This window comes from Cetorhinus maximus, chromosome 14 (genome assembly GCF_964194155.1).
Source record: "Cetorhinus maximus chromosome 14, sCetMax3.hap1.1, whole genome shotgun sequence".
NCBI lineage: Eukaryota > Metazoa > Chordata > Chondrichthyes > Lamniformes > Cetorhinidae > Cetorhinus > Cetorhinus maximus.
Window position 1 is genome coordinate 114,552,987 of NC_135892.1, and position 144,179 is coordinate 114,697,165.

Consider the following 144,179-nt stretch of genomic DNA (forward strand, 5'->3'; position numbering starts at 1 on the left):
AGCTCACACGCACACAGCTCACCCCCACACAGCTCACCCACCCCTCACAGCTCACCCCAACACAGCTCACCCCCACACAGCTCACCCCCACACAGCTCACCCCCACACACAGCTCACCCCCACACACAGCTCACCCCCACACAGCTCAACCCCACACACAGCTCACCCCCACACAGCTCACCCCCACACAGCTCACCCCCCCACACAGCTCACCCCCACACACAGCTCACCCCCCATACAGCTCACACCGCACACAGCTCACCCCCACACACAGCTCACCCTCCCACACAGCTCACCCCCACACAGCTCACCCCCCCCACACAGCTCACCCCCACACAGCTCACCCGCACACAGCTCACCCCCACACACAGCTCACCCTCACACAGCTCACCCGCACACAGCTCACCCCCACACACACAGTTCACCCTCACACAGCTCACCCCCACACAGCTCACCCCCACACAGCTCACTCCCACACAGCTCACACCCACACAGCTCACCCCCACACAGCTCACCCCCACACAGCTCACCCCCACACACAGCTCACACCCACACAGAGCTCACCCCCACACAGCTCAACCCCACACACAGCTCACCCCCACACAGCTCACCCCCACACAGCTCACCCCCACACACAGCTCACCCCCACACACAGCTCACCCCCACACAGCTCACCCCCACACACAGTTCACCCCCACACAGCTCACCCCCACACAGCTCACCCCCACAAACAGCTCACCCCCACACAGCTCTCCATCACACATCTCACCCCCACACACAGCTCACCCCCCCACAGCTCACCCCCACACACAGCTCACCCCCACACATCCCACTCTCACACAGCTCACTCTCACACTGTGCTGTCAGACACCATGGCGTGTTGCACCTTACCAGACTTCACCACACGACATCACTCCACACCTCACCCACCTCCCTACACCACACCATTGCACACATGCCGCCCCACACCGTACGGCCCCAGCACACACCACTCTGTCGCACCACACCCCGATCGTCACACATCGCACCACACCACTCAGTGCTTCTTATCGGAAAGCTATGGTGCAGAACAGAGTCAGAAACAAGAAGACAGATCGAGAGAGGCAAAAATGAAAAGAAAGAGACAAATTCTGGAGCCACTAAAAACAGCAACACTAAGGAGTCTGACACCAGTAAAAGAGACTATATGGCAATTCCAATGTGGAGTAAGTGCGGTGTGAGGGAACATCCCCAGCATAGGGTAACTGGTGTAGGGGAGTGGATTTGGGTGGGGGGTGGAGGTGGAAGAGGCACCAGCTGAACACGTTCCTGGAGGGAGTAGAGAGCCTGGGGAAGGGGAGGCCCAGATTCTGTTCCTGGTCCTGGTTTTATATCTTCAGGTTTCCAGCTCATCTTAAACTGTATCATTCTGTGGTCCCTGGACCTTCAGTTATGACTTGCATTTCCTTTACATTTTTCAGTTCATCAACAAACAGCAGATCACGGTGACCATTGCTTCCTTAACACATTGGGTTAAGGAGCAGTCACACGGTATATCTACCCACTCTGATCCACACCCACATGGGCTTCACGGTTTATTTTTGGCAGATTGAAGTCACGCATGGAGATAACATTCTTCACTTTCCTCACACTTCCTCTTTAGTTATTGAGCCAATTGTCTTCCTCCTCATGTTGAGCTGGTGTTCTGTACCAACCCCACAGTGGGAGGTTTTAACCACCCCCCACCCCCAGCGCTCTAACCACAACCCTTGGTGAAAACCCCAAATTCCCGTGTAACTGAGTTTCAGGGTGTCTGAGTAATATGTTAATGAGGCCCCTGTTGTCAGATAATGGCAGCCCCAAAGCTCGGGTATCCTGGCAACCAAATGGAAGTGAAGGCAGCCAGATCCAGAGAGTGAGAACATTTTGGAGCAAGGTTTGTGGGCCGGGGGGAGCAGGAGAGCTTCACCCCCATTCCTCAAACTCGTTTTCTGCTCTTAACTGCCTCCTTCCCCCCCTCAATCTCCCTCCCTCCCCCCTGGAATCTTGCTTGCCCCTCCTGCGATCTGTCTTCCTCCCCCTGATCACCAGCTGTATCGGAAAGCACTAGATTCTGAGTAAAGAAATGAGTTCACTCTGACTAGAAAATTGTCTGTCAGTGGGAAACATTGAGGATTTGCATTTATGAAGAAGATGGGACTGTTTGAATTTGAAGAGGATCAAAGAGACTCCTCGTTTCTTCCGCCAAAAAAACATTCACGATTTCAGAAACACTGAAATAGAGAAAAGCAGGACAGTGAAAAAAGCCCAATAAATTTCACACCAGCTTAGAAGCACTCGACTAAAGACACAGCGAGCTAATCGGTCTCTTCCGCTGGGTGAGCAGATAGGATCAAAGTCATGGTCCTTCCACATCAGGTCACAGCTCCAGTGGGAGGACCCAGGTTTTTTGTTGAAAAATATACTATATTCATCAAATATCTGGAAGAACATTCCAAACCATTTCAAACTCACCATCGCATAAGTACAATCAGATTCAACTTTTACACATGGATCACAAGGTGCATCAATACAATCAATGAATATTACAATCATTTCAATATGGTCAATGCAGACAGTCAGACAATGGGATTGGAGTTATCGACATACATCATGTTGCACTCTGAGGTGCTTCAATACGATTGGTACTCAATGCAGACATTCATTTTGATCTGTACAGCCCGAGGGGCTCTCAACAGTTCCCAGCCCCTCGATGCACTATGGCAGAAAGGTCTTAGACAGCGACCTTTCCCCATTGCGCCTTTGCAGCGGCTGCCCCAAGCTTTAGTGCGTCCCTCAGCACGTAGTCCTGGACCTTGGAATGTGCCAGTCCGCAACACTCGGTCGGGGACAACTCTTTGCGCTGGAAACCAACAAGTTTCGGGCAGAACAAAGAGCGTCTTTCACCGAGTTGATGATCCTCCAGCTGCAGTTGATGTTTGTCTCGGTGTGTGTCCCTGGGAACAGCCCGTAGAGCACAGAGTCCTGTGTCACAGAACTGCTCGGGATGAACCTCGACAGAAACCACTGCATCTCTCTCCAGACCTTCTTTACAAAGGCACAATCCACAAGGAGGTGAACAACGGTCTCTTCCCCACCACAGCCACCTCGAGGGCAACGTGCAGAGGGGGTGAGACTCCTGGCGTGTAGGAAGGATCTGACAGGGAGGGCCTTTCTCACCACCAGCCAAGCCACGTCTTGGTGCTTGTTGGAAAGTTCTGGCGATGAGGCATTCTGCCAAATGACTTTGACAGTCTGCTGGGGGAACCATCCCACAGGATCCACCCTCTCCTTTTCCCTCAGGGCCTCTAGGACGTTACGTGCTGACCACTGCCTGATGGACTTGTGGTCAAAGGTGTTTTTCTGCATAAATTTTTCCACCAGGGACAGGTGGTACGGCACGGTCCAACTACTTGGAGCGTTCCGCGGCAGCGTGGCCAGACCCATCCTTCGCAACACCGGGGACAGGTAGAACCTCAGCACGTAGTGACACTTGGTGTTTGCGTACTGAGGGTCTACGCACCGCTTGATGCAGCCACACACAAAGGTGGCCATCAGTATGAGGGCGATGTTGGGCACGTTTTTTCCCCCTTTATCTAGAGGCTTGTACATCGCGTCCCTGCGGACACGATCCATTTTCGACTTCCAGATAAAGCGAAATATGGCTCGGGTGATCATCATCGTGCAGGAGTGTGGAATGGGCCAGACCTGCGCCACGTACAGCAACAGTGAGAGTGCCTCACACCTGATGACCAGGTTCTTACCCGCAATGGAGAGGGAGCGTCGCTCCCACATGCCCAGTTTCCTTTTCACCATAGACACTCACTCCTTCCAGTTTCAACGCATGCCCCGGTCCCTCCGAACCATATCCCCAGCACCTTCAGGCCGTCAGCCCTGACAGTGAAGGGGACAAAGGATCGGTCAGCCCAGTTCCCGAAGAACGTGGCCTCGCTCTTCCCACGATTTACCTTGACTCCCGAGGCCAGTTGGAACTGGTCGCAGATGTGGATCAGTCTGCGCACCGACAGCGGATCTGAGCAGAAGACGGCGACATCGTCCATGTACAGGGAGGCTTTGACCTGAGTGCCTCCACTGCCTGGGATCGTCACTCCTCTTATGCCCGGATCCTCCCTGATGGACTCAGCAAAGGGTTCTATGCAACACACAAACAGGACAGGGGAGAGAGGGCAGCCCTGCCTGACTCCAGATTTAATAGGAAAGCTATCTGTTTCCCACCCATTGATTGAGACTGTGCTACTGATGTTAGTGTAAAGCAGTTGGATCCAATTGCGAATTCCCTCCCCAAACCCCATTTTGGAGAGCACATCCACCATGTAGGTGTGTGATATTCTGTCAAAGGCCTTCTCCTGATCCAGGCTGATGAGGAAGGTGTCCACACCCCTGTCCTGTACATAGGCAATCGTATCCCTGAGCAGCGCCAGGCTGTCAGAGATCTTCCTGCCTGGCACAGAGCAGGTCTGGTCAGGGTGAATCACCAATTCCAGAGCGGATTTGACCCGATTGGCGATGACCTTGGACAGAATCTTATAGTCCACATTCAACAGTGAAATGGGTCGCCAATTTTTAATTTCCTCCCTTCCCCCCTTGTGCTTGTAGATGAGGGTGATGATGCCCTTCCTCATGGATTCTGACATGCTGCCGGCCAGGAGCATACTCTCGTACACTCCTAGCAGGTCTGGGCCGATCAAGTCCCACAGAGCCGAATACAACTCCGCCGGCAAGCCGTCGCTTCCGGGAGTTTTACTCTTCTCGAAGGACTCGAGGGCCTTAGTCAGTTCATCAGGAGTTAGCGGTTTGTCCAGGCTCTCCCGCGTACTGTCGTCTAAGACCTCCGTGATAGAGGCCAGGAAGGACTGGGAGGCTGTGCTGTCTGTGGGCTTCACGTCATACAATCTGGCATAAAAGGATTTACTGATCCTCAAAATGTCGGACTGCGATGACTTTACTGAGCCGTCTTCTTCCTTCAGGCTGCTGATCACAGAGCGCTCTCTGTGTACCTTTTGGAGGAAGAAACGTGAGCACGTCTCATCCTGCTCCACGGAGCGGACTCTGGAATGGAAGATGATCTTGGAGGCCTCCGAGGCAAAGAGCGAGGCTTGCTGGCTCTTCACCTCTTGGAGTTCCTCCTTGGCATCGACCCCCATCGACTGCAGCCGGAGCAGATTCTGCATGTTTTTCTGGAGTCGGGACATTTCCTTCTGTTCCTTTCTAGCTTTCTGGATGCCTTTGAGGATGAAAAACCTCTTGATGTTTCCCTTGATCGCTTCCCACCAGTGTGTCAGGGAGTCAAAGAGGGGTTTCACGGTTCTCCAACCTTTGTAATCCCTCTTGAGCTCCTCAATGTTCTCTGGGGTCAGCAGTTGCACATTTAGCTTCCATGACCCCCTGCCCACCCTCTGGTCTTCCTCTAAGTGACAGTCAGCCAGTAGGAGGCAGTGGTCAGAGAAGAACACTGGCTTGACGTCGGTGGATCTGATTGTGAATGCACGGGACACAAACAGAAAGTCTATCCTGGAACGAATGGACCCGTCTGGCCGCGACCAGGTGTATCTACGCTGCGCTCCATCTGCAGGGTTGCTGAAGACATCGTGCAGCTTGGCATTTCCATCAGGGTTCTGGACGTAGCGTCCAATCTGCTGACGGCCCTGCCGGATCGTCCAGCCGCATCGATGATGCAGTTGACGTCACCGCCCAGAATGACCGGCCTGGAGGTCGCCAGCAGCAGTGGGAGCTGCTGAAAAACCTCCAGCCGCTCGGCCCCTTGTGCCGGGGCGTAGACGTTAATTAACCGGAGTGGAGCGTTCTTGTACATTACATCTGCTACGAGGAGGCGCCCGCCCACCACCTCCTTAACCTCAGAGACAGTGAAGTTGCCTCCCCGCAGCAGAATACCCAGGCCGGAGGAACGAGAGTCGCTTCCTCCCGACCAGATCGATGGCCCGTGGGACCCACCATCGTGACCATTGCCTGTAGGAGCTGAGGTGCGGTATCGCACACTCCTGCAGAAACAACAGGTCAGCTTTGACCTTGGCAAGGTAGTCCAAGGTGGCAACACATCGCGTAGTAGATTTAATGCTACGCACATTTATGGATACAATCTTTACACCCATTTTAAAGCACAGGCCCTGGGTTAGCTGAACTGCATCAGGACTGTAAAGATTTGACAGCTGCCCTTGGCATTCTGAATCTGATGAAAATTAGCTAGACACACTCCTGAGAGTCATGTAGCAAAACATACCAGAAATGCAAATGTTTAATTCCCCTGATGGTCTAATCCTGCCAGCGTCATCATCAAGGAACACGTGTGGGGCCAATTGTCATTGGCCAAAAGGCAGCAGGCGTGCAACACCTGTGAAAGTTCACCCCCACAAAGGGGCTAACCCCCCACGAAAGGAGGAGGGTTTGGGGGGGAATATATCATGGGGGAAAAGGTGACAGAAAGAAACTGAGGTCCCCCAGTTACTGTGAATTTTAAAAAATCATCTAAATATACAGCATGGAAGGAGCCAGTTGGCCTGTAATGTCCGCCCCACCTGAACAACAGCTGACTAACCTCATCCTACACCCCTGCTCTTTGTTGCAGCCTTTAGGCTCCAGCACCTCAGCTGCGTATCCAAATAAATGTGGTTTGCGTTCCCTCCCCTGCCGATCTTTCAGGCAGTGAGTTCCAGTGGTGCTGGGCAGTTCCCAGTACATCATTAACTGGCTGTTAACTCCTGGGAGAAGTGGGGAGGGCAGAGGGAGTAACTGACTTATATCGGTGAGTTGTGGATAATGTTCGAATCTGCTCCCCTGCACCCCCAGCCCCACAGCCAACTCCCTCTGATACAGGCCTAGTAACTGAGCTGTAAAAATAGAGGAATTTGAGTGTTAGCAAGATTGTATAATATGGTTACTTACTGTAACTCAAAAGGAAATCTGGTTCAGTTTCACAAATTCCTCTTACTAAAGAATTGCTTCATAGTTACATTTTCTGGTAATCGCTGAAAATTGTTATTTCAAACAGATCATAGAAATACTGATTGTAACAGAAGAGTTGATACTTCCTGAGAACAGAGGCAATCAGGGGAACATGAACAGTGTCAAACTGCTTCCTCTGGAGAGTTACTGGCTAAGAGATTAGACATCACTGAACCCACTGGCCAGATGGAACACGGGGGTGAGAATAATCAGTTTGATCAGGCTCTGCGCTACGCCCCAAGATAACCCCAAAACTGGGACACAGACAGCAGCTAAAACAGGTGTTAGGGCCCTTGAATGTACTAATGATGCTGCATTTAGCAAGTCTAAAGTCTTTCATTTATGTGTGCAAAGGGTTAATATCAGATTCAGGTACGACCTCTATCCTCAAATGTGGTTTTTGCGTGAAGTGAAATAATAGTGACCTCCCAAACACATTCAACTTGTTTAACCAGCCTTTACAAATCAATTCTTACTTTTCAATTAACTCGCACTTACCCAAATGCTCAGTAACTCTGTCTCTGATGATAGACTCAAGTAACATCCCTTAACCGATATTAAGCTCACAAGTCAGTCATTTTGATTTCTGCTTCCCTCCCTCCTTAAAATATGGGCCAGGATTCTGCATCCCGCAGGCAGGCACACGCCCGACATCATCGCGCACTTGCACAATATTTTGCTCGGTGGGTGTGTGCTAAAGCCCAAAGCGAACCCGCAGACAATTAAGCCCATTAACGGCCCAATCGTCAGTGATTCTTCGTGGCCTGTCCAACCATATGGTTGTCGAATGGGCTAAACAGTCAGGCGGCCTTTACATTTTTCATCAAACCTCATCCAAGGGCCGGGGTGAAATTTCCGTTTGGAAATAGAATAAGAATAAATATCTGGGAACAGCATTTTTGTGAGGTATCCTTTCAGGGGCTTGATTCTGATTCATGGACATTATCTTTGCAGCTTTTTACAGCTTTGTTTTATTATTTGCCGGTCTGCAGCTCCCTGAGGCAGCTACCTGCCTTCGGGAAGTCCTCCCGCAGCGCTCACCCCACACCCACGGTGATGCCCTCGCCCACCCTCTTCCCACCCCACACCCCAGCAGCGCTCAGCTCTTCAGCGCACGTTTCACACTGGCTAGTGGGTAATTGGCTAGCCAGCGTGAAAGCGTGGTCAGGGGTTGGTCACTACCGGGGGGTGCGTTTACTGGCCTCTCCCGGGCCCACTGATCGCAACGTGCCCGATGACCACAAAATTCAGGCCACGGAGTGACATTTGTTATTTTCCAGCCCAAGGGCGTAATTCTTGATTCTGTGGAGCTTTGGAAAATTATGACCAACACGTTTACAATTTCCTCACCTGTTTTTTTTGATATCCTGTTATTGCACAGCTGATGGTAAATGCTGAGCTGCCCAAGGCCCAGGGGGAAACTTGAAATAACTACTACAACTAATTTTGCAAGTTGTATGTTTTGAGATGCGGGCTTTGAATTCAGTGGTCATAAAACCATCGAGTCTTATAGGTTATTACAAAACTAGATTAAACATTTATTAACAAGAAAAGTTATTTTTAAGCACATACATATGTCTACAAATTCCCACTATAATAACTTCTAAATCCTCTAATTAATTTAAATCCCAGTTACACTGTTGTTAAGGCAACAGTAAGACACATAGATTTTAAAAGAAACAAAAACAGAAAATGCTGGAAAAGCCCTGAAGAAGAGTCATACGGACTCGAAATGTTAACTCTGTTTCTCTCTCCACAGATGTTGTCAGACCTGCTGAGTTTTTCCAACATTTTCTGTTTTTGTTTCAGATTTCCAGCATCCGCAGTATTTTGCTTTTACCTTAGATTTTAAAAGATTCAGGCAAAGAAACATGATACCCTGAACAATCCAATTCAAAGTGAGTTTTCTTAACTTCAGTTTGTTGTAGACAGCAGCTTGAGGCTTAGTTGCTGGAGGCTTTTCACACTTGTTGGATCTTATAAAGCCCACCCTTACGCACAGCCTTCACTCCTTTATACATATTTTCCCCTTTGAATGCAAATTCCCAATGTTTCACTATGTCTTCGGACTTTTACCTTTCTGATAATAAAAATCTCTCATTGTTCTAATTTTACCAGCAATCTTTGGAAAAAATAAACACACTGTTTCTGAACTTCACCTGGCCCAAGTGACTTGCTTCACTCTTCCTTTGAAAACAGCCTAGGGCAGGGTTTTCTGCCTGTCGGGCGGGCCTGATCCAATCTCCGGCAGGTGGGGAGTTGATCCCCGCCGCAGAAGTGGGCCCCGCCGCCATTTTACGTGGGCGGGCCAATTAAGGCCCACCCAGCGTGACGTCCGGCGGGAAGCACTATGCACTCCCTGTGCGGGCGGGGGGATTTCCCCAAAAGCGAGAGTGTGTTCTCTCGCGCATGCGCACATCTCCCTGAGGCTAAGTGCAGCTTCGGGGAGATCGCTTCTGTTTTGAAAAAGATTAAAAATAGAAAAAAAAAATTCCCTAACATGTCCCCCTCATGTGACAATGTCACATGAGATGGGACATGTTCATAATTTACACTATAACTTTATTAAACTTTTTAAAACCCCGCATGAAACCTCATCCCGCCGCTAGATGAGGTTTCATGTTTTATCTATTTGCCGCTGGGGCTCCTGACCGACCCACCAGCCTTAAGGTTGGACGGGCAGGTCCTTTAATTGTTTCAATGATCCTGTCAGTGCCTCAATTGGCCATTGACAGGTCGGTGGGCCCGCAGCTGATTTACCTGGGCCCCAGCCTTCCTGAAAATTTAAATGGGGCCGGATAACGTCAGGGGTTCTGCCCAACATCCTGCGTCATTTTACCCATCGGCGAGTGGGCCCTGCCCCCCTGCTCACCGACGGCAAAATTCTGCCCCTGGTCTGGTTTATTTAAAAATACAAATGTTTACTTGATGCCTATGTTTACCTGCTTAACATTTCAAACCGAGCTTTTCTTTTAACACATCCAAGCCTTCAGGCAGCTGTCTTTAATTCAATAAAGTCACACACACAGACACACACAGATACACACACACACACAGACACACACACACACACACAGACACACACACACACAGACACACAGATACACACACACACACAGACACACACACACAGACACACACACACACACACACACACAGACACACACACAGACACACACACACAGATACACACACACACACAGACACACACACACAGACACACACACACACACACACAGACACACACACACACACAGACACACACACACACAGACACACAGACACACACACACACACGGACACACACACACACACGGACACACACACACACAGACACACACACACACAGATACACACACACAGACACACACACACAGACACACACACACACAGACACACAGACACACACACACACACGGACACACACACACACAGACACACACACACACACAGATACACACACACAGACACACACACACACACAGACACACACACACACAGACATACACACACACACAGACACAGATACCACTATTTTACAATAACATTATTATATCCCCCTGACAATCCTGACATGGAAATTTATTGATCTTAAATCCCAATACTTACTCCACTATCATTGTTTTTACATGTATTAAATCCAATTTGTTTCTCTAAGGGGCTGCAACATTGTCATTAACAAACCTGCCATTTCCTTATTATCTATTCTAGTTTTACCTGTCCATGTTTGTTGAGCTACAATTCCCCTAAGCCACTTATTTCCTCATTAAAAGAAACTTTTGCTTTATCTTTGATATTCTTCAGTTTTTTTTCTGCTTTCCTTTTCACACCTTACTATTCCCTCTCTCTCTCTATCCCATTATCATTCTTATATCCTTCCTTTGCACATTTTCTTGCATTTGTGTAAGCCTTTTCTTTTAGTTTAATATTGTCTTGACCTCACAGGTGGTACCAGCCTTCCAATACCTCATTAAAATGATTGTTCTTTGAGACTTCTCACCCTTGAAGGGCAGCTGATCGGTCTCCACAGTCCAGTAGTTCTCACACGTACAGACAATCGGGCTGGGTGCCCATTCAACCATGAGAAACCCAAATTATCGCAATTGTTAAACAGAAACATCTGATGACAAAATACACATCAACCACCCATAGTCACAAAATCAAACTCAAAGTTATAATGATATGAAACCAAATTCAACTCTGGGCATCTACTTACCCATCGTGGCACAGAAGGTCAGAGTCAAGGCTGAGAGTGTTGGGCCAAACATTTCAAACAAACTTATTTTTCACAGATTACATTCCTGTTCTTTTGTACAGAGTATAATATGATATTCCTGATGTTTCAGAACAGGCTGAATTTCACACAACTTCTTTATACAATTGCCAGAGCTTGAATACAAACCACAGAAAGGGGAAGGAACACCAAGAGCAAGTGGGGCTGTCCTCTGGAAAATAATGGCAAATCAGATAACAATCAGCCAAACATGTTGACATTGATTGCCCTTAAATGACTTTCCTCTTGAATACAGTGACTCCCATTCAAGTGAAGATCCATAGGCTGCGGAGTCACAGATTCCCAAGAAGGGGTTGAGCTCATAAGAGGTTTTCAAGCAGTTTATTAAGTAGCTTATTAAAGTGCAATGGCTCAAAAATTATCCAAAAACTAAATAGACATGGAAAGCATATGACCCGTGACAGGTGTGAATAGTTTACCAGTCCGGGAGGATGGATGTACAGATGGCGGGGAGTGAGTGTTGATCTCTGTAGCTTACAGTAACAGCCTTTTTCTCTCCAACCGAAGTGTTAGGAAGCTCTTCCCCCAACCTTCCTCACTCTTCCCAATCTCCCTCTATCCCAAAGAAGGCAGCTGCCTGACGAGGTCTTCCCCCTCCAATCCCTGAGCACCCAGTAATATACTTTATTCCTAGGGGCCAGATGTTTGCCCTATATCAACACACAAACATATGAATTAGGAGCAGGAGTAGGCCACTCGGCCCCTCGAGCCTGCTCTGCCATTCAATAAGATCATGGCTGATCTGAATGTAACCTCAACCCCACATTCCTGCCTACCCCCGATAACCTTTCACCCCCTTGTTAATCAAGAATCTATCCAGCTCTGCCTTAAAAATATCCAAAGACTCTGCTTCCACCGCCTGTTGAGGAAGAGATTTCCAAAGACTCTCAACCCTCCGACAGAAAAAAATTTCTCTTCATCTCTGTCTTAAATGGGCCACTCCTTATTTTTAAACAGTGACTCCTAGTTCTAGATTCTCCCACAAGAGGAAACATCCTCTCCACATCCACCTTCAATCAAGTCGCCTCTTACTGTTCTAAACTCCAGTGGATACAAGTCTTTGCTCGAGTATCCCTGGCTGTTAAGCAAAAGGACAGGTGCCCAAGGGCCAGGATTTTCCAGCCCCACCATCGCGGGTCCCACCAACCGCAGTGGATGTGGCGAGCCTGCCAAAGGCCCATTGGCTTCAGCGGCACCGGTAAATCCCGGCAGTGGGTGGGAGCAGGAGATCCCGCTCAAGTGTCGCCTTTCCCCCTGTCCACCACTTTGGCTTGAGGTCATCTCTCAGCTCAACTCACGCTGGGTGCCATTTGTTAACTCCTGCCAGTCAGTTGTCACAATAAGAGAGTCAAGACTCCATCTTATTGACTCAGGAATGTCCACCTGGAAGCCTTTACCAGGAGCATTCATATGAGACCCCAGGAAGCACTATCGTCCATGGCTAGTCTCTTTGTTTATCCCAGGCCCTGATTACTTGGGGCTGTTTATGTATTTTTCCAGACAGTGAAGAGAAAGCAGTATTCTGCCAGATGGTCTTGTATTGTGCCTGCCGATTGGATAAGAATTTTATAATATTCGGAAGGGCACCTTTTCTTACAACTCATAGCCAATCATTATGTCCCCACACAATCCCCAGCACCAAGTATGGGATCAGGCGCAGGTGCATTAGTTGCCTAGCCCGAAGGCACTGTTGCTAAGTGTTTTTTTAATTTATTCATTCATGGGATGTGGGCTTCGCTGGCTGGGCCAGCATTTATTGCCCATCCCTAATTGCCCTTGAGAAGGTGGTGGTGAGCTGCCTTCTTGACCTGCTACAGTGCCTGTGGTGTAGGTACCCCCACAGTGCTGTTAGGGAGGGAGTTCCGGGATTTTGACCCAGCAACAGTGAAGGAACGGTGATATATTTCCAAGTCAGGATGGTGAGTGACTTGTAGGGGAACTGCCAGGTTCTGGTGTTCCCATCTATCTGCTGCCCTTGCCCATACTCAGCATGGCTCAGGTTGAAATCTCTTTGTTCAGCACAGACCAGAGACAGAGTGCAGAGCTTTCCTAGTCAGTGAGGCTCAGTCTAATCAAATATCAGGGCCCCTGACCGCTTTAGTTCGTAAGACACCTTCCACCAACCCAGCACCTGTGAACACGGCCATGCTCAAGAGTATGATTCCTTGCACATGTCCTGTGACAGTTTATTTCCAAAGGAGTGGATGAAGTCTGACCTTTGACTCTTCACATTCACCTAGGCTTTGGACAGCCCATTTCCAAGAGACATGGTTCATTACTTTACACAAGGACTTGTGTGTTTTCAGATGGTAACCCAGATGTAGAGGGAGGAATTTGGCCCTTCGTTTTGAACCTGAACTTTCCTCCCCTCTACCGTCCCCAGAACTCACTGGCAAGTATTTACCAGCCAGGGTTGGTGTAAACAGGTCACAAATCTTGGATGAGGATGACACTGGTCCAAAATTAACAAGCAAAAATCAAAAATAGGGATGACAATGAACTATCCTTCCAAATGTGTGAAGATGTGAAATATTCATTTATTAAAGCAATGTAGTGGGATCCTCTCGCTCTTAGACAGTCCTTCAGGATTGAGGATGTCTTGCTTCCCCGCCAGTTTGGTGGGTTCAGAGTTGGCTGATAAATCCGATGCGCCATCTGAAGATTCTGCCACATGTGGGGATTGGTGCTTGGAGGGTCAGGCACATGAGGTGTTTGGAGGTTTATGTGCTCCCTCCGATGCCTTGATGTTACCTCTAGATGTTCCCGACAAAGTCTCTCAATGGCTGGATTCTCCACGATTGGGTGTTTGGTGGTCATGTGACATTGAATGAGGTGGGGTGGTAGTGAGTGAGTACGCCGCTACCTTCCCATCTCCACCCTGATTAATTCTAAAGCAGGAAGGTCCGTGAATGGCCTTCCAACCCGGCCTGCCAATTCAGTCCCTTAACTGAGCAATTAATGCCAACGGAAGGGCCATATCCTGCATCTGCTGGTATTAACCCAGCGGTGACTGGGGACTTGCCATGCCCGGAACATTAGAAATATATCTGTGTGGGACTGGCTTATGGGCTCACAGGGAAACCCTTGTTCAAAGGCACTCACTGCCTGATTGGGGGACCTGGGGTTGGGAGGCGGGGGTGCCGCTGAGAACCACACCCCTGCCTTATGTCAAACCACCCCCCCCACCCACCGCCCAACCCCTGATTCCCCACCCCACAACCCCGCTCCCACTATCACTCAGCTTATGGCCTGGGTCCATCCACAATCCTAGGCGTTAGGTGGGTGTTATACTGGCAACAGCCACCTTCTCCTCGATGGCGCTGCCGTTCAATAGAGCTGCCAGTCTCTGATCGGCCGGCAACTCTCAGGGGGTGGGACTTCTGCCCCGAGATCCTGGCCTGTCAAGTGCCCGATTGGCACAAGATGTGGTGGGCCTTCCTGAAAAGAGGCAACACGTGGTCCTCACCAGCTCTCTGGCAGGGCCACCAAAACCTCCGTCAGCTCTGTAAGATTCCGCCCAATGTGCTCGGTGCCTTCCCAGAAAACCTTTTCCATTTGGGAGTGAGGCCAGAAACAACAGGAGAGGTATCGCAGAAAGATTTTTCATGTTTCTATCAACATGGTGACTTAATCAATCTTTATAAAATGATGAAGAGATACGTGTTTATGTGGATAACTTATTTCAGCAGCAGAAGTTAGGGAGGACCAGGTGTCACTCTTACAATGTATGTAAGGGTAATATGCAATATTGTGTAATATTGAAAAGGCTGTGTGTCCTTTTCCCAGAGGTATTGAGCCTGTGGAATAAGCTGGTCACTTACACTGCAGAAGTTCATTAACTGAATCCCTTGAAGTGAGAACTGGACCTGTTCCCAGCTGGAACAGCAAACACCTCGCACAAGAGGTAAATATTCTGTAATGAAAATCAGGATCAACCTGACCACCTGCTTTAGTGTGAAGAGCTGAAAGAAGTCACAGAGGAATTTTCCAGGTTTTTTTCCCACTGTGTTTAAAATTATTTGGTGCAGTAAGTTAAATCTGGAATGTGCTACCTGAAAGGGCACTGGAAACAGTCCAGTGGCAATTTTCAAAAGGGATTTGGATAAATATGTGAAAACTAAAAATTTCCTGGTTTTAGGGAAAGAGCAGGGGGGCATAAGATGAATTGGATTTTCAAAGGTCTTTCAAAGAGCCAGCAGAAGGTACAATGGGCTGAACGGCCTCCCAAAAAGAAAAATGCTATGGTTTTAATTCAGCTTTGGATTTTATCTATTTATTCGACTCTTTGAGGGGGGGTTACATGGCTCTGGGTGAATGGGGAGCGTCTGTATTGTGATGCAGAAGGAATCACCACTGGACGGACGGACGGACAGGCGGACCAACAGACTGACCGACTGACTGACCAATGGACGGACTGACAGTCCAATGGACAGACTGAATGACTGACAAATGGATGGATTGACCGACCGACCAACCAATGGACCAACCAACAGTCTGAAAGACCGACTGACCAATCAACAGACCGACTGACCAACAGTCCAGCTGACCGATGGACTGACTGGTCAATGGACTGACCGATCAACAGTCCAACTGACTGACTAATGGACTGACTGACCGACGGACTGACCGACCAACAGACCAACCGACTGACTGACTGACCGACCGACTGATGGACCGGCTGACCAATGGACTGACTGGCCGACGGACTGACCGACCAACAGATCAACCGACTGACTGACTGACCGACTGATTGACCAACTGACGGTCCGACAGGCTGACCACTGGGTCTTTTCCTGCCCAGAATTTTCAAATATCCTTAACATTTCTCTTGAAATGGGGCATTTCAGAAATCCTCTCAATTGAGCTGAAAACCTGAACTCCTTCCAGAAAATTCCGACATTAACTCCGAAAGACATTTGGGAGAAAGGCCACAAATATAAGGCCTGTCCAGATCCTACCCTTACAATAACAACAACAACTTATATTTACATTGCAGCCGTTAACATAATGAGACATCTTAACGTGCTTCACTGGAGCTTTATAAAACAAAGTATGGGACCTTGTAAAGGATGGATCCTCTGTCCCCCTGAAACAGGGACTGGCATGTAGGAGGTGGTGAAGTGAGGGTATTGACAGTTCTGACATTCCCGGCCTGTCACTCTCAGGACACATCATTGGCAGCTGAGACCAGCACAGCAGCTCCAGTGAGGCCTGGATTACCAGTTTATTGAACAGTGGATGTGGTGCTGAAGAAAGCATGGGGAATTTCATTGTAAGTGTCAGGCATGGTCCAATGGGTAACACTCTCGTCCATGAGTCCAAAGTTTGTGGGTTCAAATCCCACCCGAGAGGCTCGAGCGTATAATCTAGCCTGATGCACCGGTGCAGTAGTAAGGGAGTGCTGCACTGTTGGAGGTGCCATCTATCGGATGTGGCATTTAGCTGAGGCTCCACCTGGCCCCTCTGTTGGGCACAAAAGGTCTTCTTTTGAAGAAGAGTAGGGGACTTCTCCCCCAGTAGGGAACCTCTCCCCTGTGTCCTGGTCAATATTTATCCCTCAATCAACATCACTAAAACAGATTAGCAGCTGTTGGTGGGATTTTGCTGTGTGAAAATTAGCTGCTGAATTTTCTACTTTATAAAAGTGACTGCACTTCACAGTTACTTCATTGGCTGCGGCGTGTTTTGGTAAGTCCTGTGATGTGAAAGGTCTATAGAAATGCAAGTTATATTTGTTGGCTCCTTCTTCTAGTAGCTGTCTTCCAGACGAACAACTTTGGTGAGTAGTGCATGAATGTTAGTGGATGAGTTTGCTCATGACTCAGCTTTAGCTGTTGATTGTGTGTATCAAGGACCCAAACCTGCTCCTGGTGGAAATCAGAGAGTCATACAGCTCTACAGCACAGAAAAGGCCCTTCGGCCCATCGAGTCTACGCTGGTCAAACAAGTACCTAACTATTCTAATCCCACTAGGCCCATAGCCTTGTATGCAATGGCATCGCAAGTGCACATCCAAATGGTTTTTAAATGATATGAGGGTTTCTGCCTCTACCACCCTTTCAAGCAGCGAGACCCAGATTCCCACCACCCTGTGGGTGAAAAAATTCTTCCTCACATCCCCTCTAAACCTCCTGCCCCTTACCTTAAATCTATGCCCCCTGGTTATTGATCCTTCCACCAAGGGGAAAAGTTCCTTCCTGTCTACTCTATCTATGCCCCTCATAATTTTATACACCTCAATCATATCCCCCCTCAATCTCCTCTGCTCCAGGGAAAATAACCCCAATCTATCCAACCTCCAGGACACCCTGGTCCACTCCTCCATCACCCCCTACACCTCAACACCATCCCACGGCACCTTCCCATGCAACCACAGAAGGAGCAACACCTGCCCCTTTACTTCACCTCTCCTCATTGTCCAAGGGCCCAAACACTCCTTTCAAGTGAAGCAGCATTTCACTTGCACTTCCCTCAATTTAGTCTACTGCATTCGCTGCTCCCAATGCAGTTTCCTCTACATTGGAGAGACCAAACGCAGACTGGGTGACCACTTTGCAGAACACCTTCGGTCTGTCCGCAAGCATGACCCAAACCTCCCTGTCGCTTGCCATTTCAACACACCACCCTGCTCTCATGCCCACATGTCCGTCTTTGGCCTGCTGCAATGTTCCAGCGAAGCTCAACACAAACTAGAGGAACAGCACCTCATCTTCCAACTAGGCACTTTATACCCTTCCGGACTGAATATTGAGTTCAACAATTTCAGATCTTGAACTCTCTCCTCCTTCCTCACCCCCTTTCCGATCCCCCTTTTGCCAATAATTTATCATTTTTTTACAAATATATTTTTCTTTTCACTCCTATTTTTAAAGTTATTTTGATCTATTGCTTCATCTCTACCTTTTAGCCCATTTCAATCCCTTCCCCCACCCCACCCCCACTAGGGCCATCTGCCACTAGCTTGTCCTGCTTGCTACCCTTAATGTCCCCATTAGCACATTCCTTAGATAATATCACCACCGTCAACACCCCTTTGTCCTTTTGTCTATGACATCTTTGGCAGCATCTTCTCGGCCTCCACCTATCACTGGCCCCCTATCGAGCTCTACCTGTCCCACCCCCCTCTACCAGCTTATAGTTCATCTAATTTTTATATGTCTTAGTTCTGATGAAGGGCCATACGGACTTGAAACGTCAACTGTATCCCTCTCCACAGATGCTGTCAGACCTGCTGAGTTTTTCCAGGTATTTTTGTTTTTGTTTCCTTGTGCCTTAGCTGGTCTATAATTTCTTTGCCTTCCAGACACACTTGCTCTGTCTAATTTTGGCTGTGCATCTCCCCCTGCTGAACCTCCTCTCAGAATCCCATCACCCTGCCAAGTTAGTTTAAACCCTCCCCAACAGCACAGGCAAACCTACCCGCAAGGATGTTGGTCCCATTCCGGTTCAGGTGCAACCCGTCCACCTTGTACAGGTCCCACCATTCCCAGAAAGTGTCCCAATGTCTAATCTAAAGCCCTCCCTTTTGCACCATCTCTCCAGCCACACATTCATCTGGGCTCATCTCCTATACTCACTAGCATGTGGCACTGGAAGTACTACCTTTACTAAGATTACCACCTTTGAGGTCCTGTGTTTTTAACTGTAGCCTAGCTCCCTAAATTCTGCTTGCAGGACCTCATCCCTCTTTCTACCTATGTTGTTGGTATCAATATGTATCACATTCTCTGTCTGTTTCCCCTCCCCCTTTAGAATGCCCTGTAGCTGTTCAGTGACATCCTTGACCCTGGCATCAGGGAGGCAACATACCATCCTGGAATCATGTCTACAGCTGCAGAAACACCTGTCTGTTCCCCTTATTATTGAGTCTCCTACCTCTATTGCTCTTCCCCTCTTTTTCCTCCCCCACTGTGCAGCTGAGCCACTCACAGTGCCATGAGTGTGGCTGCACTCCCCAGAGGAACCGTCACTCTCACCGTTTTCCAACACAGAGAAACAGTCCTCAAGCGAGATGCGCCCTGGAGATTTCCTAACTACCTGCCTGTCACCTTCCTTCTGACTGATGGTCACCCATTCCCTCTCTGTCAGCACGTCCATAAGCTGTGGGGTGACCACATCTAAAAACGTGTTATCCACAAAACTCTCAGCCTCGCGGATACACCTCAGTGCCTCCAGCTGCCACTCAAACTCTGAAACTCGGAGCTCATGTAGCTGCAGCTGGTGGCACTTCCTGCACACGTGGTCGGTCAGAGCGCAAGGAGCGTCTAGGACTTCTCACATGTTGCAGGCGGTACATAACATGGGACTGAGCTGCCCTGCCATGCCTCTAGTTGAAAAAAAACCCGTACTTTAAGTTAAATACAGGAAAAAAACGTTAAATTATTTATATACTTTAAATAAAAACGAGAACCCTTACCTTTCCTTAGCTTAATCTATTTTAAACTGGAGAAAAAAAACACTTGCCCACTACTCACCAATCAGCTCTCACCTTTGTGCTGATGTCAGTTTTTGAAGCTTCCCTACACTTGTGCTGGTTCTGATCTCTCCGCCGCTCTATCGCGCTGTCTCGTGATGTCACTCTTGTTATTTTCAACAAGAACTGACTGCGGGACACTCTTCCCAGACTGCTTCACCGTGATGCTGACTGCAGGACACTCTTCCCAGTCTGCTTTTTTTTTGTAAAAATATACTTTATTCATAAAATATCTTCAATCACATTCAAAACCATTTCAAAAACAACATTACAAGGGTACAATCCAGGTTAAACTTTTACAAAATGTATCACCAGGTGCATCAGTACAAACAATATTACAATCATTTACAGCCTTTCATTTTGATCTGTACAGCCCGAGGGGCTCTAAACAGTTCCCAGTCTCTCGGTGCGCTGTGGTAGAAAGGTCTTAGACAGCGACCCTTCCCCATTGCGCCTTTGCGGCAGCTGCCCCAAGCTTTAGTGCGTCCCTCAGCACGTAGTCCTGGACTTTGGATTGTGCCAGTCCGCAACAATCGGTCGGGGACAACTCTTTGTGCTGGAAGACCAACAAATTTCGGGCAGACCAAAGCGCGTCTTTCACCGAGTTGATGGTCCTCCAGCTGCAGTTGATGTTTGTCTCGGTGTGTGTCCCTGGGAACAGCCCGTAGAGCACAGAGTCCTGTGTCACAGAACTGCTCGGGATGAACCTCGACAGCAACCACTGCATCTCTCTCCAGACTTTCTTTGCAAAGGCACAATCCACAAGGAGGTGAACAACGGTCTCTTCCCCACCACAGCCACCTCGAGGGCAACGTGCAGAGGGGGTGAGCCTCCTGGCGTGTAGGAAGGATCTGACGGGGAGGGCCTTTCTCACCACCAGCCAAGCTACGTCTTGGTGCTTGTTGGAAAGTTCTGGCGATGAGGCATTCTGCCAAATGACTTTGACAGTCTGCTCGGGGAACCATCCCACAGGGTCCACCCTCTCCTTTTCCCTCAGGGCCTCTAGGACGTTACGTGCTGACCACTGCCTGATGGACTTGTGGTCAAAGGTGTTTTTCTGCATAAATTTTTCCACCAGGGACAGGTGGTACGGCACGGTCCAACTACTTGGAGCGTTCCGCGGCAGCGTGGCCAGACCCATCCTTCGCAACACCGGGGACAGGTAGAACCTCAGCACGTAGTGACACTTGGTGTTTGCGTACTGAGGGTCTACGCACCGCTTGATGCAGCCACACACAAAGGTGGCCATCAGTATGAGGGCGATGTTGGGCACGTTTTTTCCCCCTTTATCTAGAGGCTTGTACATCGCGTCCCTGCGGACACGATCCATTTTCGACCTCCAGATAAAGCGGAAGATGGCTCGAGTGATCGCCATCGCGCAGGAGTGTGGAATGGGCCAGACCTGCGCCACGTACAGCAACAGCGAGAGTACCTCACACCTGATGACCAGGTTCTTTCCCGCAATGGAGAGGGAGCGTCGCTCCCACATGCCCAGTTTCCTTTTCACCATAGCCACTCGCTCCTTCCAGTTTCTAACGCATGCCCCGGTCCCTCCGAACCATATCCCCAGCACCTTCAGGCCGTCAGCCCTGACAGTGAAGGGGACAAAGGATCGGTCAGCCCAGTTCCCAAAGAACATGGCCTCGCTCTTCCCACGATTTACCTTGGCTCCCGAGGCCAGTTCGAACTGGTCGCAGATGTGCATCAGTCTGCGCACCGACAGCGGATCCAAGCAGAAGACGGCGACGTCGTCCATGTACAGGGAGGCTTTTACCTGAGTGCCTCCACTGCCTGGGATCGTCACTCCTCTTATGCCCGGATCCTTCCTGATGGACTCGGCAAAGGGTTCTATGCAACACACGAAAAGGACAGGCGAGAGAGGACAGCCCTGCCTGACTCCAGATTTGATCGGAAAGTTATCTGTTTCCCACCCATTGATTGAGACTGCGCTACTGATGTTAGTGTAGAGCAGTTGGATCCAATTTCGAATTCCCTCCCCAAACCCCATTTTGGAGAGCACATCCCCCATGTAGGTGTGCGATATTCTGTCAAAGGCCTTCTCCTGATCCAAGCTGATGAGGCAGGTATCCACACCCCTGTCCTGTACATAGGCAATCGTATCCCTGAGCAGCGCCAGGCTGTCAGAGATCTTCCTGCCTGGCACAGAGCAGGTCTGGTCAGGGTGAATCACCAATTCCAGAGCGGATTTGACCCGGTTGGCGATGACCTTGGACAGAATCTTATAGTCCACATTCAACAGTGAAATGGGTCGCCAATTTCTAATTTCCTCCCTTTCCCCCTTGTGCTTGTAGATGAGGGTGATGATGCCTTTCCTCATGGATTCTGACATACTACCGGCCAGGAGCATACTCTCGTACACCCCTAGCAGGTCTGGGCCGATCAAGTCCCACAGAGCCGAATACAACTCTGCCGGCAAGCCGTCGCTTCCGGGGGTTTTACTCTTCTCGAAGGACTCGAGGGCCTTAGTCAGTTCATCAGGAGTTAGCGGTTTGTCCAGGCTCTCCCGCGTACTGTGGTCTAAGACCTCCGTGATAGAGGACAGGAAGGACTGGGAGGCCGTGCTGTCCATGGGCTTCACGTCATACAATCCGGCATAAAAGGATTTGCTGATCCTCAGAATGTCGGACCGTGATGACTTTACTGAGCCGTCTTCTTCCTTCAGGCTGCTGATCACAGAGCGCTCTCTGTGTACCTTTTGGAAGAAGAAACGTGAGCACGTCTCATCCTGCTCCACGGAGCGGACTCTGGAACGGAAGATGATCTTGGAGGCCTCCGAGGCAAAGTGCGAGGCTTGCTCGCCCTTCACCTCTTGGAGCTCCTCCTTGACATCGACCCCCATCGACTGCAGCCGGAGCAGATTCTGCATCTTTTTCTGGAGTCGGGACATTTCCCTCTGTTCCTTTCTAGCTTTCTGGGTGCCTTTGAGGATGAAAAACCTCTTGATGCTTCCCTTGATCGCTTCCCACCAGTGTGTCAGGGAGTCAAAGAGGGGTTTCACGGTTCTCCAACCTTTGTAATCCCTCTTGAGCTCCTCAATGTTCTCTGGGGTCAGCAGTTGCACATTTAGCTTCCATGCCCCCCTGCCCACCCTCAGGTCCTTCTCCAAGTGGCAGTCCGCCAGTAGGAGGCAGTGGTCAGAGAAGAACACCGGCTTGACCTCGGTGGGTCTGACTGTGAATGCACGGGACACAAACAGGAAGTCTATCCTGGAACGAATGGACCCGTCTGGCCGCGACCAGGTGTATCTACGCTGCGCTCCATCTGCAGGGTTGCTGAAGACGTCGTGCAGCTTGGCATCCTTAACTGTTTCCATCAGGGATCTGGACGTAGCGTCCAATCTGCTGCCGGCCCTGCCGGATCGTCCAGCCGCATCGATGACGCAGTTGAAGTCACCGCCCAGAATGACCGGCCTGGAGGTCGCCAGCAGCAGTGGGAGCTGCTGAAAAACCTCCAGCCGCTCAGCCCCTTATGCCGGGCCATACACGTTAATTAACCGGAGTGGAGCGTTCTTGTACATTACGTCTGCTACGAGGAGTCGCCCGCCCACCACCTCCTTGACCTCGGAGACGGTGAAGTTGCCTCCCCGCAGCAGAATACCCAGGCCGGAGGAACGAGAGTCGTTTCCGCCCGACCAGATCGATGGCCCTTGGGACCACCATCGTGACCATTGCCTGTAGGAGCTGAGGTGCGGTATCTCACACTCCTGCAGAAACAACAGGTCAGCTTTGACCTTGGCTAGGTAGTCCAAGGTCGCAACACATCGCGTAGTAGATTTAATGCTACGCACATTTATGGGTACAATCTTTAAACCCATTTTAAAGCATTTATTCTCCTACCAAACCCACTGTCTCTGAGAGTCCCAGACCTTTAGTCTGCTCCTTCATACCCGTAGTGAGCTCAAATTCCTTCACTTTGGATGGGCTGAGGTAGATCTCCTTGGCCGTGTTCTGCTCCGGTGGCATCTGGAGGTTCACGTAGAGAGCGGGTTTTGAGATGACCTTTGCTGGAGAAGCTTCTCCAAAACTCACCCCCTCTGGGGTGTTGCTGTTCCCGGCTTCCTGGAGCTGGGGTGCGATGATTGCCTCACTGCTCCCAGATTCCAGGGGCTGTGGTGCACTGGCCTCCTCAGGTTGCAGGCAAAGTTGGGGTGCGCTGGTCTCCTTGTTGTCTCCAATTTTCTGGAGCTCGGGTGTCTCGTCCTCCAACGCCCTGGAGCTTTGCCGCCTCTTCTGTCGGTGCCGCCCTGGCACTTCATCATCCGAAGAGCTGCTGCCCTTGTCATCCGTGTCGGATGGGAGACGCCTCTTGCCGCTTCTCTGGGAAACGCCTTTGCTTCTTCTTCGCTCCCTCTTACTTTTCTTGTTCTTCACCGTCCGCCACTCCCCCTGCTGCTTTTCCACTGCTGCCTCCTCCTCCATTGATTCGCTGTCCTGAGGACTGGGAGGTACAGGGGGTAGTGCTGCTGATTGGCTCTCTGTTGCCTCGATCTCTTTCTCCACCTTGTCTCTCTCTGTGTCCTCCTTTGTCCCGTTGAGCTCCCTGGGGGCCTTGGTGGTTGGAGTGACACGAAACATTTCTTCTGCTTCCCCCTAATCGGCTTTGGCTGCCTGTGCGTAAGTACGGCAGCGTTTGGTGCAGGTCCTGTAGAGGTGACCTGCCTCGCCACACAGGTTGCAGCACTTGGCCTGTTTGCAGTCTTTTGTCTGGTGCCCTTCCTGTTTGCAGATCTTGCAGAGGGAGGCGCTGCAGTTGGCCGCCACATGACCAGCCTTGCCGCATGAGCGACAATGCTTGGGTTGCCCAGCGTAGACCAGGTAGCCACGGTTTCTCTTTCACCGCGATGCTGACTGCGGGACACTCTTCCCAGACTGCTTCACCGTGATGCTGACTGCAGGGCACTCTTCCCAGTCTGCTTCACCGTGATGCTGACTGCGGGACACTCTTCCCAGATTGCTTCACCGTGGTGTGTGGTAAACTAAGCAGAGAAAGCCAACAGCGCAAGTGAAAAATAATGGTCACTGCTCTTAAATCAGCAACACATTTAAAGCGGTAAATACAAGAAAATACAAATTGCCAATGGACAGGACATTTGAAAAGCCAGATGCATCTGTGAAAAGGCAACGGCTACATGAGACACAAGAGTGGTCTAGCAAACTCCCAATAAAGTGCCAAGGACAACAGGAGCCCCCAGAGAGAGAGCAACTCTGCCGAAGGCAACAAGAGACCCCAGAGGGAAGTCAACAAGAGACCCCAGAGGGAAGTCAACAAGCGAATTAACAGTTTAAAGAACAGTTGATTGTCCTTCAAGATCAAATGCAAAAGGAATGTGTGACCATTCAGCAACGTGAAGGAATGATGACTGTCTTAAACAGCAGAATGGAAGAACAGCAGAATAAACTCAAGGAGATTCTCCTGAATTACAGAAAAGCTCCAGGTGAAGCAAGCGAACTTTGCAAAGAAAATGAAATTCTCTTGAAAGACCTTCACACGCTACAAGAATCCCTCAGGTCAACGTTTATTCCTCTGCAAGTTTATGAAGAGAAGGGAAATGGCTGTAACGTCAGTCTGAACAAACTGACAAACCAGTTGGCAGAGAAGACTCAGCAATGTTCAAAATTCCAGGAGGAAGCCAAAAGCTACAAGAAAGAGACCAAAGAGCTGAAGAAGGAGAAACCATAGAACTTTCTAAGCTGCGAGTGGGATAATGAGGCCGTGAGTAGCACAGTAACAGAACTGAAACATGTTCAGATTTCACCGGAGACAGAGCTGGCCAATAGTGAAACCAAAATGAAGGACCAGGACAAAGTTCTGCCGCAGACAGAGAAGGAAGGGATAGAAATGAGATTGGAAAATCTGAATCTAACACTGAGGGACAAGGAACCAGAAGATCAAACTGCAATGGGTGTCTCAGGTGTGCTGAGAACCATTGAGCTGAATGAAAAGAGTCATAAGCTTGCAAAACGACTTGACAGTAAAACAGCAAATAAGTGTTTGGCTGAGATTGTGAATCAAGAGGGAATGAAGGTTCCATTTGAGAAACGTCCATGTCCAGCGAGGACACCACGGAGAAATAAAACTCGAGTCCCCTTGGAAGGAATGGGACAAACCCACAGTGTCTGAAGAAAACAGATGAGCTGTTAATAAAGAGAAATGTAACTCGAAGGAGTGCAAAAAGTGAATCAAGCGGAGATAGCCAAGTACCAGAAACACAGAGTACCACTACCATTCCTCCCAACATGACAGACCGAGATGTGGAAGAACTGTTAAGCCTTGAGGCCATCTGAATTTATAAAGTCAGACTTGCGATGGGGGAGCAGGGTAGTAAGTAAAGATTGTTTTGTAATACTCTGTTTCAAAGGGGTGGGTTGTGATATGCACCTGCAGCATTTGTAATGTAAAGGTGCTCGGCAGAGCAAGGGTTAACGTGGGACTGGAGAATAGCGCCGCCCACAGTACGATGAATAGAGTCCATAGAACCATAGAACCATAGAAAAGTTACAGCACAGAAGGAGGCCATTTGGCCCAACTTGTCCATGCCAGCCCGAGGACACCCAGGTGCCCTTTCTAATCCCACCTTCCTGCACCCGGCCCCTTAGCCCTGCAGCTTACAGCACTTTAGGTGCAGATCCAGGTACTTTTTAAAAGAGTTTAGAGGTTCTGCCTCTACCACCAACTTGGGCAGCGAATTCCAGACACCCACTACCCTCTGTGTAAAAAAGTTCTTCCTCATGTCCCCCCTACACCTTCTGCCACTTATCTTGAATCTATGTCCCCTGGTTCTAGAATTCTCCACCAAGGGAAACAATTTTATCCTGTCCATTCTATCTATTCCCCTCATAATTTTGTTCACCTCAATCAAGTCACCTCTCAGCCTTCTTTGTTCTAAGTAAAATAACCCCAACCTATCCAATCTCTCCTCGTAGCTACACTTTTCTAACCCTGGCAACATTCTTGTAAACCTCCTCTGCACTCTCTCCAGAACTATTATGTCCTTCCTGTAATGTGGTGACCAGAACTGCACACAATACTCCAGTTGTGACCTCACTAGTGTTTTATACAATTCCAACATTATATCCTTACTTTTATATTCTATACCTCTGCCAATGAAGGAGAGCATTCCATATGCCTTCTTTACAACCTTGTCTACTTGAACTGCTGCCTTCAGGGACCTGTGTACTTGTACGCCAAGATCTCTCACTTCATCTACCCCTCTTAGTATATTCCCATTTATTGTGTAATCCCTGTAACTGTTTGACCTCCCTAAATGTATGACCTCACACTTCTCTATGTTAAAATCCATCTGCCACTTTACCGCCCACTCCACCAACTCATCTATATCGTTTTGGAGATTATGGCTATCCTCTACACAATCCACTACTCAGCCAATCTTTGTGTCATCTGCAAATTTCCCAATCATGCCCCCCACATTCACGTCCAGATCGTTAATATATAACACAAACAGCAAGGGTCCCAACACCGAGCCCTGTGGAACACCACTTGAGACAACTTTCCATTCGCAAGGGCATCCATCGACCATTACCCTTTGTTTCCTGTTACAAAGCCAACCTTTTATCCAGTTTGCCACATTACCCTGAATCCCATGGGCTTTTACTTTCCTGACCAATCTGCCATGTGGGACCTTGTCAAATGCCTTGCTAAAATCCATGTACACAACATCCACTGCACATCCTTCATCAACCCTTCTGGTCACTTCCTCAAAGAATTCAATCAAATTTGTGAGGCAAGACCTTCCTTTAACAAATCCATGCTGACCATCCCTGACTAGTCCATGCCTTTCCACATGACAGTTAAACCTATCTCTCAGGATTGATTCTACTAATTTCCTCACCACCGATGTAAGACTAACTGGCCTATAATTGTTTGGCATTTCCTTTGATCCCTTTTTAAACAATAGAACTACATTTGCATTTCTCCAGTCCTCCGGTACCTCTCCTGTATCCAGTGAAGATTGGAAAATCATCCTCAGAGCATCTGCTATCTCCTCCCTGACTTCCTTCAGCAGCCTCGGGAACAATCCATCTGGCCCTGGTAACTTATCCACTTTCAAGGATTTCAACCCTTCGAGTACTTCCTCTCTCTTTATGAGTTTCCCATCTAATATCTCGCAGTGTTCCTCCTGGACTACTATATCTACATCCTCCCTTTCCTTTGTAAACACGGAGACAAAATATTCATTCAAAACCCTTCCCACAGCCTCTGCATCTACACACAAGTTTCTATCTTCATCTCTGATAGGTCCCACGTTTTCCTTAACTAACCTTTTAGCATTAATGTATTGGTAAAACATCTTTGGGTTATCTTTAACTTTACTTGCTAATCTTTTTTCATGCCCTCTCTTTGATTTCCTTATTTCCTTTTTTACTTCATCCCTGCACTTCCTATATTCATCTAGGCTATCTGCATAGTTCTTTGTGCCTATCGTAGGCTTTCTTTTTCTGTTTAATCTTCCCCTGTATTCCTCTAGACAACCAGGGGGGTCTAGATTTGGCAGTACCACTCTTATTTTTGTAAGGGACATGTCTACTTTGTACAATTGGGATCTCGCTTTTTAGTGCTTCCCACTGGTTTTCCACTGTTTTACCCTCCAGCAGTGCTGTCCAGTCCATCTCAGCCAAGTCCCTTCTCATTTCTGCAAAATTTGCCTTCCCCCAGTTCAAGACTTTTACTCCTGCCTTATCTCTGTCCTTTTCCATGGTAATGCTAAATCTAACTGAATTGTGATCACTGTCCCCGATATGGTCGCCAACTGTTACTTCACCCACTTGCCCTTCTTCATTCCCCAAGACTAGGTCTAGAATTGCATCTCCTCTCGTTGGGTTTGTCACTAATTGATTCAAAAAATTTTCCTGGACACACTGCATGAATTTTTCTCCCTCAGTGCCCCTTATATTGTTTGAATCCCAGTTGATATTAGGATAGTTGAAGTCTCCTACTATTATTGCCCTCTTGATCTTACAAGCAGAAATTTGTCTACATATTTGTTCTTCTATCTCCCTTTCACTGTTTGGGGGTCTGTAGTATACTCCCAGTAGTGTGACTGCCCCTTTTTTATTTCTAAGCTCAATCCATAAAGCCTCATTTGTTGACCCATTTAGTATATCATCCCTTCTCACAACTGGAATTGATTCTTTAACTATTAGTGCTACCCCCCCTCCTTTTTTATCTCCTACTCTATCCTGTCTGAAGGCTCTATGACCAGGGATATTTAGCTGCCAGTTTTGTCCCTCCTTTAACCAGGTCTCCGTTATAGCAATGACATCCTGCTACCATGTGTCTACCTGTGCCCTTAACTCATCTACCTTGTTTGTAATGCTCCTTACATTGAAGTATAAACAGTTTAACCCTGTCAATTTCCCTTGCTGGACACTTTGTAAACTTTGCTTCTCCTGTAACTCCATGTCTATCACAATGTCCCTAGCTAATATTCCACCTCCATTTTTCTGATCTGAATCTGACCTATCTGATCCTACTCCTGGGATCCCATCCCCCTGCCACACTAGTTTAAATACTCCCCAACAGAACTAGCAAAAGCCCCCGCAAGGACACTGGTCCCAGCTCTGCCTGGGTGCAGCCCGTCCGATTTGTACAGGTCCCACCTTCCCCAGAACCGGTCCCAGTGCCTCAAGAATCTGAATCCCTCCCGGCTACACCATCTCTCCAGCCATGTGTTCATTTGGTCTATCCTCTTATTCCTGCTCTCGCTAGCACGTGGAACTGGGAGTAATCCTGAGATGACTACATTTGAGGTCCTGCATTTTAATTTATCTCCTAACTTCCTGTACTGAGCTTGCAGGTCCTCATCCCTTAGTTTCCCTATGTCGTTGGTACCAATGTGTACAACGACCACTGGCTGTTTACCTTCCCTCCCCAGAATGTCCTGCAGCCGCTCCGTGACATCCTGGACCCTGGCACCAGGGAGGCAACATACCATCCTTGATTCATGTTTGCGGCCACAGAAGTGTCTGTCTGTGCCTCTAACTATTGAATCCCCTATCGCTATAGCCCTGCCACTTGTTTTTCTCCTGCCCCTCTGAGCAGCAGAGCCACCCACGGTGCCGTGAACTTGGCTGTTGCTGCTTTCGCCTGAGAGGCCATTCCCCCCCCAACAGTATCCAAAGCGGTATATCTGTTAGAGAGAGGGATAACCACAGGGGACTCCTGCACTACCTTCCTGAGTCTTTTACTGTTCCTGATGGTCACCCATTCCCTTTCTGCCTGTGTAATCTTCACCTGCGGTGTGACCACCTCGCTAAACGTGCTATTCACAACTTGCTCAGCATCGCAGATGATCCACAATGAGTCCACCCGCAGCTCCAGCTCCGAAATCCGGTTAGCTACAAGCTGCATTTGCACACACCTTCCACACTCATGGTCAACAGGGACGCTGGAAGTGTCCCTCATTTCCCACATCTTGCAGGAGGAGCATATCACGGGTCTGAGATCTCCTGCCATGACGTCCCTCTCAATTAAGCTAGTTACTCCCTTAAAAAATATGCTAGCTCGGGGCCTTATTTATATTAGCTAGGAACATTGTTTCTTGAGTCACATGATATACTTTCACAGAACTCACTGGAATGCACTCTGTAAGCAGCCTACCTGTACGGCAGTAACAGCTTCATACATGATAGTAACTTGGAAACTGTAAATAGTTAAAGAGGAACAATAAGGAGCTCAAGTTTAAATATACAACTCTGCAGGATCTCATCAATGAGCTAAAGTCAAATGGTTCCAATTCTCACTGTGTGGGTTTACAGCTTTACTCAGAGGTTGCAGGATGACTCATGCAGCATAGAGCAATATAAGAGACTGTACTGAGGTCTTTGGCAAAGATTAAAGGCAGTCAGATTTACCCTGTACCAACCCCTGTTAGATTTTGATGTTACACCAAGGACACAAGCAACACAGTAAAATCCATGTTTGCCACATGTCAATCATTGCCAACCAGTAATGTGGTTAAACTGAGCTGAGTCATCATGACCAGGCATGCAGATCACAATTCATTTTGGGAGTGTTTATTTGGTTATTTATACCACATGGGCTGCAGCAGCTCAAGAAGGCAGCTTACCACCACCTTCCCAAGGACAATTAGGGACAGGCCAGTGATGCTAGCATTCCATGAAACAATGAAGAAAAACATCATGGAGAGAGAACTGCAGATACAGAATACTGCAATAAAATACTTCCTCTTGTGGTGAGCGATCAAACAGTCCAAGGTCACCACCTCTAATTCATCTAAACTGTCGGATGTGCAAATAATTTCAGTCACTTCCTCACCATTTAAGTTTGTTTTTATCATTATTAGTGCTATTCTAAGAATACTTCAGTGGAGTGTATGCCCTGATAAAATTAGATGTGAGTGTGAAGGAGCAAAGCGATGAATGCCCCAAGCCCAAGCCTCAGGCCCCCAGTTAGCAGCTTTAACACTTCGAGGCGCCCAGCAGCAGCAGCCCAGAACATAAAAGCAGACTTCATCAGTTTACACCACTAGGCTAGAAATTCCTGGGCTCCTCAGCTTCAAGGTGCAAAGCGGGAAGGCTGGGAAAACAGTGCAGGTGGTGTGGCTGGTGGGCCATTTCCCACCACCAGGCCATTTTGCCAGTGGCAGGAAAGGTGGCTGATGGACCCAGGGAGCCATGGAGGAAATAGCAGCCGCTCTGAGGATCATTTTCCAATCTTCACTAGATACAGGCGAGGTCCCAGAGGATTGGGGGTCTGCGAATGTTGTACCATTATTTAAAAGGGGTGCGAGGGATAGGCCTGAAAATTGTAGACCGGTCAGCCTGATTTCAGTGGTGGGCAAATTATTGGAAACAGTTCTGAGAGACAGGATAAACTGTTACTTAGAAAGGCAAGGATTGATCAGGGATAGTCAGCATGGTTTTGTAGACTCATAGACATCAACAGCACAGAAGGAGGCCACTCGGCCCATCATGTCCATGCCAGACAACAAAGATCTGACTACACTGATCCCATTTTCCTGTGCTTGGCTCATAGCCCTAGAGGCTATGGCAACACAAGTGAATATCTAAATACTTCTTAAATGTTATGAGAGTCTCTGGCTCAACCGCCCTTTCAGGCAGTGAGTTCCAGACTCCCACCACCCTCTGGGTGAAAACATTTCTCCTCAACTCCCCTCTTAGCCTTCTACTTCTTACCTTAAATCTATGCCCCCTGGTTATTGATCCCTCTACTAATGGAAAAAGTGCCTTCCTATCCACCCTATCTATGCCCCTCATAATCTTATACAACTCTATCAGGCCCCCTCTCAACCTTCACTGCTCCAAGGAAAACAACCCCAGCCTATCCAATCTTTCCTCACAGCTCAGACCTTCCAGCCCAGGCAGCATCCTGGTAAATCTCTTCTGCACACTCTTCAGTGCAATCACATCCTTCCGATAATGTGGTGACCAGAGCACACTGTACTCCAGTTGTGGCCTAACCAGTGTTTTATACAGTTCCAGCATAATCTCCCTGCTCTTGTATTCTATACCTCGGCTAATAAAGGCAAGTATCCCATGTGCCCTCTTAACCACCTTATCTACCTGCCCTGCTATCTTCAGGGACCTGTGGATATGCACAACAATGTCCCTCTGATCTTCAGTGCTTTCCAGGGTCCTGCCATTCATGGTGTAACCCGTTGCCTTGTTAGCCCTCCCCAAGTGTATTACCTCACACTTTTCTGGGTTGAATTCCATTTGCCACTGCTCTGCTCACCTGACCAGTCCATTGATATCCTCCTGCAGTTTACGGCTATCCTCCTCACTGTTTACCACCCGACCAATTTTTGTGTCATCCGCCAACTTCTTGATCTTACCCCCTACATTTAAGTCCAAATCATTTATGTACACCACAAACAGCAAGGGCCCCAGCACTGAGCCCTGTGGAACCCCACTGGAAACAGACTTCCAGTAACAGAAACATCCCTCTACCATCACCCTCTGCTTCCTGCCTCTCAGCCAATTTTTGATCCAACATGCCGCTTTGCCTTGGATCCCAAGGGCTATTACTTTCTTGAACAGTTTGCCATGAGCGACCTTATCCAAAGCCTTATTAAAGTCCAAGTAGACCACATCAAATGCATTACCCTCATCAACATTCCTGGTTACCTCCTCAAAAAATTTGATCAAATTTGATCGATCAAAGACGACCTTCCCTTAACAAATCCATGCTGACTATCCCTGACTAATCCATGTCTCTCCAATGCAGATATATTCTGTCCATCAGAATTCTTTCTCGTAACTTCCCCACCACTGAGGTTAGACCGGCTGGCCTGTAATTTCCTAGTCTACCCCTTCCTCCCTTTTTTAATAATGAGATAATGTTAGCAGTCCTCCACCTGTGGCCAGGAAGGATTTGAAAATTACTGCCTGGGCCCCTTATATCTCTTCCTTTGCCTCCCTCAACAGCCTGGGTTACATCTCATCCGGACCTGCGGAGTTATCCACTTTTAAGGCCGCTAAACCCGCTAGTACCTCCTCTCTCTATGTTAATTTCCTCTAATATTTCACAGTCCTCCACCCTGATGTCTATCCCTGTGTCGTCCTTTTCCGTTGTGAAGATCAATGCAAAGTATTCATTGAGGACTGTATCCATGACTTCCTGGTCCACACACAGATTACCTCTATGGTCCCTAATTAGCCCTACTCTTTCCCTAGTTATTCGCTTGCTCTTCATATATTTAAAAAATCCCTTTGGTTTTCCTTGATTCTACCCACCAATGCTTTCTCATGCACTCTCTTAGCTTTCCTAATTTCCTTTTTAAGTTCCCCCCTGCACTTTTTATACTCCTCTAAGCACTCTGCCGTATTGAGCCCTCGATATCTGTCATAAGCTTCTCTTTTTTTCTTAATCCTAACCTTTACATCCCTTGACATCCAGGGTTCTCTGGACTTGGTCCACCCCTTTGTCTTTACGGGAACATATTTGCCCTGTACTCTCGCTATTTCCTCCTTGAATGCCTCCCACTGCTCTGACAGTTTTATCTGCAAGTAGCTGCTCCCAGTCCACTTGGGCCAAATCGTACCTCATCTCAGTAAAATTAGCCTTTCCCCAGTTTAGAACTTTTATTCCCAGTCCAACCTTATCCTTTTCCAAACTATCCTATATCTAACTGAGTTATGGTCACTATCTCCAAAATGCTCCCCTACTGATACGCCTTCCACCTACCTGGGCTCATTTCCGAATATTAGGTCTAGAACTGCCCCCTCCCTTGTTGGGCTTTCTATGTACTGGCTATAAAGGTTCTCCTGGATGCAACTTAAGAAATTTGCTCCCTCCCTACCTTGCACACTAAAACGATCCCAGTTAATGTTTAGGTAGTTAAAATCCCCTACTATTACTGCCTTATTATTCTTACACTTCTCTGAAATTTGATTACATGTTTGATCGTCTATCTCTCCCTGACTGTTTTGGGGCCTATAGCACACACCCAACAGCGTGTTTGCCCCTTTTGTGTTTTTTAATTCTACCCATATGGCCTCATTTGATGATCCTTCCAAGATATCACCCCCTCCTCACTGCTATAATTGATCCCTTGATCAATACCATGACCCCCCACCCCCCACCTCCTCTTCTATCCCCCTCTCTATCTCGTCTGAATACCCTATAACCAGGAATGTTGAGCTGCTAATCCTGCCCTTTTAGCTAAGTCTCAGTCATAGCTATGATATTATACTCCCATGTGCTTGTCTGTGCCCTCAGCTCATCTGTCTTATCCTCAGGCTCCTTGCATTAAAATATATTCCATTTAGCCTTGTTAAACTCACTTCTTTCTTATCCAGCCTATGTTTCCTCTGCCCTCCAGCCTCACTCACTAGCGTTTTAACTTCTAATTCCATCTCAGCTTCTCTCCCCTCTGAACTACTTTTCAGGATCCCACCCCCTGCCAATTTAGTTTAAATCATAGAACATAGAACCATAGAACACTACAGCACAGAAAACAGGCCATTCGGCCCTTCTAGTGTGTGCCGAAATATTATTCTGCTAGTCCCATTGACCTGCACTTGGTCCATAACCCTCCAGACCTCTCCCATCCATGTATCTATCTAATTTATTCTTAAAACTTAAGAGTGAGCCCGCATTTACCACGTCAGATGGTAGCTCGTTCCACACTCTCACCACTCTCTGAGTGAAGAAGTTCCCCCTAATGTTCCCCCTAAACCTTTCCCCTTTCACCCTAAAGCCATGTCCTCTCATGTTTATTTCTCCTAATCTAAGTGGAAAGAGCCTACTCGCATTTACTCTGTCTATACCCCTCATAATTTTGTAAACTTCTATCAAATCTCCCCTCATTCTTCTACGCTCCAAGGAATAAAGTCCTAACCTGTTTAATCTTTCCCTGTAATTCAACTCCTTAAGACCCGGCAACATCCTAGTAAATCTTCTCTGCACTCTCTCAATCTTACTGATATCCTTCCTGTAGTTAGGTGACCAGAACTGCACACAATACTCCAAAGTTGGCCTCACCAATGTCTTATACAACCTCACCATAACATCCCAACTCCTATACTCAATACTTTGATTTATGAAGGCCAGTATGCCAAAAGCTTTCTTTACAACCCTGTCTACCTGTGACGCCACTTTCAGGGAATTATGTATCTGAACTCCCAGATCCCTTTGTTCCTCCGCACTCCTCGGTGCCCTACCATTTACTGTGTATGTCCTACCTTGGTTTGACCTTCCAAAATGTAACACCTCACACTTTTCCGCATTAAATTCCATCTGCCATTTTCTGGCCCATTTTTCCAGTTGGTCCAGATCTCTCTGCAAGCTTTGAAAGCCTTCCTCGCTGTCCACAACGCCTCCAATCTTAGTGTCATCAGCAAACTTGCTGATCCAATTCACCACTTTATCATCCAAATCATTGATATAGACAACAAACAACAATGGTCCCAGCACAGATCCCTGAGGCACACCACTAGTCACAGACCTCCAGTCTGAGAAGCAATCATCCACTACCACTCTCTGTCTTCTCCCACACAGCCAATTTCCAATCCAGTTTACAACCTCTCCATGGATACCAAGTGTCTGAACCTTCTGAACTAACCTGCCATGTGGGACCTTGTCAAGGGCCTTACTAAAGTCCATGTAGACAACATCCACAGCCTTTCCTTCATCCACTTTCTTGGTAACCTCCTCGAAAATCCACCCCAACAGCATTAGCAAAACTCCCCGCGAGGATGTTGGTCCCGTTCCTGTTCAGATGTAACTTGTACAGGTCCCAACTCCCCCAGAAACGGTTCCAATGCCCCAGGAATCTAAAGCCCTCCATCCTGCCCCATCTCTCCAGCCACACATTCATCTGCTCTATCCTTCTGTTCCTATGCTCACTACTGTGTGGCACCGGGAGTAATCCGGAGATTACTAATTTTGAAATCCTGTTTTTCAATTTCGCACCTAACCCACTAAAGTCTGCTTGCAGGACCTCATTTCTCGTTCTTCCGATGTCATTGTTCCCAACATGGACCACGACCTCTGGCTGTTCACCCTCCCCCATTCAGAATGTCCTGCAGCCGTTCCATGACATCCTTGACCCTGGCACCAGGGAGGCAACATACCAGCCTGGAGTCACGTCTACAGCCGCAGAAGCGCCTGTCTACTCCTCTCACTATGAATCCCCTACCACTATTGTCCTTCCACACTTCTTCCTCTCCCCCGAGCAGTTGTATAGAACCTTGGTTAGGCCACACTTGGAATGTTGCGGGCAATTCTGGTCGCCACATTACCAGAAGGATATGGAGGTGTTGGAGAGGGTGCAGAGGAGGTTTACCAGGATGCTGCCTGGTCCGGAGTTTATTAGCTATGAGGAGAGGTTGGAGAAACTCGGATTGTTCTCACTAGAGCGACGGAGATTGAGGGGCGACTTGATAGAAGTTTACAAAATTCTGAGTGGCATGGACAGAGTAGATAGTCAGAAGCTTTTTCCCAGGGTGGAAGAGTCAATTACTAGGGGACATAGATTTAAGGTGAGAGGAGAAAACTATAGAGGAGACGTGCGGGGCAAGTTTTTTACGCAGAGGGTAGTGAGTGTCTGGAATTCGCTGCCAGAGGAGGTGGTGGAAGCAGGTACGATAGTGGTGTTTAAGAGGCAGCTTGACAAATACATGAATAGGATGGGAATAGAGGGATACGGACCCCGGAAGTGCAAAATGTTTTAGTTGATGGGCAATATGATCGGCGCAGGCTTGGGGGGCCGAAGGGCCTGTTCCTGTGCTGTACTTTTCTTTGTTCTTTGTTCTTTGGGCCACCCACAGTGCCATGGCCTTGGCTCTGGTTGGCCTCCACAGAGGAACCGTCAATCTCACTGTTTTCCAAGACTGAAAAACGGTTTGTGAGCGAGATGCACTCGGGGGATTCCCTCGCTACCTGCCTGTTCCCCTTCTTCTGTCTGGCAGTCACCCATTCCCTCTCTGCTTGCACTCCCTGAAGCTGCGGGGTGACCACATCCTGAAATGTGCTATCCACGCACCTCTCAGCCTCGTGATTGCCCAGAGGGGGTGGGTGTCTGCAGTTCACTGCCTGGTTTGGTGGCTGAAGCTGAAATGTGGATCTGCAGGTGAAGCTCTGTAACCTGCAGGGCCATGGGCCAGGTGCTAGAAAGTGGGGTTAAAATGAGCGGCTAGTTTTTTTTCATTTTTTTCGGGCTGGCACAGGCATGATGGACTGAATGGCCTCTTTTTGCACCATAATTTTTCTATGGTTCCACCCCAGAGTTCATTTGAACCACAAATATCGGAGGTGAACCCACCTCCAGCTGGCCAGTTCACCACCCCCCTTTAACGTCCCAGACTTTCATTATTCTGAGTCAAGACTTCAGCCCCTCTGTAGGGGGAAGTGCTGCATCATAGACCTGCTGGTCAATCGGAGGCTGGAAGCTCTGCAGCACTGGCAGCACCACTGGGAGTGGTGGCCACTGCTGGTACTGCAGCTAGGCCAAGAATGAGATGTTCAGCGATGGACCAAGACCTCAGTCTGGATCTTGCCAGTGCTGGACTTGCAGGCCACAGTGAGCGGGTTGGTGGGGGGTGGGCAAGTTAGACAGGGCAGGACTCAGGGTGGAATGGCGGACATGGGGCGGGCAAACCCTGAGGGATTGCTTCCGATTGGGGCCCAAAAGCTGACCTGAGATAGATGCACCACCCCCCACCCGCATCACCGCCGGCAGCCCACAGGCGCAAACCCGCCAGGCTAGACGTTAGGTGCAGGACCTCTTCTGCAGCCTGTTAAATCTGAGCGGCAGCCGAATAAGCCCTTAAATGGATATTAATTGCCCATTTAAGGGCTTCAATTGGACCACGGGCAGCCCACCCAATATCTCCCCCATCGATTGTAAAATCATCTTAATGACTTAGATAATGGGATCGAAACCACATGTCCAAATTTACAGATGATACAAAGAGAGACGGTATTGTGGGCAGTGTAGATGGAAGCGTAAAATTAGTGAGATATCGATAGACCAGGCAAAACTGTGGAAAATGGGTTTCAGTGTAGGCAAATGTGAGGTGCCCCACTTTCAACCTAAAAAGGATAAAACTGGGAACTTTCTGAAAGGTGAAAAGCCAGAAACAGTGGAGGCCCAAAGAGACTTGAGAATCCAGGTACACAGATCATCAAAATGTCAGGAACAGGTACAGGACATAAATCACAAAGGTGAATGGAATGCTGCCTTTTCTATCTCCAGGACTGGAATACAGGGGGTAGAGGTCCTGCTTCAGCTACGCAAAACCCTGGTTAGACGGCACCTGGAGTTACTGTGAGCAGCTCTGGACACTGCACCTGAAGAAGGATTTACTAACCTTTGAGGGAGAGCAGAATGGATCTCCCGGAATGATACCTGGGCTCTGAGGCAGAGATTGCACAAACTAGGGTTGTATTCCTCGGAATTTAGTAGGTTAAGGGGTGATTTAATTACAGTTTTCAAGATATTCAGGGGAACAGATAGAGAAGATAGAGGAAATCTATTTCTGCTAGTTGGGCACTCTAGGACCAGGGGGCTCAGTCTACAAATTAGACCCAGACCTTTCAGGACCTTATAAAACACTTCTTACCACAAGGGGTGGCAGAAGTTTGGAACACTCCTCCGCAAAAGGCAATTGATGCTCAAACAATTATTCATTTTAAATCTGAGACTGATAGGCTTTTGTTAGCCAAAGGAATTAAGGGATATGAGGCAAAGGTTAGGTTAGGTTAGGCAGAGTTGGGTCACAGATCAGCCAAGTTCTGACTGAATGGTGGAACAGGCTTGAGGGGCTGAATGGCCTCCTCCTGTTCCTAGATTATCGTCTTTTACTTTCTTTCATTCAGCCAGAGTTTAACCACTTCCCTACCCCCGATGTTAGCACATAATTGACCCAATTTACAAGTTAATCTGCCCCATTCTCCTGATGGAGCACGTGTCAGCACAATTCCCCTCGCTGCCCCTCTCACACCCTCAACTCGACCTCTGTCTAGACCTCATCCTCTCTCCTTTTCTCCTCTCGGTTCCCCCAGATTGTGTTCCTCTTCCCACTTCCTAGCAGCCAGAAGCTGAAAATAAAAGCGTGTGAAATAGAGATTGTTCTGCATGGATCTGGTTTCTTTGGGCGATGCTCAGGCTGCTAAAGCTCTAACATGTTGGGCTAGGATTGTGCACAGATTTCTTGCTGGACGGGTGCCTCCCACCATATTGTTTACGGAGAAAAATGATGCTTACAGGTCTGTAACAGACAGATGTTGGGCACAAACAGCTGTATGAGGTCTTCCCTTCAGGATTCAGGGAGCAGGATCTTGGCTGCGTTTGGGGAAATCAGGTCCTGAAATAATCTGTAATGAAGAAGCTAAGTAATATCTGAATATAGAGTCAAGCAGAGCAAGAGTGCTCCTCCTAATTCCACATTAAGGGACCCAGCCACCACCAGAGCCTTGAACCCCACTGACCCTTATACCCACCCCCTGACCTGTGGTCCCAGGCCCAACATGCCTGAAGGCCACAGTAATGCCAGCCAGCGTCACCCCTGTAGCATGTGCAAAGACCCAGTCTTGTATTCCTCTTTGTCTCACTGGCTGAATTGTAATGAGACCCCGAGGATCAACATCAGGAAAGCTGTGGGCCCCACCAATCAAGTGCAGGGGATTTGGCCAAGTTTCTGGGCCTATTGCAGGTGCTGGGGAAAGTAATTGGCAGGGGGAGGGCTAGGGAATACATTGGTAAGGGCTTGAAGCCAAATTGCCATTTGCCTGTTTGATCCAGCGAGGGGGTCAGTCATCAAGCCCACAGAGAGCTGGGGCTGGTCACTGTCAAAACATCAAGGCTGAATGAACTGAAGGGATGGACACCACAGAGAGAGGGGAGGAAATAATGGGAGGGTGAGCAGTACGGAGAGACAAAAGACGTTTGGGCAAACAGTGGGAAAGGGAGGAGTTAAAAGGGGGAGAGGGATTATCCAGAACCCAGGGAAGGGAAAGGGTTGGAAAAATAAACCTAACGAATCACAAAAACCAATTTCTCTAACATTTTATTTTCCAGTGTATAAAATTTCTCATGTACAAAATTAAGATTTGAAAGATGTCAAACTGTCAACAATGATTTTTACCAAAAACAGGAATAAATTTATCCAAAGTACTTTTATTCTTGGAATGTGAGAATTTAGTTCCCAGTTACCCTCAGATCTGTGATCCTGGGACCATCACTGTCTGTGTGCTGATGGTCCTCCCAGGGTTCTGTTAGCTGGGGAATTCCAATGAATGGATGATGAAGGAATGGCTGATATAAAAAAAAACCAGGATGGCGTGTGACTTGGAGGTAACTTGGAATTGAAAATGTTCCCACAATGTTCTTCTTGATGGTAGAGATATCAGGAGAGGGCAATGTTGTCCAAGTAATCTTAGTGAGTTGCTGCAGTGCCACAAACCATGGTGTGCTGGTGGTGGAAGGGATGGCTACTGAGTTTCATAGCAGGACTGCCCACTGAGTGAACTGTTCTGCCCTGAATGTTGCAGAGCTTCTCGGAACGTTGTTGCAGGCTGACCCATCCAGGCAGGTGATGAGTCTTCACGTGTACTCCTGCTGTGACTTTCAGTTTATGAAAAAAGATTTGAGGGTCTAGAAGGTGAACCAGTTGTCCCAGATTGTCCAACCTCTGCCCTGCTGTAGCCACCGCAGCGATACTACTGAGCTCAGCTTCTGCTCAAAGGTGACCCCAGGGTGTTAATGGTATCCCTTTCATGGTGTTGGTGCCATTGAAGATCAAGAGACGGTAACCGGGGTTTTTTAAGGTGCAAATGTTATCTGCCACATCAGCCAAAGAACGGATGTTAACCAGGTCTAACCATAGGCTGGCATCATTAGCCGGGGACTTGTGAATAGGAGGGGGTCGGTTGGTGGGTAGGGGAGGTGGGGGGGCGGGGGGGGGGGGGGGGGGGGGGGGTGTGAAATCATCAGCAAATCCTGACATTCTGACAGAGGGAAGGTGATATTGAGCAGCTGAAGATGGTTGAGCCCAGGTCATACCCTCGCCTTTGAATCAGAGGGTTGTGGGTTCATGTCCCACTCCCGGAAACCAAGAACTGTGATTGTACTCAAAAGAGTTGCAATCTGTGACTGTTGATAACTCAAAAGAACTTTGAGGTGTCAGCTGTGGCTCAGTTCATAGCACCCTCGCCTTTGAATCAGAGGGTTGTGGGTTCATGTCCCACTCCCGGAAACCAAGAACTGTGATTGTACTCGAAAGAGTTGCAAACCGTGACTGTTGATAACTCGAAAGAGTCTCCTCTCCCAATGCCCTGGGGCTCTGGTAATTGGCTCTTTGATCACAATTGCATTGAGCAAGGGCTCCTGGGTGCTAAGATCAGCTGATTCAAACTTGGTCACCAACACTAATCAGCTGAGGTATCCCCAGGGATCTCTGGCTGCCAACCATACAAATGTGTCTCTTTCAAACTCGTTCTCATGGATCCAGCAGGAGGTGGACTCGAGATTTCTAACCATCCATGGAGGCCTCTAGATTTGAACCCAGACTAATTCATACCCCCAACAATCTCTTCACAGTTCAGACCAGCACCAATGGGGAAAGTGACTGACCAGTATCTAACAATTATTAGTCCTTAATACTGCAAAGCAAAAGCGAAAGTCGTTCTAAATATTTCAGTCAACTAAAAGAATTTACAAATGCAGCACGTGTTTATGAGTTAAATGGTTGTGGCAATATTCATAGAGAAAATAATGTATTCATAGAAGAATTACAGACTTGATTTAATGCATAAAGTGTTATCACCGCAAAATTCGCTTATGAACAATTTCAGTCTGTCCAATAATATCAGGGTCTGGGAGGGTCTGACTGTCCAGTAATATCAGGGTCTGGGAGGGTCTGACTGTCCAGTAATATCAGGGTCTGGGAGGGTCTGACTGTCCAGTAATATCAGGGTCTGGGAGGGTCTGACTGTCCAGTAATATCAGGGTCTGGGAGGGTCTGACTGTCCAGTAATATCAGGGTCTGGGAGGCTCTGACTGTCCAGTAATATCAGGGTCTGGGAGGCTCTGACTGTCCAGTAATATTAGGGTCTGGGAGGCTCTGGCTGTCCAGTAATATCAGGGTCTGGGAGGCTCTGACTGTCCAGTAATATCAGGGTCTGGGAGGCTCTGCCTATCCAGTAATATCAGGGTCTGGGAGGGTCTGACTGTCCAGTAATATCAGGGTCTGGGAATATATGGATCTTCCACTAATATTGGTGAGGGAGACTGAATCTGTCGAAATGCGCAGGTAACACAGGGGTGTTTGGGTGAGTTTTTCCTGACTGCAACTTGTCCCAGTGACTAATTTATCCTGTTGAATGCCTTCAGTTCAATGCACGTTTCACAACAGCATACTCCGAGGTACTTTCCGCAACTGTCACTGTCGGCTGGATGGGGTCTCGACGATGGAATTGAAGCTCAGCATAATTGCATTCCCCTTCACCCAGCTGTAATCCAATAGAAACATTGATTATTATTTATTTCCTATATGCGATGAAAGAATGTTTCTGTGAACAGATTGAATGGTGTTATTATAAAGTGAATGATTTCTTCTGTTTGCTGTCTTTCACACTCTTCCTGCTCTCTGGGAGATTCGGACAGGTCACTGAGATGTGCTTTTAGTGATGCTGGTCACTCTGCTGCAGCTGCTAATTTGTACAAAGCAAGATCCCACAAACAAAGATGTTACAATGACCTGACAACCAGTTTTGCTCATGTTGTTTAAGGGATAAATTTCATCCAGCGTGTTAAAGGAGAACTCTTCCCCTCTCCTTCCAAATAGTGCCATGGGATCTGTTACATTCATTCAAGAGGGCAGATAGCACCTCGATTTAACATCTCAACCAAAAGATGGCACCTTTTGCAGTGAAACACTCCCTTAGCAATTCCTCATTACTCCCTCAGCAATTCCTCATTACTCCCTCAGCAATTCCTCAGCACTCCTTCAGCATTGCCTCAGTAATCCCTCAATACTGTCTCAGCACTCCCTTAGTACCCTCTCAGCACTCCCCCAGCACTCCCTCAGTCCTCCCCCAGTACTGCCTTTGCACTCCCTCAGTACTGTCTCAGCACTCCCTTAGTACCCTCTCAGCACTCCCCCAGCACTGCCTCAGTCCTCCCCCAGTACTGCCTCAGCACTCCCTCAGCACTGCACTGCAGTGTCAATCTAAAATACATGCTGACGTGTGGAGTGGTGGAAGAGGCTCAAAGGGCTGAATGGTTTACTCCCGCTGCTATTTCTTATGTTTTTAGGTCCTTACATTTCAGCTACAAAGTCCTTAGAAAGGATGAACATTCTGCCTAGGTTACACATTTCACACATTCTATAACTTGTCCTGGGCTTTAAACCTCAGAGTATTTCTCTGTTGTATTAAGTACATACAATTGACTCGTATGGTTTGAAAACCGCTCGTCGACAGAAATTGATGACGTTATACGGAATGGGACATGTTGTAAAAAACCTGTTAGTCACATAAAGGGAACTTGCTACATTTTCAAAGAATAACTTGGTGTCTGGTTCATGATGGAGACATGAGACTATCTGAGAGTTTCCACAGACTGTACACAAACACAATGGACACTGAAACAGTTGGCTCCCATGGAGAAATCTCAAATAGAATGGGCCAGATTTTACAAACAACAATGAAATTGCCAGAGATAAAAACAAAAAACTACTGCGGATGCTGGAAATCCAAAACAAAAACAGAATTAGCTGGAAAAACTCAGCAGGTCTGGCAGCATCGGCGGAGAAGAAAAAAGTTGATGTTTCGAGTCCTCATGACCCTTCAACAGAACTGAAGTATAGTTAGGAGACGGGTGAAATATAAGCTGGTTTAAGGTGGGGGGTAGGGTGGGGGGGTGGGAGAGAAGTTGGGGGGGCGGTGGTTGTAGGGACAAGCAAGCAGTGATAGGAGCAGTTAATCAAAGGATGTCACAGACAAAAGGACAAAGGGGTGTTAAATGTGGTGATATTATCTAAGAGAATGTGCTAATTAAGAATGGATGGCAGGACACTCAAGGTACAGCTCTAGTGGGGGTGGGGTGGAAAGACTGACAGGGTGTTACAGGTATAGATTTAAAAATAATGGAAATAGGTGGGAAAAGAAAAATCTATATAAATTATTGGAAAAAACAAAAGGGAGGGGGGAGAAACGGGAAGGGGGTGGGGATGGAGGAGGGAGTTCAAGATCTAAAGTTGTTGAATTCAATATTCAGCCCGGAAGGCTGTAAAGTGCCTAGTCGGAAGATGAGGTGCTGTTCCTCCAGTTTGCGTTGGGCTTCACTGGAACAATGCAGCAAGCCAAGGACAGACATGTGGGCAAGAGAGCAGGGTGGAGTGTTAAAATGGCAAGCGACAGGGAGGTTTGGGTCTTTCTTGCGGACAGACCGCAGGTGTTCTGCAAAGCGGTCGCCCAGTTTGCGTTTGGTCTCTCCAATGTAGAGGAGACCGCATTGGGAGCAACGAATGCAGTAGACTAAGTTGGGGGAAATGCAAGTGAAATGCTGCTTCACTTGAAAGGAGTGTTTGGGCCCTTGGACGGTGAGGAGAGGGGAAGTGAAGGGGCAGGTGTTGCATCTTCTGCGTGGGCATGGGGAGGTGCCATAGGTGGGGGTTGAGGAGTAGGGGGTGATGGAGGAGTGGACCAGGGTGTCCCGGAGGGAACGATCCTTACGGAATGCCGCCGGGGGGAGTGAAGGGAAGATGTGTTTGGTGGTGGCATCATGCTGGAGTTGGCGGAAATGGCGGAGGATGATCCTTTGAATGCGGAGGCTGGTGGGGTGATAAGTGAGGACAAGGGGGACCCTATCATGTTTCTGGGAGGGAGGAGAAGGCGTGAGGGCAGATGCGCGGGAGATAGGCTGGACACGGTTGAGGGCCCTGTCAACGACCATGGGTGGAAAACCTCGGTTAAGGAAGAAGGAGGACATGTCAGAGGAACTGTTTTTGAAGGTAGCGTCATCAGAACAGATGCGACGGAAGCGAAGGAACTGAGAGAATGGGATGGAGTCCTTACAGGGAGCGGGGTGTGAGGAGCTTTAGTCGAGGTAACTTTGCTTTATTTCACATCCTCTCCCTGCTTTGTCACTGAATTACATTTCCTTCACAGGCACCTCTTGGTTCAGACCCTGCATTCTTCAACCTGCTTGCTTTAGGAGACACAGTTGCTTTCACTCTGCTAAGGGGCTCCAGATCCTCTGTAGCACGAGCTGCACCAGAATAGCTCTCAAATCGCACCAAGTTACCGTGTGAAAACCCACAGAGAGCTTGTAGCCAAGTTCACCACTGACCACAACACACTGTCAAATAGAAGGTGGCAGAAACTTAACAAAAAAAGAGCCTGAAATATAGATATAAATGAGTGATTATGCAAGTCAATATGTGATCTTAATTTTGCAATGTGTGAGAGAATTCCTGATGCAGAAAATGTGAATATTCCTGTACACGGAACATGTTGTCAGATAATAGATAAGAAAATAATTTGTTTCTGTCATTTGATCCTTGATTATTTTCTTCCAGGCCCCTGTTGAATAAAAGACATTATATTTGTTACATGTGTCACATGAAAAGAAATCCAACACTGAACTGCATCTTAACCTGTGTCGGGCGGGCTGGGTGGGCGCGGAGGTGATCGCCGCCCACCATCGTCTGCGCGCCGCCATTTTACGCGGGCAGTCCAATTATGGCCCGCCCAGTGTAACGCGCGGCCGGAAGCGCTCAACGCAACCTGTGCGGGCGGGGGGAGGGGGGAGGAGGGAGAGTCGGGGCCTGCGCTCTTTGGCGTTTATACAGAGCTGCCGCAGGGTGATTAAACTGAGAGTAAAACTTTTTAATAAAGAAGGAAGAAATGATCTAAACATGTCCCATCGTGTGGACAGTGTCACAGGAGCTGGGGCAGGTTTGTGAAAATGTAATTAATTATTTTATAAAAAACCTTCAGGAAACCTCGTCCCGCCCGTGGATGTGGTTTCCTGATAAAGGTGAAGGTCGCTTGGGCTCTCCACCTGCCGCTGGTTTGAAGATTGAACGGGCAGCGTTTGTTAATGGCTTTAACTGGCTTCTCAATGGCCCTAATAGGTCGGTGACGGTTCGGTGGTTGCGCAGCTGCCTCTGGCCCGCGCCCGCTGAACGAAGTATCTAAAAGAGGCGCGATGGCGTCGGGACGCGCGCCTGACATCATCACGTGTCACTTTGCGTGTTGGCGTGTCCGGCACACCCCTGCCCCCACTCGCTGACAGCAACATTCGGGCCTTCGGTAGGTTCAAAACTTTCCCCTCCGGCAGAATTTTCTGCCTGTCGGATGGGCCGTGTGGGAGTGGGCGTGGACCTGATAGCCACCCACCATCACCAGCGCCCGCCCAGCGTGAATCGCGGCTCCCGAGGACAGCGGGAGTGGGCGGTCGGCAGGGGGACTGCAATGACCACCAGGTCCAATGGTGACCCGGGCGGCCTGGTTTAAAAAGCTGCTGCAGCCTTTCACAGGCTGTGAACTGTGGCCAGTGGAAGGGCTCCCCAGGGCGCTGCTGGTGAGCAGGCCAGGCAGGAGGGGAGGGCAGGGGGGCACTGTGCCTCTCGGTTTTCTGATGATTGCCTTGCTGCCCTCCTCAAGGGGGTGGCAGTACAGCGGGAGGTCCTCGTACCCCAGGACAGGAGGAGGAGGCCCCCCCCCACATGGTGAAACGTGCCTGGGAGGAGGTGGCGGGGGTGGTGAGCTCCCGTGATGTGGTGCGGAGCACCTGGATCCAGTGTCGCAAGCGCATCAATGACCTGTTACACTCAGGAAGGGTGAGGACAATGTTGGCATTGGTCACTTAACCCAGCAGGGTAGGCTTTGCCCCCGGTGCCCCCTGCCCCCTTCCCCCTGCCCCCCTCCCCCTGGCCACCCCCGCACACCTCCCCACCAGCACCCCCACCACACCTCCCCCCCACCGCACCCCCCTACCACACCGCACCCCACCCCACCCCGCCACCGCACCCGCCCCCCCGCCGCCCCTCCCCCTCCTCTCTCCCCTTCCCCAAGTCTGAGTGTAGTGACTGCATTGAATCATTGACGCCATGTGTCCTTCGCTGGGTGGGCCAGCAGATATTGACAATGCCGAGGTCACCCTGAGAGGGTGGTGAAGAGATGGGTGCTTCCCCTGCAGAATGTGGTACACTGAGACCCACATGGCTGGTGTGGGGACAACCTGGAGGAGCTGTACCCGGGCACAGTGCTGGAACTCCAGGACATGTCAAAGCCAGGGTGATGAGATGCTGGGAGGGGAGCTTCAAGGTGGCATTGGCACCGATTGATCTGCTGCCCTCTGCACTCCACTTGCTTGCGCCTCCTTGCTGTGTGGTGCCTAATGTGATGTAGGCAGCATTTGGCCAAGTCAGGGGGACAGACCTGGCATCTTTGTGTGAGTGTTGGGCAGCAGCGGGTGAGGAGACACTGGAGCCCTGCAATGTCCCACTCTGGTTGGGGTGGGCCGTCCGTGAGGATATTCCAGGTACAAGTTGCACTAATCAATGCTCTTCCCTCCTTTTCAGGAGAAGAATGCACATAATGCCCCCGAGCGGGTGAGGACTGGCGGAGGGCCGGCACAACTGGCGATTCTCAGCCGCTTCGAGCAGGAGGCCCTAGATTTGGAGAGGGGCCATGTGCCCAGATCCACCGGTGTCGGTGAGGCTGGGGTGCCACGGGCAGGTGTGTTTGCCCAGCAGTGAGGTCACCATTGTCCTCCCAGCAGCCAATGCAGTGCTGAATGTTCAGTGATTGGAGTTTGCAACATGGCTTGACCATTGCTTATGGAAGGATGAGCGTGTAATGATCCAGGGGGACAGGGATACACGTTGACATTGCCTCCACGTTAACTGATCCAATGTCCTTGTTCTTCCTTTCAGCATCAGCGGAGCAGGGCCGGGAGGAGGAGCAGCAGAGGCCCCCTCTCACACCTGAGGGTCCTGAAGTCTCAGACTCACCAGCGTCACACCATCTCTGCCAGGCAGGCACCAGCGCAGATACTAGCACCTCGGTGGGAATAAGGTCACTGGCTAGTGTCCCGGGGCACAGCGGTGAGGGCACTTCACAGTCACTGGAGAAGCTGGCAGAGACAGAGAGTGCCCATGGTGCTAGCAGTCGGAGGACTGCAGGGGACCAGGCACATGCTCAGTCGGTGCCTGATGATGTGCCTCTGGAGTCGTCCGCGATGCAGCAAACGCAGGAAATGCTGCCGGGTGTGTGGGAGCATCTGGGGGAGATACATGAGGCTATGCTTGGCTTGGTCTCCGTGATGGAGGAGTCTACGCAGACAATCGTCGAAGCAATGAGCCTCGTGTCCGAGCGCCATGTGTCCTCCATGGAGAGAATGGTGACTCTTGTGGAGAGGCTCCTCCAGGAGACCCATCAGGGCTTCCTGGGGATGAGCTCTGACCAGCAAGCCCTCACATCGGCATTGACCTCAGCTGGTCAGTGCCAGTGTGGGAGATGGTTTGGGCATCAACTATCTAAGCTCGGTGCCCATCCATCCCCGGTGAGCAGGGAGGTCCTAAGTGACCTCACGTTGGTGCAGCAGCTGCCTGTCGTCTCTGTGGGCTCCTCTCAGGGTGCTCCGGATGAGGGCAGCAGCTCCTCCGCCCCTCTGCCAGTGACCATTGCATCCGGTGAGGCTGCGACAACTGGGGAAATGCCAGCTGTGGAACTGGCAGCTCCCTCCCAGGCGGGGCCAGCACTGGCTCCACAGGCCAGAGGACGACGGCCAAGGTCATCGAGGTCAACAGGACAGCGGAGTCAGCAGGCTGGCGGCACCAAGACGTAGCACCCAGAAACGTAAGCATAAAGCACCTTAGGCACACCACGGGTTTGTCACTGGTGCTTTTGTGTTGGCCCGCAATGAGGCCCTTATCTGCAGAATTTTCCCGCTTGGCGATTTGGAGTTGGGGCCCCCTCGCCGAGGGGAAAATGACGCGGGATGAGGTCGGGAGGAATCCCCGACGTCATCCCGGTCCCTTTAAATATTTAGGAAGGCGGGCGGACAGCGAAATCAGCTGTCCACCCACTGACCCGTCAATGGCCAATTGAGGCCATTGACAGGATAATTAAAGTAAAGACCTGCCCAGCCAACCTTAAGGCTGGCGGGCAGGCCAGGAGCCCCAGCGGGCTCTAGATTATTCATCAAACTTCATCCACTGGCGGGATGAAGGTTCATGTCCGTTTTAAAAACTTTAATAAATTTTATGTGATATTTATTAACACGTCCCATCTCATGTGACATTGTCACATGAGGGGGACATGTTAATAATTTTTTAATTTTTCTATTTTTTAACTTTGTAACACTCACACTGATCTCGCTGAGACAGCACTTAGCCTCAGAGAGCAGTGCGCACTTTGACAGGTGGGGAATCCCTTCCCCCCCCACCCCCGGCACAGGGGGCCCATAGCGCTTCCCGTCGGGCAGACCACTGGGCCTCCACCTAAAATGGTGGCGGGGCCTGCTTCAGGACAGAGTTTGGCTGCCCGCCCGCCAACCGAGGGCAAAATTCTGCCCTGTGAGTTGCTGTGATTTTTAACACCTTTGTCATTTTGTTTTCTTAAGTTCCTTTGGTTGTAATATTAAATTCAGATATGTCACCATGGCTGAGTGAGGCTCTTTTCTTCTGCGGGTGGATGGTTATCAATAATGTTATGAGTGATTTGCGGGACTTTCAGCTTTATTAACAAGGCTGTTAGTTAATGTTCCTATCCAGGCAGATTTTGCACTTAGGTACCGAGTATGGAGCCTGCAGCCCAGGTTTGTCCTGGAGGTCCATCTGTGGTGTGCTAGCTGAAGGTTCATTGGATTAAAGCCTCCTGGGTGTCCCTGTCTCCCTGGGGTATGCCCGGTCAGCGTCTACCCCTCAGCATTTCCCTGTGTGTGCTCATCCTCGGACTCACTGCTGGACTCATCGTGTGCAGCTGCAGCCACTGAGTCGACATCTTCATCGCCCACTGCATCCCCCCTTTCCAGCGCCAGATTGTGCAGAGCGCAGCATATAACCACTATCACCGAGACACGATCTGGGGGGTACTGGAGTGCGCCCCCTGAGTGGTCCAGGCATCAGAAGCACATCTTGAGAAGACCGATGGCTCTCTCCACCACAGCCCTTGTGGAGGCGTGGCTCCTATTGTACCGCTGCTCAGCTTCTGTTCTTGGATGGCGGAGAGGAGTCATGAGCCACCTTCTGAGGGGATAGCCCTTGTCACCCAGCAGCCATCCATCCAGCCGGGCTGGAGCACTGAAGAGCCCCGGCACCTGGGAGTGTCTGAGGATGTAGGCGTCGTGGGAGCTGCCTGGGTACCTTGCACAGACTTGTAGAATCAGCATCCTGTGATCACACACTATCTGCACGTTCATGGAGTGGAAGCCCTTCCTGTTGATGAAGGCACTGGGCTCACCTGCTGGCGCCTTGATGGCCACATGTGTACAGTCTATAGCACCCTGGACACAGGGGAAGCCAGCAATGGCCGTGAAGCCTCTGGCTCGCTGTGTCTGGCTGGCCTGGTCACAGCGGAACTGGATGAAGGTCAATGCACGGCTGAACAGAGCGTCTGTAACCTGCTTGACACAAGTGTGGACAGCTGATTGGGAGACACCGCAAAGATCACCCACCGAGCCCTGGAAGGAGCCAGAGGCATAGAGGTTGAGGGCAGCTGTGACCTTCAGAGCCACTGGCATGGGGTGTCCACCCACACAGTTAGGGGAGATCTCAGGGTCAATCATCTGACAGATATAGTTAACTGTCTCCCTTGAGAGATGAAGCCTCCTTCGGCACTGCACCACAGACATATTGAGGTAGCTGCTTTGCCGCCTGTAAACCCTGGCAGCAGGATAGTGGCCTCTTCTTGGCCCTGCGCCCCTTGTGACTGCACCTGTCCTCCCAAAGGTGGCTCCCCTGGAGGCTGAATGTGCACTCCTGGCCTCCTCCCCATTCTAGCCCTCCCTTCCTCCTCAGTGGAGAGTTTGGCTCCCATTCCCAGCCTAAGGGAAGGCTTCCTGAAACCTGCAGGCCCAAAAAAGATTATTCACTGCAGAGTGCTGACCTGAAGGTTGTGAGTCCAGACAAAGCAGCTGGTGTGTGTTTTGAAGCATTGCAGATCACACAGGCAAGTATCAGTGACTTTGAAAAAACAATATTTGACTGAGCACACTCGCGACCCCACTGAGCCCTCTTATCCCACCCGTGGATGAGGTTTATACAAATGTGTCCTACCTGCCTGCTCGTTGTGCCCATGCACCAACCCGAAGATTGCACAGGTGCCGAAAAATCACCATCGATTGGTGCCTCAAGAGCCTTAAGTGGCCGGTTAATTAATGTCAGCTCACATCGGAGATCATCGCGTGCCCACCAAATGGAATATTGCGATGGCGCGCGGTGAGGTCGGGACACTTGCCCGATGTCACCACGCGTCATTGTACGTGTGGGCGAGTGTGGCCCTTCCCTACATGCCAATGGGAAAATTCTGGCCCTTATTGCTATTTTAACAAAAGGGACTTTATGCTGAACGAAAAGAAGGCTGCTACAAGTCACATGACCACAGGGTCGCCCCTTTGTTCTGGTAGCTAAAGCCAGGAGTTACAAGAACAGAATAATTCTTTTCCTCAGCCTGTTCCTCACCTCATTGTACAGACCCCTTGTAATCACAAAACCAGGAGACTCGCACATTAAGACTCGTTATACTCACAGAGCTGCTGACAGACTCATCTCACACATGGGACTGCCCGTGTCCATTTCAAAAGAGGGCCAAGGGATGTCAGTTGCACCAGCTCACCCTTCCAGCAGAGTCAGAGGGTCCACCCAAACAATGGATTCCCGATACCAGACCCTCAATATGGATGGTAACTCTTTCAACAGCTAATGACAGGGACATTATCAGCCCTGAAATCAAAGCCAGTTCCAGGCAATGGATAAACAACCCTCCTGAAGTCATGGTGGAGGAAGAAGGTCAGACAAAGAAGGGACGACCATTTTGAAATCTCTATATTGCTTTGAGAACTGAGAAACCCTCAGTCTGCTGTTTAACATACAACCAGGGAACTGCCTAAGAAGCAGGAGTCTGGGCAGAAGAATTGCCTGCTCCTTGAAGCCTGCCTGTGCTGGAAGATTTCCCAGCAGTGCCAGCAGAACTGTCCAAGTCTCAGTGTACTGACTTCATCTTATGGTATCAGCACCAACTGAAAAGCAAATTCTAAAACTCCGGCCTTCAGCCAGATGAACTCAAACTCCTACATGGAAGCATTCCTCATTGGACTTTGACCCTGGACTCTGGAAATCATGTGAACTAATATTAATTTCTGTGGTTCTTGTACTATAAAACTCCTTGTTCTATCACCCCCCGCAAACCCTCCACCCCGCTTTACTGTGAGAGTGCGAGAGGGAGAGTGAGTGTGAGAGAGAGTGAGTGTGAGAGAGAGTGAATGTGAGACGGAATGAGTGTGAGACAGAGAGAGAGAGTGAGACAGAGAGTGAGAAAGAGAGTGAAAAAAGTGAGAGAGAGTTTGCGAGTTTGAGAGACAGTGAGAGAGAGAGTGGGGAAAGAGAGTGAGAGAGACTGTGAGAGAGAGAGTGAGAGAGAGAGTTTGAGAGACAGTGAGTGTGTGTGAGAGATGGAGAGAGTGAGTGTGAGGGCATGTGAGAGTGTGAGAGAGAGAGTGTGAGAGAGTGTGAGAGAGAGTGAGAGAGAGAGTGAGAAAGTGTGAGAGAGAGTGAAAGAGGAAGTGTGAGAGAGTGTGAGCGAGAGTGAGAAAGTGTGAGAGAGAGTGAGAAGGTGTGAGAGAGAGAGTGAGAAAGTATGAGCGAGAGAGTGAGAAAGTGTGAGAGAGTGTGAGAGAAAGTGAGAGAATGAAAAAGTGTGAGGGCGAGAGAGAATGAGAGTGAGAAAGTGTGAGAGTGAGAGAGAGCAGGAGAGAGACAGTGGGAGAGAGTGAGAGAGAGTGTGAGAGTGGGAGAGAGCGGGAGAGAGAGAGCGGGAGAGAGAGAGCGGGAGAGAGTGGGAGAGAGTGAGAGAGAGTGTGAGAGTGGGAGAGAGAGAGTGGGAGAGAGTGAGAGAGTGGGAGAGAGAGTGAGAGAGAGACAGTGAGAGAGAGTGTGAGAGTGGGAGAGAGAGCGGGAGAGAGAGAGTGTGAGAGAGTCAGTGTCTATGTGCGTGTAGAGAGGAGCTGTGAACACTCCTCCCCCCGGATTTTGAATGTGAAATAAACCGACCATCTGAATTTATCAGAATGTAGGTTTGCTGTGGATTATTAGTAAATTGGATCATGCAAACCAAGGGATTGGGAAAACGCACAGCACCGCATACATTAATAATAATTCAAAACACCTTTATGCTTACGGACAGAGGGTGAGAGGAAATCAGTGCAATTTGCCTATCTCTCTCCTGTCTGTAACACAAGGAATGATTTGAAATACTCATGGTAATATTCAAGTTCCTCCTGTTTAATAAATGTAGTTTCTTTTTGGAATATGTTAGAAAATCTTGAAGTGTTAAAAATACAGCAAAAAAGTGTCTCATTTCCTTACCAAGACAGGAGAAACTGCTGTTTCATTGCTGGTCCATGTTTTGTCTGAAAATATAATGATATTTCTTCAGAATAGATCCATGTAAAATCAAGCTCTTTAAACTTATAAAGATGGCAGATGACAAAGTTCAGTATGACTATATGCCGTTTATAGGAGAGTAGCTGGTGGGAGACATGAGGACTAGTCTCCATCAGCTTCAGTTCATCATAGAAATCATAAACTCAAAGCAGAGGAGGCCATTCGGCCCATTGTGCCTCTGCTGCTCCTTTAAAAATGCTATTGTGCATAGTCCCACATCTCCATTTTTTGTCTGCAACGCTTAAGTTCCTCATCCTCAAACACGTATCCAACTCTCCTTTAAAATTATTTATGGAATTAGCTCCCATCATCTTTTCAGGTCAAGTGTTCCTTGGAGCGTAGAAGAATGAGGGGAGATTTGATAGAAGTTTACAAAATTGTGAGGGGTAGAGACAGAGTAAATGCGAGTAGGCTCTTTCCACTTAGATTAGGAGAAATAAACACAAGAGGACATGGCTTTAGGGTGAAAGGGGAAAGGTTTAGGGGGAACATTAGGGGGAACTTCTTCACTCAGAGAGTGGTGAGAGTGTGGAACGAGCTGCCATCTGACGTGGTAAATGCGGGCTCACTCTTAAGTTTTAAGAATAAATTAGATAGATACATGGATGGGAGAGGTCTGGAGGGTTATGGACTAGGTGCAGGTCAATGGGACTAGCGGAATAATATTTCGGCACAGACTAGAAGGGCCGAATGGCCTGTTTTTTGTGCTGTAGTGTTCTATGGTTCTATGGTTCTATGTTCCACATCCCAACAGTTCCCTGAGTGAAAATCATTTCACTTCATCTCCCCATTGCATCTTTACCCAATGATTTTAAATCTATGATCTCTGGTTATTGACCCTCTCGCCAGAGGGAATAGTTTTTCTCTCTCCAACTTTATCAGAACCTCTCATCATCTTGAAAGTCTCGAGAGGAGGTCAACCTTCTGTTCCAAGGAATTGTTCCAAGAGGTGACAATGTGGTAGATTTACAAAGGTATGGTTCTACATGTTGGTGAAATAGAGGAGGTTGTTTCTTGGGCTTTCTGTGTCTTTTTGGGGCCACTCTCTGAAGCGTTAAGGTGCTTAATTGGGGGAAGGCTAATTATAACAATATTAGGCAGGAACTGAGGAATCTAGACTGGAGGCGGATGTTTGAGGGCAAATCAACAACTGACATGTGGGGGGCTTTCAAATGTCAGTTGATAAGAATTCAGGACCGGCATGTTCCTGTTAGGATGAAGGATAAGTATGGCAAGTTTCAGGAACCTTGGATAACGAAGGATATTGTGAGATTAGTCAAAAAGAAAAGGGAAGCATTCTTAATGGCTAGAAGGCTGGGAACAGATGAAGCCCGTGGAGAATACAAAGAAAGTAGGAAGAAACTTAAGCAAGGAGTCAGGAGGGTTAAAAGGGGTCATGAAAAGTCACTGGCAACCAGGATTAAGGAAAATCCCAAGGCCTTTTATACATATGTAAAAAGCAAGAGGGTAGCCAGGGAAAGGGTAGGCCCACTCAGGGACAGAGGTGGGAATGTGTGTGTGGAGCCAGAGGAAATGGGAGAGATACTAAATGAATACTTCTCATCAATATTCACCAAAGAGAAGGACTTAGCGGTCGATTTGTCTAGAGAAGAGTGTGTAGATAGCCTGGATCATGTTGAGATCAAAAAAGAGGAGGTGTTAGGTGTCTTGAAGAATATTAAGGTGGATAAGTCCCCAGGGTCAGATGGGATCAACCCCAGAGTACTGAGGGAGACAAGGGAGGAGATCGCTGGGGCCTTGATAGAAATCTTTGTATCCTTACTGGCTACGGGTGAGGTCCCAGAGGACTGGAGAATGGCCAATGTTGTTCCATTGTTTAAGAAGGGTAGCAGGGATAATCCAGGAAATTACAGGCCGTTGAGCTTTACGTCAGTGGTAGGGAAATTATTGGAGAAGATTCTTCGTGACAGGATTTACTACCATTTGGAAGCAAATGGGCGTATTAGTGAGAGACAGCATGGTTTTGTGAAGGTGAGGTCGTGTCTCACTAACTTGATTGAGTTTTTCAAGGAAGTGACAAAGATGGAAGGGCAGTGGATGTTATATACATGGATTTCAGTAAGGCCTTTGACAAGGTCCCTCATGGCAGACTGGTACAGAAGGTAAAGTCGCACGGGATCAGAGGTGAGCTGGCAAGATGGATACAGAATTGGCTTGGTCATAGAAGACAGAGGGTAGCAGTGGAAGGGTGCTTTTCTGAATGGAGAGTTGTGACTAGTGGAGTTCCACAGGGATCAGTGCTGGGACCTTTGCTGTTTGTGGTATATATAAATGATTTGGAGGAAAATGTAACTGGGCTAATTAGTAAGTTTGCAGACGACACCAAGGTTGGAGGAGTTGCAGATAGTGAAGAGGATTGTCAAAGGATACAACGGGATATAGATCAGTTGGAGACTTGGGCGGAGAAACGGCAGATGGAGTTTAATCCGGACAAATGCGAGGTAATGCATTTTGGAAGGTCTAATACAGGCAGGAATTACACAGTAAATGGCAGAACCCTTAAGTGCATTGACGGGCAGAGGGATCTGGGTGTACAGGTCCACAGGTCACTGAAAGTGGCAACGCAGGTGGATAAGGTAGTCAGGAAGGCATATGGCATGCTTGCCTTCATTGGCAGGGGTATTGAGTATAAAAGCTGGGAAGTCATGCTGCAGCTGTATGGAACCTTGTTAGGCCACACTTGGAATGTTGCGTGCAATTCTGGTTGCCACATTACCAGAAGGATATGGAGGCATTGGAGATGGTGCAGAGGAGGTTTATCAGGATGTTGCCTGGTCTGGAGGTTATTAGCTATGAGGAGAGGTTGGAGAAACTTGGATTGTTCTCACTAGAGTGACAGAGATTGAGGGACGACTTGATAGAAGTTTACAAAATTATGAGTGGCATGGACAGAGTAGATTGTCAGAAGCTTTTTCCCAGGGTGGAAGAGTCAATTACTAGGGGACATAGATTGAAGGTGAGAGGAGAAAACTTTAGAGGAGATGTGCGGGACAAGTTTTTTACGCAGAGGGTAGTGACTGTCTGGAATTCACTGCCAGAGGAGGTGGTGGAAGCAGGTACGATAGTGGTGTTTAAGAGGCAGCTTGACAAATACATGAATAGGATGGGAATAGAGGGATACGGACCCCGGAAGTGCAAAATGTTTTAGTTGACGGGCAATATGATCGGCGCAGGCTTGGAGGGCCGAAGGGCCTGTTCCTGTGCTGTACTTTTCTTTGTTCTTTGTTCATTGCCACCCTGAGTGGGTACTTCACACCTGGGGCTACAACACAAGGGGCAGCCTCCTATCACCTTCATCCTGGGGCATGTTGGTTTATGACATTTTATGCTAAATTTTGTAACTCAGGCAAATGAATTGGTCTAATTATCAGCATGTTAAGTTACATCATAAGACTAATTGCATCAAAGGGATATCTGATATTGAGAATAATTCTTGGCAAATGTTGCAATAATGACTGAATTAGTTTACTTACCATTCACTGTTGTGTACACAGGGCTCTGGTCTTCATCAGGGACCCTAAATAAATGCCAGGCGTTAGATTTACTGTAACTTTACCACAGAACAATGCTGTACCGTTCACACTCTTGGTGGTGATCGATTTTAGATTTTTCAACACGGACTTTTGATACCAGTTTTTAAGGGAGATTAAACAGATGAGCTGGAAATACTGAATTATTTGCCAAGAAAGCAGAATTTGTTTTAACAATAAAGGAAAGAATTTGACTAGCAATCTTGACCACGTTGATGTTTATTATTTCAGACTGTGCAAGTGAAGAGGTTGTTGAACAAGCTTCTCATTTTGCGGTGATTTCACTTCAGGAACAAGAAGCAGCTGAAAGGTCGGAGCAATGAATAGTTAACCCTTGGTCTCCCAGGAGGAGTGATCACCCTTGTTCCTGATTTCCACACCTGGTTAAGTTTATAAACATCTTTATCTGTAAAACTTTCCTGACTTAATATCAATAAACCGATCATTTAGAAAAGTATTTTGGCCATGATTGACTTTTGCCTCTCGTATCCTAAGACTGAGTAAAACTCTGACCATGGGGGAGGAGTGAATAAAGGGAGCTGGGGTTGGGCACAAGGTGAAGGTCTCAGTCTTCAAATCGAGTTCCCTTTCTGCTGGGAGCGCAGGATTGATGACTTTAATATTCATGTCCCAACTCAATAAGCACAAAGCATGTCATACCTTGAAAAAGGACCAGAGCAGAAACACGTGTAGAATTCTTTATAACCAACAGCTCGTGGTAACTCTGACCTATTTCATTTCTGCTCAATTGTCTCTCTCTCAGCATCAAAGCAATGGGAACTGTGCAGGATGTCTGGGATCACACCACCTAAACCAGACTGGATTCGGGATTCCACTTGGCTCCGTGCGCTCTCACAATACTTTGGCCAGAATGTTCTGCTCCTGTTAGTGGTGGGTGTGTTTGGAGGTGTGTGCGAACGAGATGGAGAGAAAGCCAAAGAAACGGTTTTATGATGTCGTGAAACCAGTTTGCGATCGTCCACTCCACCTGTCAATGGCGGCCCAGGTTTCCCGCCATCCAAGGGCGGGAGCTTAATTTTAATGTATTTGCATCTCATTATTGTGCCCGTAAGCAGGAATCATCCCCCCCCACCGCGTCAGATTTACCTCCCACGTCGGCGTGACTTCAGAACGGCGTGAGTAACGACTGCCTTTAAAAGGCAGTGCACCTGGTGAGCTGAACTGTGAGGGGAACTGGTAGGTGAGTGTTCACTACCTGGCGCTGCAACAGGGGAGGAGCTGGCTGAGGAGGAGCTGGAGGAACTGCACATCTCCTCCAATGAGGAGGGCCTCGAAGGGGATGAGGGTAATGAGGTCCTTAGGCAGGGATGGCGGTGATGAGGCCCTCGCACTGGCCAGACAAGGTAGGCACACTTGGGAGGCCCTCATAGCCACAAGATTCGTGAAGGATGATGACGAGATGCAGTGAGGACAGTCCTGACATCCTCACTTTGCATCTGTGAACATTTGACTCCTGCATGGCTGAAGGCAACACACAAACTCTCAGTGCTCAGGCTCATGTCATGGAGATGCAGCAGAGGCCCTAATAGTCACTAGATTCCACGAGGTTGATGACGACATGAGTGAGGACTCTTCATAGATCTTCACATAGCCTCTGTGAGTGTCTGAGTCCTGTCTGGCTGAGGGCAGCTCGCTTGTGCTCTGTGATCAGAGTTATATCACGGAAATGCAGCTGTGAAACTCTAAACGCACCTGATCCTTTGTCAGCCTTCAGCGCCTGTCCCCTTCAGGACCACACCATCACCGCTCACAGATACTGAAGAGATGGGGACCAGCCCCACCTTAAAAGTGCTGAGAGCACACAGAGAGAATGAGGGAACTCTGTGACGCCTGCCCACTACATTCTAGCAGCAATGACCAGCACCGCCGAGGTGCAGGCATCAGTAATGTGTCCAGGGAGTGTGAGGCTGGACCATCACTGTGGTCTGAAGGCTGCACAGACACAGGGAAGAGGCCCTGGACTGAGACACCTGCCTTTATCTTGTACAGAAAGGTTTCACATCTGAGTGACACGAACACTGCTCATCAGAACAAGGATCCACAGGCAGGGAGACATTCTTGGGAGTTTATTGACAATAGAGAACATTATGTACAAGTGATTAACAAGCCCAGGCTGGGCAACTACCTCTTCCTAACCTTCCTAACCCTGCCGTTACATCTTGGTGCCCGGCATCCACGGCGGAGGTGGAGGCAGCCTGTTGACTGCGATGGCCTTAGCAGTCGTCCTCTGGAGGCCCCGGCCTGAAGGCCCCGGTCTGGAGGCCCCGGCCTGCTTTGGGTGTCCTGCTGTGGGTCCGCTGCATCCTCCTTGACCTGCTGAGCTGGAGCTGTGGGGGTCACAGGAAGAGGGGACTTGAAACAGCTGGACATTCCCTGAGTCACCTGGGTGGATGGCCCCGGAGTGTGGACCTGCTGATCCTCCTCCCTGTGGGTGCTCGATGCCCCCTGGCTGACTCCTTGAGGAGAAGGGGAAGCTGGAGTGAGATCGAGCTGCCCAGCACCCCTATCACATTGACTCTGTTGGAGGCCAACTATGGTGTCAGTGATGGAGTTCAGCCCGTGCAGCAGTGCAGGAGCGACATCCTGGACCAAGGTCTCCATGGCGGCCGCCATCCTGCCAGTGTTGACCTCAATGCATTGGCAATGCCGGGGCTATCGCCTCAGACTGAAGGCAGACAGACTCCTCCATCATCCCTTGCAATCTGAGGAGTGCAGCGTTCATCCCTTCCTGATGTTCCTGTGATTGCCTTTGGAGCTCCACCAACTGACCGAGGACCGAGTCCAGAGGCTCATCATCTGGTTCAGACTCGGCAGCTTCCTTGCCTCCAGCAGTCCTCCGAGTGCCGGTGACCAAGGATGTCCCTGCCTCTGCCTGTTGTGGAACAGATTGTGTGCTGTGCTCACCGGGTTGTGATCCCGAGATTGCTCTACATCTCGGTCCCACTGAGGTGTGTGTGTCACTGCGCTGGTGGAGGGTGTGGGTGAGTGCTGTGACAGGTCTTCAATGGTGCTGCCCTCAGGGTCCTCACTCGAGGTTCTCTCAGTGCAGGAGTCAGGGGCAAGGTTGGTCTGAGGGCGACGTGTCAGATGTGCTTCGGAGAGAAAGTGGAGATTATTAGTTCTTGGCAGTCATGCTACACACAGGACAGTGGGACCCAGGTTGCATTGAGAGAGGGATGATCTGGTGCCATATCCTCACGTGGACCTCATCACCACCGCAGGAACGATCCACATCTGCAGCCAGCTCTAACCCTCCACTCTTGAATGGAGTGAGGACCTTGATGTCCGGCACTCCACCCCCCACTCCCAGGTCTGGGACCTCTCCCTTTTATTTTGCACGATCTTGTCCTGCATAAAGACAGATGGAGAAAATAGGAGCAAGGAGCATGCCCGGCCGAATGAGAAGGGGATGCCAGGCGTGCGTGTGTGCTGAGTGGAACCATGGACAGGATGAGGAGGCAGTCTCCAGAGGAGATGAGGCCAGATGGAGATGTGAGGGTGTGTGAGAGAGAGTGAGTGGTGATGTCCCTTGAGCTGGCAGTGAGTGAGATGCCAGTGAATGTGTGATGGGCTTGTGAGTGTGTGAGTTTAGAGTGATGAGATGGCTGCCTTACCCTGGTGGAATAGATGAGATCATTCATCTGTTTTCTGCACTGGATGGCTGGCTTCTTGTGTGCAGCGTTGGCACTGACCACCTCTGCCACCGCCTCCCAAGTGGGCGTGGTGAGACTGATGGGCTTCCTCCAGCCAGAGCGGGGGTAGAGGACATCGCAGTGGCCTCCACAGTGTCCAGAAGGCATCCCTGGGATGTGTCACTGAATTGGCGGGGCTGCACCCTTCTTGGTTTTAGGGGCGATGTCTTCACTGGAGCAGTCCTGGGCTGCTCCATTGCAATGAGAAGTGTGCACATGGCTGCAGTTTAAATTCAGAGTGCAGCATGAGGAAGCAGCGAGGTAACAGCATGGCAGCCAGCGAGGCCGTGTGCTTCCTGTGGCTGCATTATCAATAACGTGAAAGGGCAACGATACAGAGCAAAAACTCTCCATTGTGGCCGGCAAGTAAAACATCCTTTCTCACACCTGCTACTGCACTTGGTGCAAATTCCACTGTTTGGACGTTACACTCACTGCCGTCTAATTGTAGCCTGGGCAAAGACAACATTGTAAATGTCAACATCCATTCTGAACAATATTCCCAGGGAACGTGCTGGAATGTTTTTATGTTTTGAATGTTAGTTAAGACTGAGACCATCTGTCCTTTACTAATAGTGAAAGTTACATCAGTATTTAAACACACGCTCGCAGATCTCTCCATATTTTGTATCTGTCTTTAGAAAGGAAGAACTTGCTACCCAGGCTGAGGTGAGAGAGGAGGTAACTGGTACTTGTCAGCCCAAGCCTGGATATTGTCCAGGTCTTGCTGCATTTGGACATGGGCTGCTTCAGTTTCTGAGGAGTCACAAATGGTGCTGAACATTGTGCAATCATCAGCGAACATCCCCACTTCTGACCTTATGATGGAAGGAAGGTCACTGATGAAGCAGCTGAAGATGGTTGGGCCGAGGACACTACCCTGAGGAACTCCTGCAGTGATGTCCTGGAGCTGAGATGACTGACCTCCAACAACCACAACCATCTTCCTTTGTGCTCGGTATGACTCCAACCAGAGAAGAGCTTTCCCCCGATTCCCATTGACTCCAGTTTTGCTCGGGCTCCTTGATGCCACACTCGGTCAAATGCTGCCTTGATGTCAAGGGCAGTCACTCTCACATCACCTCTGGAGTTCAGTTCTTTGGTCCATGTTTGAACCAAGGCTGCAATGAGGTCAGGAGTTGAGTGGCCCTGACAGAACCCAAACTGGGCATCAGTGAGCAGGTTATTGCTAAGCAAGTTCCGCTTGATAGCACTGTTAATGACCCCTTCCATTACTTTACTGATGATCAAGAGTAGACTGATGGGGCAGTAATTGGCCGGGTTGGATTTGTCCTGCTTTTTGTGTACAGGACATACCTGGGCAATTTTCCACATAGCCGGGTAGATGCCAGTGTTATAGCTGTACTGGAACAGCTTGGCTAGGGGCGCAGCAAGTTCTGGAGCACAAGTCTTCAGTACTACTGCCAGAATATTGTCAGGGCCCACAGCCTTTGCACTGTCCAGTGCCTTCAGCCATTTCTTGATTTCATGTGGAGTGAATCAAATTGGCTGAAGACTGGCATCTGTGATGCTGGGGACCTCTGGAGGAGGCCGAGATGGATCATCCTCTCAGCACTTCTGGCTGAAGATTGTTGCAAATGCTTCAGCCTTATCTTTTGCACTGATGTGCTGGGCTCCTCCATCATTGATGATGGGGATATTTGTGAAGCCTCCTCCTCCAACGAGTTCTTTAATTGTCCACCACCATTCATGACTGGATGTGGTAGGACTGCAGAGCTTAGATCTGATCCATTGGTTGTGGGGTCACTTAGCTCTGTCTATCATTTACTGCTTATGCTGTTTGGCACGCAAGTAGTCCTGTCTTATAGCTTCATCAGGTTGACACCTCATTTTTAGGTATGCCTGGTGCTGCTCCTGGCATGCCCTCCTGCACTCTTCATTGAACCAGGGTTGATCCCCTGGCTTGATGGTAATGGTAGAGTTGGGGATATGCCGGGCCATGAGTTTACAGATTGTGTTGAGTACAATTCTGCTGCTGCTGATGGCCCACAGCGCCTCATGGATGCCCAGTCTTGAGTTGCTAGATCTGTTCGAAATCTATCCTATTTGTCACGGTGGGTCAATGCTGGAGTGAGTATGATGCATTGACAGTTGGAGATGACGAACAGCAATTGGGCATCCGGACATGTGAAGGTCTCAACAGTAGCAGATCACCAAACGTGAACAAGGGAAGTGTCAGACCTCACTAAAAGCAGCAAGTTATAAATAACAACTGTGCGATAGGCGTATCAGACACAAGGTGAAATCATACTTACCCTGGTGTGAAGTTCTTTGCCGAGCACAACCTTTTTTTTACAAGATATAATGTGGCCAGAGCAACGCAGAACAAGACAATGAAGCCCAGAATTGCGCCCGTGCTTAAAACAATAAGGTCTGAAGTCCAGGGCTTATTGTAGGATGATTCATCTGTAAAACATCAGAATGTACACACACTGCAGCTTCAGTATGAGCAATGTCCAAGAGTGTCAGCAAAGTTAGTTGAGATTAGAGTTTTTAGGAGTAATTTTAACCGCTACATTCAGTCAGGACACGGACACTATCAGATGGAAGGTCAGCTTTACTCTCCGTGCATTAACATTCATCACCGAGCTCAATGGAAAATCAAATCAGGCAGCTTGCAAGTCCAGAGTTGCACCTTATTCCATCAGGTGTCTTGTGGGTGGATTAGGTCAAAAACTGTCCCCTTAATACATGGCAAATTAACAGCCTTGAATGAAAGGCCTATGCAATATAACGGCCCCTTACTTTAACATTGTTGCCTTAAGGGTGTAAAACAAGCACAAAGGTAAGTCATTTAGCAAGGCCCTTGATCTAACGGCAGTTTGGGTAATACCAAAAGGATCACAGGAAACATTCAAAAATAACCCAGAACTTCCAAAGTCTTGTTTCTGTGAAATTGGGAGGATCAGGAATGATCCACACTCACCAAACCACACTGGCTTAGGGGCCATCTTTGGAATTCTCTACCCCAGAGGGTTGTGGATGCTCCATCGTTGAATACACTTAGGGCTGGGATAGACAGATTTTTAATCTCTCAGGGAATCAAGGGATATGGGGAGTGGGTGAGAAAATGGAGATGAAGCCCAAGTTCAGCCATTAACGTTTGTAGTGGAGTTCCCCTGGGGTCAATGTTGAGACCCTTGCATTTCCTGACTTATATTAATGACCTAGACCTTAGTGCACAGGGCACAATTTCAAAATTTGTGCACGATACAAAACTTGGAAGCATGAACTGTGAGGGGGACAGTGTAGAACTTCAAAAGGACATAGACAAGTTGGTGGAGTGGGTGGACAGGTGGCAGATGAAGTTTAATGCAGAGAAATGTGATGAAGAACATGGGGAGACAATATAAAATAAAAAGGGTAACTCTGGAGTGGGTGCAGGAACAGAAAGATCTGAGTGTATATGTGCATTAATCATTGAAGGTGGCAGGGCAAGTTGAGAGGACAGCTAATAAAGCATACAGTATCCTGGGCTTTATTAATAGGGATATGGAGTATAAGAGCAAGGAGATTGTGTTGAACTTGAATATGACACTAGTTAAGCCTCAGCTGGAGTATTGCATCTATCTCCGGGCACTGTACTTGAGGAAAGATGTGAGGCATTGGAGAGAGTGTAGAAAAGATTCACAAGAATGGTTCCAGGGGTGAAGAACTTCAGTTATGAAGATAGATCAAAGAAGTTGGGACTGATTTCCTTGGAGAAGAGGACGAGAGGAAATTTCATAGAGCTTTTCAAAATCATGAGGGGTTTGGACAAAGTGGATAGGGAGAAATTATTCCCGCTCATGAAATGATTGAGAACGAGAGGGCACAGATTTAAAGTAATTGGCAAAAGAAGCAAAAACGCTATGAGAAAAAACTTTTTCACACAAGGAGCAGTTAGGACCTGGAATACACTGTTTGAGAGTGTGGTGGAGGTAGGTTCAACTGAAGCATTCAAAAGGGAATTAGAGTGTTATCTGAAACGGAAGAATGTGCAGGGTTACGGGGAGGAGGTGGGGGAATGACACGAGGTAAATTGTTCATTCGGGGAGCCAGTACAGACACGATGGGCGGAATGGTCTCCCTCTGCAGAGTGACAATTCCATGATTCCATGATTCTGTTTCTCACTTAGGGTTCTCCTAACCGGTCCAACCAAGTTCAATCTTTGGAACAGTGGGCTGAATTAGCATTCTGCAATTCTGTTGACAGAAGCACAGCAACCATGTACTCCCTTCCCTTCCATGCCCACGCCAGTCATCTGACATTGACTTACCAGTTACATTGAGCTGGGTCCCTGCTCCATAGATGTAGCTCCACACACTGCAATTGTAGACAGCAGTATCATTGAGGGTCACATTCACAATGGTCAGAATGTAACTGTTGCTGCTGACATTCCTGGAAAGCTGAAAACGGTCGTGAAAACCCCGGGACTTGGTAATAGTGCCGTTCACAAACTGGCTCAACGCCCACTCGCTGTTGTACCCAGGTCTCTGGTGGTGCCAGTGGACATCGGTATCATTCACACTGGCATTGTACATGGCACATTGTAGCTCGACAGTCTCACCCTCTGGCACCTTGCTAACATTTGGATACTGAAGAAGGACGGGATCAGCCAATGGACCTGTTGATATTCAAGAGAAACAAAAACAAGCACAACTACTATAAATCTCCTCCTGGTTAAAAACGATGATTTGCAGATGATTAACTAACTCTTTCAGCATGAACATTGCTGCCTGCAACAGGGGGAGTGAATGGTGTGATACAGGTGTACAATTTGCTGATATTATCCATTCAGTGCACATGTCAGCTGTGGCTCAGTTCATAGCACCCTCGCCTTTGAATCAGAGGGTTGTGGGTTCATGTCCTACTCCTGGAAAACCAAGAACTGTGATTGTACTCGAAAGAGTTGCAATCTGTGACTGTTGGTAACTCGAAAGAGTTTCCTGCCCACAGAACAAACTATCTAAAGGATACATTACACAATGTTCACAGCCGACTTATTGGAAGGACTTGTACAGTCAGTTAAAAAGGTTCATTTGAGCGGAAACATAAAGGAAAAAGTTTAAAACTTCAAAATTCCTGCACAATAGTTGCACCTTTACCACACACTGGCTGATTTACTGCTGCTAATCCTACCCTATCAGCCTGGGCTGGATTTTCCTGTAATGCACCTTCCCAGAATTGTCACGAATGGGTAAAATGAGACCCACGGGGCCAGAGTTTCAGACTTACCCCTCCATTCCTGACCCAGGCAATCTTCCAATATTCAGTCAGCCCTCGACCCCGCACGCACGCCCTGTGACATCAGGGTCTCTATGATCAAGTCCTTGGGGAAAGTTGAATTTAATCCCCCACATTATTGAGATCTCGACAGGAGGGATTTCAATGACAGTGAGAATCCCACCAGGTGAATCAGCTCATGAGCCTTCGAGGAAGCTTCATGAAGAATCGGGAACTTTTGACAGGTGAGTTTAAAAGGTCCTGCCAACACTCCCTTATATCCACCCCTCATATCTTCAATGCCCACTCAGTGCCACCTCACATCACAGGATCACAGAAGGAGGCCATTCGGTCCATCGTGTCTGCACTGCCTCTCCAAATGAGCATTATGACCTAGTGCCATTGCCCTGCCTTTTCCCTGTACCCCTGCACATTGTTTCTATTCAAATAATCATCTAATGCCCTCTTGAATGCCTCGATTGAACCTGCCTCCACCACACTTCCAGGCAGCGCATCCCAGACCCTAACCACTCGCTGTGTGGAAAAGTTTTTTCTTACGTCACATTTGCTTCTTTTGCAAATCACTTTAAATCTGTGCCCTCTCGTTCTCGATCCTTTTACGAGCGGGAACAGCTTCTCCCTATCTACTCTGTTCAGCCCCCTCATGATTTGGAACATCTCTATCAAATCTCTCCTCAGCCTTCTCCTCCCCAAGGAGAACAGTCCCAACCTCTCCAACCTATCCTCATAGCTGAAGTTCCTCATCCCTGGAACCATTCTTGTAAACCTCTTCTGTACTCTCTCCAATGTGTTCACATCCTTCCTATAATGTGGTGCCCAGAACTGTGTTCAATACTCCAGCTGAGGTCTAATGACTGTCTTATATAAATTCAGCATAACCTCCTTGCTCTTGTACTCTATGCCCCTATTAATAAAGCCCAGGATACTATACGCTTTATTAACTGCTCTCTCCACCTGTCCTGCCACCTTCAATGATCTATACACATATACACCCAGGTCTTTCTGCTCCTGAACCCCCTTCAAAATTTCACCCCTTATTTTATATTGTCTGTCCATGTTCTTCCTACCAAAGTGAATCACCTCACACTTCTCCGCATTGAACTTCATCTGCCACCTACCTGCCCACTCCACCAACTTGTCTATGTCCTCTTGAAGTTCCACACCATTGCCCTCACAGTTTATAACATTCTCAAGCTTCATAACATCCGCAAACTTTGAAATTCTCCCCTGCACAGCAAGATCTAGATCATTAATATATATCAGGAAAAGCAAGGGTCCCAATACCGACCCCTGGGGAACTCCACTACAAACCTTTCTCCAGCCCGAAAAACATCCATTGACCATTACTCTCTGTTTCCCGTTTTTCAGCTAATTTTGTATCCACGTTGCTACTGTCCCTTTTATTCCATGAGCAATAACTTTTCTCACAAGTTTGTTGTGTGACACTGTGTCAAATGCCTTTTGAAAGTCCATGTACACCACACCAACAACATCACTTTCATCGGCCTTTTTTTGCTAACTCTTCAAAAAACTCCAGCAAGTTAGTTTAACATGATTTCCCCTTTAGAAATCCATGCTGGCTCTTCCTTATCATCCCATATTTTTCCATGTGACTGCTAATTCTATCCCGAATATCCTCTATGTCATCTCTTGGAATCATAGAAAGTTTACAGCACAGAAAGAGGTCACTCGGCCCATTGTGTCTGTGCCAGTCGAAATCGAGCCACTCAGCCCAATCCACATCTCCCCTCTAATCATCCTACCAGTTACTTTAAATCTATGCCCCCTAGACACTGATCTCTCTGCTAAAGTAAACAGACCCTTCCTATCCCCTCTATTCAGGCCCCCTCACAATTTTGTACATCTGAATCAAATCTCCCCTCAGCCTCTGTTCCAAGGAGAACAGCCCCAGCCCATCCAATCACCCCTCATAGCTGCAATTTTCCAGCCCTGGCAACATCCTGGGAAATCTCCTCTGTACCCTCTCTGGGGTAATTACATCCTTTCTGTAATGAGGTGACCAGAGCTGCCCACAGTACTCAAGTTGTGGCCTAACTAATGTTTTATACAGTTCCAGCATAACCTCCCTGCTCTTATATATCTTGGCTAATAATTGAAAGGATTCCATTTGCCTTCTTAACCACCTTATTGATATGTCCTGCTATCCTCAGGGATCTGTGGGCATTCACTCCAAAGTCCTTCACTTCCTCATATTCCCCAAGGTCCCTCCATACCCCCAAGCCCCTCCCGTTACCCCCTGCATCCTCCATACCTACTCTCCCAGTCTCCACTATGTATAGAACCAATGTGCCATTGGCAAGTCTGGAAAGTCTTTAAAATGCTTCTGAAACTGACACAGTGAGCAAAGAGGCTTTGAAATTCTCCTTCAAAAACAAGCTGCTCATCTTACAACCTCATAACAGTGTCAAACAACCACAGCATTGAATAACCAATGAATAAAGTTTTATGCCTCTTATCATCTCTTAATTGTGTCCAAATAAACAAAGAGGTATTGAAAAACCACACCATAGAAGGAAAAGTGAAGTTTATCTGGGGTAGGCGGGTGGTTACAATCAGATCAGCCATGATCTTATTGAATGGCGGAGCAGGTTCGAGGGGCCATGTGGCCTACTCCTGCCCCTAGTTTGTATTTCATATGTAAACATCTATTACAATCTCAGAAGTGTCAATCAAACAAATTGAAGCACCCTCCTTTAAGCTGTGTTAACATTGTCTAAAGTGCTAAGTCCAATAGTCAGTCTGGAGCTCAGCCAAACATTCATGATGAGGCAACCTGGCAACTCTATCAACAGAATCAATTTGAACAGATGGCCAGACATCTTCTTTTCCAGATGAAATAGCCTGACTTGTGCTTCCCAACTCTAAAGAGGAAATTTGGCTGTGCTCCTGATATAGCTCTCAGCCTCAGACTTTTTCTTATTATTTCACAGGATGCGGACATCGCTGGCTCGGCTAACATTTGTGCCCCATCCCCAAGGCTCTCCCTATTCCTGGTGCCCTCTGGTGACCCCCAAGCTCCACACCTCCCCAATTCCCTCCTCAATGATCCCAGCATCCTCTGGTTCCTTGCTCATTCCTCATGTCCTGCAGCATGAACCTGGAAGCTTCCTAATTCCTGCAGTTCACTCAGTTCACTGCTTTCCTCACCTTTCGTTGTCCACCGATTACATAGAAACATAGAAACTAGGAGCAGGAGTAGGCCATTCGACCCTAGAGCCTGCTCTGCTATTCATTATGATCATGGCTGATCACCCAACTCAATAGCCTGCTCCCGCTTTCTCCTCATATCCTTTGATCCCTTTCGCCCCAAGAGCTATATTTAACTCCTTCTTGAAAACATACAATGTTTTGGTCTCAACTACTTTCTGTGGTAGTGAATTCCACAGGCTCACCACTCTCTGGGTGAAGAAATTTCTCCTCATCTCAGTCCTGAATGCTCTACCCCTTATCCTCAGACTGTGACCTCTGGTTCTGGACTCCCCCACCATCGGGAATATCCTTACTGCATCTACCCTGTCTAGTCCTGTTAGAATTTTATAGGTTTCTATGAGATCCCCCCTCATTCTTCTGAACTCCAGCGAATATAATCCTAATCGACTCAATCTCTCCTCATATATCAGTCCCGCCATCCCAGGAATTAGTCGGGTAAACCTTCACTGCACTCCCTCTATAGCAAGTACATCCTTCCTCAGATAAGGAGACCAAAACTGCACATAATATTCCAGGTGTGGTCTCACCAAGGCCCTGCATAATTGCAGCAAGACATCCCTGTTCCTGTACTTGAATCCTCTCACTATGATGGCCAACATACCATTTGCCTTCTTTACCGCCTGCTGTACCTGCATGCTTACCTTCAGCGACTGGTGTACGAGGACTTGTTGCACATTCCCCTCTCTCAATTTATAACCATTCAGATAATAATCTGCCTTCCTGTTTTTGCTATCAAAATGGATAACCTCACATTTATCCACATTACAGTGATACTCGCACAGAGGGATATGGTTGTGGCGGTTGGAGACGAAATATCTCTACTCCAGGACATCACTGCAAGAGTTCCTCAGGGTAGTGTCCTAGGTCCAACCATCTTCAGCTGCTTCATCAATGACCTTCCTTCCATCATAAGGTCAGAAGTGGGGATGTTCGCTGATGATTGCAACATTCATAGCTCTGAAGCAGTCTGTTCCCACATACAGCAGGAACGGACAATATCCAGACTTGGGCTGATAAGTGGCAGATAACATTCGTGATACACAAGGCAATGACCATCTCCAATAGGAGAGAATCTAAGAATTCAACTACATTACCATTGCTGAATCCCCTGCCAACAACATCCCGGGAGTCACCATACTCCCCACTTACCTGGATAAGTGCAGCTCCCACAACACTCAAGAAGCTTGACACCATCCAGGACAAAGCAGCCCCGCTTGATTGGCACCCCATCCACAAACATTCACTCCCTCCACCACCGACGCACAGTAGCTGCAGTGTGTACCATCTACAAGATGTACTGCAGGAATTCACCAAGACTCCATAGACGGCACCTCCAAAACCCACAACTACTATAATCTAGAAGGACAAGGGCAGAAGACATTCAGCGTCCTGACTTGGAAATATATCGCCGTTCCTTCACTGTCGCTGGGTCAAAATCCTGGAACTCCCTCCCTAACAGCACTGTGGATGTACCTACACCACATGGACTGCAGCGGCTCAAGAAGGGAGCTCACCACCACCTTCCCAAGGGCAACTAGGGATGGACCCTAGCCTGTAATGTGGACAACCCAAGAATGCATATAAAACAAAACAGCTAGAGACATCACAATTAAAAGAAACCTGAAAAAGTGAAGGAGAGAAATTAGAAACAAACAGGAGAGGCAGGGAAAAGTTTAAAAAATTTAAGATTGGGGAAATAGGTTTAAGAAAAGATGCATAACTTTTATACTATCTGTGAGCAGAACAAAGTTAGATCAACGAGTCTATTTTGATACAGAAATAACTGTGCTGTCTTCACCATAAGGGTTTGTGATATTTATTACATACTCATCTTCAATAGATTCATGAGTAAATGGTTATTACTTCAGATTATTCTTTTGTAAACTGGACTTACTGGTTATATTCAGCCGTGTTCCATTCCCACTGATATCTCCCCACACTTTGCAATAATAGGCGGCAGTGTCACTGGGCTGGACGTTGGTGATTGTCAGAATGAAGCTGTTATTGGAGGTGTCTCTGGAAGGCTGGAGACGGCCAGTGAAACCTGAACTCCGTCGTGTGATGTTCCTTATATCATGTGTTAAAACCCACTCCATATCTTTCCCTGGTAGCTCCCAGTACCAGTGAACATCGGTGTCTGTCACTGCGGCATTCCCCATGGTGCACTGTAACTGTGCAGTGTGACCCTCTGTGACACGTTCCAGACTCGGAGACTGGATAAGGACTGGAGCATTTGCACCTTCAAGGGAAAAATATCAATAATTTCAAAACCAGTCTGAATGTTATAAAGAGCACTAGTGTTTAAAGGGAAAGTGTGATGTTAAAATGAGAGGACAGATTCTAAGACTGAACCAAAAGGGCTGAGTCATTCAAGGAAAGCAAGATATATCAGTGTGAGTAAATATAGATGGTCAGTCACTTGGTAGTTTAGAACTTGCATATTGCTGAAAAGAGAGACATGTTGTTGAATCTTTTCATCTTGCACTCATCAGGACAAATGCATGAATGCCAAATTTCAAACAATCACAACAATTTATGCTATTGGAGCAAACGTTGCTGATTGGTTCACAAGTCAATTCTGATTGGCTGAGAAGTTGCCATGGAGAAAACTACCTGAATTATAGGCTCCCAAAGCCTCCGTATAATTCAAAAAAAAGGAACAAGGCTTGAATATATTCCTTTTGTTGGCAGAGAACGGGTCCCTGAGCATGAATGTATGTCGCTTTCAGCAAGGATCCATGAACCATATTATAAGCTCAACTTTAAAAATATCTCAGTGAATTATCAATTAGTTTACCCATATAAACAGGAATAGCAGAGTCAGAGTGTAGAGTGATGTGTGTATGAATAGAGGGCAGCTCCTGATTATAGCTCCCAGCCTCGGACTCTCCCGATTCCCTTGTGGCCCCACGCTCCAGATGTCTCCCATTCCCTCTCCCTGATCCCAGCCTCCTCTGGTGCTCTGCTCATTGCTCAAGTCCAGCAGAATGTTCCCGGAAAATCCTTAATCTCTTCCCTATCCTGCTCACTGCTTTCCTAGGAATGATCACCTTTCCCTGACCCTGAACCTTCAGTCATGTACATTGAGCCTCCCACTCACCTGTATCGCACCCCTCCCTCTCAATCCCACCCAACTAAATTAAACCACACTCCAGTGAGTATAGGAATAGCAGGATAGAGCGGATGAATACGTAGTTGAAGAGTCAGTGCAGGGGGGGAGGATTTAGATTCCTGGGACATTGGGACCAGTTCTTTCGAAGATGATATGTGTACAGGCTGAATGGGTTGCACCTGAACAGAGCAGGGGAAAATTTCCTCGCAGGACATTTTGCTAGTGCTATTGGGAGGGTTTAAACTTACTTAGCAGGGGTGTGGGAACCAGGAGGTATTACTAGAGAGGTATACTAAGATGCACAAAGAATTGGGAGAGATAGATAGTGCTAAAGTAGGAAATAATGAGTTATTAGGTGGGTTCAAGGCAAGAGGAAAAGTAATAAAGCCTAAATTAGGTAATAAAACTTAAATTATGTGAATGCACGGAGTGTGGTAAATAAGTTTAATGAGCTTCAGGCACAGAGCCATGTGGAAATATATCGTGGTGATAATGGAGACCCGGCTTAAAGAAGGGCAAGACCTGGGTATTAAATACTCCTTGTCGCAAGGTGTTCAGGGAAGGTAGGAAAGGAAGGAAATAGAACAGATTAAGGAGAACATTGCCATACTGGAGACAGAGGATCTCCCAGAGAGATCAAAGACAGGACCTATTTGGCTAGTGCTTAGGAACAAAAGAGGTTCAATTGCTATTACTCAGTGTAGACTATAGGCCACCGACTAATGGGTGAGACGTAAAGGAACAAATCTGCAAGCAAATTTGGGAATTGCAACATAGATATAGCATGTAATGGGGACTTTAATTATCTGAATACAGACTGGGATAGTAGTAGTATAAAGGGCAGAGAGAGGCAAGAGTTCCTAGGCTGTGTTTAGGAGAATTTTCAATATAAATCTGCTTCATGTCCAAGAAGAAAGGAGGCAGTGCTGGATATGATCCTTGGGAATGAGGTGGTCCAAATGGATCAGGTGAACACTTAGGGGACAGTGATCATTGTATTATAAGGTTTAGATTGGTTATGGAAAAGGACAAGGAGCAATCCAGAGGAAGAACAATTAACTGGGGGAGGGCAAGCTGCAATGGAGTAAGAATAGATCTTTCCCAGATAAATTCGAATCAGATTCACAGGGAAACAAAACAATGGGATGCCTTAGAAGATAGTTCAGGTACGGGGGTGGGCAGGGGAGGAAGGGCAAACAGATAGAGAGCAAAATGAAGCAAAAAAACTATGCTTAGGACAGATGCCAGATGGATAACACAGTTGAATATCAGGTTGAATATACAAGATGCTAGAGGGCTGGAGAATTGCAAACGTTGCGCTTTTGTTCAAAAATATTTAAGCATAAACTCAATAATTTCAGGTCAATCAAAGAGTAATGATGCACAGTTGCTTTTCAGACTGGAGGAAGGCTTATTGTGGAGTTCTGCTGCCTGCCTTCACATGTATTAATGACCTAAACATTGGAGTATAGCACACAATTTCAAAGTTAATGGATGACATAAAACTTGGAAGTATTGTAAACTGTGAGGAGGATGGTGGTAGACTTCAAAAGGACTTAGGATGGTGGAATGGGCAGACAAAAGACAGGTAAAGTTTAATGCAGAGGAGTGTGAAGTGATTGATTTTGGTAGGAAGAACATTGAGATAAATATATAATAAAGTGTACAATTCTAAATGGGGTGTAGGAGCAGAGGTACCTGGGTGTTTATGTGCACAAATTGTTGAAGGTGGCAGGACAGGTTGAGAAAGTGGTTAACAAAACATACAAGATCCTGGGCTTTATAAATAGGAGCATGGAATACAAAAGCAAGGAAGTTATGAGAAACCTGTACAAAACACTGGTTCAGCCTTAACTCAGCATTCTGTCCAGTTCTGGGGCAGTTCTCTTTGGAGAAGTGAAGGTTGAGTGGAGATTTGTTAGAGTTATTCAAAATCATGAGAGTCTGGACAGGGTAGATAGGGGGGGAAGTGTTCCCATTGGTGGAAGGATCAAGAACCAGAGGGCACCAATTTAAGGGAATTGGCAAAAGGGGCCATGAAGACATGAGGAAAAACTTCTTTATGCAGCGATCTAGAATGCACTGCCTGACAGTGTGGTGATGGCAGGCTCAATTGTGCCTTTCAAAAGAGACGGGTCATTAACTGAAGAGGAAAAATGTACAGAGCTACAGGGCAAAGACAGAGGAGGAGGGACACTAGATGTATTGCTCTTACAGAGAGCTAGCACAGGCATGATGGACTGAATGACTTCCTTCTGTACTGTAACCATTCCTTGAGTACTGCTGGAAAAAGAGACATGCTGTCAAAGCTTTTTACCTTGCACTCACCAGGCCAAATGCAAGAATGCTAAATTTCAAAGAGAGCAATAATATATACTACATGAGAAAAAGCTGCTGGTTAGTTGGTAAGTCAGCTTTGAATGGTCAAGGCGTTGCCATGGAGAATGCACTACAGAGCTATTGTCCTCCATGCATTTTAATTTGAAAATGGCATGGTGCCTGGACATGTTCCTTTTGCCTGCAGAGGACAAGTCCCTGTACATGAACATATGAAGCTTCTAGCAAGCGTAAGTGAGCTCAACTGATAATCTTAACTTGTTTCTTTAAGTTTGTTAGCACACTCAAGGTTGTTCAGCATGTGCTGTCCAATCACAGAATCACATCTAACGTTAGAAATTATGTACCGAGTTTTTCAGCCACAGGCTGGATGAGTATGGTCAATACTTTGCCTATTGTCAACAGCCGAAGGGATTTGCCGGGGACATGCAGCGTCTCACACTCACGTGTATTACACCAGCTCCCAAATAGCCTGTCCCATCCAATCCTGGCATCCTCCTGTGACCCAGGACATATTGGCTACCACCTCCCCTTTTCCCAAATCAAAAAAATGCTGGCAAAAAGCTTATGTCCAAACCCTAGCTTGATCTGAACACAAAAGCAAAATGCTGTGGATACTGGAAATCTGAAAAAAAAACCCTGGAAATTCTCGAAACACTCGACAGTTTTAGCAGCATCTGTGTAGAGAACAAAGGGTTAGTGAGGAGAATTGGAATCTAATTCACTGGATGGGGAACAGATGGAATTAGATGGAAAGCTAATTGTACACACACCAGGATTACTTATTAGAGAGTAAAATCGAGGGCGGTGAGCGGGTGTAATAACAACATCACACCCAATCCTGTCAGCTTTCCCATTGGCAGGATAGATTAAAGTTGCACATGCACACCAACATGAGCACCTGTTTGACATTGTTGATATCTGCTGCCTTCAACTTGATCATGGGCAGGGGTCTTTCTAATTACTTCCTCATCCTCATTCTACTAACTGTCTCATTTACTGATATATATCCTTCGAAGATCTGGCACCTTAATTTTTGCCACCACATGGTCCAGCCTCCTTGACCCTGGCCTTCCACCCATATGGCGATATAAGAACATAAGAAATAGGAGCAGGAGTAGGCCATTTGGCCCGTCAAGCCTGCTCTGCCATTCAATACAATTACAGCTGATCTCATTGTCAACTGAAACCAGCTTTCCTGCCAGCATCCCCATAACTCTTGATTCCCTCGTAGATCAAAGATATTTGACCCGGACTCCATTGCAGTCTGGGGTAGACAATTCCAAAGATTCACAACACTCTAAGGGAAGAAATTCCTCATCTCTGTCTTGAATGGGAGACCCCTTATTTTGAAACTGTGCCTCTAGTTCTAGGTTCCCCCACAGAGGGAAACATCCTCTCAGCATCTATCCTGTCAAGCCCTCTCAGAATCTTATATGTTTCAATAAGATCACCTCTCATTCTTCCAATCTCCAATGAGTATAGGCCCAACCTACTTACCCTTTCCTCATAAGACAACCCCATTCATCCCAGGAATCAGCCTAGGAAACTTTCTTGGAACTTCCTCAGATGCAACGATATCCCTCCTTAAGTAGAGAAACCATACTGTAGCTGTAGACAGTACTCCAGGTGCAGTCTCACTAATGTCGTGGGCAGCTGTCGCAAGATGTCCCTACTTCTACATTCCACTGACACCTTTGTGTGTCTAATGATATTAATATCTCAGTTAATTCCCTGGATACATTTCCACATTTATCTTCACTATCACAAATAGCTCCCCACCCCCATCACACCCCCACCCTCACAGTCACCCCCATGGTCCTAGAGGCCAGCAGCTGGAACACCTGGTGAGTAATCGGCCCAGATCTTCCTTGTTAAATATAACTCGAGAATCATAAACTGAAATGTTTCCTTCCCACGGACAAATAATCTTCTCACTCTCAGATAAACCTGGACATTTAGAAAAAAATCAAACTCTTCTTCTCCATCACAAACCACCTGTCCCCTCCTCCCCACACCCTCCGAGCTCATCTCACACACTGATTCTAAGGAGCACATGGGCTCCTTTGTCTCCACAATCAAGGCCATTCATTCCACTGCATCTTGCCTCTTGCAATTGGGACTCAACTCCTGCCCAATCACTGTTCCAGATCCTGAAATCAGCCTTCACTCTCATCCACAACACTGAGACTCTACTGATCAACATCACAACTGAGATGTGTATGATTGTGATGGCCACTGTCTATCGTTCCTCATAACCTTTCACCAGCAACGTTGATGGGAATAGAAAGGAGGTCCTGCTGAAAATATTTGAACAGTTAGGAGCTAAATTTAAAAGCAGAACCTCCAGGGTAATAATCTCAGGATTACTACCTGAGCCATGGGCAAACTGGCATAGGGTAAGTAAAGTCAAGGAGTTAAATGCGTGGCTCAGTGATTGGTGTGGGAGGAATGGGTTTCAGTTCATGGGGCACTGGCACCAGTACTGGGGTAGAAGGGAGCTGATCCATTGGGACGGGCTTCACTTGAACCGTGCTGGGACCAGTGTCCTGGTGAATCAAATAACTAGGGCTGTAGAGAGGGCTTTAAACTAAATAGAGGGGCAGAGGGTTCTGGAAAGGGGATATGTGGGTTTACAAAGCAAAGCCTTGCAGGGCAGCTATTTAGGTAATGATACCCAGAGTGTGATAGGAAGGGACAGGGTGTGCAAACATAAAAAAAACAGCAGCAAATAGGGTCAAAGGAGGAAAAAATGATAAAAAGGCAAAATTAATGGCTCTTTACTTAAATGCACATAGTATTTGGAACAAATTAAATTAATTAATGACACAAATAGAGGTTAATGGATATGATCTTATAGCCATTACGGAGGCGTGGTTACAAGGAGATCAAAGCTGGGAATTAAACATTCAGGGGTATGTGACTTTTCAAAAGGACAGGCAGGAAGGAAAGGGTGGTGGGGTAGCTTTGTTAGTATGAGATGGAATAAGTACGATAGCAAGAAATTACCTTGGACTGGAAGATGTAGAATCCATATGGTTGGAGCTATGAAATAACAATGGGAAGAAAACACTGGTGGGAGTAGTCTATAGGCCCCCTGACAGTAGCTATACTGTATGACAGAGAATAAACCAAGAGGTAATGAGGGCATGTAAAAAAGGCAGTACATTAATCATGGAGGTCTTGAATCTCCATGTAGATTTGGAAAATCAAATTGGCAGAGGTAGCCATGAGCAGTAATTCATGAAATATATTCGGGGCAATTTCCTAGAGGAATATGTTGTGGATCCAACCAGAGATCAGGCTATTTTGGATCTGGCAATGTGCAATGAGGCAGGTTTAATAAATGATCTCAGAGTAAAAGATCCCCTAGGAAACAATGACCATAATATGGTAGAATTTAGCATTCAGTTTGGGAGTGAGAAACTTGGGGCAGAAACAACTGTGCTAAACCTAAATAAGGGTAATTACAAAGGAATGAAGGGAGAGTTGGCTGGAGTGGACTGGGAAAGGAGTTTAGCAGAAAGGATGGTTGATGAACAATGGTAGATGTTTAAGAAAATAGTTCATGACTCACAGCAAAGATATATCCCAGTGAAAAAGAAAGATTCTAGGAAGGGGATAAACCAGCCATGGTTAACCAAGGGAGTTAAGGATAGTATAAAATGGAAATAAAAAACATACAATGTGGAAAAGATTAGTGGTAAGCCAGAGGATTGGGAAAGTTTTAAAAACCAACAAAAGATGACCAAAAAAAAGAGAGAAAATAGACTTTAAGGGTAAACTAGCAAATAATATAAAAATGGACAGTAAGAGCTTCTTTAAATATATAGAAAGGAAGAGAGAAGCCAAACTGAACATAGGCCCCTTAGAAAATGAGGCTGGGGAAATAATAATGGGGAATCAGGAAATGGCAGAGGAGTTGAATAAATACTTTGCATCAGTCTTCACAGTAGAAGACACTAATAGCATTCCAAAAATACTAAATAATCAAGGGGCAAAAGGAGAGGGCGGGGGGGAAATAAATACAATAACTATCACTAGAGAAAAATCACTGGAGGGAAACTGATGGGGCTAAAGGCCGATAAGTCACCTGTACCTGATGGGTTGCATCCCAGCATATTAAAGGGAGTAGCTACAGAGACAGTGAATGCACTGGTAGTAATCTTCCAGGAATCCTTAGATTCTGGAAAAGTTCCAGAGGATTGGAAAACTGCCAATGTAACACCCTTATTCAAAAAGGGAGGGAGACAATAAACAGGTAACTATAGACCAGTTAGCTTAACATCTGTCATTGGGAAAATGCTGAAGTTTAATATAAAGGATGTAATAGCAGAGCATTTAGAAATGCATAATATAATCAAGCAGAGTCAGCATGGCTTCATGAAGGGGAAATCATGCCTGACAAATTTATTAGAATTCTTTGAGGAGGTAACAAGCTGGATAGATAAAGGGGAACCAGTAGATGTAATATACTTGGATTTCCAAAAAGCGTTCGATAATGTACCGCATGTAAGGCTGCTTCATTAGATAAGAGCCCATGGTGTTGGGGGTCGTGCATTAGCATGGATAGAGGATTGGCTAACTAATAGGAGACAGAGAGTTGGGATAAGGGGGGCATTTTCAGGATGGCAACCTATAACTAATGGAGTACCAGAGGGATCAGTGCTGGGGCCACAGTTATTTACAATATATATTAATGACTTGAATGAGGGAAGTGGATGCACTATTGCCAAGTTTGCGGATGACACAAAAATAGGTGGGAAGGCAAGTGGTGAGGATGCCACAGAGTCTACAGAGGGATATAGACAGGTTAAATGAGTGGGCAAAAACTTGGCAGATGGAATATAATGTGGGAAAATGTGAGGTTATGCACTTTGGCAGGAAGAATAGAGGAGCTGAATATTATTTATATGGAGAAAGACTGCAGAAAGCTGCAGCACAGAGGGATTTGGGGGTCCTAGTGCATGAATCCCAAAACGTTACATACAAGTTCAGCAGGAAATAAGGGAGGTAAATGGAATATTGGCCTTTATTTAAAAAGGAATGGAGTATAACAATAGGAAAGTCTTGCTAAAACTATACAAGGCACTGGTTAGACCACACCTAGAATACTGTGAACAGTTTTAGTCCCCTTATCTAAGGAAAGATGTACTGGCATTGGAGGCAATCCAGAGAAGGTTCACTGGCTTGATCCCGGGGATGGAGGGATTTTCTTATGAGGAGAGATTGAGTAGGTTGGGCCTGTATTCTTTGGAGATTGGAAGAATGAGAGGCAACCTTATTGAAACATATAAGATTCTTAGGGGGCTTTAAAGGGTAGATGCTGAGAGGTTGTTCCTCCATGTGGGAGAGTCTAGGACCAGAGGACATAATCTCAGAGTAAGGGGTTGCACATTTAAGACAGAGATGAGGAGGAATTTCTCCTGTCAGAGGGTAGTGAATCTGTGAAATTCTTTACCACAGGAGGATGCAGAGGTTGGGTCGTTAAGTATATTCAAGGCTGAGTTAGACAGATTTTTAATCAGTAAAGGAATCAAAGGTTATGGGGAAAAGGCAGGAAAGTGGAGTTGAGGATTATCAGATCAGCCATGATCTCATTGAATGGCAGAGCAGACTTGATGGGCCGAACGGCCTACTTCTGCTCCTACATCTTATAATCTCACCTTTCCTCTCCTTTTAACACCATTGAGCACACATTCTTCTTCAATAATCTCTGATCTACATTCCAGTCCCTGGAACTGATCTTTCATGGTTCCACTCCTGCTGCTCACATCATTAACTCTCTATCACTACCAGTGGTTTCTCCCCCAGTGTCTGAATGATCATCTCCGCTGTTTACCCAGGGCACCATCCCTGGGTTCCTCCTCATCACCATTTCACCCTCAACAACATCATCCAGAAACCTGGTCAACATTTCCATCTCCCCCATCACTCAGCTCTGCCTCTCCGCCTCCTCCATTGATTCTAAGGCTGTTTCCACTCTCTCCAAATGACCATCCAACATTAGGGACCCGGTGAAGACAGAGCTTCCTCTTCAGCTCAGCAGACACCCACACGCACTAAACAACAACCCCACCCCCGCCCCCCCCCCCCACCACCCCGCCGCCCCTCAGACACCCCCTCAGGCAAAAGCCAGAGATGTGGAACTTTGGAAATTGCTGAACCTGAGCTCAGCTTCTTCCCCCACAGCGAATCCCTCAGTGAGGTCACTTTACATCACCCTCTGGCTCTCCATTATCACACACTGATCTCCAATTCATTCATCTGGAAGAGCTCATGGCTGTAAGTCATTGTCATGGAAACTCTACTTACTGGTTACAATGAGCTGGGCCCCATTCCCATAGACTCTTCCCCACACTGAGCAGTAATAGACACCAGCGTCACTGGGCTGCACGTTGGTGATTGTTAGAATGAAGCGGTTACTGAAGGTGTCTCTGGAAGGCTGGAGACGGCCAGTGAAATATGGATCCTGTTGTTTGTAGCCATTTCTATGATATGATAAAATCCACTCCTTATAACGTCCTGGTTGTCCTCGGTACCAGTGAACATCGGTGTTTCTCACTGCTGCGGTCTGCATGGTGCACTGTAACCGCACTGTCTGACCCTCGGTGACACGTTCCAGACTCGGAGACTGGATAAGGACTGGACCTGCTGTACCTTTAAAAGAAAAAATATCAATACATTATAAACAAATCTGAAGGTTACAAATTGCTGCCAGTATTGAAAGGGACAGTCCAGACAATACAAGTTCTACTGACCAATGGGGCTAGTGTTATAGACTTGATTTTCCAGACAGGTTTCTCATTAGAAACATCAAACTTTATTTACAGGGCTTCAGCAGCAGTTACCAGCTTCTATCATTATCCACAACTAGAGTAAACTTCCACCCCTAAGGTTCCCCACGCTTAGGATGGATTCATTCACGTGATACTGCACAGTACAATAAGCCTTAAAGCTACAGTCAATACATTCCTTAAAGCTACAGTTACTACAGTTTGTCTATTATTGATTCAGATCAAACAAAATATATTGTTACGACTGGGATGGGAGGAATGCGCGAATTATCAAGCCCCACTACTCCACAGGCTGTAGCATTAATTTAAATGTTTAATTTTCTCACCGAAATGGCCAATTGTGTACCTATACTTCCAGTACCCAGATGAAAAAAGAGACTCTGACCAGGTTTCTTTCAAAAATTCAGAATGATTCGTTTATTTTAAAACAAATCTTTTAACAAGCTGAAAGTACTGCTTAACACACAATCAGGAAGTATAATTTTCTATCTTTTCCTAAAGAATTCTCCCAGCACAGACACGCACACACACACACACACACACACAGACACACAGACAAACAAAGGACAAACAGATAGAGTCTCACTGCAGAGATGGGCTTTGGAAGATTGGCGTTATTAAATCCAGGATATAGCCCGCAGGGTCTTGATGCTGTCGACTCGGGGTTCTCTCGTGTATAGACAGGCTGCCGGTCCCAGTGAGCTGTTGGATGTTCCCACCAACTGGACGCAGCTTTGCAGGTCCAAATGCAGACCGGTTATACTCAGATCAGGGCTCTCTGGCTACAGGTTGATAGCCACATGCAATTTTAGGCAAGGTTGAGCGAGGGAGCCAGTTAAGGTAACCTTGTTTCCTCAGCTTGTTCCCCAACAAGACTGAAAGCAAAACCACTGGTTCAAATTTAAGGTTTGCCTCTGCCATGTGATGTCTTTTTGTCTTCCAGCATCTCATTAATTAAAGTGTTTTGCAGTTCATCACAAACAACTCCTTCTGAAACACTCCTAGGTCAGCACCTACATGTGCAGATCATGCCAGGTTTGGTAAAAGAAAAATTCAGTATTGAGAGATATGATTCTAACAATGTCAGTCAAATTTTCCTTCATTACTACCTGCTTGGTCTATGTAGGTTAGGTTCTATCCCTTATTAAACAAGCTGCAATAAAGTTTGCAAACAAACTTAACAAATCATTTTCTTCCTAACTCACTGTTCTTCAATATCAAATGTCAGATAATTTTAGTTCATCCCGGTTTCAGCATTTGGTTCTCAGTATTTCACTTCCTAGAACTGCTGTTTCTACATTTCTTCAACTGCGTTATGTGAAATTCTAACTTCCCTTTCGCTATTTAACTGCGGTATCTTCCAAACCCACAACCACAACCACCTAGAAGGACAAGGGCAGCAGATAGATGGGAACATCACCACCCAGAAGTTCCCCTCCAAGTCACTCACCATCCTGACTTGGAAATATATCAGCGTTCCTTCACTGTCACTGGGTCAAAATCCTGGAACTCCCTCCCTAACAGCACTGTGGGTGTACCTACACCACATGGACTGCAGCGGTTCAAGAAGGCAGCTCACCATCACCTTCTCAAGTGAAATTAGGGATGGGCAATAAATATTGGACCAGAGAGCAATGCCCACATTCCAAGAATGAACTTTAAAAAATCCCTATGATAACCATTAGTATCTAATTCGATTCTCCTCGGTGATCCACTCCAATTCCTCTCTTGTGTCCTTTCAAACATCAAAAGCAGGAATGTTTCAGCATTGCACACTTTTTGTTTTGAACATAATCACAACACATAAAACTTCACATCTGGGCACACGCTTTCTGTCAAGATTTGCTATTTTTCAACTTAAAATCACATTGTTTTAAATCACAAATCATTATGCCCTGTCGCTAAATCACACAAAATCTTCACTTCACTTTGGTGGTCTCCCCTCACCCTGTGCTCTGCCCGCTCTCTCAGGAACTCTGGTCATCGTGTCGGGATTAGCAAGTGCTGTTGTCCCCTCTGGAACCGATGGTTTTCCCTCTGGATAACAAGCTGTCTGTCTGTCTGGATTTCGGGGGTGCTGGGTGTTAGCTTTACCTCAGACCTTCCATCCAGCTCACCTGCTGCTGTGTCTGTGTCACTGTGATACTTATTGACACATGAGGAATTTCTGTCATACAGAGCTCCTTCTGGTGGCTGCAGTCACACTGTTTCCCTTTTTGCTGGTGACAGTGTACGGCCTGGGGTGAAATCTTACTCAGACCCTCCCATCTCAGCAGTCACTCCATCACCTGGCTTCACATCAGACCCTCCAGCTCTCCTTCTGTGGTCCGTATAAAATGTTGTAGCTTCCTTTTTCTCAGCATCTCGAACCTCCTGATCAACGCTGATGTTCCTCAGCTCTGACATCTTGCTGTGTATTCTGTGTCCAACTGGAGCTCAGCTGGACTCTCTCCCATCGGAGTGTGTGGAGCCACTCGATACATGGGCTACACATGGAGCAATGTCTCCCCCCAGTCTTCACCCTCAGCCTGAGAAATCCTCTTCCATTTCTTAAAGGATTGGTTTGATCGTTCCACTTCCCATTTGCCTGTGGCCATTTAGGGGTCACTCGGTGATGGTGAATTCCAGTGACTTGCAGTCTGCAAAGGTGTGTGAAATGAATTGTGGCCCATTGTCTGAATATAGAGTGACCATTAGAGCGTGCCTTTCAAATATTTCAGTCACTGCAGACACTATTTCCTCTGCTGTTGTAGACTTCATCACAACACATTCTTAATAACTGCTCTAGTAACCAATCACTACTCGTATGGACTCTCCTGATGGAAGTTGGCCTAAAATCACAGCCTCCCATGGTCCAGCCGCTAACAGTGAGCTACGTACTGATTCTGGTGGAGTGGGTCTGCTGACGAGTTGCCATCCATGACACATTATGACAAACTGCTCCACATCTTTCTCCATCCCTGGCCACCAGACTTTGGTTTGTAAGTTTTGCTAAGTATCAACCATTCCCAAGTGACCTTCATGAGCTGGCATCACCAGTCTGGGTCTAAGCTTTCGGGGTAGGACACGTCTGCTGCCTCTGGGAACACACTTCCCCGTTGAGCACAGTTCATCTCCTATCGGGACGTATGCCTTGAATGGGCAACTCTCCCGCTTTACAGCTTGGATTCTCTGTCTGATGTCATCCAAATCTGGATCATTGTCCAACTCTCTCAATCTCTGTAGCTGTCACTGATCTCGGCTATAGCATGGACTCCACAAGCCACACCAGCAATTCAGCTCCTTCCTCCAGTGAGGATCTGTGTGTTTGACCCTCCCTCAGTAGTCATGACAACGGGTCAGTGATGCTCATCTTTCCAGCAATATGAACCCCTTTGTGCTGCTGGAGGCTCAAAACCCATCTCTCGATTCTAGCACATGGTTTGGATCTAATGGTTTGTGACCCGTCCCTCATTCAAACTCAATGCTCAACAAGTTTGCACGGAACCTTTCACAGGCCCACACCAATCCTAAGGCCTCTTTCTCCACTTGAGAAGATCTCCTGTCCGTATCTGTCAGAGATCTGCTGAGATAGGCCATGACTCTCGGGCCTTCAGCACGCATTCCCACCAGCACTGCTCCTAATCCTACGGGACTAGTATCTGCGATGACTTTTGTTAATGCATTTGGATCACAGTGTCCCAGGGTTCGAACACCTATCCAGCTGTCTTTCAAGCTCTGAACCGTTCATTCTTTCTGGTCAACTTCCTCAACTTCTTCAGGGTAGTGAAGTTTGGGATATACCTTGCACAATAGTTCACAAGCCCCAGGACACTTCTCTTTCACTGGCATTTTGTGGTTCATGTGCCTCTACTATTGGCTTCTATCTTGTCATTGGCTGGACAGGTTCAACCGTTTGTGAGCTTATGCCCCATGAATGTTAGTTTTGTCAAGCCCAGAAAGGGCGTGTCTGTCTTTACCATATATCCTACTGACTGCAATCTAGTGATACTAATCTAATACCGAGCACAAAGGAAGATGGTTGTGGAGGTCAGTCATCTCAGCTCCAGGACATCACTGCAGGAGTTCCTCAAGTAGTGTTCTCAGCCCAACCATCTTCAGCTGCTTCATCAATGACCTTTCCTCCATCATAAGGTCAGAAGTGAGGATGTTCGCTGATGATTGCACAATGTTCAGCACCATTCGCGACTTCTTAGATACTAAAGCAGTCCATGTCTAAATGCAGCAAAACCTGGACAATATCCAGGTTTGGGCTGACAAGTTACATTCACACCACACAAGTGTCCGGCAATGACCATCTCCAACAAAAGAGAATCTAACCATTGTCCCTTGATGTTCAATGGCATTACCATCACTGAACCCCCCACTCCCAACATCCTGGGGGTTACCATTGATCAGAAACTGAACTGGACTAGCCATATAAACACTATGGTTACAAGAGCAGGTCAGAGGCTAGGAATCCTGCGGCAAGTAACTTACCTCCTGACTCCCCAAAGCCTGTCCATCATCTACAAGGCACAAGTCAGGAGTGTGATGGAATAATCCCCACTTGCCTGGATGAGTGCAGCTCCCACAACACTCAGTCCAAGACAAAGCAGCCCCACTTGATCGGCACCCCATCCACAAATTCATTTCTTCCACCACTGACGCACAGTAGCAGCAGTGTGTGTACCATCTACAAGATGCACAGCAGAAATTCACCAAGGCTCCTTAGACAACACCTTCCAAACCCACGAACACTACCATCTACAAAAGGCTTGTGCAGCTTTTTGCTCACGAGGCCACATTTGCAGATTTTTCTAACTCTAGGGGCCAACGAGCATATTTTGGAAGATAGGGTGTGGCACAAAAATGAACTGAATTTCAAAATAAAAGGATGCGGTTTGAAGGAAAGAAACAACTGCTGAACAAAAGTACAGCAATTTCAGAGCAATAAATTGCAGATTGAAAAAGGAGTAATTAATAAAAACAACCAGAGGGTGAGAGGGTCAGAGTGTGTACCCGACTCACTCAGAGTCTCAGGGATCTCACTCACTCACCCTCACTCATTGTGAGTGGCTGTGTGTGTCTGTGCTGCTGTGTGGCGGAGAGAGTGAGCGAGAAAAGTGAGATTGGGGGCAAGGCAAACTCGCACACAGCCCCTTGGCACACGGCCCCACACACTCAGTGTATCACACAACCCCGACACACTCACACTCACAGACACACTCTCTCATCCCCCCCGACACAGTCACACTCACACTCACAGACACACTCATTACCACACTGACACACACACACTCACAGACACACTCTCTCATACCCCCACCCCACACACACACACTCACACAGTCTCTCATCCCCCCCGACACACTCACACTCACAGACACACTCTCTCATCCCCCCCGACACAGTCACACTCACACTCACAGACACACTCTCTCATTACCACACTGACACACTCACACTCACAGACACACTCTCTCATCCCCCCCCACACACACACACTCACAGACACACTCTCTCATTACCACACTGACACACACACACTCACAGACACACTCTCTCATTACCACACTGACACACTCACACTCACAGACACACTCTCTCATCCCCCCCGACACAGTCACACTCACACTCACAGACACACTCATTACCACACTGACACACACACACTCACAGACACACTCTCTCATTACCACACTGACACACACACTCACAGACACACTCTCTCATCCCCCCCGACACAGTCACACTCACAGACACACTCTCTCATTACCACACTGACACACTCACACTCACAGACACACTCTCTCATTCCCCCCCACACACACTCACACCCACAGACACACTCTCTCATTTCCCCTACCACACACACACTCACAGACACACACACATTCTCTCATTCCCCTGACACACACACTCACTCTCTCCTTCCCCTCCCACACACACACACTCACAGACACACTCTCTCATTCCCCCCGATACACAGACTCACAGACACACTCTCTCATTCCACCCCCCACACACACACACTCACACTCACAGACACACTCTCTCATTCCCCCCCCCACACACACACACTCACACTCACAGACACACTCTCTCATTCCCCCCCCACACACACACACTCACACTCACAGACACACTCTCTCATTCCCACACTGACACACACACACTCACAGACACACTCTCTCATCCCCCCCCACACACTCACACTCACAGACACACTCTCTCATTATTACACTGACACACACACTCACAGACACACTCTCTCATCCCCCCCCACACACACACTCACAGACACAGTCTCTCATCCCCCCCGACACACACACACTCACAGACACACTCTCTCATTCCCCCCCCACACACACACTCACACTCACAGACACACTCTCTCATTACCACACTGACACACACACACTCACAGAAACACTCTCTCATTACCACACTGACACACACACACTCACAGACACACTCTCTCATTACCCCCCGACACACACACACACACACTCACAGACACACTCTCTCATTCCCCTGAGCTCAGCTTCTTCCCCCACAGTCAATCCCTCAGTGAGGTCACTTTACATCACCTCCTGGCTCTCCATTATCACACACTGATCTCCAATTCATTCATCTGGAAGAGCTCATGGCTGTAAGTCATTGTCATGGAAACTCTACTTACTGGTTACAATGAGCTGGGCCCCATTCCCATAGACTCTTCCCCACACTGAGCAGTAATAGACACCAGCGTCACTGGGCTGCACGTTGGTGATTGTTAGAATGAAGCGGTTACTGGAGGTATCTCTGGAAGGCTGGAGACGGCCAGTGAAATATGGATCCTGTTGTTTGTAGCCATTTCTATGATATGATAAAATCCACTCCATATTACGTCCTGGTTGACCTCGGTACCAGTGAACATCGGTGTTTCTCACTGCTGCGGTCTGCATGGTGCACTGTAACCGCACTGTCTGACCCTCGGTGACACGTTCCAGACTCGGAGACTGGATAAGGACTGGACCTGCTGTACCTTTAAAAGAAAAAATATCAATACATTATAAACAAATCTGAAGGTTACAAATTGCTGCCAGTATTGAAAGGGACAGTCCAGACAGTACAAGTTCTAGAGAGAGAACATGTCATTAGACTGACCAATGGGGCTAGTGTTATAGACTTGATTTTCCAGACAGGTTTCTCATTAGAAACATCAAACTTTATTTACAGGGCTTCAGCAGCAGTTACCAGCTTCTATCATGATCCACAACTAGAATAAACTTCCACCCCTAAGGTTCCCCACGCTTAGGACGGATTCATTCACGTGATACTGCACAGTACAATAAGCCTTAAAGCTACAGTCAATACATTCCTTAAAGCTACAGTTACTACAGTTTGTCTATTATTGATTCAGATCAAACAAAGGATCCCAGATGATATGGACTACATTGGAAGACTGGTTCAAAATCAAGTTAAACTTCCATATTCATCGACTAGAGTTCACGTCATTTTGACAACAACCCACAGAATCCATAGCCTGCTTTGTCAGCAGACGCAGAGATAAGGGTACATAATGTGGTGTTTGATACACAGCACTGGTAGACAGAATTGTTGAGGTGGTGATCGCATCCACTCCCATGAAAGCATTCCAGAAAGATCTGCCAGACAAGCCCAAAATGTATCACCTTGAAGGACGTAAGTGCAAAGCAATCCTTGCAACACATAAGGTTCCAATTGTTGATGCACTCACTAGAACACCCAAACCTAGCGAGACATGTGGAATTTGTGGCCTTCTGCGTGCACCAAGGAAATGCCCAGCTTTCCTGCAATTCTGTAAGGCATGTGGCAGAAAGGGCCATTGGCAGTGGCAGTGCACTAGAGCAAAGGCTGATGCAGCTATAGGGAGCTGTGCACTGATCCAAACAGACCGTACACAATATAACTATATCAAGCAATAAGAACAGTTGTCTGGTATCCAGTAAGAAACCTATACCTGAGGCGATTGACAAACCAGAAAATGACAGTGATGCACACGATGAGACAAAGAGCCGTGAACACATGTTTCACATCATCATCTCAGGGTCTGATGTGTTTGACAAGATTTGAATTACATGCTCTAAAAAAGTTAGTAACGATTTGTTATTGGCCAAGGTTGATACAGGAGCAACAGCCCAACATACTACCCTGAGAATTCTAAAAGTCTTGTACCCACAGACGTGGAAGGCCATAATGAAACCTATGACTGTGAAACTTCCAATGTTCACGAATTCCATGTGCAGCATCCATAGTCCTGGAGTACAAATCCAATCAATCCTCCTGGGTGCCCCAATGTTCTACATGGTCAAAACTAAAGTTCCAGTGATTGTAGGTCTACCAGCTTGTCATGACCTCAAACTAGTGACAATTTATGGAATCTTTCAGACCTTAGATGGCTGATCAACCTCAGAAACACCTCTTATCACCCTGACCTAACATTGAAATATCCATCACGTTTCGACAAAATTGGCAGCTGCAAGGGAGCTGCATTGTTCCACTTGCAGGAGGGTGTAAGTCTGTCAATTGATCTGGTGAATATTGTGCAACACAAATGCCAGCAGCAACAAGAAGCAGTGGCGAAAGGTCCCACACTACAGGAACTGTGGAAAACCACCACTGAAGGGTGGCCTGATTCAATTCAGCATGTCCGCGAACACATGAGACCATTTTGACCTTATTGGGATGAGCTAGGTATCTCCTGGGGAGTCCTCTGTAAAGGCAGGCAGGTCACTGTCCTGGAATCCTTGTGACCTGAAATTCTTCAACAGCTTCATCACTCACATATGGGCATAGATCAGACGAGAAGATTCGCAAGAGAGACAGTCTGTTGGCCGGGTTTGAACAATGGCATTGAAGTCATTGTCAAGAAGGGCGAGGTATGTCAAGAGCATATACCAAGGTCAGCACAAAGAACCACTCATTCCACATGAGGTTCCTACCCATCCTTGGTCCAAAATCACATCCGACCTCTTTCATGTTCATGTCACTGACTTTGTCATCATTGACTACTTTACCAAGTGCCCAATTATTTGACAATTGCACAATATGTCCAAGCACAACTGTCTCACACACTCTGAGTGCTATTTTTAGTCTATTGTCCAGAGAGATAATTACAGAAATCAATCCATAATTTATTGATTAGCCATTTCAGGATATGTGTGAGAATTATAATTTTGGTCACACTACTTCTTCTCCTCAACCTAGTTAAACTGCACAAGGCCTTTTCCATCCTGTAGGAGTAGGAGAAGACTTTCTTCTGCCTGGTTGCATGATATTATTCAATATAATTATTTCATAGAAGGGGTATAATTGGATTCAGCTTTGCCAGTAATCTCACACGATAGGAAGATCAAATGACTCCTGAGCAACAAAATGGGATGGTTGAACGCCATAGGCCGTCACCGTCAGTGAGAAGCATTGGAGCCCTCAGGTGTCTCTATGTGACACAACATTTAAGAGGCCAGAGGACAAAGGCCGAATAGTTCACAATTGTATCTCTGTTTTCTTAATCAGCAAGTCTGAAGGTTCTGCTGATTGCTGCTTCTCACTGCAATACATTTTCAATATCTACGATGCAACACAGCTTCATCACGATAGTTCAATTCCTCAAAATCTCACAACAAGCACCAAGATAGGTAAGTAGACAAAGGGACAAGATTGAAGTCAATGGAAAATTATTTTCAGAATCATGTGCATGATAAAACAGGTTACTGATTCACAATGAGCCTATTACACACTCCTGTCCTGGCCATCTCACCCCACAAAGCCCGCTCACAGTAAACTTTCATTAGCAGCAAAATAAACAGAACTCCAGCCATGATTCCACCCTCTGTTCACAAGATGGTTATGGATGACAAAGGCCATCTAGCCCGGTGCATCTCATCCACCCAGAATGACATATAAACATGCGTATTCGGAGCTGGCCATGTCAAAAGTACTGAAATGGCTGTAAAACAATTTGGAAGATTGTGAAAGGTGCTATATAAATGTACCTTTTGTCTTACTTTCATTAAACCAGTAGGCAGAATGACTGTAGCAATGTTGAAATTAGAGGCCTAGAGCTGAGTCTCTAAGGATAATAAATCACAGAGCAATAAACTGATGTTAGGACAGTGGCTACGAAGAAATCACTATGTTTACAAAATAATTCAACTCTGCAGCTAACACAACCTTACCATTCTGGCTTTTCTGGCACCAACCAGCTGTTGCAGCTGTTGTACTATTGTATTGTACACTGAGTTTACAGCCTATCCACAGGTTCCATACGATGTTGCATAACATTTGTACTAAATAGATGTGAAAATAATATTTCTTTTTAAATTCTAATTGTTGTTTGAGAGAAACAGGCAAATTAAGTGAAAAAATGTAATGATAAATAAGAAAATCAAACAGCAACTCCTCCACCCACAACCCCCAAACAACCTCTCCCCAACTCACTTAATCTTCCCCTACAAGCCCCTCAAAGCCTCTCCTCCAACCCCCAACCTGCCATCACTATCCCTCTCCAGCATCCCCCAAACCAAACCAACTCCCCAAACTCTCCCTGCAGCCTCCCCCAAAGCCTTTCCCCAACACCCCCTCCAACCTCACCCCCCACCCCCCAACCCCCACGTCCAGCTTCACCCCCCACCCCACTTGCCCAAAAAGAAAAGAAAACTCACAGCATCCGATTGGTTCCAAGATTACAGGTATTTCACTTACCAATTTTCAACCAAGAACTCTCTCCTGACAGTTGCTGCTGCTTCCAACCTTCGGGCAGCTTCACAGTTTTCTGACTAGCTTTTAAAAAAAATAACAGTCAGAACCACGGAGCTGCTGAAGGTCAGAAGCAGCAGCACAACCAGTCAGTGAAACTGACCTGAAAGACCAGCTTTATAAAGATCGGAACTCTCGGCCTGATGGTCCTAGTTTTTCTCAAGCTGGACTTGCAGGTTTGCAGCTCTGGCTGCTCAGTGTGGATGACGGGAATCTCTGTTCACAACATGGAGGCTGGCCCCCCCTCAGCCCCCAGGTCCTAAAATGTTTGTCACAATTTTCACCCCCCCCCCCACTCCCCCCACTCCTCAGGGTCTGGTGGACGTGGTGCCAATCAAGCGGCTGCTTTGTCCTGGGCAGTGTCAAGCTTCTTGAGTGTTGTGGGAGCTGCACTCATCCAGGCAAGTGGAGAGTATTCCATCACACTCCTGACTTGTGCCCTGTAGATGGGGGACAGGCTTTGGGGAGTCAGGAGGTGAGTCACTCACAGAACACCTAGACTCTGACCTGCTCTTGCAGCCACAGTATTTATACGGCTGCACAGCTCACCACCTCTGTGGTCTTGCAGCAATGTCCACACGGCATTAGAGAAAATCGGCGCTCATTAACAACCTCGCCCGCTACAGAAGGATGAAATAAAAACATTGGACAAACCTTGCTTGGACAGCTGGAGCTACTAATGGAAAGGTTTGCAGCATTGCAAACTGAACCCTAGGTGGGCACTGTTGTTAGACTCTTATACCCTTTGAACTAAAGAGAAGGAACCTTAGACAGAATGAAGCAGAGTTTCAGGAATTGAAACAGCAAGGGCAAAAATGGGAATGGATGTTCAGATAGCAGAACAGTTTCCTAACAAAGAAGTACAAATTGTGTAATTAGAAGCTGAATTAACACATAACACAAGCAGAAAGACCAAAACTGATGGTAAATGGATTAGGCAACGGTTAACCAAAATACATTCAGAAATCTGTAACTAGGAGGCACCGGCCAGCATTTAACACAAAGTGAATTAACACAGGAGCAGGACTGTTAACAGAATGAGCTACTGTAGTGGAGTGAGGCACCAACAGGAAAGGAGAATGTTCTGAGGTGACTTGAAGGTTTAGGAAAACAATTAGATCGTTTGCAAACAAAGTAAGATCAAAGTCAGAGCGCTCTAAGAGAGAAACAGAATGAGCTGGTCTGAGATACATTGAACTTATCAGGACAAAGGGAGAATGATTAAACGTGACCCCGTGGTATTATGACTGAATGGTAAAGGAACAAACCCTCGACAGTCAAACTCGGAAATGCTGTTGTGTTGAGGATCTGATGTACTGGTGACTTTGTGGATTCTCAGACAGGGTCTGGATTGCTGCTCTGACTGGTTTGCTCTAGTTTCCCATCTGATCTGAGGCCTCTGTGCATTTACTGAGGCTGCTGAGAGCTTCTTATCACAATCAGTAGCAAAATATCCTTGTGTGTGCGACCCCATGGCCAGGATTTCTGTGTATAGAACAGTTTTCTGAATATGATTGAATGTTTTGAGGAGGTGACCAGGTGTGTAGATGAGGGTAGTGTAGTTGATGTAGTTTATATGGATTTCAGCAAAGCCTTTGACAAGGTTCCACATGGGAGGCTTTTAAAGAAGGCAAAGGCACATGGGATACAGGGTAATTTGATAAGGCAGATTCAAAATTGGCTTAGTTGTAGGAGGCAGAGGGTGATGACACAAGGCTGCCTTCAGTGACTGGGAGCCAGTGTCCAGTGACGTACCACAGGGATCTGTGCTCGGTCCCCTACTATTTGTCATTTATATAAACGACATAGATGACTATGTGGGCTTAGGATTAGTAAGTTTGTGGATGACACAAAGATTGGCCGGGTGGTTAACAGTGAGGATGAATGTCTTGGGTTACAGGAAGATATAGACGGGATGGTCAAATGGGCAGATAAGTGGCAGATGGAATTTGACCCTGAAAAGTGTGAGGTGATACACTTTGGAAGGAGAAATTTGACAAGGAAGTATTCAATGAACAGCATGACACTAGGAAGTTCTGAGGAACAAAGGGGCCTTGGCGTGTGTGTCCATAGATCTCTGAAGGCAGAGGGGCACATCAGTGGGGTGGTGAAAAAGGCATATGGGACACTTGCCTTTATCAATCAAGGCATAGATTACAAAAGTAGGGAGGTCATGTTGGAGTTATATAGAATCTTGGTGAGGCCACAGCTGGAGTACCGTGTGCAGTTCTGGTCACCACATTATAGGAAGGATGTGATTGCACTGGAGGGGGTCCAGAGGAGATTCACCAGGATGTTGCCTGGGATGAAACATTTAAGCTATGAAGAGAGGTTGGATAGACTTGGGTTGTTTTGTTGGAGCAGAGAAGACTGAGGGGCGACCTGATCGAGGTGTACAAGATTATGAGGGGCATGGACAGGGTGGATAGGGAGCAGCTGTTCCCCTTAGTTGCAGGGTCAGTCACAAGGGGACATAAGTTCAAGGTGAGGGGCAGGAGGTTTAGGGGGATGTGAGGAAAAACTTTTTTACCCAGAGGGTGGTGACGGTCTGGAATGCGCTGCCTGGGAGGGTGGTGGAGGCGGGTTGCCTCACATCCTTTAAAAAGTACCTGGATGAGCACTTGGCACATCATAACATTCAAGGCTATGGGCCAAGTGCTGGTAAATGGGATGAGGGAGGTAGGTCAGGTGTTTCTCACATGTCGGTGCAGACCCGATGGGCCGAAGGGCCTCTTCTGCACTGTGTGATTCTGTGATATTTTAGAAGCATCAACGGACATATTAGATTTAGGAATGAGCAATGAACCAGAATTTATTAGTAATCTGGTAGTGAAAGAAAGCCCTGCGTTTATATTGTGCCTTTCACAACTACTGGACATCTCAAAGTGCTTTCCAGCCAATGATGTACCAATGAAGTGTAGTCACTGTTTTAATGTAGGGAACAGGAAACTCTTACAACAGAAATGTGATAATGACCAGATCATCTGTTTTGTGATGTTGATTGGGGGATAAATATTGACCAGGACCCCAGGGAGAACTCACCTGCCCTTCTATCCACCAGAGCATATTGGCAAGGCTTCAGGTTAGTGTCTCATCTAAAGGACAGCACCTCCAACAGTGCAGCACTTCCGCAGTACTACACTGGAGTGTTAGTCCTGATTTTTGTAAGCAAGTCCTGGAGAGAGATTTAAAACTAGACCTTGTGACTTTCAGGCAAGTGTTCGACCAACTGAACTACAGCTGACACCAAAGGAGCAGCTGGCAAACAGTGATGGTAAGATGATAGAATTTAACACATTTCAGATAGAGAAAGATCACACACAAGCCAACATATTACATTTAAGTGAGGCTGACTTCAAAGGATCGAAAGCTGAAAATATCAAACTGCAAGAGTGTTCCATAAATAAATTGACAGAAATACAGTGGAACTCATTCAACAAAGTACTTAGCACACACAAGGTGATTCATATGCTCACCAACCCTGTCCCTCGTTTCATTGAAAAACTCAAACAAGCTGTCAGACACAATTTGTCTTTAATAACCCTACTCTGGCTGTTATTATGAACCCATGTCCATCCGTGTGATAATGAATTCTGTGGTGGGTTATTGTTCTAGAAGTTTTCCCATTATCGTCATTGGGTGCCTGACCTGGATTTATCTGCTTTATCTCCCTCGCCCTTTTTCAATAAGAGTGTAACATTCGAAATTCTCCAACCTCTGGCACCAGTTCCATAAATGAGGAATATTGGGAGATTGAGGTCAGAGCCTCCAGGATTTCCACCCTCACTTCCCTCAGCGACCTACAATGTCATCCATCTGGACCTGGTGACTTTTCTCCTTCGAGCTCAGTCAGTCTTTTAATTACCTCCTCCTCATTTATTTAATCGCAGCCCAATTTCTCTGCTCACTCCTCCGTTACTGTTACATTAGCATCATCCACTTCCTTAGTGAAGATTAATGCAAAGTGCACATTTATTGACTCAGCTATGCCCTCTATCTTTGTGAGAAGATTTCATTTTTTTGTTCCCTGCCACAGCCCAGCCATTCACTGACTATTCCTCCAGCAATGTTACTGAAACCAATTAACTGCCCATTCATTAGATTTTAAGGAGGCTCTTAAAGAAGCAAAGAAAGGTTGAGAGATACAGAGGTTTAGGGACTGAATTCCAGAGTTTAGTGATCAGGCAAATGGCACAGCCAGTGATACTTTAATCCAAAGAGCCAGAAGGGGAAGGATAGCACTGGAAACAATATTTCTCCATCTTACATTTATTTACAGAGTTAAACATTGCAGGCATGAACCTCCTAACTCAACCACACCACAGTTGCAATAGGCATCTCTGTATGTGCTCAAGTGACACCCTAGTTAATGTCCACTACTTGCAAACAATTCATCACAATTAACATACAGTTAAAAGTGGTGGAGCAATATAAAATCAGGAATGCTCAAGAAATCAGGATTAGATCAGCGCAGATATCTCAGAGGGTCTTGGTGCTGGAGGAGATTACAGAGATGGGAACGCGCGATACATGAAAGCAGGGATGAAAACTTTAAAATCGAGATAATGCTTGACTGGGAACCAATTTTGGTCAGTGAACACAGGAGTGATTGGTGAGCAGGATTTGTCTCAGTAAGAACATGGTAGCAGAGTCCTGGAATACCTGAAGTCTATGGAGGGTTGAATATGGGAGACAAACCTGGAGTGTGTTGGAACAGTTAAGACTGGAGATAACAAAGGTATGGATCAGAATCTCAGCAGATGAGCTGAGGCAAGTTTAGAGTTGGGCAATGTCAAAGAGTTGGAAATAGTGTTAATGCGAGTGTCGATATGCAGTCAGAAGTTCAGTTGTAAATCAAACGCGCACATTTATCTGTTAGCAATGTTTCTGATGGATTTGGATAGTGTACAGTACAGATAGCTTATCACATACCAAAACACTCCACGATTCCACAACAAATTCATGCTGGAAGTATAAAGCTGCAATATTGCTTTTGAAATTTATTGGATCCTAGTCACCAGTTTGTTGGATCCTGTTCGCACTCTTGTTGTAAGGGGTGACCGATTTGGTGCTAATGATAGAGTTGAGTAGCAGACACTTCATTGGTAGAAACTGTGTTCCTTTACAAAGGTACTCATCAGCAACTAAACGTGTGCTAACACTTCAACCTCTATCTCTGTACTACTGCTGCTACTCACTACTGACTACAGACTACTAATGACAGAGGTCGCCTGTGCTACTCTGCAATTGGATACTAGGATCATGTGATCTTTCATTATAACATTCTTCTTAAAGGTATATTACACATCAGATTACCACATCCCTTCCAGTTTACTCAGAAATACATTTTATATTTACATATACAATTTTCTCAAAATAGTAAAATACTTACACTGGTAAGTAATTTACAAATTGAGTCTTCATGGGGGTTTCCTTATGCCTGTAGAGTGTCTCAGCTCGACAACTTCAGATGCCTTGCCAGGAACCTCATTTCCTGGTGTTGTCTGAACATCAGCTGCTTCAGTGGGCTCCTGCAGATCTGTATCCTCCACTCTTGAAGGAACAACAGATACTTCAGACACATCTGTCCTAGGTTGCATTCTCTCAACAGGAAACGCTGAGCTTGTGGTGAACACTGGTGGAATCATTCCTTGGTGCAGAGTTTGTCTCTTCCTGAGATGATCCACATGTCTCAGCCTTGCACCTCCACATGGTCCAGTCACTGCACTTATTTTACCCGAAAACCACTTTGGTCCTTCTCCAAAGTTCTTCACAATTACCTTTTCTCCCACGGTAAATTTCCTCTCGTGGCTATGCCAGTCGTGTCCAGTTTTCTGACTTCGCTGACTCCTTTACTCCTTCCCCCCTAAATTCAGCGTTATTAAGCTCAATCTTGTCATGAGACGGTGTTTCATCAATAATTCTGCAGGATCACGCCTCTTGTTGTGTGAGGGGTGGTCCTATGATGGAAAAGATAGTGTGCTAGCTTGGTTGTTAAGGAATCTTCAGTTAATTTCTTCATGCCAGCCTTGAATGTTTGAACTGTCCTTTCGGTCAGTGCATTTGAGGCAGGGTGGTACAGTGAAGTATTTACATGAGTGATACTGTTGAGGCTGATAAACCACTGAAACTCAGCACTCGTAAATGCCGTGCCAATAACAAAAACGACCATTTCTGGTAGCCATTAATTACAAAGCTTTGACGAAGCTTCTCAATTGTAGCAGTTGATGTTGGTGACTTCACATCATACACATCCATCCATTCTGAGTGGGCATCAACAATGAGCAGAAACATTGTTCCCATGAAAGGTTCAACATTGTCAATCTATAACTACACCCATGGTCTTCCTGGCCATTCCCAAGGGTGTAACGGAGCTGTTGAAGGTACCTTTTGCAGTTGCTGACATTGCACATAATTCTTCACAAACTCTCGATTTCACCATCTATCCATAAGACCATAAGACATAGGAGCAGAAATTAGGCCATTCGGCCCATCAATTCTGCTCCGCCATTCAATCACGGCTGATAAGTTTCTCAAACCCATTCTCCCGCCTTGTCCCCGTAACCTTTGATCCCCTTACCAATCAAGAACCTATCTATCTCAGTCTTAAATACACTCAATGACCTGGCCTCCACAGCCTTCTGTGGCAATGAATTCCATAGACTCACCATTCTCTGGCTAAAGAAGTTTCTCCTCATCTCTGTTCTAAAAGGTCTTCCCTTTACTCTGAGGCTGTGCCATCGGGTCCTAGTCTCTCCTACTAATGGAAACATCTTCCCCACGTCCACTCTATCCAGGCCTTTCAGTATTCTGTAAGTTTCAATCAGATCCCCCCTCATCCTTCTAAACTCCATCGAGTATAGACCCAGAGTCCTCAAACGTTCCTCATATGTTAAGCCTTTCATTCCTGGGATCGTTCTCGTGAACCTCTTCTGGACCCTCTCCAGCGCCAGCACATCCTTCCTGAGATACGGGGCTCAAAATTGCCCACAATATCCTAAATGTGGTCTGACCAGAGCCTTATAAAGCCTCAGCAGCACATCCCTGCTTTTATATTCTAGTCCTCTTAAAATAAATGCCAACATTGCATTTGCCTTCCTAACTACCGACTCAACCTGCAAGTTAACCTTAAGAGAATCCTGGACTAGGACTCCCAAGTCTCTTTGCACTCCAATTTTCTAAATTCTCTCCCCATTTAGAAAATAGTCTATGCCTCTATTCTTCCTACCAAAGTACATGACCTCACACTTGCCCACGTTGTATTCCATCTGCCACTTCTTTGCCCATTCTCTTAACCTGTCCAAATCCTTCTGCAGCCTCCCTGCCTCCTCAATACTACTTGTCCCTCCACCTATCTTTGTATCATCTGCAAACTTAGCCAGGATGCCCTCAGTTCCTTCATCTAGATCATTAATGTATAAAGTGAAAAGTTGTGGTCCCAACACTGACCCCTGCGGAACTCCACTAGTCACCGGCCGCAATCCTGAGAAGGACCCCCTTATCCTCACTCTCTGCCTCCTGCCAGACAGCCAATCTTCTATCCATGCTAGTACCTTGCTTCTAACACCATGGGCTCTTATCTTACTGAGCAGCCTCCTGTGCGGCACCTTGTCAAAGGCCTTCTGGAAGTCCAAGTAGATAACATCCATTGGCTCTCCTTTGTCTAAGCTACTCATTACCTCCTCAAAGAATTCTAACAGATTTGTCAGGCATGACCTACCCTTGATGAAACCATGCTGACTTTGCCCGATTTTACCATGCACTTCCAAGTATTCTGAAATCTCATCCTTAATAATGGACTCTAAAATCTTACCAACGACCGAGGTCAGGCTAATCGGACTGTAATTTCCCATCTTTTGCCTCACTCCCTTCTTAAACAGGGGGGTTACATTAGCGATTTTCCAGTCCTCTGGGACCCTCCCTGACTCCAGTGATTCCTGAAAGATCACCACTAACGCCTCCACTGTTTCTTCAGCTATCTCCTTCAGAACTCTGGGGTGTAATCCATCTGGGCCAGGAGATTTATCCACCTTCAGACCTTTCAGTTTTCCTAGCACCTTCTCCTTGGTGATGGCCACCATACTCACCTCTGCCCCCCGACTCTCTTGAACTTTGGTGATGTTACTCGTGTCTTCCACCGTGAAGACTGACGCAAAGTACCTATTCAGTTCCTCCACCATTTCTTTATTCCCCACTACTACTTCTCCAGCGTCATTTTCCAGCAGCCCAATGTCCACTTTTGCCTCTCTCTTACCCTTTGTATATCTAAAAAAACTCTTGCAATCTCCTTTTATATTACTGGCTAGTTTACCCTCATATTTAATCTTCTCCCTCCTTATTTCTTTTTTAGTTGTCCTCTGTTAGCCTTTGTAGGCTTCCCAATCCCTTGGTTTCCCACTGCTCTTTGCCGCATTGTATGCTTTCTCTTTAGCTTTTATGCTGTCCCTGACTTCCCTTGTCAGCCATGGTTGCCTCGTCCTCCCTTTAGTATGCTTCTTCTTCCTAGGGATGAATTTTTGCTGTGTCTCCCAAATTACTCCCAGAAACTCCTGCCATTGCTGTTCCACTGTCTTTCCTGCTAGGCTCATCTCCCAGTCAATTCTGGCCAGCTCCTCCCTCATGCCTCTGTAGTTGCCTTTATTCAACTGTAATACCATTACATCTGATTCCTCTTTTTCCTTTTTCCTCTCAAATTGCAGGGTAAATTCTATCATATTATGGTCACTTCTTCTTAAGGGTTCCTTCACCTTAAGCTCCCTTATCAAATCTGCCTCATTACACATCACTAAATCTAGAATTGCCTGTTCCCTAGTGGGCTCCACCACAAGCTGCTCCAAAAAGCCATCTCGTAGACATTCCACAAATTCCTTTTCTTGGGATCCACTCCCAACCTGATTTTCCCAGTCTACCTGCATATAGAAATCCCCCATGATCACTCTAACCTTGCCTTTCTTACACACCTTTTCTATCTCCTGGTTTATCTTGTGCCCCACATCCTGACTACTGTTCGGAGGCCTGTACATAATTCCCATTATGGTTTTTTGACCTTTGCGGTTCCTCAACTCTACCCATGCAGATTCTACATCATCTGACCCCACATCATTTCTTGCTATCGATTTAATTTAATTTCTTACTAACAAAGCAACCCCACCCCCTCTGCCAACCTGCCTATCTTTTCGATAGGATGTATATCCTTGGGTATTTAGCTCCCAGTCCTGATCCCCTTGCAGCCCTGTCTCCGTAATGCCCACCACATCATACCTGCCAATTTCAATCTGCGCCACAAGCTCATTTACCTTATTTCGTATACTGCGTGCATTCAGATACAACACCGTCAGTCCTGTATTTTCTCGTCCCCCTTCTCATTGTCATCCCTTTATCTGATGTGCTTGAAGTTAGATTCCTAGCCTTTTCCAAACACTCTGTCCTATTTTGTGTTCTGGAGACTTTAATAGCCTCTCCTGGGCTCTCCTTTCTTTTCAGTTTTTTCATAATTTTCCATGAAGTTGCATCCACCCACCACACGCTAACCTGCTGCTTTGTTTCCCTTCTTCTTTTATATTACTGGCTAGTTTACCCTCATATTTAATCTTCTCCCTCCTTATTTCTTTTTTAGTTGTCCTCTGTTGACCTATCCCAGGCCACCATAGGTAGCTGCGAGTTATGGTCTTCATTCAGGATTTTCCTGGATACGCGCTATGTAATTCAATTAGCAATGGTTCACTTCCCTTTGGAGGTACTATTGTACTCCCCACAATAAGATACCATCCTGGCTGGTTATTTCATGTCTTCTGTTAAAATATGGTTTCATTTTATCTGATCCAAGCCATTGTGACAAACCATGAAGTACTTGTTCTCGTACTTGTGATAGGACTGGGTCCCCACTTGTCCAGTCTCCAATATGTCGAGCGCATACCGGCGAGGAATCTCAGAAATGTAACAAAACAAGTTCTTGTGGAACTCGGGCTTCCACATCCTTTTCTTGTAAAGACAAACGGTGTTTGCAATTTGACTACCAGGCCTATGTACAAAAGTACACTCGTATGCTGCCAGGATTAAAGCCCATTGTTGCATTCTTGCTGAGGCTATGGGTGGTATAGCCCTGTCTTTGCTGAACAATCCTAGCAATGGTTTGTGGTCTGAAACGGTAATAAAATGGGGGTCGTGTGCCCACTGGTGAAATTTCTTAACACCAAAGATGATTGACAGGCTTTCTTCTTCGATCTGCGCGTAGCCCTCTTCTGCTTTGGTGAGCGTTCCTGATTTGTAACCAATAGGGTGTTCCATGCCATCGTCCATCTGATGGGAGAGCACTGCTCCCACTCCGTAGGGGGATACATCACCAGTCAACAATGATTATTTTCTCCGATCGTAATGTACTATTAGGTTGGACGAGTGCAATGATTGTTTGCCCTTATTGAAAGCTTCTTTCTGGGGCACCTCCCAAGACCAACGTTGGTTCTTTTTGAATGGATAATGTAGGGGTGCTAGGTCTGTAGATAAATTGGGTAAGGACTGCCCATAATAATTGATCATTCCTAGGAATGATTTGAGCTCTGAGGCGTTACTTGGTGCAGGTGCCTCTCTTACGGCTCTCACTTTCTCCTCAACTGGGTGGAGGTCCTGTGAATCTATCCAATGACCCAAATAGATTACCTCCCTCGCCTGGAACGTGCACTTTTCTTTTTTTAAACGCACTCCAGACTGCAAGAAATGTTTTAAGACTTCTTCGAAGTTTGCCATGTGCTCTTTATTCGTGAATCCTGTCACCAAAACATTATCTAAATAGACTACAGCCTGGGGCAGTCCCTGCAGTAAACTTTCCGTTGTTCTCTGGAAGATGGCACAAGCTGAGGAGATGCCGAAATGCAATCGAGTGTATTGGTGCAGCTCTTTGTGGGTATTAATTATGACCAGTTCCCGGGAGGCATTATCTAACTCTAATTGTTGATAAGTGTGACTCATATCAAGCTCATGTATGTGGTTCCACCTGCCAACTTGGCATACTGGTCTTTGATTTTTGGTATGGGGTGTCTTGTCTAGCTTAGCTATTTTGTTAACTGTCACCTTGTAGTCTCCACAAATTCGACACTCTGGTTGGGTTTATGTTCAGGGACTATGGGCGCTGCCCATTCTGAGAACTGCACAGGTTGTATAACACCCAGTTCATCTCGTCTGTCCAATTTGGTGTTGACCTTTTTCTCTCAATGTATAAGGCCTTCATGAATTGAGGGGTGGCCTCTGGATCCATGTGAGATTTCGCCTGCAGCCCCTGGATCTTCCCAAGTTTGTCCCTGAAGACTGTGATGTACTTTTGTAGTAGCTCTGGTAACCCACTTGCTCTTAATTGGAAAATTTCAGCCCATTCCAATTTGATTTCCTTTAGCCAGTTTCACCCTAGGAGGCTTGGCACCTCACCTGCTACTACCATCAGGGGTAGCTTTACCGATTGGCTCTCATAATTAACAGTTACACTAGTTATGCCTTCAACTTGGATGTCTTCACCCATGTATGTTTTTAATTGGGCAGTTGTTGCTTCCAAATTTAATTGATTTCCCCCATTACTCAGATATTTGAAGGTATATTCTGGCAATAGTACTGAAGACTTGTGCTCCAGAACTTGCTGCGCCCCTAGCCAAGCTGTTCCAGTACAGCCACAACACTGGCATCTACCCGGCTATGTGGAAAATTGCCCAGGTACGTCCTGTACACAAAAAGCAGGACAAATCCAACCCGGCCAATTACTGCCCCATCAGTCTACTCTCGATCATTAGTAGAGTAATGGAAGGGTCATCAACAGTGCTATCAAGTGGCACTTGCTGAGCAATAACCTGTTCACTGACACCCAGTTTGGGTTCTGCTCGGGCCACTCAGCTCCTGACCTCATTACAGCCTTGGTTCAAACATGGACAAAGGAGCTGAACTCGAGGTGAGGTGAGAGTGACTGCCCTTGACACCAAGGCAGCATTTGACTGAGTGTGGCATCAAGGAGCCCTAGCAAAACTGGAGTCAATGGGAATCAGGAATAAAACTCTCTGCTGGTTGGAGTCATACCCAGCACAAAGGAAGGTGGTTGTGGTTGTTGGAGGTCAATCATCTCAGCTGCAGGACATCACTGAAGGAGTTCCTCAGGTTAGTGTCCTCGGCCCAACCATCTTCAGCTGCTTCATCAGTGACCTTCCTTCCATCATAAGGTCAGAAGTGGGGATGTTCGCTGATGATTGCACAATGTTCAGCACCATTCACGACTCCTCAGACACTGAAGCAGTCCATGTCCAAATGCAGCAAGACCTGGACAATATCCAGGCTTGGGCTGACAAGTAGCAAGTAACATTCACGCCACACAAATGCCAGGCAATGACCATCTCCAACAAGAGAGAATCCAACTATCACCCCTTGCTGTTCAATGGCATTACCATCGCTGAATCCCCCACTATCAACATACTGGGGATTACCATTGACCGGAAACTGAACTGGACGAGCCATATAAATACTGTGGCTACAAGAGCAGGTCAGAGGCTCGGAATCCTGTAGCGAGTAACTCACCTCCTGACTCCCCAAAGCCTGTCCACCATCTACAAGGCACAAGTCAGGAGTGTGATGGAATATTCACCCACTTGCCTGGATGAGTGCAGCTCCCACAACGCTCAAGATGTTTGACACCATCCAGGACAAAGCAGCCCACTTGACTGGCACCACATCCATAAACATTCACTCCCTCCACCACCGACGCACAGTAGCAGCAGTGTGTGTACCATCTACAAGATGCACTGCAGGAATTCACCAAGGCTGCTTTGACAGCACCTTCCAAACCCATGACCACTACCATCTAGAAGGACAAGGGCAGCAGATACAAGGGAACACCACCACTTGGAAGTTCCCCTCCAAGTCACTCACCATCCTGACTTGGAAATATATCACCGTTCCTTCACTGTCGCTGGGTCAAAATCCTGGAACTCCCTCCCTAACAGCACTGTGGGTGTACCTACGCCACAGGGACTGCAGTGGTTCAAGAAGGCAGCTCACCATCACCTTCTCAAGGGCAACTAAGGATGGGCAATAAACGCTGGCCCAGCCAGCGAAGCCCACATCCCATGAAAGAATAAAAAGTAACTAATCACTCACTGCAGCCTGTGAACTACAGGGGTAGCCTGCACTGCTCTGCTATTGGATTCTAAGACATGTGATCTTCCATTATAACATTCTTCTTAAAGGTATATTACACATCAGATTACCACAAAATTTAAGGGTTCTTTTAAATAAATTTCTTTAATGAGCTGGTCGAAGGTACAGCAGAGTCAGTGGGACAGACTGATGTTATTGCCGAATACACTGGTCATTACTGGGCTGCATTTCACGGTAAACTAGGACATATTGAACAGCCAAGAATATATTTGAAAATTCAATTGATTTACAGATTTTCTTCACTGAAATTAATCTACCTTCAGTCTCCCTGCTCTCCCTGTGTTATTGTTTCAAAATGTATTAGACATTCCAATCCTTCAAGATAAACAGGGTATAATTTCAATCTGATGGTCCTTCTGAGAATATGCGACATATTTGTACTGAATCCCTCGTGTGCTTTTCCAATACAAAAGGGAAATCGTTAAATCAGGCGGAAAAGGACTCCCAATATTGGAGAGTTTTAGTAAATAGCTTGATATTTTGTAAAATTAATAAACATTACAGAAGTTCAAAGTCATCCATCAGAGTTAGGCTGTTTATTTTGTTGAGTCTTTGCTGGTGCTTGTTGAATGTTCCTCTGTCAGTGAATGTGGGTTTATTTTCCCCAGTCCAGCTCTACAGGAAAGGCAGTGTTGCAAGCACACTCTGCAATTACCCTTGAATCATCACATTATCACAAGGACAGTGAAGTTTTTCTTTGATGCAGAAATTGCTGCTTCTCCTTTTCTGCCCCAATCAGCTCAGTTTGCAGCTGCAGTTCCATGAAGGCAAATACTCGGAATAGTTTCAACAATCACATTTCTTGCAGAGAGCCTCTCCCTTTGGTCTGCAGATTGAGAAAGCACGAGAATGTTCCTCGCTATTTTCCCTCTATTAAACAGATGGGAAATGGTGAGAGAACAGGCTGAGGTTCTAGAGCAGCAGTGACGTTGATGTGTCAGCTTGGCTCAGTTTGGACAGAGAGCAATGGCTTTAAATCCCATTTTGGGAGCCTGAGTCTCAATCAAGGTTGACATTCTGGTGAACCACAGAGAGAAGATTGCATTGTGTCATCATTCAGATGAGTTGTTCCATTGAGTCCACAGCTGTCCAATATGTTGATTCAGTTTAATATTAAACATCCCAAAGCACCATTTTAAAATGAACAGGACAAGCTCTCAGTCCCCTGACTATCATTCATTCTTCAACTAAAACTATCACACAACACATGAGCTGTCATTCAACAGATTAATCTTCAGGCAATGTCATTGGCACAGAATAGCTACAGGGGCTTATGTCATAACAGATCCCGAGCTTTAAACTGGTTTTTTGTTTGTGTGATAATGGAAGTGTTTTAATGTAGTAAGTTAAACGCTAATGATTAGAGAAGATTGTCTTTTGTGTCGGCTTGACTCAATTGGCAGAGTTCACCTCTGGATTACAAAGTTGTAAATTCAACAAGATAAAAGCAAAGTGCTGTTGGAAACCTGAAACAAAAATAGAAAATGCTGGAAAAACTCAGCAGGTTGAGCAGTATCTGTGGAGAGAGGAACTGAGTTAACATTTCGAGTCCGTGTGACCCTTCTTCAGACCTGCCCTGTTCACCTTCATTGCCTTTCCAGATTCTGAAGAAGGGTCATAAGGGCTATGAAACATTAACTCTCTTTCTTTCTCCACAGATGCTGCTTAGACCTGTTGGGGTGAAGTTTTCCTATGGCAGGCGGGCTGTTCTGGACCGGGCGCGGAGCTGGACGCCGCCCACAATCAGCTGCGCGCCGCCATTTTACGCGGGCGGGCCAATCAAGGCCCACCCAGTGTAACGCGCAGCCAGTAGCGCTCAGCGCTACCTGTGCAGGCGGGGGGAGGAGGGAGAGTCCGGGCCTGCGCACAGGAGAGCGCAGAAATCTCCCTGAGGCACGGAGCTACCTCGGGGAGATTAAGTTGATAATAAAACTTTTTTTTAAATAAAGTAAAAAATGATTTAAACATGTACCCTCGTGTGACAGTGTCCCGTGAGCTGGGGCATGCTTGTGAATTTAGCAAAATTTATTTAATCATTTTACACAACCTTCAGGAAACCTCGTCCCGCCCGTGGATGAGGTTTCCCGACAAACGCGAAGGCCGCTCGGGCTCTTCACCTGCCGCCAGCCTTAAAGTTGGACGGGCAGCGTTTGTTAATGAGGTAAATTACTTTTTTAATGGCCTTAATAGGCCGTTGACAGTTTGGCGGGTCCGCAGCTGACTCTGGTGCGCGCCCGCCCAACGAAATATCTAAATGATGTGCGATGATGTCGGGACGCACGCCTGACCTCATCTCGCATCATTTTACATGTTGGCCCGTGTCGGGCCCACCCCTGCATGCCAACGTCAATATTCTGCCTGCTGAGTTTTTCCAGAATTTTCTGTCCTTGTTGTAAATTCAACAACTTCGAAAAACTGTCAGCAGCCATTCAATCCACCCCAAATATACCCCCTTAATGTACAGACTAATTCAACCCCCCTCAAATACACCCCCTTAATGTGCAGACTAATTCAACCCCCCTCAAATACACCCCCTTAATGTACAGACTAATTCAACCCCCCTCAAATACACCCCCTTAATGTACAGACTAATTCAACACCCCTCAAATACGCCCCCTTAATGTACAGACTAATTCAACCCCCCACAAATACACCCCCTTAATGTACAGACTAATTCAACCCCCCTCAAATACACCCTCTTAATGTACAGACTAATTCAACCCCCCTCAAGTACACCCCCTTAATGTACAGACTAATTCAACCCCCCTCAAATACACCCCCTTAATGTACAGACTAATTCAACCCCCCTCAAATACACCCCCTTAATGTACAGACTAATTCAACCCCCCTCAAATACACCCCCTTAATGTGCAGACTAATTCAACCCCCCTCAAATACACCCCCTTAATGTACAGACTAATTCAACCCCCCTCAATTACACCCCCTTAATGTACAGACTGTCAGTCAAATCCATTATCCCATTAAATAAATGACAAGTGTCCTGTGCAGAAGACATGAAAGAGATTGTAAACTGTTTAAATAAAACCTTACTTTCTGCTTATTTAATAAAACATGGCTGCTGAAGGTCACGTGATTTGCAAGTTGGCTACAGTTCTGGAAACTTCCAACAGTAATTACAGGACAAAGCTCAATGCTGATCCTTGTGGAATCTCACACATATCATTGTGTGGGCCCATTACAATCAATGAAGAGAGAGCCATCAAACTTGTTATACTGGGGAGGTGATGGCAAAATGGTATTGTCACTGGACCAATAATCCGGACACCCAGGGGTAATTCTCTGGGGACCTGGGATCGAATCTGGTGGAATTTGAATCTAATAAAAATCTGGAATTACGAAGTGTAATGGTGACCGGGAGAGATTGTCATAAAAACCCATCTGGTTCACTAATGTCCTTTAGGGAAGGAAATCTGTCGTCCTTACCTGGTCTGTCCTACATGTGACTCCAGACCCACAGCAATGTGGTTGACTCTTAAATGCCCTCTGAACAAGGGCAATTGGGGGTGGGCAACAAATGCTGGCTGAGCCAGTGATGTCCACATCCCGTGAATGAATTTTTAAAAAAGCAACCATCTATCTCCTAAGGTGAACAATGGATTTTGACCAGAGACATAGAAACTGATTGGTAACCTGAAACTGACTCATCAAAGTGTAACGCCACATCACCTAATTTGGCCTTTGAAAAATTTTAATGATACATTCCTGGACTCACAGGGCTGTCTGCTATTAACATCCAGCCCCTCAACACCAAAGCAGGACTCCAGGCAGAAAACAAAGCCTGCCTTAAGTCTAAACATCCTCAAAGCTTGGCTCTCCAGAAGACTCCTGCCATCTCCTTCAGAGTGGGTCAAGTCTCTGTGTACCAGCCTGATCTTACTTCAACATCACCATCTTTGAAGGAATTCATCAACTCCTGTTTTCAGCTAGCTGAACCCACCTGAAATTTAACTTCTAAGTGAAGGAACCCTCACTGGACTCTGACATTCTGGACTCTGACATTCACGTGAATTAATATTCCTTTTTAAAAAAATTTAAGTTACTCCTAGTTGTAAAACTCTTTTCTTTCCTATCTCCTTCTTGTATACTTCTGTGTGTGTGTGTGTGTCTGTGTCTATGTGTCTGTGTGTGTGTGTGTGTGTCTGTGTGTGTGTGTCTGTGTCTATGTGTTTGTGTGTGTGTGTGCTTCTGTGTGTGTGTGTGTGTCTGTGTCTGTGTCTGTGTATGTGTGTGTGTCTGTGTGTGTGTGTGTGTGTGCTTCTGTGTGTGTGTGTGTGTCTGTGTCTATGTGTCTGTGTGTGTTTGTGTGTGGTGTGTGTGTTTGTGTGTGGTGTGTGTGTCTGTGTGTCTGTGTGTCTATGTGTCTGTGTGTGTGTGTGTGTGTGCGTCTCTGTGTGTGTGTGTGTACATATGCAGTTGCGATGACCATCCCCCAGGTTTGAATGTGTGACTAAACAATACTTCTGATTTAACCCTAAAGAAAATTTGCTGCAAGTCACTTAAAATTGACTTCATAAACAGAATGTTTGGGGAAACATGCCACAGTTTGTTTTAAAAATCAAAATTTTAAAAATCAAAATCAAATTAAAAATCAAATCTGCTTACAGGCACGTGATGAGAAAATAAAGGAGTCCAGGATGCCTCTCTCTCCTGTCCGTAATACAGAAAGGAATGGGAGAATGCTCGGTTTTCTGATCTGCAATCCCAGCCTGTGTAGCTCTGAGTCAGGTGCCCTAAACAATCTCAATATAGTGATAAATTCTCCTTATAATGCTCACGTGCAATTCTGATTGTTCTAACCATAGAATCCACACAAAATGGGAGCAGCCGCACAGCAGCACAAATCATGGAAAGTTCTTTCACAGCGAGTTTAACTTCTCCAAACCAAACTAAAAGCTGTGCTTACCCCCAGCAATGCAGAGGGACAGGATCACAGCAAAAAGGGTTTCACCGATCATCTCAACTGAATGACAATCCTGTTTATCCACACATTTTGTCATATGTCCAGTAAATACATTGAAACACGATGTGTCCGAGCCGACTGTGGCTTATTTTACACCCGTTTGTTGGGGGTTAAAGAATAGATAAAGAGGAAGCAGTGATAATAAGCTAATAGTTTCTCTCTTCTGGGTGGAGCCTTTTTAAGTGACTCGGAGAGGTTCAATTCAGGAGTGACGTTAATTACTTACTAAGTGCAAGTTACTTACAATGGGTCAGTTTCACATGAAGAGTTAATTTGGTGGGGGCCACATTTGCTACAACAATGTAAATGGTTGAAACATTTATTTAAAAACACTGGAACCAGATGCTCCTGCCCTGTATAACAACAACTGGTATTTATATAGCACTTTAAACATAGAAAAACTTCCCAAGGCTTTTCACGGGAGACTATAACAAACAAACTGGACACCAAACCAAAGAAGGGAGACATTAGGGCAAGTAACCATAAACTTGGTCAAATGGTTAGGTCCTAAGCAAAGTTTTAAAGGGGAGAGATAGATGAAGAAACAGGCCTCAAATCGAATAACCCCTGAAAACAGACACCACCAATCAAAATGTCTGATTAAGCCACACCCATTCATTACAATGTAGGCAGGATGTGAACTTGATGTTCCTCATTCCCAGCTCTAACTGTGCTGTTCATTGGCTACACACATCAACTGGGGGCCTGATATCAAGATGTCCTAATACCACTCAAAGCTAAACTGCACTGGTTAAAAGGGAGGAGCATTGCAACTGCTGGAGATGCTGAGATCATTCACCATATTCTGCGTTGGAAGAATTAACAATGGCCAACCATGGAGGAGGACATGGACACTACAGACTCCAACTGAGCCCCTGGACAGTTTTGGGAGAGGAACTCCAGAGCTTAGGATCTAGGTTACTGAAGACATGACCATCAATGATGGGATGCTTAAAATTGTGGATGCACGAAAAGCCAGAACTGTAGGACTGGAGGAGAGTAAAGAGATAGTGAGGGAATGAGAACATGAAAGGATCTCAACACAAAAATGACAACTTTTAAAGCAAAAATTTATCAGACTGAGGGTTAATACAGGTCATTGAGAATAAGAGTGATGGATGAATGGAGCTCGATGTAAGTTAAGACATGGATAGCAGGGTTCCAGATGAGTTACATTATAGAGGCTGGAGGATGGGAGACCAGGAAACAGGGCATCCAAATAGTCAAATATGGAGGTGCCAAGAGCATCGCTGAGGGTTTTAGCAGCAAACAGGTGAAGCCAGTAGTGGAGACAGACAATCTTACCAATGTGGCTGTTGTCAGCCTTTGTGATGCACGGGTTAAAGGGTTAGGAACACAGTTCGGGCTCAGATAGGATGCCCAGGTTGTAAAAAGTTCTGGTTCAGCCTGAGGCAGTTGCCAGGGACAGGGATGGAGCCGGCGGTTAAGGGATGCATTTTGTGATGGGGACTGAAAATATGTCACTGAATATTGGACAAGCAGCCAAAGAACGCAGAGTCAGCGGAGGGGTGGAGGGAGGTGGAGGTGAGGGAAAACTTGGTGTTGTCAGAATCATAGAATGGTTACAGCATAGAAGGAGGCCATTTGGCCCATCATATCAGCGCCAGCCCTCTGCAGGAACAATAAACCTAGTCCAACTCCTCTCGTCTTTTCCCCGTAACCCTGCGAATCTGTTCTCTTCAGACAGTTGTCCAATTCTCTTTTGAAAGCCACAATTGACTCTGCCTCCACCTCGCTGTCAGGCAGTGCTCTCCAGATCTTCACCACCCACTGCGCAAGGAAGATCTTCCTCAATGTCACCTCCGTGCCTTTTGCCAATCACCTTACCATTGCTCTCTTGTTTTGATCGTCCCACCGATGGAAACAGTTTCTCCCTATCTGCTCTTTCCAGACCCCTCATGATTTTGAACACCTCGATCAAACCTCCCCTCAACATTGTCTCCTCTAAGGAGAAAAGTCCCGGCTTCTCCAGCCTATCCACGAAAACGAAGTTCCCTGTTCCCTGTGGATCTTTTCTGTAATCTCGCCAAAAGTCTTCATGTCCTTCCTAAAGTATGATATCCAGAACTGGACTCCAGCTGAGGTTGAACCAGTCTTTTTATGCAGGTTTATCCTAACTTCCTTGCCTTTGTACTTTTGTACCAGGATCCCTCTCTCACCCTGCCCTGTGACCTTCAATGATTTAAGCACATATACCTCAAGGTCCCTCTGTCCTGAAACCCATTTAGAATTTCCCCCTTTGTTTTATATCGGGTAGAATCGTCCCAGATTTGCACTAAGTGCTGTAGTGGGTGGGAAAAACGACATTTTACCCGCCAGCCACAATGGTGGCTTTTCAGGTCGTGTTGTCCCAAACCCGCTGCATTCATTATACATTCCCAGGATACACTCTTTTATTGATGGTGGGTGGGCTCCGATTCGCCTGCCACACTGTCCCCTCGCTGCTTCATCACACCCGGCACCACATTTAAACTCCAGCCCAGCTCAGTGCTTCCAGCCCAGGGCTGCAGCAAAGAAGACATGGCCCCGAAAGGCAAGGAGACTGCAGCCCTCCAGTGCCTTTTTCCATGTTGTGGAGGCCACTGTGATGTCCTCGACCCCCTGCTCTGGCCATAGGAGGGGCAGTTACATTACCAATCCAGCCTGGTAGGTGGTGGCAGTGGTGTCAGTGCCAACGCTGCACAGAAGAGGTTGGCCATCCAATGCAGAAAGAGGATGAATGATCTCACACACTCACAAGCCCATCACACATTCACTGGCATCTCACTCACTGGCAGCTCAAGGGACATCACCACTCACTCTCTCACACACACCCTCACATCTCCATCTGGCCTCATCTCCTCTGGAGGCTGCCTCCTCAGCCCTCACTATCTTGAGGCCACTTGTACAGATCAACATGTGCCCCCCACACACACCCTGGGATACCCCCTTCCCCCTTCCCCAAGCCCTAGCCCTGCAGCCATTGAAAAGCCCCCCACATACGGCTGGTCTGGTAGGTAGAGACCTGCCTGTGAGCCCCCCTAACAGTGATGTGGTGCTGTCTGTGAAACCTGGCGCTGATGCCCGTGAGTGCTGCCCGAAGCAAGGTAGGCAAATAAACCTTGAAGTCCCAAGCGAAGTGCAGCTCACCAGGCGCACGCCTTATTTATGCTGTTGTGAAACACGTCGGCGATGATCCAGGGCAGGAGGGGGAATGATTCTAGTGGCTGGCCTGATAATGATGTATAGATATTTTACAATGAGGTTCCCAACGTCCGATGGCAGGAAACGTGGCAGGCTGATTGGGCAATCGCAAACTGGTTTCACGCTGTTGTGAAACCAACCATGAAATCACCACCGAACACGCCCAACACCAATGTGCACGGAAAATCCCAGCCTTGTCTCTCCTTGACCTTATTAGCAAAATGTATCACTTCACACTTAATCTGTATTAAATTTCATCTGCCACTTCTCCATCCATTCCACCAGCCTGTATATGTCCTCCTGAAGTGTATCACAATCACAGAATCACAGAGTTTTAACAGCACAGAAGGAGGCCATTCGGCCCATCGTGTCTGCACTGCCTCTCCAAATGAGCATTATGACCTATTGCCATTGCCCTGCCATTTCCCTGTACCTCTGCACATTGTTTCTATTCAAATAATCATCTAAATAACATCTTGAATGCTTTGATTGATCCTGCCTCCACCATACCTCCAGGCAGCGCATCCCAGACCCAAACCACTCACTGCGTGAAAAAGTTCTCTCTCATGTCACATTTGCTCCTTTTGCAAATCACTTTAAATCTGTGCCCCTCTCATTTTTGATCCTTTTATGAGCGGGAACAGTTTCTCCCTATCTACTCTGTCCAGCCCCCTCATGATTTTGAACATCTCTATCAAATCTCCTCTTAGCCTTCTCCTCTCCAAGGAGAACAGTCCCAACCTCTCCAATCTATCCTCATAGCTGAAGTTTCTCATCCCTGGAACCATTCTTGTAAACCTCTTCTGCACTCTCTCCAATGTGTTCACATCCTTCCTATAATGTGGTGCCCAGAACTGTACACAATACTCCAGCTGAGGTCTAGTGTCTTATATAAATTCAGCATAACCTTCCTGCTCTTGTGCTCTATGCCCTATTAATAAAGCTCAGGAAACTATATGCTTTATTAACTGCTCTCTCCACCTGTCCTGCCACCTTCAATGATCTATGAACATATACACCCAGATCTTTCTGCTCCTGCACCCCCTTCAAAATTTCACCCCTTGGGCAAAATTTTCTGGTTGATGTGTGGGTGGTGGAGCCCACACGTCAGCGCTTAAAATGTCGCGTGAGCGTCCCGACGTCAGCGCGCAGCATCGCGATATTTCGGTCGGCGGGCGTGCTCAGCAGCGGGACACTCGCCCACCATTAATTAAAGGCCTCGTTAAGGCCCTTAACTTGCCAATTGTCCAGGATTTTGAGGGGCCCGTGCAAACTTCGGGTCGGCGCACGGGCCCAATGGGAAGGCGGGTAGGAGACTATTTAAGAAAACTTTTGCAATGTCGGGATATGTGGACGCAGAGGGGTTGTTCATGTTTTCCATGAAGTTTTAATTGCAGAAAGTGTTTTAAAGTTGCCTGTGTGATTGTTAACAGTTCACATCGATTTCCAAGAGCTTTTTGTGTACTTTGAAACCAGTCTGCAGACAGGAATCTTTCTCGGGCCTGCAGCTTTCCGGAGGCCTCCATTTATCCTGGGGTATGAGTTCTGACATCTCCACTGGAGACAGCTCCTCTGAGGAGGAAGGGAGGGATAGAATAAGGAGGAGGCCAGGACTGGACAATCAGCCTCCAGGGGAGCCACCTTTGGGTGTCCAGGCGCAGGCACAAGGGGTGCAGGGCCAAGAGATTGTCCAAGGTGGGAGGGGCCGTAGATGGCTGCTGGGTGACAAGGGCTATCCCCTCAGAAGGTGGCTCATGACGCCTCTCCTCCATCCAAGAACAGAAGCTGAGCAGCAGTACAATAGGAGCCACGCCTCCACAAGGGCTGTGGTGGAGAGAGCCATCGGTCATCTCAAGATGCGCTTCCCTTGCCTGGACCGCTCAGGGGGCGCACTCCAGTACCCCCCAGATCGCGTCTCTCTGATCGTGGTAGCATGCTGCGCTCTCCACAATCTTGTGCTGGAAAGGGGGGATGCAGTTGACGATGAAGACCTTGACGCCCTGGATGAGGCTGCACACGATGAATCCAGCAGTGGCTCAGAGGATGAGGAAGCACAGGGCGATGATGAGGGGCAGCACGCTGACCCACTACTACACCAAGGAGGCAGGGACACCCGGGACAATTTAATCCAAAGAACCTTCAGCTAGCTCCACACACATGGATCAGCAGGACCAGCATTGCCTGGAACTTCCACACGTGGCACTTAGGTGCTACATCTTCCACCTCATCAGCTGCAACTAAGGGCTTAGTACAGAAACATCAATGTCCACTCAAACACTCATGAGATGTCTGTGAAACAGACAAATGCAGCACAAAGGAAACACCCTCAGCCATGGTCAGAAAAGTGGACTTGATTATGTCCAAAATATAACAGAAACGTCTCTATTGCAAACATAGTATTTGTTCCCTAATCTAGGGCCAACACAAAATCACCAGTGACAAACCCGTGCAGTGCCTAACGTGCCTTATGCTTATGTTTGGGGGTGCTATATCTTGGTGCCGCCCCATCGCTCGGAGTGGCTTGTGAGACAGTCTGCTGACTCTGCTGTCCTGTTGGCCTCGATGACCTTGGCGGCCGTCCTCTGGCCCGTGGAGCCTGTGATGGTCCTGCCTGGGAGGGAGTGGCCAGTTCCAGAACTGTCATCTCCCCAGTTGTCGCAGCCTCAGTGGATGCAACAGTCACTGGGAGAGGGGCGGAGGAGCTGCTGCCCTCATCCGGAGCGCCCTGAGAGGAGCTCGCAGCGACGACAGGCAGCTGCTGCGCTGACGTGAGGTCACATTGGACCTCCCTGCTCACCGCAGATGCATGGGCACCGAGCTCCAACACTTGGTGCCCACAACATCTCCCACATTGGCAATGACCACCTGTGGCCATTAGCGCTGTGAGGGTTTGCAGGTCAGAGCGTAACTCAATCAGAAGATTCTCCATCTGATCGAAGCCCCTCTCCATGAGAGTCGCCAATCTCTCAGTGGAGGAAGCCTGAATCTCTGTCCTGAGGTTCATGCCTTCACTTACACTCTGCCTGGACTCCTCCATCGCAGAGACCAACTGAAGCACACCCTCATGCAACCCTGCCAGATGCAAACGCGATTCCTGCCACTTGTCCTGCAGCTGCTGCATTGGTGACATCTCCAGAGACACATCATCAGTGCCAGACTCAGCATATGCCTGGTCCCCTGCAGCCCTCCGGCTGCTGGCGCCATCGGCACTCTCTGACCCTGCCATCTCTTCCAGCGATTGTGAAGTGCCCTCTCCACTGTGACCCGGGACACTAGCCGAGGGTAAAGTCCCCTCCAAGGTGTGTGTGTCTGCGCTGGTGCCTGGCTGGCTGAAATGATGTGCCACAAGTTGCACATGTTGCCCCTCAGGTGTGGAGAGTGGGCTGCGGGGTCCATGGGTGCGGTCATGTGATGGTGATGCTGAAATTAACAACAAGGACAGTGCATCAGTTAGCGTACAGTTAGTTAAACCTTTCATCCCTTTCCCCCCAGCCTCAGAAGTCGCTCACCCTTCAAGAACCTAAGGAGACGATCGTTGGTGGGGTGGAAAAGAGTCAAGAGGAGGCCTAAAAAATTAAACGCGCATACAGACAGGCTGGTCAGATGGCCTAAGGAATGCCACATGGAATGTTGTGTGGCATTGGAGTGGGGAGAGTGCAGAGGTACCTGACCTGGATGCATGCTGGCCTGGAGAGTTGGAGTGATGAGGAAACATCGCAAACACTTGTGACATTTGCCGTGGATCACAGGAGATTGACAGGTCACATTATTGACCTTCATACCGTTAGGAGGGGCATAGACCGGGTGGGCAGAAGGCAACATTTCCCCTTGGCGCAGGGATGACTAACGTGGTGGCATTTATTTAAGTTGAGTGCCATGAGGTTGACAGCTGAGGTGCTGAGGACCTTTTGGACAGAGTAATGTGGGGCGCACTGGCTGAAAGGGTGGTGGAGGTTCCAACCCCCCTAAGATGCAATAAGTCTTTGGCTGTGCAGCAGCGATGCCATGGCATGTTAGGCCATCGGGATAGTGGTCAGAAATGGGATAAGGCGACTTTGGAAGGTGGTGTAGACGCGAATCCTCAAGGGGCCGAGGGAGCTTTGTATATGACCCACACGTCTGACTGTATCAGTCTGTAAATGAGCAGTGTTGCTGCATTAACAATTGCAGCAGCCATCAGTGCTTTGGATGGTGGGGAGACAGAGTGAATGGGACTGTGGCCCTCAAATACCTGCCCGCCGGACCCCAGCCTCACTGCCACCTGCTGCCTTGGCCTCCTGCCTCCTCCCCAGCTCCATGGCCTGCTCCTAGCAGGTGGTGAGGCGCTGGAGCATGGCGTGTCCACCACCAGTCCTCTGGCATTCCCGCAGATTGTGTTCGGTTTTTGCCTGCAGAACAGGGAAGAGGGTTTATTGGGGCTGATCGCTCATGTACTCTGTACGCGCACCCCGCACTCCAACCACAGTGGCCCATCTGAGGCCTCCAGCGGCTCCTGTCCACACTACTGGTGACCAGTCCCCAGAAGATAGTCCGGCTGCTCCCAACCCCCTCCCCCAACGGCCACCTTGGACACATTCGGCGTCCATCACTTTCAATAACACACGGGTCTTAGCGCCCATGGCAAGGAGGAGCAACTAGGGCAGCGCCAAGACCAGCAGATGGCTCTTGGCCACAACACCTTGAGGCTCCCCTTGCGCCATCTCATCACCATCAATAAGACATGTGTTGGAGTTCTGAGTACGTGTCTAGCTGCCTCCCCTGCAGGTTGCCCCCAGACTACTCAAATGCGACAAACACCAACATATGCTGCAGGGAGAACCCATATTCTTCTCAACCACTAAGGCTGATGTAAGCATGGTCACTATCTGTTTGCCCACCCAGCGTGCGCCAAATGCCCAATGCAGTAACGACAGCAAGACATTGGGGTGGTGGGGCCTCAAAGGCTAAGGCTACCTGCTGGGTCAAATGGCCAAGGCTGACATGGTCCTCACCCTTCCAGAGCGCAACAAATCATTGAATCGCTTGCGGCACTGGGTGCCTGTGCGCCGCACATCATCATGGGCACTTACTACCTCTGCCACCTCCTCCCACGCCTGCCTGGTGACATGGAGGGCGCTCCTGCTCCCATCATCCGGATACAAAATATCCCGATGGCTGGACACCTCTTGCAGGAGGACAGCAAGGCAGGCATCGGAAAATCGGGGAGCACAGTGACCCCCCGCTGGCCTCTCCTGCAGCCTGCCCCCCTCCTCCTGCTCCAGCTCCTGTCCTGGGAGAGCTGCCTCTCTCTCCCCCCGATTGGCCTCTCTCTCTCTTCATGTGGCCATGGTGAGCTGCCTCGAGCAGGCTGCCTGGTCACTCTTTATACAGACTGTCGGTTCCCCATTGGAACCGGCGATCTGAGCACTCCCACCACCGATTCGATTTTCCCCTTGTCCACGGGAGTCATTAACCCGCTGGGCGCAAAATGGCGGCGCGACCCACCCGCCCATCAAGGGCAAAATTCTGCCCCATAAGTAGTTTCAACACCTAATGCTCATATCCACCTGTCAAAACTACTTTGCTTAACCTTCCAAATTCAATGTAAGTTTGCCCAGGCTGATTCCATAAATTTCAAAACTTTTGTCTGTTTGCTTCAGGGACCAACTTACATGTTCTGTTCTACAGAACTGTCCTGCCGAAGAGTCGTGAGGACTCGAAACGTCAACTCTTTTCTTCTCCGCCGATGCTGCCAGACCTGCTGAGTTTTTCCAGGTAATTCTGTTTTTGTTACTAATGGTGATACTTGCTGAGGTTAAGATTGATAAGGTTTCCACAGTGGATTTTACTATACTGTTTGAAAGGTTTTGTCAATTGCTATGACTTTTCTAGAGAGGACAGATTTATCCCTGAGTGAGTTACTACAATGAACCAAAGCCAGGTTGATCGCATCAGCAGAAAAGTTGAAGTTAGAGTTAAATGCAGGGCTAAGAAAGCAGATATAATTGACGCAATAGCACAGCTTCTGGAATTGGAGGAAGGAAAAGTTAATCCCGATAGCAATCCAGCTGATTTGGCTAGAACTCAGTTGCAGCTTGAGATGGAAAGAGATAGAGAAATGCAGAAACTTGATCTTGGAAAAGGTAAAAGAGAGATGTGAAAGCTGCAGAGAGAGAGAAGTTAGCAAGAGAAGAAAGAGATAAGGAAATAGATTGAGAGCTTCAGAGAAAGAAATCAGACAGTATGAACTGGCTAGAGTACAGCCCAGGTTACAGGGTGAAAGAGAGTCTAAGAGTTCGGAAGATGTGTCGAGTCCCACTCCGAATTTTGACATAATAATAAGTCTTCACTCTTCACCTACTGCCTAACTTCACTGGGGCTGGAGCTGAGAGATACTTCATCTCATTTGAAAATGTGGCTGCAAAGCTAAAGTGGCCAAGGAGACGAGGATTCTGCTGAGATTGTCCCTCAAACAGATCGGTGGAAATTTCAGACTTTAAAGAAAAGACGGAAAGAAATGTTTGTGGGATTTGCTGGTGGAGGGGGGGAGGAAATGCTGTTTGACGGGTGGTTTTAATCAATGAAGTTGGAGCAAACTTTGGAGAATGTGAGAGAGCTAAATAATAAAGGAGGGATTTCACAACAGCACCCCAAAAGCTATCAGGCACCACCTGGAAGAGCAAGGGGAGAATTTCCTGGTCGGCGAACGGGCGTGGGGCCTGCTCGCCGATGTGTAAAATGACGTCGGGCAGGTGGTCCGATGTCACCGTGCATCATTTAGATTTTCAACCGACTGGGCTGCCAAACTGTCAAAGGCCTATCCAGGCCAGTTAGAAACTAATTAAAATAGTTAAATGAGCTTCCCGTCCAACCTTAAGGTTGTGCCCGTTCCCACCGCACAACCCCCCTCCCCTACTGGGGAAACACTCTGCCCCAAATGTTTCCCAGCTGCAGGAAGCAGCGATTCTGGCAGATTGGTAGATATATGAAATAGGCAGCTAGGTAGATGTCCATTTGTAAACCCACAGGGAAGCCAGAGGAATGGAACAGAGTTTAGTTTAAGTGAGGAGGCAGGAGCAGCTGCAGTTAATGAAAATGACAGTACAGAGATTAAAAAAAAATGTTAAAAACCAATCTGCCTTTATTGGCGTAAGACAGGGCATCTCAAAACCAATGTCAGAAGCTGAATGGTAAACCGGTGGCAGTAATAAGGACGCTCGAGGAGTCTTCAGAAAAGACAGTATCATTAAGGAAATGGATGTTAAAACAGTGGCACTGGTGCAAGCGACAGGAATTTCCTCAGGCAAATCTGCACCACAACGTGAAACGTGTGAGAAACCCATTACTTTTGAATGGTTTCGCAGTGGGAATAGACAGAGCTGCAAAGAATTGTAAGAGGTTTACATCGGAAGCAGAAATCACTCCATTTTTGACCAACAAAGACCATGAAAGATAGTTATCCTGAGAGATACTGGTTCAGCTCAGAGCTTATTGTTAGCAAAGGATTTGGACATCTCTTCAACTAGTTTACTAAATCAGAATTATTAATACAGATTTTAATACTGATTTTCTTTAATTAATCCACACTTGTCCAAATGACTGTTAATTATGTCCCTGGTTAATGTTTCTAAATATTTTCCCACTACGGAGATCAAACTGACTGGCCTGTGGTCATTGGGTTTACCCTTAGACCCTTTTATTAAACAAGGTGTAACATTTGCAATTCTCCAGCCTTTTTTGCACCACCCTCATATTTAAGGAGGGGTTTATCAATTGGGGGATTATGGTCGGTACCTCCACAATTCCCACTTTTACTTCCTTCTGCATCCTTGGATGCATCACATCCGGTCTTGGTGATTAACCCCTCTAAAAACCGTCAACCTTTCTAATAAGTCCTCCTTATCAATTCATGGACCATCCAGTGCCTCAGCTACTTCCTCTAAATGGCATGAGGTGTTTAGGTCAGGTGGTAAGGGTGGGAATGTGTTGGGTGGATGAACGTCTGTAAGGAGGAGGGTTCCTGGTATGGGTGTGGGGGTGGAGGGAGTGGGGCTCGTGATGAGACGATTTTAATGTAGCAGTTGAAGTTCTCAATTGAAGAGTTGACTTCTCTGACAGGCAAGTCTGTAGCTGGAGACACATCCTCCTCCTCTTCCTCCTCCTCCATCAAGGAGGTCTGACACTCTCCACATTACTCTTGTGCCAGCTCCAATACATTCCACAGTGCCATGTTATGCCGGGCACATCACACCATTACCATCTGGGATAGCCTTACTGGGCCATATCGAAGGGCTCCCCCAGATCAGTTCAGGCAGTGGACCCTCATTTTAAGTAGGTCAATGGCTTGCTCTGTTGTGGCCCTGGTGATTAAATGGCCCCTGTTGTATCTCTCCTGTGCCTCTGTGGTGGGCTTCCTGACTGAGGACATCAGCCTTATGGCCAGTGGGTATCTCTTGTCCCCCAGGTGCTAACTGTTGAGGGTCTCCACCGGAAAGAAGATCTGTGGAACCTGAGACTGCCCAGAGGTAAACACATCGTGGCAGGTCCCTGGATACTTGATGCAAAATTGCATTATCCACTTGAAATGAGTTTCTGATCTCAGTGAAATCAGTGAGTTTAGCCTGAAGGAACTTTTCTAGCCAGTTCTAGTGGTCACATACCAACCCTTCTTAAATGACTGGAATCCCATCAGATTGGCAAATGCTCCTGACTGTCCTAATGGCGCCTTCGTTGCCACATGGATGCAGCTTTCAACCCCTTGAACCTGTGGAAATCCCATGAGGGAAGCAAAGCCGAAAGTTCCCTGGGTTTCTCTGGCCTCACCCATCTCACATTTAATGGAGTTGGAAGCCCTGGCTAACAAGATATCAGTGACCTGACTGCTACAGTTTGCGATATCCTACTAATGTCAGCTGGCTGAGCCCTGGAGAATCCAGATGTGAAGGAATTGATGCCTGTGGTCACCTTAACAGCCACAGGCAATGGGAGGCCACCTACACCTCGTCACTGGGGGTCTTCTTCCAAGAGGCTGCAGAGGTTTGTGACCACCTGCCACAATAGCCTGAGGCCTCGGAAGCACCGCTGTTCAGAGGGTTCGAGGAAGCAGGCCCTTGGCCTATAGGTCCTGTGCTGAGGGTATTTTCTCCTTCGAGGTGGAGTTCTGTCACTTTGTTCCATCCAGCAGGTGGCTGAAGAGGAGGATGCTGCTTCTGGAGATTCTGCTCCTTGACTATAGAGGCTGAACTGGAGGACACGGTGCACCCTCCCCAGGGGAGCCAGCAACTTCTAAATAGGTGGCCCCCGTGTCACAGGGAGTCTCACGGGTAAAAAGGTGAAAAGTCCCTGAGAGGTGTCCAAGGTAGTTGAAATTAGTTGTAAAATCTTGCTGTCCCCAGTGAATTCAAGGAGGCTAGGCTGAATGAACAGCTCCTGTCAGTGCAAACCTTTCATTGTGACAGGCCACTGGCTTGCCAATCTCACCCTCTAAACTGCTGGTCAGGTCATTTCCCACTGTGTTCTCGCCTTCGCAAACTGCCTGCTTGGAAATGTCAGGTAAGAAGAATCCGTGATTAAAAAGGTTCAACTTTTTATCCTTTCAAAGGGTGTGAATGTCGCTGGCTGGGCCAGCATTTATTGCCCATCACTATTTATCCTTGAGGAGGTGGTGGTGAGCTGCTTTGTTGAACCTTATCCAGTATCTCCCCTAGTATTTTCTTTAACTGGCCCTGTAAGATATTGACCTGCATCTGAGCTGGACATCATCTTTACTATTGACCAGTGACGTCCCTATATTAAACACCATGACTACATCATTGATACTCTTCCCTCTTCCCAAACCAACGTGCCTATTGCCAACTAGTTTGTATAAATCCTCCTCACTTCCATCCCCATAATTCAGCTCATTAAATTGTCAGAACATTCCCTTTATCTACTTCTTGTACAATTTTTCCATTTATGGGGCAGCCAGAGCCTCTGTTATGTTAAGGATGACAGACGCTACCTCATAATGTACGCCATGGTACATCACCTTCCCTGTTGGGATCAGCACCGACCCATTCCTAGGCCCGGGTGTCGTTATGGGACACTTAACCCCTTTGTCCTAGGTCTTTGGGGCCGTTGGTAGGGGCTTCCTTCCGTAAGCTGCTAGTTCAGTAGCTTTGACTGTAGTTGGAGGACTTGGGTCTACATAGGAGTCTAAACTCTGAGTCCAGTCCATTCCAGATCCGGAGTCTTGCCATTGTTGTTTAAAAGCAATGGTCACTGCCTCTGGCATTTACGTTCTGACCCTCCTACGCACACATAAATCCCTTGCTCCTCCTTCCACCACTTGTCCCAACGTTATTTCATCCCCTCCTTAGTCCCCATTATCCATCTGTGTAAGTCGTTCCCCAATCTTTCCCAATCCTCGAATACATCACCCTTAACCTTATCCATCTTCTGTAACCAACACCGCCATCCCACAGAGATGCTCCCTAATGTTTTAAGCCCACTGGCCTGTCTCCTTTACCTGGACCTTGCTGCCTGTGAAATTTAATCTTGAGCAGGGCACAGATGCTCCACTGAACTTGTAACCAGTGTGATTGGAATACCTGGTGGAAAAGAAAGGAAGGAAGATAGTCCCACTCAGTGAGAGGGTCTTCCCTCCAGAGGTCAGACTTCCTGTTATATTCATTTACCCTGTGTGCCCCAATTACTGCACCCCCTTTTCCTCTCCTCCAGGTTGGGACTCCTTGTGGTTTGGGGTTGGTGTGTGAGGAGACATCCAGGGCTCCCTGAATTGGGGTTGACTGCTCCTTCTCACTGCCCCACCGCCATCATCCCACAACATGGGAGGGAGACAGACGCTGATTAAACTCATGATGGTTCCCTGGACCCTGGCTTGTTTTACTCTCCTCTCCTGGGAGCGATAGAGTTTGCATTGTTTAGTACAGAACCATTTTGGCAGCTGCACTGTGTATACCATAGGGCTTACCTTGTTCCCGATACTGTATGGCCCCACATACAGTGGTTTGAATGCCCCTACCCGGGTATAATTTCTGACTTTGACCTGGTCCCCTGCCATCTCCTCCTGTACTTTCTGTGCTTCTAACAGCATTTTATGTTTCTGGTGCTTGCTCCCCATGTTATTCGCTGCTTCCCAAAGCTCCTTCCTCAGTGCCTCACACAGATCTTTTACAAATCTGTCCTGAGTGACCTCACTAGTTTAAGCTTTGGTCAGGATCGGCACCAACACATGAGTTGGGGTCCTCATCGCCCTCTGGTCATCGGCTCATGTGGGGAGTGCCCTGTGCTTTTGGAGAGGCTGGCCCTGATGGCCAGAAGAACTAGAGGCCAGACCTTGCCCCACTTCTTTGGATTCTCCCCTATCTCCTTCCTAAGCTTCTCCTTTATGGTCCAGTTCATCCTTTCCACTATGCCCGATGACTGGGGGTTGTGGGCCACATACCATTTCCCCCCTTAGGAGTTTCAGGGTGGCCTGCGTAACTTGTCAGTGGTCCCAGTGCCTCAGGATCCAGCCGACACTCACTACACTGAGTCCCATCCCGGCCCCTTTCTCTCCTCACTCCAGTCTACCCCAACTTCCCTCAGCACCATAAGACAAACCACAGCCCTAGCCCTGGATAACGCTTACACATTTTCTCCTTACAGGGCCTGCGGCTCGCCTCTTCATGTACCCGATTATGAGCTACCCTCTACACCATCTTGATATCCTTCAACTATCCCTCAGCCTTGTCAGCCTTGTCTCCAAATTCCTGGCACTTTCCTTGCACTGAGCCGGATACTCCCCTTTTGCTCTCGCTGACCTGACATTGAAGGTAGCCTATCACATTCCGAGATGTTTCTTCCTGCGTTTTCCTCTCCTGCCTGTCATTACTTAGATCTTCTGTCAGCTGATTCACTATATCCTCTCTGTTGCTTGCCCTGTTTTTTGATTCCCTTTTCTCCTCATCTAACCTCCTAACTCTCTCCGTGAGAATCTGGTTTTGTTTCTGTGCACACAGTAACCAAATTGCCTTTTCCTCTGATCTCTTATGTTGGCTTTTACCTGTCCAATCTGCTGCCCTCTCCTGGAGACTGTCAGAGTACATCATTTCCAGCAGCCACTGCTCAGAAATGAGCCACACACATACGAGGATGTCCTATCCTCCATCGAGGGGCTCTTGCCCTTGACCCCGTCCATCATTACATTCTTAAGGTTAGGGTCCTGCTGCAATTGCCACAATCTGGCTTTCTGTACCCCCCACCCCCCCCCACCCCCACCCCAGTTCTTGGTCCTCAGGGATTACAAGGACAAAATGCACACAACAGTTTGGCTAAACTTCAGGTTCATTTGTTTATTGACTCACAAGCTCCCTCCTCAGTACAAAACCCCCTGTGACTTGTCCGGAATTTACACAAAGCCCACAACACAAAAACCCTGTACAAGGTTCACTGAAATTTACACAAATTACCACAGTTCAAACCCCTCTGCAACTTCCAAAATTACCCCAGTACAAATTCTCTACAGTTTGGCTGAAACTTACAATCACTCACACAACTGGCCGTTACTGGTATAAAAGCAAAGTACTGCAGATGCTGGAAATCTGAAATAAGAACAGAAGATGCTGGAAAAGCTCAGCAGGTCTGGCAGCATCGGTGGAGAGAGAAACATATTTAATGTTTTGAGTCTGTATGGCTCTTCTTCAGTACTATATATTATATATTATTTATTCTACATTATTTATAACCATTACTGGTATTGATTGTAGGCCTGGACCTAGAGATGACCAGTCTCTGTGCTCCTTCTCTCTGACTGCATTGTCCACACTCTGGGGTCAGCCTCCTTTTATGATGATTCATATCATAATGTCACAAACATATCTCCTGTTGCCATCCTGCTGAATTGTCCAGTGTTTAACACCTTTCTGTATCTTCAGTTTACTCCATGCCCTGACCCTTCTGCAATGTTAGGATTAACCCCTCATGCCCGCAGAGATCAGCTCCGTATGTTGTGTTACAGTTTTGCAATTTATATTTTCCAGTACGCCGTCTTGTCCATGGGTTTGGGGTTTAGTGCCTTGCATTTTACAGTTTGGGGAGGTAATGTCCTCCAGTATTGAATGCTCTTTGTCGATTCAGCAGTTGCGATGATCGGGGGCAGTTACTTTACCCCATTTCTTGCGGGATGGACGAATATTGGCCCACCCATTCCTCCTAGATCAGGGATCTGGGTGTCCTTGTAAACCAGTCAATGAAAGTAGATAGACAGGTGCAGCAAGCAAATAGGAAGGCAAATGGTATTTGTTGGCCTTCATTGCAAGAGGATTTGAGTTCAAAAGTAGGGGTGTCTTACTGCAGTTACACAGGGCCTTGGTGAGACCACACCTGGAGTATTGCGTGCAGTTTTGGTCTCCCTACCTAAGAAAGGATATACTTGTCATAGAGGGAGTGCAGTGAAGGTTCACTAGGCTGATACCAGGGATGGCAGGACTGTCGTATGAGGAGAGATTGGTTCGACTGGCCCTGTATTCACTAGAGTTTAGAAGAATGAGAGGGGATCTGATTGAAACATATAAAATTCTATCAGGGCTGGACAGACTGGATGCAGGGAGGCTGTTTCTCCTGGTTGGGGAGTCTAGAACCAGGGGCCACAGTCTCAGGATACGGGGCAGGCCATTTAGGACTGAGATGAGGAAACATTTCTTCACTCAGAGGGTGGTCAACCTGTGGAACTCACTACCACAGAAGCTGTGGAGGCCGGGTCACTGAGTATATTCAAGAAAGAAATTGATAAATGTTTGGATATTAGGGCATCAAGAGATATGGAGAGAAAGCGGGAATATGGCGTTGAGATAGAGAATCAGCCATGATCATATTGAATGGCGGAGCAGCCTCGAAGGGCCGAATGGCCTACTCCTGCTAGCAGTTTCTATGTTTCTATTGTGCTCGTCACTTTGTTGTTTTTCCTCTTCTTCTTTCTTTGTGTCGGCCGTGGTGATGCATGTGGAAGTTCACGTTTCATTCATTCCTATTTGTTTCACAATTTATCTCAGGTGTTTGATTACTCCCTTATTTTCCAGTTGTTTTTTTAAGTGAAAACACTTCTCATTCAGTTCAGCAATTGCGCTGGTAAATTGAGTTGTTGTTTCAGAGTCATCTGTGGGGTGCTTACATCAGTTTGACAACTTCACCTGGACATTCATTTCTTTTCAGGATCTATCTTCCATGGTCACTGACTGCTCCTTAGATTCTTTCAATTCATCCATTAATTCCTCAGTCTGTTTCTTAGAATTCTCCTTGTCTGCTTTCAAAGTCTGGATTAGCGCTTTCATACCTGCACATCTCAACTTCATAAAAACAAAAAACTACTGCGGATGCTGGAAATCCAAAACAAAAACAGAATTACCTGGAAAAACTCAGCAGGTCTGGCAGCATCGGCGGAGAAGAAAAGAGTTGACGTTTCAAGTCCTCATGACCCTTCAGCAGAACTGAGTGGCTCAACTTCATGTTGTTCAGATTGGGTTGAAATTCAAGAGTTTCATCAGTTTTGGTTGTTACTTCTGTATTCAAGCCACTGTTCTGATTCATCAGCAATTCTTTCTCCTGATCTAGGCATTGTTCACGATGCTTACTAGAGATGTCTGATGCTTGAATATTCTCAAATTTTAATTGAAGAGCTATCTTCATTGAATTTGTTTCTACAACATTATCATTTAGACATCTCAAGTCCTCTTTCTACTTCCTGTGAGCGACATTCCAGTGTTCTTATTTTTTCTTATCAAACTCCTCTTTTGTATGTGAAAGCTGATTCTTGACACTGATCAGTTGTTTCCTCAGTAAAGTATAATTCCTCCTATTCTTCAAGCCACATTCTGTAACTGCACTTCTGCCAATTGCTTCTGAACTCTACACGCTCCTTTGTGAGAGTTTCCACTTGCTAGGTTCTTGATTTTCATCTCTTCATATACATCTTTGGAAATGTCCTGCTTCCCAAGTTTTCTTCCAAATGTCCAACCATTTTCTTCAGTTCGGACGTCTCTTTCTCGAATCTCTTGGCTTCCTCCTGAATATAAAACATTCCTGAGTCTCCTCTGTCAACTGGTTCTTCAGTTCTTTTAAGGCTGCAACTTCCTTGGGTGTATTCTCTGCCTGCTGTTGTGCCTGGCTGTATATCTGGAACTTGCAGCCAAGGTAACCCATCCCTGGCCTGTCTTTATGCATTTAGAAACAGCCAGTTAGAAGACACTCGATATCTCAGGTAGAATCCTGCAGGGAGCCAGAGGCAAAGGAATTGAGGCCAGTGGTGACCCTCACAGCAGCTGGCAAAGGCTCCAGGTCACACGACCCACCCAACACAGTGAGTGCCAGCTGGCCAGGAGTCGACCCTACCCGCATAACATGATGGGCATTTCCTTTACCAATTGAAAACCAATCCAACACAGCACTCATGGAGTTCAATATTATTTATTGTGTGTCAAGATACAAAGTGCAAATATTAGCAACCTCACACATAATTTGACAGCTATCCATTCTCTCTCTGTCTTCAGAACTCTCTCTCTCTCTCTCTCTCTCTAAGTTCCCTCATGCTTGGTTCTGTCTGCTCTCAGCGAGGGATCTTAGCATTTTGGACTGGAACACGTTTCTATTTCAGGCAGTGGCAGCCACACAGTGTCAGCATCGAGCGTTCTCAGGTCTGAACAAAAGCAACTCTATGGTAACATAATACATTAATTCACAGAAAGCTGTGTCTAAATATACAGAGCAAAACCTCCAGCGTTAATTGTAGAATGATGTCTCAAGGAAAGTTTGTCCTCTTAAGAAATGTCAGGGGCTGATGGCACTTCAGCATCTCTTTAATGCCCTCTTAAAACAAAATTAGACATGAGATAGAGTTAGTTTATTACAGATAACCTGGTGTTAGGTCAGACAGTTATTAGTGTGTTTAGTCATATGTGATATATTTATTGGTGGGGATGATTTTTTTAAAGGGAATTCACCAATGATCCCAGAAAGTCTCTTTCTTTTCAAAGCTGGGCCAAGGAGTTATGGTCCCCTGAACCCCCCTCAGTGAGGAGGGAGGTGTCCTTACAGGTGAGGGGCACTCTGCACCTCTTCGTGTAGTTGGGGACACAAGATCAAATCTTACTGCGCCAGCTGGGGGAATTTAAATTCAATTTATAAATAAAACTGGATGTTATTTAAAAAGCCAGTCTCAGTAATGGTGACCATGAAATTATTGGATTGTCAAAAAAAAAAACCGCCTGGTTCATGAATGTCCCTTAGGCATGTCGTCCTTACCTGGTCTGGCCTACATGTGACTCCCCACAGAAATGTGGCTGATTCTTAAAATGCCCTCGGAAATAGCCTAGCAAGCCAATAAATTCAAGGGCAATTAGGAATGGGAAATACATGCTAGCTTTGCCAGTGATGCTCACACCCTACAGAGGAATTAAGAAAAAGGTTTGGTGGAATTGGACCTCTGAGGGTTTGGTGCAAGAGAAAGTTCATGATAACAACAACTTGGATTGAAATAGCACCATTAACATCTGCTGCTGAAGCTCTGTATCTCCACCTGGTACAACCATTTGTTGAGGGGGTGCAGTATGTGCTGGTTAGTCAGCAGAATGCAGCATTGTACTCAGTCTATACAATGAGTGGTTCTGCTCATCAAGCCTCTTGGGACAGGATCCTCAATATCCTGGTGTTCCCACTTTCCAAGGGCTTAGCTCCACAATTATCAGTTGTACACAAAGTGACTATCCTATTGAAGTAAGTAGGGTCTCTTTGGAGTCAAGTTGTCTCAACAATTCCATGCCCAGCAATGGGAAACTGTAACCGGTTGCCATGGCAAGCTCTGTCATTCGAGTCTTGAGGTAGCATTGCTATACAGCAGGACTCGCTCAGTGGGCATGGAGTGCTGCCCCTCTCACTTGGACCAGAGGTTCTTCACTCTCAGCACCAGGCAGCCCTGCATGCCAATGACCTGATCAGTAGAGTACTCTCAGCTTTCCATAGCTATTTTCCAGGAAGTATCGTTTTAATTGGTTAACTTTCAAGAAAGCCATTGTTCTCACAGAGGATCCTTTAAACCTCAGCTCCCGTCAGCCTGTGGTGTAAGCTCACAGAGTTTGGAGGAATGGGTATGTCCCCACCAGGGAGAGCTTGCATTCCTTATTACGTAGGATATATATAAGAACAGAAGAAATGGGAGCGGGAGTAGACGACGCGGCCTGTTGAGCTCGCTCCACCACCCAATACCATCATAGCTAATCTTGGATTTCAACTCCATTTTCCTGCCCACTCCCCACATCCCTTGATTCCCTGAGAGGTCAAAAATCTGTCTATCCCAAATTTAAATATATTCAACGATGGAGCTTCCACAACCCTCTGGGGTAGAGAATTCCAAAGATTCACAACCCTCTGAGTGAAGAAATTTCTCCTCATCTCAGTCCTAAATGATCGGCCCCTTATCCTGAGACTGTGCCCCCACCGTGTTTTAGATTCTCCGACCAGGGGAGACAATCTCTCAGCCTCCACCCTATCAAGCCCCTCCAGACCCGTGTAGGTTTCAATGAGATCACCTCTCACTCTTGTAAATTTCAGAGACTATAAGCCCAATTCACTCAGCCTCTCATCATAGGACAACCCCCTCATCCCAGGGACCAATCTAGTGAAGCTTCCTTGTACCGCCTCCAATGCATGTATATTCTTCAGTGCTCTGAAGAAGAGTCATACGGACTTGAAACGTTAACTCTGTTTCTGTCTCCACGGAGGCTGTCAAACCTGCTGAGTTTTTCCAGCATTTTCTGTTTTTATTGGCTAAATAATCTTCAATGTGCTAAGAATTACGCTGACAATCAATTAAAGATTGTCAGTCACGCTCACAGTGTGGGGCATTTGCATGTACATAAAGAACATGTACACACATTGCGCCTGTTTCAGCTAAACAAAATAAGTGACAGCCATTCACTGACTCATTCCTCAGGGCAATGCCTTGACCAATCAGGCTCAAGCTGCCTGGTTTAAATTTCAAACAATGCTTGGCAGTTAACTGTCAGTCACCATCGCTGGTGCAATTCTCTATGGCAACGCCTCTACCAATCAGAGTCCACTTGCCAACTAATCAGAACTCTCTTCACATACAGTACGAATTGTTTTCCCCTTATATTGGTGTTTTTGCAAAGGGTCCTGGTGAGTGCAAGATGAAAAGCTTCAACAGGTCTCTTTTTTGTCTCTCTTTGCAGACTCTCAGAGCCTCCCCACAGCTTCTGTCCCCAACTAGCTTGGTATCATCAGCAAACTTAGATACCTTACTCTCTATCTCTTCATCTCAGTCATTGATATAGATTGTAAATAGCTGAGGGCCCAGCACTGATCCTTGCAGCACTCCACTATTCACTGCCTGCCAACTTTTAAAAGACCCATTTATGGCCACTGTCTGATTTCTATCCATCAACCAATCCTCTACCCATGCTAATATATTACCCCCGACTCTATGAGCCTTTATCATACCAGAAACAGCCCATTCGGCCCAGCCACTTCATGCTGGTATTTATCCTCCACTAGAGCCTCCTCCTGTCTTTCCTAATCTAAATAATCTCCATAACTCAGAGGTGCTCATATTAAGCAAACAGGAACTCCACGTAAATTTCACACTGCGTTGGCTCGTAGACCATTAAACATGAGTCAAAGTTTCACATCAGGAAGTGTTTTACAGAAACGTACCTGTTGTTCACTGACTTAATACCGTGGATCAAAATTCTAAAACAAAACATAGATGCAATATTTTAATATTTTAGTTTGAAGGATTAGTTTGATTAGAAGTGGCATTGTATTGGTCTACATCACTACATTGATAGGAAATCTACATTGGTATCAATCACCGCTGGTTTGAAATACTATGATTACTAATAGACTTACCATATATATTGAGTTGGAATCCATTTGAGGATCAGACGATTTCTGTGATTTAAAAACAAATAGTTGGAGTCAGATGGAGCACGGGGATGGATTGAATCAGTACATCCAGCTCATCTTAGCTGAGAGCTTGACCATTGGCGTGGGAGTTGGGATCTAATCTGCTTCTGGAATGGAAAGCTGAAGATGGCCGCTCGCTGAGATATTTTGGTGATGGTTCTCCACATTGATACAAACAGCTTCAGGCAGCATTCCACATGGATTACAGGAGGGACACGTTGGCCCGTAACTTCCGAGCTCCACGCTCTGTACTGTATCCCGGGGGTACCCCAAAGATGCGCTGGGGAACGCCCCCCCCCAGAGGTCCCCAGGTAAGGATTGCACCGCAATTGCCCAGGAAGTTCATATTTCTAATGGGCAATTGCCGTGCACTGGGAACTGTCTAAAACTGCGATTTAAATCACAAGCTTCAGATGGTCCCAACTGGGTTATAGCGATGGTTACCCAGAAAAGGTTCAAAGAATTAAAACCACTTGTAGCTTCTGGGTAACTTTAGTACTGACCCACCCCGAGCTCCACAGTTCTCCCTCCACAATCCCCCAGGGTACACCCCCCCTCACCCCCCTCACCCCCCTCACCCCCCTCACCCCCCCAACCTCCGACTGCACTCCCCACCTCCCAACTACATCCCCACCCCTTAACTGCACTCCCCAGCCCCCGCAACTACATAACCCACCTCCCCAATTGTACTCCCCACCCCCAACTACATACCCAACCACCCAACCGCACTCCCTACACTCCCGACTACACCCCCAACCCCATAATTGCTTCCCAACCCCAGGCCATATCCCCATCCTCCTGACTGCCCTCCCCTAACCCCTGTCTGCCCCCCACCCCCAGATATCCCCCCCAACTGCCTTTGTCACACCCTGATCTCCCCCCAGTGACCATCCAACACCCTCCTCCCCCCCCCGCTGAACAGGCCAACCAACACCCACCACCATCGCCCCCCCGCCCCAACCAGCCCCCCCACCGATCCAACCTACCACCCCACCCCCTCCCCAAATCCTGCTCACTTATCCTATAAACCTACCTTCTCCCTGACTCAACCTTTAAACTTACCTGCTTTACAGCGGCTAGTGTCATAAAAAAGGGGGTAAAGGGGGGTGTGGTTTCCTTATCTCTGACTCAGCTGCCCTCAACACAGGGCCTTGGGAACCTGCTGCACTGGACTGATCTCACCCAGCCCGTGTCGGAAGGTTGGGGGAGACAGGAGCGGCTGAATTTCCACATCAGGAACTACAAGCAAAGTGGCAACCTGACTCAATTGGCAGTTACAGCCCAATACCTGGTACATCACTGCTATGAATCATGCGCTGGCTGACATGCACATCATCCCAGGACTTGAGCTTCACTCCAAATGGACGCTGTGGAGCTTAATATCTGCTGCAGGGTGTACTGAGGCTACAGCTGAGCCCTGGTCTGTCAGGTGAATAAGAATGGCTTTTCACCTGCAATAGCATGCACCAAACTACACACGTTGTACCTGTTCCAAAAAACAGTTCCTGTGAAAGAGGAGTTGCAGTAACTGCTGTTGATGTTGTTTCATTGTACACATTAAACACTGACAATGCAGTCAGTGCTGACGTGTCCACAAACCTGTGCTATTGAGTCAGTGTCTAGTTTTAGTCTTTACTGTGGTCACAAACTGACTTGATAAAATGCCCAACTCTATTTCCATGCCACCGTCAGCTTCCTGTCCCTTCGATGAAAACAAAACTCACCACAATATCTTAACTGAAGTAGATCTTTGTGATAAATTCATTGGTGTTATATATGCCTATCTACCTACTCTCCTGGACCAAGACACTCAGGGTTTTGCTCCCTGTGCAGCACATCTCTTTTCTTCAATCTAAATTACTTTATGTTTTAAGTCGCACTAACTCCCAAGTGCAGCCTGAGCTGATTATTACCCTAAGATTTTAGGCTTCAAAACAGCCAAGCAGAAATGATTACATATCCACCCATACGTGGGCTGCACTATCACCTGCATTTCATTGAATTATACCATCTGCCTTTATTTCCATTTACACAATGTCGACACTGGGTAGAAGAGGTCATATTTCCCTCTGTTCTGTAGGATTGTTAAGGGTGGTGGGGAAATCATTTCCATTTCAAAAACCCATATTTTGATTGGATATGCTTCAGCCCCCTTTATTTATTTTTTAAAAAGCTATTTTCTTTGTACAGCTCGCCAGGGGACATCACAGCTGCCGTTCATTCTATATTGGGCAGAGGCTCCATGAATTTCCACAGCCAATCTCTGCATTGCCTCTGGGTGAACACAACTGGAAAGTATAAATGATCCTGAGCTTTAAAAATAGTTTGGGGTCTTCTTTGTGAGAGACACAATTACCCCTGTAATGGATAATTGGGTTTTTGATTGGTGTTCTGTGTGAGGGCTGCATTGGACCTTCTTTTCAGACTAGGCCTTGAGACAGTGGACACGAGGAATCTCACAAACCAGCAGATGTGATCTATTCAGAATCTGGAGGAAGTTCTCTACACAGGGGTCAGGGATCTATAGAACTTATACATTGAGACTTTGGGCCACTTTCCTATCAACTTCTTGTTTGTATTTGGAGCATTGTGGTGTTGGGAATTAAGGTTCCTCTGTGTGAAGGAAGCCCTACGTAACTAAAACAAAGACAGAAAATGCCGGAAAAACTCAGCAGGTCTGACAGCCTCTGTGGAGAGAGAAACAGAGTTAACGTTTTGAGTCCGTACGAACTTGAAATGTTGACTCTGTCTCTCTCTGCACAGAGACTAACAGACCTGCTGAGTTTTTCCAGCATTTTCTGTTTTTGTTTCAGATTTTCAGCATCCACAGCGTTTTGCTTTTACCCTTTGTAACTGAGTTGAGTGTTACCTCTTTGAGGAGATGAGCTCTAATCTGACTTTGATTTGCATAGATATCTTCACAAGTTGGTATCGATACAGTCTTGCTGCCGGTTGGCGCTGCTAAATTCTTAAAGGCTATAAAACGCCTTGGTGTTGATTGGCGGTGACATCTTGGTGTTGACTCATGCTGGAGTGGTAGTTGCGTTGGTCGGAGTTGCTGGTTCCTCTGGTCTCTGCGATAGTTGGATTTCCCTGGCACTGGTTCAGTCGCCTTCAGCCGGACATTGCTGTAATTGTTTGGCTCAAAGCTGTTGTATAACAAGTTTTGGTTTGGAACGAATGTGGTTTGGTATTTTGTGGGGTTACCTGTCTCTGTGCAGGTAAATCTCAGCTCCTTAGGTTTCTGGGAACCCTGCAAATAGAAAGCAAGACATTCGGAAAGGTCACTTTAGGAAAAATGTTTGCTAATTTAACGCCTCCCTTATCCAACCTAAGGTGTTGGAGGTGTTGAGGGAACAATCTCTGCAGGAATGGATAGGCTCCAGACTCACCCAACACTGAGCTCAGGAATCATTTATAATAAACTGGCAAAGAGGTGGACCTTCCTACCAGCAACATGTCAAAAACCATTTGAATTTATCACGACAGCAAAAGCAAAATACAGCAGGCGCTTGAATTCTGAAATAAATCAGAAAATGATGGAAACAAATAATCACCGAGATAGGTGGGAAAGTAAGTTGTCAAGAGGAGGTAGAGAGTTTGCAAAGGGATATAAACAGGCTAAGAGAGTGGGCAAAAATTTGGCAGATGGAGTATAAAGTGGGAAAATGTGAACTTGTCCAATTTGGCAGGAAGAATGGAAAAGCAGCAAATTATTTAAACAGAGAGAGATTGCGGAACTCGGTTGTACAGAGGGACCTGGGTGTCTTGGTGCATGAATCATATAGGGTTGGTGTGCAGATGCAACAATGATTCGGAAGGCAAATGAAATGTTGTTGTTTATTGCAAGGGGTGGGTGGAATATAAAAATAGGGATGTTTTGCTTCAGTTGTACAGGAACCACATCTATAGTACTGTGTACAGTTTTGGTCTCTTTATTTAAGAAAAGTATAAATGTATTAGACCTGAAACGGTAACTCTGGTGCTGCCTGACCTGCTGAATATTTCCAGCATTTCCTGTTTCTCATTAACATTTGAGTTTGTGGTTGTTGTTGTATAAACGGTAGGCCGGGTAGGTCTCACGGCAAGGGGACGTGATCGGGAGCAGGGGTCAATCAGGAGGATGGTGGGGACGGGGGGAGGGGGAAGGTGGGGGGAACAATTCCTGTGCCAGCCGACTCCAGGTTCAAGTAGGTTTTTGTTTATTTACTTGCCCCTTTAGCCTGATGGGCTGCAGCAGCTCCTTTGGGAGGTGACCTGATTGAAACATTTTGAGTTTGAGTTGCTCAGATTGTATGGGGACCTGGTTTTCCTGGTCTGACACCAGCTATGCCCAACCCAAACCCGTTTGTTGATGGTGCTGGGCCTTTTCCATGCTGGACAATAGGTGAATGCCTGTCTCCGGCTTGGGCCTTGGATGCCTCACTTGATGCCTATGCCAATCTGGCAGCTGGCACAGACCCAGCCCAGAATGTACCCGTGCTCGCTTGCCCACTATATTGGGCATTTTACCCCTTTTGTGTCTGTAAAATGGACTCAACATTATTGAGTCTCCGGACCCTGATATTTCAAATACTCAAGGAACATTGAGAAAAAGCTTCAGTAAGTTAGGCAATCAGCCAAAATCCACTAGGGACCATAGACACCTGTCATGTCTCTGGTTCCCATAAGTTAGGAATTATCACAGTGGAGCTTCATTAAGTATATTCCTTGCTGCTCTCCATTTGGCTGGGAGATCAACACATTGTTACTCAGCTCAGGTCTGTAGTGTGAGAGTGAATGTGGCACCCCAGGGTATATATTCACATAACAATTAGCTCCTACCTCTTTAAGAATGTCTCTCCATTAAAAAGAGGCAGTCGGTTATCTGTGGCTTGAGGGGCGTCGCTCTACAAGTGCAAAGGCAAAGCAAGAAAGCAGAGCCTCCATAAACTGCCACGGCCAGAATGGGGATTGAACCCACACTGTCTGCATCGTGCTGTACCGCACTCTAGCCACCGAGCTGACTGAGATTATAAGCTCCCTAGGTCAAGCAACTCAACAAACCTGTGTGACTCCAGGAAGAGGGATGTTTTTATAATGGGATTCCGGCAATTTATCAGTAGGCTCAATAGTCTTGGCTGTAAAAGAAATCATAAAATGTCACCAACATGTGGATAAATAGAAGCTAAAAAAGCACAAGTCTGGGGAAGATTGTTGCACTTGTCTAGATGGTCAAACTGAGCTATTCGGACATACCCCTGACCCTTCTTTTTAAAACAACCTGACCAGCTGTCTCTTGAATTTGCTCAGACTGTCATCTTTCAATAACTGAACTAAAAGCAAAGTACTGCAGATGCTGGAAATCAGAACGAAAAATAGAAAATGTAGTTAAACACTCAGCAGGTCAGATAGTATCTGCCGCTTTTTTTTATTCGTTCATGGGATGTGGGCTTCGCTGGCTGGGCCAGCATTTATTGCCCACCCCTAGTTGCCCTTGAGAAGGTGGTGGTGAGCTGCCTTCTTGAACCGCTGCAGTCCATGTGGTGTAGGTACACCCACAGCACTGTTAGGGAGGGAGTTCCAGGATTTTGACCCAGCGACAGTGAATGAACAGTGATATATTTCCAAGTCAGGATGGTGAGTGACTTGGAGGGGAACTTCCAAGTGGTGGTGTTCCCATGTATCTGCTGCCCTTGTCCTTCTAGATGGTAGTGGTCGTGGGTTTGGAAGGTGCTGTCTAAGGAGCCTTGGTGAATTCCTGCAGTGCATCTTGTAGATGGTACACACTGCTGCTACTGTGCGTCGGTGGTGGAGGGAGTGAATGTTTGTGGATGTGGTGCCAATCGAGTGGGGCTGCTTTGTCCTGGATGGTGTCGAGCTTCTTCAGTATTGTGAGAGCTGCACTCATCCAGGCAAGTGGAGAGTATTCCATCACTCTCCTGACTTGTGCTTTGTAGATGGTGGACAGGCTTTGGGGAGTCAGGAGGTGAGTTACTCACTACGGGATTCCTAGCCTCTGACCTGCTCTTGTAGCCACAGTATTTATATGGCTAGTCCAGTTCAGTTTCTGGTCAATGGTAACCCCCAGGATGTTGATAGTAGGGGATTCAGTGCTGCTAATGTCATTGAACATCAAGGAGCAATGGTTGGATTCTCTCCTGTTGGAGATGGTCATTGCCTGGCACTTGTGTGGCGCAAATGTTACTTGCCAATTGTCAGCCCAAGCCTGGATATTGTCCAGGTCTTGCTGCATTTGAACATGGACTGCTTCAGTATCTGAGGAGTCGCGAATGGTGTTGAAAATTGTGTAATCATCAGCGAACATCCCCACTTCTGACCTTATGATGGAAGGAAGGTCATTGATGAAGCAGCTGAAGATATTGCTGTACTTGCTTTAAAACTCTTTGGCCTGGATCTTTTGAGAAGCAGCAATCAATGTCGGTAAGTCTGCTCCAACACTGCCCTGACTTGACAATGCTCCACATTTCTCGTGGGACCTTCCAACCCTGGCTTTCCCAGGAATGCTGAGTGCAGCATTGTTCCTCGGAGACCTCCGGCACAGCAGAGCAGAGCAGAATTGAGAGGAAAGATGGGACAATCTCCGCTTTTTAAAGCACCAGCTGCCGTGTGACAAGTTTGAATGTCAGTTTGAATGGTAGTGAATGGGTAAGTGGGTGTGACGGCAGGTGAGTGAGGTGGCAGGTGGGTGAGGTGGCAGGTGGGTGAGGCGGCAGGTGGGTGAGGCGGCAGGTGAGTGAGGCGGCAGGTGGGTGAGGCGGCAGGTGAGTGAGGCGGCAGGTGAGTGAGGCGGCAGGTGAGTGAGGCGGCAGGTGGGTGAGGTGGCAGGTGGGTGAGGCGGCAGGTGAGTGAGGCGGCAGGTGAGTGAGGCGGCAGGTGGGTGAGGCGGCAGGTGAGTGAGGCGGCAGGTGGGTGAGGCGGCAGGTGGGTGAGGCGGCAGGTGGGTGAGGTGGCAGGTGAGTGAGGCGGCAGGTGAGTGAGGTGGCAGGTGAGTGAGGTGGCAGGTGGGTGAGGTGGCAGGTGGGTGAGGTGGCAGGTGAGTGGGGTGCCAGGTGGGTGAGGTGGCAGGTGGGACAGATGATGTAGAATCTGTGTGGGTAGAATTGAGGAACCGCAAAGGTAAAAAAACCATAATGGGAGTTATGTACAGGCCTCCGAACAGTAGTCAGGATGTGGGGCACAAGATACACCAGGAGATAGAAAAGGCGTGTAAGAAAGGCAAGGTTACAGTGATCATGGGCGATTTCAATATGCAGGTAGACTGGGAAAATCAGGTTGGTAGTGGATCCCAAGAAAAGGAATTTGTGTAATGTCTACGAGATGGCTTTTTGGAGCAGCTTGTGGTGGAGCCCACTAGGGAACAGGCAATTCTAGATTTAGTGATGTGTAATGAGGCAGATTTGATAAGGGAGCTTAAGGTGAAGGAACCCTTAGGAGGAAGTGACCATAATATGATAGAATTTACCCTGCAATTTGAGAGGAAAAAGAGGAATCAGATGTAATGGTATTACAGTTGAATAAAGGCAACTACAGAGGCATGAGGGAGGAGCTGGCCAGAATTGACTGGGAGATGAGCCTAGCAGGAAAGACAGTGGAACAGCAATGGCAGGAGTTTCTGGGAGTAATTTGGGAGACACAGCAAAAATTCATCCCTAGGAAGAAGAGGCATACTAAAGGGAGGACGAGGCAACCATGGCTGACAAAGGGAGTCAGGGACAGCATAAAAACTAAAGAGAAAGCATACAATGCGGCGAAGAGCAGTGGGAAACCAGGGGATTGGGAAGCCATCAAAGACCAACAGAGGACAACTAAAAAAGAAATAAGGAGGGAGAAGATTAAATATGAGGGTAAATTAGCCAGTAATATAAAAGAAGATTGCAAGAGTTTTTTTTTTAGATATATAAAGGATAAGAGAGAGGCAAAAGTGAACATTGGGCCGCTGGAAAATGACGCTGGAGAAGTAGTAGTGGGGAACAAAGAAATGGCGGAGGAACTGAATAGGTACTTTGCATCAGTCTTCACGGTGGAAGACACGAGTAACATCCCCAAAGTTCAAGAGAGCCGGGGTGCAGAGGTGATTATGGTGGCCATTACCAAGGAGAAGGTGCTAGGAAAACTGAAAGGTCTGAAGGTGGATAAATCACCTGGAACAGATGGATTACACCCCAGAGTTCTGAAGGAGATAGCTGAAGAGATAGTGGAGGTGTTAGTGGCGATCTTTCAGGAATCACGAGTCAGGGAGGGTCCCAGAGGACTGGAAAATCGCTAATGTAACCCCTCTGTTTAAGAAGGGAGTGAGGCAAAAGACAGGAAATTACAGGCCGATTAGCCTGACCTCGGTCGTTGGTAAGATTTTAGAGTCCATTATTAAGTATTCTGATTTCAGAATACTTGGAAGTGCATGGTAAAATCGGGCAAAGTCAGCATGGTTTCATCAAGGGGAGGTCATGCCTGACAAATCTGTTAGAATTCTTTGAGGAGGTAATGAGTAGCTTAGACAAAGGAGAGCCAATGGATGTTATCTACTTGGACTTCCAGAAGGCCTTTGACAAGGTGCCGCATAGGAGGCTGCTCAGTAAGATAAGAGCCCATGGTGTTAGAGGCAAGGTACTAGCATGGATAGAAGATTGGCTGTCTGGCAGGAGGCAGAGAGTGGGGATAAGGGGGTCCTTCTCAGGATGGCGGCCAGTGACTAGTGGAGTTCTGCAGGGGTCAGTGTTGGGACCACAACTTTTCACTTTATACATTAACGATCTAGATGAAGGAACTGAGGGCATCCTGGCTAAGTTTGCAGATGATACAAAGATAGGTGGAGAGACAGGTAGTATTGAGGAGGCGGGGAGACTGCAGAAGGATTTGGACAGGTTAGGAGAATGGGCAAAGAAGTGGCAGATGGAATACAACGTGGGGAAGTGTGAGGTCATGCACTTTGGTTGGAAGAATAGAGGCATAGACTATTTTCTAAATGGGAAGAGAATTCAGAAATCTGGAGTGCAAAGGGACTTGGGAGTCTTAGTCCAGGATTCTCTTAAGGTTAACATGCAGGTTGAGTCGGTAGTTAGGAAGGCAAATGCAATGTTGGCATTTATTTCGAGAGGACTAGAATATAAAAGCAGGGATGTGCCGCTGAGGCTTTATAAGGCTCTGGTCAGACCACATTTAGAATATTGTGAGCAATTTTGGGCCCCATATCTCAGGAAGGATGTGCTGGCCCTGGAGAGGGTCCAGAGGAGGTTTACGAGAACAATCCTAGGAATGAAAGGCTTAACATATGAGGAACGTTTGAGGACTCTGGGTCTATACTCGATGGAGTTTAGAAGGATGAGGGGGAATCTGATTGAAACTTACAGAATACTGAAAGGCCTGGATAGAGTGGACATGGGGAAGATGTTTCCATTAGCAGGAGTGACTAGGACCTGAGGGCACAGCCTCAGAGTAAAGGGAAGACCTTTTAGAACAGAGATGAGGAGAAACTTCTTTAGCCAGAGAGTGGTGAATCTATGGAATTCATTGCCACAGAAGGCTGTGGAGGCTAGGTCATTGAGTGTATTTAAGCCCAAGATAGATAGGTTCTTGATTGGTAAGGGGATCAAAGGTTACGGGGAGAAGGCGGGAGAATGGGGTTGAGAAACTTATCAGCCGTGATTGAATGGCGGAGCAGACTTGATGGGCCAAATGGCCTAATTTCTGCTCCTATGTCTTATGGTCTTATTTCCTCGGTAACTGCCCAGGTAAATACCATGGATCTGTCCCATGTCTCTGACTCTACCTCGGAGTTGGAGACTTTTTCAGAGCATCCCTGGGAGCAGGGGAATTGTCCATCGGAAGTTGAAACTTCCTGAACAATTCCCATGGAGGTCAGTATGTTTGGACTTCCACAGGATCCTGACATGTATCTCAGTCTCTCGTCTCTGATGGTCCAGAGGCTGGAAGGTTTGGGCTTAATCTCTGGCATTTTCCAGTTCAGTTGGAAGGTCATTGACCTGAGACATTAACTCTGTTTCTCTCCACACTGAAGCTGCCAGACCTGCTGAGTGTTTCCGGCATTTTCTGTTTTCCCCCCTTCAATGACGGGGCAAAGTGCTCCAGATCTGATCCTTTCAGTGAAGTGTTGGTTTGAACCTACGGGATTGGCGTTTCCTCACTCGAGCTCGAGCTCGGCAGACCCAGAAGAGAAGAGCAGCTCCAACAATGAGCAAAGCTCCCAGCACAGCCCCCACACTGATCCAGACAATCCTCAGCTCTCCAACCATTCGCAAGTTTGAAACTGGAACACAGAGAGACAAGTAAACAAGAGAAAGAGATGAAGTTAATGCAGAGAATTAAACTAACGCTGATATAATTGGTCCAATATGACATGGATGGGGAATTAAATTAAAATGGACTCCCAGCTGATTTTATTGGTCAGTAGAATAAACTCCTAATAGATTCTATGTGGACAAGGCCAGGGTGTTCCTGCCCAGTCATGACAGGACCTGTCATGGGAGATTGAGCAGCTCAGCCAAAATTCCTTTGACCTTCGGTGGGACTGGACTATCCCAGTGGCGGGGGCAGGGGTGGAAAATCCCACCCTGGGAATGGGAATGTCAATGGGAGTGAATGGGAACAAGCCGACAGCAAAGGATGAAACATTGTGAATACATTGGGCTCTAAACAGCAACTTTCTTTCTCGTTACACTGAATAATATCCAAAACAGAAGGCAGGTTAATTTGCCCTCCCAGCTCTCTCCCTTTCTTTGCAATGAGTGCAATACAATTCCATAGGCAGCCCTCTGCCACCTTACCCAGTGGTTAGACTTTGAATTGAGAGCACAGAGTGAGGATTAGCAGGGCATTCAACCTGGATGTGCAACACAGCTGTGCACGATTCTGTTCTTTGTTGATATTGTTCCGATCCCAGCTGAGGTTAGCACTGGGCAAGGCTGATCCCAGGGTGGAATTCGGCTTGATAGACCCTAACTTTTATTTGTTTGTTTGGATACGTGGAGAGTGGCTACTGAACAGAGTCACCGGAGTCAGCTAATGAACTTTTAGCAAAAGAAGAAAACATTTATTTAACAAGTAAAGATGAACTATATTACAATGCTCCTTCACCCACAACTATACCTTCACAGATATATACAGATTTGTAAGGATAACACAAGCTACAAAAGCTATCTTATACTTCAATGTTCACAGTAAGTACAACATCCATGTAAACCAATAGGCGACC

General features: G+C 47.2%; 2 protein-coding genes across 2 annotated transcripts in view; both read right to left on the reverse strand.

The window, feature by feature from the left end:
* Positions 1-41,945: 41,945 nt before the first annotated feature.
* Positions 41,946-110,990, reverse strand: LOC144690180 (immunoglobulin alpha-2 heavy chain-like). Its single transcript, XM_078557632.1, has 9 exons — positions 110,771-110,990; positions 88,562-88,906; positions 81,416-81,754; positions 71,546-71,890; positions 65,453-65,800; positions 63,449-63,599; positions 57,403-57,446; positions 53,831-53,874; positions 41,946-42,743 (listed from the first exon to the last, which is right to left on the reverse strand). Exons 1-9 carry the CDS (start codon positions 110,862-110,864, stop codon positions 42,621-42,623), a joined length of 1,833 nt encoding a protein of 610 aa, XP_078413758.1. The 5' UTR covers positions 110,865-110,990; the 3' UTR covers positions 41,946-42,620.
* Positions 110,991-129,455: 18,465 nt separating this feature from the next.
* Positions 129,456-144,179, reverse strand: part of LOC144690012 (uncharacterized) — a 16,519-nt gene continuing 1,795 nt past the window's right edge. Inside the window, exons 2-7 of the mRNA XM_078557543.1 lie at positions 143,094-143,234; positions 138,014-138,087; positions 135,837-136,220; positions 132,911-132,952; positions 132,716-132,751; positions 129,456-129,853 (exon numbers count right to left, since the gene is read on the reverse strand). Coding sequence (XP_078413669.1) covers positions 132,731-132,751; positions 132,911-132,952; positions 135,837-136,220; positions 138,014-138,087; positions 143,094-143,234 — 662 coding nt within the window. The 3' untranslated portion in view covers positions 129,456-129,853; positions 132,716-132,730. The remainder of the gene's footprint in view (positions 129,854-132,715; positions 132,752-132,910; positions 132,953-135,836; positions 136,221-138,013; positions 138,088-143,093; positions 143,235-144,179) is intronic.

Bases quoted from the DNA above. Each gene is read 5' to 3' on its own strand.
- LOC144690180 (XM_078557632.1), bottom strand. From the start codon at position 110,864: ATGACAAAATGTGTGGATAAACAGGATTGTCATTCAGTTGAGATGATC. The intron at 65,801-71,545 runs GTAAGTCCAGTT...GAATATCAACAG, and splicing joins AACACGGCTGAATATAACCA to GTCCATTGGCTGATCCCGTC. The intron at 53,875-57,402 runs GTAAGTAAACTA...TTATATTTTCAG, and splicing joins TGTGTACACAACAGTGAATG to ACAAAACATGGACCAGCAAT.